The 144,179-nt window shown below is 42.5% G+C and overlaps 3 protein-coding genes, 1 long non-coding RNA gene, 4 other non-coding genes and 1 pseudogene across 8 annotated transcripts; 3 read left to right on the top strand and 6 right to left on the bottom strand.

Moving 5' to 3' along the window:
* Positions 1–3,981: 3,981 nt before the first annotated feature.
* On the bottom strand, positions 3,982–4,053 carry TRNAA-UGC (transfer RNA alanine (anticodon UGC)). The gene has a single exon. It is a non-coding gene; the product is annotated as a tRNA-Ala (tRNA).
* Positions 4,054–11,533: 7,480 nt separating this feature from the next.
* On the bottom strand, positions 11,534–11,605 carry TRNAA-AGC (transfer RNA alanine (anticodon AGC)). Its single transcript has one exon. It is a non-coding gene; the product is annotated as a tRNA-Ala (tRNA).
* A 12,714-nt stretch (positions 11,606–24,319) lies between these two features.
* ZBED9 (zinc finger BED-type containing 9) lies at positions 24,320–52,763 on the top strand. The gene is made up of 4 exons (XM_025470796.3): positions 24,320–25,121; positions 37,511–37,652; positions 46,074–47,572; positions 48,650–52,763. Exons 1-4 carry the CDS (start codon positions 24,702–24,704, stop codon positions 50,564–50,566), a joined length of 3,978 nt encoding a protein of 1,325 aa, XP_025326581.1. The 5' UTR covers positions 24,320–24,701; the 3' UTR covers positions 50,567–52,763.
* Positions 52,764–65,793: 13,030 nt separating this feature from the next.
* LOC125754358 (uncharacterized) lies at positions 65,794–76,641 on the bottom strand. The gene is made up of 3 exons (XR_007408334.1): positions 76,188–76,641; positions 68,236–68,278; positions 65,794–65,860 (listed from the first exon to the last, which is right to left on the bottom strand). It is a non-coding gene; the product is annotated as an uncharacterized LOC125754358 (long non-coding RNA).
* A 196-nt stretch (positions 76,642–76,837) lies between these two features.
* Positions 76,838–76,929, bottom strand: TRNAI-UAU (transfer RNA isoleucine (anticodon UAU)). Its single transcript is given in 2 exon segments — positions 76,838–76,873; positions 76,892–76,929. It is a non-coding gene; the product is annotated as a tRNA-Ile (tRNA).
* Positions 76,930–78,258: 1,329 nt separating this feature from the next.
* Positions 78,259–79,165, bottom strand: LOC112674441 (oligosaccharyltransferase complex subunit OSTC-like; annotated as a pseudogene).
* A 3,032-nt stretch (positions 79,166–82,197) lies between these two features.
* On the bottom strand, positions 82,198–90,436 carry GPX5 (glutathione peroxidase 5). The gene is made up of 5 exons (XM_025470846.2): positions 90,237–90,436; positions 87,169–87,322; positions 84,791–84,908; positions 84,243–84,342; positions 82,198–83,186 (listed from the first exon to the last, which is right to left on the bottom strand). The coding sequence occupies exons 1-5, from the start codon at positions 90,321–90,323 to the stop codon at positions 82,980–82,982; spliced, it is 666 nt and encodes a 221-aa protein (XP_025326631.1). The 5' UTR covers positions 90,324–90,436; the 3' UTR covers positions 82,198–82,979.
* A 22,948-nt stretch (positions 90,437–113,384) lies between these two features.
* On the top strand, positions 113,385–123,903 carry GPX6 (glutathione peroxidase 6). The gene is made up of 6 exons (XM_035710657.2): positions 113,385–113,541; positions 113,675–113,813; positions 116,842–116,995; positions 120,799–120,916; positions 121,414–121,513; positions 122,977–123,903. The coding sequence occupies exons 2-6, from the start codon at positions 113,727–113,729 to the stop codon at positions 123,181–123,183; spliced, it is 666 nt and encodes a 221-aa protein (XP_035566550.1). The 5' UTR covers positions 113,385–113,541; positions 113,675–113,726; the 3' UTR covers positions 123,184–123,903.
* Positions 123,904–141,793: 17,890 nt separating this feature from the next.
* TRNAT-CGU (transfer RNA threonine (anticodon CGU)) lies at positions 141,794–141,867 on the top strand. The gene has a single exon. It is a non-coding gene; the product is annotated as a tRNA-Thr (tRNA).
* The last annotated feature ends 2,312 nt before the right edge of the window (positions 141,868–144,179 follow it).

The following is a 144,179-nucleotide window of genomic DNA, read 5'->3' as shown; positions in this document are numbered from 1 at the left end:
ATTTTCTAAATTTATCATTCTCTCTAGATTTATAATTTGACTTCTTATTATAAGAAGAAGATCTCTTTCTTCTTTATTGATTTATTTATTTGTATGGACTCACTTATAGGTTGTTATTGTATTCAATAGATTATAACCCATTACTATCATCATTTATTTTGATATTTCTTAATCTGAAGCACAATTCAGAGTTCAGTGTAGGAAACAGGAACACTCTATATGTGTTAAGCAGGAAGGATTTAGAAACAGGAAATTGAGTTAGTTCAAAATCAGCAGAAGTGATTGAGAAACAGACTTTAGACTAGACCTTCAAGACTCCAGAAAATATCTATAGGACTGTGTTTGTATTTTCCCTTAATTAAAAAAAAGATATATCTATAGAACTATTTTACAAGGAAAGCTAGTAATAACATTGTTGAGGCTCATAACATGCCACTGTATCTGTAATCTGGGAAACACAAGGATAAGGTTAGGAAAAATTCTTTCTCTAGAACTCTTCCCAAATCATGAAGCTGTGACTGGACATTGGAACATGGACTATGGCCACTGCATCTGCCACTACTCTCTCTCCTGGTTCTACACAGAAGCACACGTCCTCAGTCTTGCTTGCCAGCAGGAAATTGGCAACACCAGCGGGACAATATCTTGATTTGTAAAGCCCAGAGAAGTGTGCCTGTTAATTGTATTAATATAATTTGTATCAAGATCCTCAGGTAAAAGGGGCTCTGGGAAATATATTTGTAGTTTTCAAGCCCTCCAGTACAGAATGCCAGCCAGAAGAAAGTGGGAATTGATGCTGAGTGCCAATACCTAGCCAACGAATGTTAACTCTTCTTTTACCCCTGGGATGTAAAGAGAGTAACAATCATAGGTGTTATTTTTAAAAATTGCTTCTGGGATGGCATTTAGAATTGTGTTCATTTCTTGGGCTGTCATAACAAAGTCCCTTAGATGGGACGGTTTAAACAACAGAAATTTATTTTTTTTCACCACAGTTCTTGAGGATGGTAGTCTGCAGTCAGGTACTAGCTGGGTCATTCTCTTGGTCTTGTTTCCATGGCTTGTGGATAGCCAGCCTCTTCCAGTGTCTATATGGTCTTCCCTTAAGGTGTCTGTGTGGGAATATCTTCTTCTTACAAGGACACCAGTTATGTTGGATTAAGACCCACCCTAATGAGCTAACTTTAACCTAATTACATCTCTAAAGAGCCTACCTCTAAGGACAGTCACATTCTGAGGTCCTGGAGATTAGGACTTCAACACTTGGATTTTGGACGGACAAAATTCAGCCCATCAGAAGGATTAAGCACTTGTGGAATTTTCTTCAAACAAGTTTTTTTTTATTTGTTCATTGACTCACTATTTTACTAATTTATGTACTTTTCCTTCTTTCCTTCTTTCCTTCCTTCCTTCCTTCCTTCCTTCCTTCCTTCCTTCCTTCCCTCCCTTCTTTCCTTCCTTCCTTCCATCCTTAGAAACTTTCAAAAGAGATCTGAGCTAAAACTTCCAATAATTCCAATAAAATATTATTAGCATATTAGTAGAATTACGTTTCAGTGCACAAGTTAAGAAAGCTTCAATGACTGAGTGAAACATCACTTGGAGTTTCTGTTATATTGTGATTCATAATAAGAAATATATATTTGAATCTCATCCTTATTCCTGGCACGGAATTTCTAAAGCCTTTATAAAATCTTTTTTCCCCACAAAGATTTGTTTATTTGAGAGAGAGAGAGAGAGAGAGAGAGAAAGTGCGAGCACAGAGCCTGATGCGGGGCTTAATTCCAAGACGCTGAGATCATGACCTGAGCTGAAACCAAGACTCGAATGCTTAACTGATTGAGCCACCCAGGCACTGCCCCCCTTATAAATTTTTAAATGATAAGGGCACTAGGAGCATCTTTTGTTCTAATGAGGTGATTCTGGATGGCTCTGGGATGGGAGCTCCTGGATGGGAGTCTTCTCGTCATCAGGAAGACTAAGCTTAGATTAGAAGCTTGACATTTTCAGCACCCTCCTCTTCCACCTCCCATTCTCCAGGCAGGACAGAAGGGCTGGAAATTGAGTTGATAATTTATCATACCTACATGAGGAGGCCTCCATAAAATCCTCAAAATATGGGACTAGGGGGAGTTTCCAGACTGGTGAACACATCTAGCCAGGAGGTTGAACACCCCAACTCTATGGGGACAGAAGCTCCTGTGTTCTGGATTCTCCCAGACCTTGCTCGCCCTACTTATCTCTTCACCTGGCTGTTCATCTTTGTCCTTTTTCATATCCTTAAATAAATTGGTAAATGTAAGTAAGTGTTGCCCTGAGTTCTGTGAGCTATTGTAACAAATAATCAAATCCAAGGGGGAAAAAAAAAAAACAAAACAAAAACAAATCCAAGGGGGATGAAGTCTTGGAAACCTGTGATTTGTAGTCAAGCTGTGGGTGACCTGGGGACCTATTTTTTGCAACTGGTATCTGAAGTAGGAGACAGTCTCACGGGACTGAGCCCTTAACCTGCAGCATCTAACACTATCTCTAGTTAGTATCAGACTTGTGTTAAATTGTAGGACACCAGCTGGCGTCACAGAATTGCTTAATATGGGAAAGCCCCACCCATACTAGGTGTCAGAAGTGTTGTGAGTGTTGTAAGAATAGAGGAGAAACCCAGGAGAGGACTAAGGTTTTTCTGGAGATGCATTTGATCCAAGCAAATGAATCATTATTTTTATTTATGTACTATTTTTTTTTGGTGTCTTAAGTAGGCTCTCCCTACAGAAGTTCAAGAACTTTAATTTTAATTTTATTGAAAGACCAGTTTCTATTACTTTACTTCACCATATCTATTTTTAGGTTCTATATTTTAAAAAATGTTTAAAAAATTAGAATTGCTCAATCTTAACATGTAAAAGATGAACTTAATCCTTGCTCAGGTAAGGGAGAAAATGCAAATAGAAGTATAGGCTTTGACCAAACAAAGCAAGAGACACAGTTATTAAAGGATTTGAGGGGATGAGTGGGGGTGAAGTTTAACTTTTTAATTTTATTTGATTTAATTTAATTGGAGCAGTGTTTTTATAGAATCACAGCAAAGCAGGGCTGTGAGTAAAGTGGCGGCATCAGGCAGGCTTGATAATGGACTCACATCCTGTTTTCTTAAAACTACAGTTACAATAAATGTTAAAAGATGTTCCTGAAAATCCTTCTTGAAACTCTGGAAACTGGTTGGAAATGGAGTCTGAGTTTCTACGTCAGAGTCATAGCAGTGTTTTCGTCAAAGCCACTGTCACTTGGCCACATTACTCAGATAACTGGGGTACTCTGTTCTTACTGATATGACTTCCAAGAACAAACTTTTTCAGCCTATGTTTGTCGAGAACACTGTTTCTTAACCAATGTCCCTGATGACAATTGATAACAGTAGTTTTCTCTAATTTATAAAAAAAAAAAAGCAGAAGCTAATAAAATCTTTCCCTCTCTGCAGAGATTTCTAACCTCTCTTTTCTCTCTTACACCTGAAGACTGTTCTTTGCATACAATTTCTCCTAGTCACATTCTTAGCTTCCTGCAGCCAACCAATTAGAAACTAGTTATGCTTTTACCCATTTATCCAGTGGTGCATTTTCTATTCAGCAGTTGACTTCAAATATGATCTCTACTAAAATAGAAAGCATGAGAAATAAAATATTTTTAATGGCTCAGTAAGGTAGAAGCACTTGTTACAAGGGTCAAAAAATTGTTGAAAAACAAAAATTGCAGGAGTGGGAACAAACCAGTCCATTGTCCCTGCCTAATCTCTCTTAACCCTCCTCCAAAAGAGGAATAGAGCATAAGTCTGAGTCCTCTTAGCAGTGCAAGCAAAGTGTATTTTTTCAGCAGCATATTTGACTTTCCAACTAGAATGAAATCTGATTTAGTTGTTTGAATTGCTCAGAAATATCAAAAATGCTAAAGACCTAGTATGTCTGGTTCAAGATGACAGCAAGAAACTGGAGATGCCGGGGATTGAACCCGGGGCCTCATACATGCAAAGCATGCGCTCTACCACTGAGCTACATCCCCATTGACATTTGGGCTATATGGTATAAAAATACCTTTCTTTAAAAATACACATCAACTTTCCCCAAAAAGGAATTTTGTTATACTGTGGTGTGTGAGAGTTATATTAATTTTATAGGTCTTGAATGTCAAAAAGAAGGTGTTTGTAAATCGATATCACTAAAGTCTTTAGATTCATTTGACTCTGTTCAGGCCCAGCTCAGAACAAGCAGGAGCATATCTGGCTTTTATCCTAGCAATGACCATGAATATAAGTCATTCAGATCAAAACCTTTTTGGAAAGGCTGGCATCAGAAAAAATAGAACCATAGATGGCTACAACAAAGCACTGGGAAATGCTATGACGTGTGATACAAAACAGAATTGTAAGCAGGAGCCAGTCCAATTGGGTAAAGGACTGGAATAGAGTCATCCTGCAAGGTGCATTCAAGCTCAAGTTCCTGCCTGGAATTGTCCACAAGGTGTGTGTAAATCTCAGCCTGGTTGGAGAAGAAAAGCTCACTTCATGGTTCAGATCAGTAAACCTGTATCCTGTGGATTAAAACATGTAAGAAGGATGCTGAAGATTCAAATCTAAACCCAGGTTTTCACACTTTAGAAACAGGCTTTAGTGTAAGACATTGGTTCTCGAATGCCTTGCAGCCTTTGGACCACCAGCATCAGCATCACCTGAGATTTGCTAAAAATACAAATTCTTGGGTCCACCACAGATAGATGAGTCAGAAACTCTGGGTGTGGCCACCCAGCCATTTGTGTTCTGGTAAGACATGGAGGTGATGGGAATACACACTAAAATCAGGAACCACTGGTGTACCCGAACGTAACAATACTACATCATTTCCTAACAATAATACAAAACTAAGGTGTTTCCAACGTTCGGATATGAAATAATTTAACATATTAGGCCTGAATTTTTATAAACATTTCAGTGTGTGAGGAAAATCTAATCTTTGCATTTAGTTTTTAAATATACTGTGAAAATTGTATATGAATATTTAAAATGTTCATTTTTAAGACCAGTGTATTGTACACTAACGCACAAACAGCAGCAGATATATATCTGGATTTTCAAAAGCCCTTGAACATGAGATACTCTAGGCACTAGCCATTCAAAGAGAAGAGGAAGATAGAAATGAGTAAAAACAGATTAAGAATGGCAAAACGCCGAAATAAAGCACATCTGCAAATACAGATCCTGCCGCTGGGCACAGCTGGACCGAACTGAGGATCACGCCCTGACAGCTCCCGCATTACGGAGTCACGTCGAAGAGAGCGAGGAATGAGGAACGGAAGAGGGGCCTTCACTCAACCACCCAATCGCTAGTAGCAACCCGCGCAGAGGGCAAGGTCCAAGGAACTTTATGACCAAAATTATGAGAAAAAACTCCCTCGTTCGTGGGGAACAAGCGCAGCCCCTGATTCCCATCGCGAACGGGACTCAAGGGAGCAAAGATGAACACCTGCCCTGTGGGTCCATGTAGGCCGTAGGCTGAGCAACCGAAGGCTTGTCCACCCACCCGGCAAACAAGCTTCCCCTCGCCGGCGCCCCGATGGCCTGCGCCCCTGCCGCCCCGCGCCCCCACCGCCTGCGCAGGTGCACCGTGGCCTAGCGAGCGCGGCAGTGGGTGTCCCAGGCTCCTCCCGCGCGAACCTGCATTGCCACGCAGACTTGCAGATGTGCACCGGGAGCCGTGCTGGCGCCTTACGGGCCTCGGAGAGCTCAGGTACAAGCGAACCCGCTCCTCAGAGGCGCGTTACAGACGCCGAGCGGATTTCCTCCGGAAAAACCAAGATGACGACAACGTCAGGGATCGCGGCCCTCGCAGCCTCAGACGCACAGACGGCAGATTTCAGTTGGCGGGTACCTGCCTCCGTCTGAGTGGGTAAGTAGCATGCTGTCACCGTCCCCACGAGGCATCCTTAACTTGCAGGCGGCACCCTAGGGACGCACCTGCGCCCTAAGAGAATAAACCAGGCGAGGACCCTCGGGGCAGCTTACAGGGAGCAGGCACAAGGGGCAGTGGGCCCGGGATCCAAGGAGCCGCTGGGCTCCAGTGGGGCGCTCCCCTGGCCGGGCGGGGGGTGGGGTGAGGGGCACTCCCGGGGCCGGTGGGGGGGGAGAGGGGGCCCGCGCGCAAACACCAACCCGCACCTATTACTACGGGCAACCCTTGCAGCCCTTCCCAAGCCCCACCGTGTCCGAAACCTGATCCCAGCGACCCCGAGGATACCTCCGGGCGGACTGACAGGCGACGTGCTCCGAGGGTCCGGCGAGAAGCAGGGACTGGGGGGTGTGAGAATCGGGGAGGGAGGCGGCGGCTCCACCGGGCGAAAGACCACACTCTCGAGGCCCATTTGGCGTCCGCCACTCCCCCTGCTGCCCAGAGCAAAGTGACCGTACCCCCGGGGAGCGCAGTGTCTCATCTCCCGCGCCGTGTTGCTTGCGTCCACTACGGGACGAGAGGAGGAACTGGAGATCGAGCGGAGGCCGCGGGGGCCGTGGGGGGCCGCCTCCCCGCCAAGCGCACGCCCGACTCCTCGACCCTTCCGCTTGTTAGCTAGGTGCGGGGGGCGGGGGGGGGGCCGCCTGCTTCCTGAGCAGCCGCTGGACCCGGGCACGGTTCCTGCACCGCACACAGGCCTTGGCGGCAGACAGTGACTCCTGTTCTCGCGGATTCCAGGGACCACTTGGTGACCAGCGGTCCTGCGGCCAGGTCCCGGGGCTGACGGCGGGGTCAGGCACGTGGGCCTCCCCTCCACCCAGTGGTCTGCACCGTAGCCTGCGCGGCAGGGGAGGCGGCAACCGGGAGAGGGAGGGGACCCGGGCGCGTCCTGCGACCTCACCGGGCGGTCAGGGAGGGTCTTCCGAGGTCTGCGCACCGCTGCCGGGTGCACTTGCCCCAGCTCCCGTGGAGGGAGTTTGGTAAGAGGCTGTCCTCACCAATCGCCTCGCGCCTTGCGGGAAGATAAAACCATTGGCTTTATTGCTCAGTCTTAGACATTCATATTTATTTTTGTGTCTTCCTGACTCGGTTCCAAATGTCTCACCTTAGCGTTTACCTCTTCTTTTCCTACTGTATGTCTATTCCCCTTACCCTTTACCGCTCGGCAGTGCCCAGGGTCGTGTTCGGAACGCGTAGGGTAGTGTGGCTGCTCTGGGGATTTCCAGTGCCTCAGTGGCCCCAGGAACAGCCGGCCTGGTCACAGAGCAAAGCCTGTTCCAACCACCGGGGGAGGGAAACCCGGCAAGGCCCAGCAACGTGCCAGGAGGGAAGGCGGGAAACTGAGGCATGGCCAGGCGCAAGTGGAAACCGCGGCCTGGCTCCGGGACTTCCTGGCGGGATCTTCCGCCGCAGGGAGAATCCAGAGCGCAGGGACCCCAGAAGCTGGAGCGCTCCCACCCAGCGACGACCGGGGTCTCATGGTCCTCGCGGATCTGTGCCGCGCATAAACTCAGTAAAATCAACCAATGCGTTTCAGACCTGCAACTTCTTAGACCCGACGGCCCGGAAGTCCCCGCTCTGAGCCTGAACAGATGCCGGCGGGGTACTTACCTGGCGGCGCGCGCTCCACCTAAGCATCGCCATCCCCGCTGAGGCCCAGAAAGGTCCTCGCGCGCGCCCCTTGGCCTGTATTCACCTCGCCGAGCGCTGCTCCGACTCCTGGAGCCACCGAATTTTTTTTTTTTTTTTTTTTAATCAAAGGTTCGTGTACTTCGTGTCAGCCGCTGTATCTTCGCCAGAGCACGTGCCATACTGTCCTGAGCTTACCTGTTTGTATATCTCTCAATCCTCCTGTCCCCCCGCACACTTCTGCAGTATTACCTGCCCCGAACTGAGTACACCTGGAGTTTGTTCTCTCTGCTCTTTCCCGAGTGGCTGCCCTGCGCCAGGCTCTGTGTGAGCGGCTGGCGGTGGGGTGATGAGGAAAAGTCACAGCTTCCGCCCGGCTGAAGTCACCCGACTTGGAGAATGAAGCAAATGCAATCAAATGGCATAAATCTGCAAATATATAAAGCGTGCTGAAGGACATTAAAGGGAAGTGCAGGGAACTAGCGCTGGTGTTACTTAATATGCATTTGTTAAATCGACTGATTGTGTTTCTGTGACTGAGGATTGGAAACATCGGTGGACTTGTAGACGCACGCTCCATCGCTTAGGCAGAACTATTAGTCGACAACTGAGGTGAAAAAAGCGCTTGTGCATCGTGGGGATGTAGCGCAGTGGTAGAGTGCATGCTTTGCATGTGTGAGGCCCCAGGTTCAGTCCCTGGCATCTCCACTTCCAGGAGCCTGAACCGGGAATTCTGATTTGCTTATCCTTTAATTAACCCTTAGCAGACCCTTCAATTACTAAAGTTAAGGAGAGAAAAGATTTTCCCTCCAGCCAAAGTTCTTACTAGACTCAGAATTAAATGGATTTGAGACACATTAACAGGGCAAGTAAAGGGAGTTTTATTGCCTGCGCACAGAGGCCTAATAATGAAGTTGAGACCGATTTTAGACAAAAAAATAAAGTTGTGAGAACTTGACAATAAAAAAAAGTAGATCCTTAGGAACTTTATTTAGTAAGGGATTTTAAGTGGAGTTTGGTCTGAGGTAGATTTAATAAAAAAATAATTTAATTTAAAAAATTAACCAGGTTTATTTATACAGCTGTCTCAATTTTAAATTTCCTGTCTCTGGTGATAAGGATGTCTTTTACTTCTCAGTACAGGGAGGGGACCTTTCAAATGAGAGACTTATTTCCTGCTTTCAGGGGGATGGAGGAGGATGTGAGTTCTTTGCACCTACTGTTTCCGGAGTAGCTTCCATAAAAATAATTACTATGCCATAGAGGTCCATTTTGGGACAGCCTGCCCTGGGCCCTACAGTAATGAAATAAATAAGGCTATTGGGGGCACTTAAAGTTAAGTGTAGGAAATTACTGGAATGTTACAATATTGCCAAATTCCTCCACTTAAAAAAATATAAAGCTAATATATCCGAATCATGTAAATACTTTAGAACATCTTTAAATCTCATCTCAGATTAAGAAATAATTATAAAATCTTCCTCTAAAGCAAGTCTCTGAATGGCGTTTATGTGCAGGCAGACATCTGTTGACTGAAGGTGGTGAATCAAGAACTACAGAGAGTTCTTTCTGGTCAAGATGAGCCTACACTTTGGATCATCCTGTCTTGATAGTTAGACTGTGAGCTTCATATCAGGAACTGTCTGAGCAATTTACTTTAAAATACCTTTTCTTTCTATCCTGGTCTTTTACCAAATGCTATGTTTGTTGACAGTCATACATACAACCTATTGTAAGCCAAATTTTCAACTCCCTGCTGAATAGGACACAGTCTTAAACAAAAAGCTCTGCATATTGGGTTAAATTTTTTTTTCTTTGACCAAAGATTGGAGACAGAACACATAGAGTTGAGAGGATATAATAGGTAGGAAAGCTTAAAATGGTCATGGATGTGTTCCCTGGTCCATCCTACTTATCTCTCCTTTATGTCTCCCCCAGCGAGGGATAAGACACAGCAAATCTTCTAGCTGCACATCTGTCCGTTCATTCATGGCTTATTTCATTCCCCTTGGCATGCCACTGTTTTCACTTTCCAGCTTCCTTCCTCTTCCTGGCGCAGTCATCTCTAAGAAGCTATATAGAGATGCCAGTGATCAGGAGATTCAGTAGTACCTATCAGGGGGATGTGGTTGGCCTTGGAGTGAAGGCATCCTCTTGGAGGACCCACACTGGACCCCACAGCAGTTCCTTTTCCCATTTTCCCCGTCAAAGGTCAAGGCATTACCTGAATTCTGTAAACAAAATAAGGCTTTGGGCTTTGTCTCTTTAGCTATTCTGAAAATAGAACAGTTAAATACAGACTCATATGCCTTTTTACTGACTATAGATGTATCATTCCATGTGGTAGCTGGCCCAGCAGGCTACATGCTGATACTCAGTAGGCTTCTGTTTGATGCAGGGGCCTCCATGTATTTAATTTACCCTTTTGCATGAGTCTTCAATATGTATTTACTCAAGATCCTGTCTGATATCACATGATGAAAGTTTTCTCCCTTTTGGTTCTAGGAAAGAAATCTATTTTCAATTACTCTCCCGTAATTTTCTTTTCCATAGACCACACTTGCTTTGGCATAATAGCTACTGACCTAAGGAATGTTATAACGAACAAACTGAGCACTGATGCCACACTGGCCATTCATACTCATGGCTGTTCTTGTGTTCTGTGACATATAAACATTGAACATTTACAAGTAACTTAGATGTAAGATAACTCAGTACCACCTTTCTTTATCTAGTCTGAAGGAGAAGTGCAGATGCTGACATGAAACCACATTGCTTCCAAGGCTAGGACCTCATATGCAGTTCCACCAGCTATGGTGGGAGGGAAGAATAATGCATAGGTACATACTCAACTTGGTCATTTATCTTGCAGTAACACCCTAATCTTTGCTGTAGGGGAGCCCTTCATTTTAACTTCCCTTCTTCCCAACTTCCTTTTGAAGCCAACTGCTTTTAAATTATATGGACTATAAAGTATGCATAAGCCTAGGTAGGATGGATTCTCATGGAGGGTAGAACAGGACTTCCTCAATCACAAGAACTGGTTCTGAAGGAAAAAAACATCTCATTCAAGAGGGGGCTGGATACACCAACTTGCTCTTCATATTTGTTCCACTCTGTCTGCCCTTCCAGGAGGCAAAGGAGTCATTATGATGATTTTATGGCTGATATTTTGGTTCTGTTATTTCATAATAATTACCAACACGACCTAGTTTTAATAACAACAATCCCAAAACTCTTTCTTCCCTGTTAAATACACAGTAAATTAGCTGCCCCACCATCACTTTCATCATCACCATCACTTCATTATCATATCATGTGTTGGCACACACAACACAAGGAGCACAGTCCATAAGGTTAGAAAAAGTGATAAATTATAATATGTCAAAATTAAGTATTTATTTTAATTTTAACCTTTAGTTATAAAGAAACTAAAGATTGTTAAATGTTTAGGATACCTTAGAAGCAAAAGATACCTTAGCAAAAATTAACACATCAATACATGTGATGATTAACTTTTCTGACAATTTCATTGGGCCATCAGCGCCCAGGTGTCCAATTAAACACTATCTCTGGATATGTCTGTGGCTGTTTCCAGAAGAGATTATCATTTGAATTGGTAGACTGAGTAAAGCAGACAGGCCTCCCTGATATGAGGGGATCCAATGCTATTCCACCTCCAGTGTGTTCTGTGCCCCAAGAACTTTGCAAAATTCAAAAGACAGTAATGAAACCAAGGCTCTGTTATTTTGTGTTGTATAGGATCCAGGACACGTGTAGTGGCGGCTCGGTTCTTCATGCAGACATTCGGTGTTAGTACAGCAATACAGGCAGGTGGAAAACGGAATGAGAGAAGAGACCGGTTTTAACAGGGAAGTGTCTGATCACAAGCACATAACTCTCAAAACCGATGGAGGTGCCGGGGATTGAACCCGGGACCTCGTACATGCTAAGCACGCGCTCTACCACTGAGCTACACCCCCAGCCGTGAGGCGGGTCCTTTGGATTCCTTTCGTGATTTATAAGCATTATTTCTTCGCCTCTTAAAGATTTAGTAAATTGCAGAGAAAATGTGAATGCAAACCTCCTGTGCAAAACAGGCTGCGCAGCAGCTTCAAAAGAAGCAAAACAAAACAAAACAAAAGCCCCCCAAAGCCACAGAATGAGATTCCAAAGGAAGGAGGTTGAAAAGAGACCGTGTGTGGTCTTGCTCCTGGTGCTTCATTTCCTGCTTTCTGCAAAAGCGAGAAGCCCCCCCTCCCCCCCAGGCCTCAGCAGGTGCCTGGCGGTCCCTGCTGTGCCGGCTCGTGGGGGTTGGGGGGCTGCTGCTCAGCCTAAAGGTGGACTGGGCTCTGCTTCCCCACCGCCGACCGGTGGCGACCCTGGGACTGAGAAGGATTACTGTCTCTTTGCAAGGTTTTGGGGGGGAGCTTCTTGTATTTTAAAGAGCTGGCCTGTCCAACCAATGCTGGGCATTGGGATTTCTCTGGAGCCTCCAGGGCAGTCTCTCTTGCTCTGCCTCTGAAACAATTTCAGACTTATTAAAAATTAAAAAATAAATAAATTATTTGGGAAAAAATAAAAATAGTACAAAAATGCCCCTATGCCTTTTACCCAGATTGAGCTACTGTTTTTATCTTGCTCCACTTGCTTTAACTGTTTGCTTGCTCTTCTCTCTGGAGAGTGGGTCAACAGTGCGTCCTGTTCAGGTCTCCTCACGTGCTTCGCTGCAGAACCTTGGTTTAGTTAGGAAGGCCAGGAAGCGTAACACTGGCACCGCAGCCCACTTCATCCACCGTGCGCATGCCGATTTGACCAGCTGCCTCGACATCCCCTCTGATGCAGCGCCTAGTCTGGGGTTGGGATTGCATTTAGTTGGTCTTTCTTTTTAGTTTTCTTTAATCTGGAACATTTCCACAACCTCTTTTATTTTTATTTTTATTTTTATTATTTTGTCTTTTATGACATTAACATGCCATTTGAAGCATGTCTTTTTTTTTTTTTTTTTTTTTTAATAGAACGTTTTTCACTTTGAGTCTGACTGTAGTTTTCTCATGAATACATTCAGGTCATGCATTTCCCACCAGAATACTACATAGCTGGTGTTGTGTAATGATCATATCTGGAGACTGTGCCTCCCATTGGGAGGTTCATTTTGATCACTTGGTTTGTGGGGCAACAATTTAAGGCTTCAAATATCCTGCTCCTCAACAAAATTTACCCCTAGATTTAACATCAACTGTCTGGGCTGATCTTGATTATGATGGCTTCAAAATGAGAATTTCCGACTCCAGTCCTCCTATCACATGTCCACTCAGTTTTTGGCTGCTGCCAAGCAAGAGTCTCTGCTTTCCCCTGTTAATTTCTTAATTTATCAAATTATTATTTGTATGGATTCCTATTTTTTCAGTAGTTTATAATTGATTGTAATAGTTAATTATTTTGGTGCTCAAATAGCCCCAGATTTGACCGGTAGGACTCCCTTCACCCTGGCCCTTGTCATTGACCTCAGCAGCTCTCCTCCCACTCTCCTAGAGTCTGCCCTCATATTCAGTAGGTAAATACCCAGCATTGGATGCCAACAGGAATGGAAGAGACAGCTGATCATCCAGATGAGAATTTAGGCTGGGGCGTTTGTTTTCTCTTAACTGATTCTCCCCTCACTTCCAACTCCCACAGTGTGATGTACCCTTTGCAAAACAAAAAATCACAAATATAATGTTAAGTGAAAGAAACCAACATAGTGTGTAATTCTATTTGTATGAAATGTAAAAACTGCTGAAACTAATGGATGGTACAGGAAGTCAAGTTAGTTGCCCTCTTGTGGGCAGTGGCTGGAAGCCCCAGGAGGAAGCTTCTGGGGTGCTAGCAGTGTTCTGTTTCTCATCTGAGTGGTGGGCTCACTTTATGAAAAATCACCAAGGATTATTTGTGCACATTTTCTGTATGTTAGTTATATTTCAATGTAAAGTTTTCAAAAACAAAACACAATGTGCTGGGAGATCTGTTATTTCAGTCACTGAGAGGTTTCTCTCCCTGTTTCTGCCCTGATTCATCTCTAGAACAGATTTCCCTTCCAAGATACATGGTATCATGATTCACCCTAAAATAAAAGAAAAGAGAAATTCATCATTGTTTCTTGCACTTAGATACACTCTATATTGGCTAAGCTAATACAGTACATCCAGATGCACCATCAAGGTTCCACAGGAATATTTTTTACCTGGGGAACTATTTTTTTTAGAAGTTATTTTCAGAATACTAGAGATTCATATGTAATCTGAATGCCTGATTTAGTTGAGTTCCTCTTTTTTCTCTTTCTATTCTTTCCCTTCTGTCTTTCACACAGATAAAGCAATGAGAAGTGATGTCTGGATCATTTTATTGGGATTACTTCTTCCTAAAATACTCTCAAAATCAACGGTGGAGACTTGCATCTGTCCACTTGCAGCAAGCTCTGGGGATGCCCAACACCACCATTAAGACCAGTGTTGACTTGGCTTGATCGTAGTTCCACACCATGCGCAGAGTACTGTTGTATAGAAAATACTTCTTCCTATTCAGTCTATATTCATTCTAAATTCTGTGCTCAGTGAGGTTTTCTTTTCATCTTTAAACTAACATGTTCTTTAATGAAGTAAAGAATGTTTTCAAATGTATATGTGGACCCATAAGGAAAGTACCATATATTTAACTCAATGAAACAACACTGTGTAGAATGTATCTTTTTTTAAAAAATTAGTTTCAGAGGTAGAGTACAGTGATTCATCAGTTGCATATAACACCCAGTGCTCATTCCATCACGTGCCCTCCTTCATGCCCATCACCCAGTTACCCTATCCCCCATCCACCTCCCCTCCAGCAACCCTCAGTTTGTTTCCTAGAGTTCTGTGTCTCTCATGATTTGCCTCCCTCTGTTTTCACCTTATTTTATTTTTCCTTACCGTTCCCTATGTTTATCTGTTTTGTTTCTTAAATTCCATATATGAGTGAGATTATATGGTGTGTGTCTTTCCCGGACTGACTTATTTTGTTTAGCATAATACTTTCTAGTTCCATCCACATTATCACAAATGGCAAGATTTCATTCTTTGTGACAACTGAGTAATATTTTATTGCATATATGCCACATCTTCTTTATCCATTCATCTGTTGATGGACATCTGGGCTCTTTCCATAGTTTGGCTATTGTGGAGATTGCTGCTATAAACACTGGAGTGCAGGTGCCCTTAGGATCATTATGCTTGTAACATTTGGATAAATCCCTAGTAGTGTAATTGCTGGGTCTTAGGGTAGCTCTATTTTTAACTTTTTGAGGAACCTCCATACTGTTTTCAGTGATTTAAGAAAGATTTTAGGAAAACACAAAACAGGCCTAAGGAGCAAATTAGTGACATCCCTTTACCCTTTCCAAAGGCCATGCTGGGCAATTCTACTTTCTGGATGAGAAAATCCAACAAAATTACTGTTAGACAGACATTTCTTCAGGAGCAAAACACCATTTGGATTTTGCAAAAGAGAAAATTGGCTTGAGGAGAAAACGAAAACAGCATTACCTACTTGCTCACAGAGCCCTGCAGTCTTTCCTATCAGCGTTTGAAATGGCCTTGGAGACTTCTTAGCTATCTGGCTTGGACATATTATTTAATCTCTCTAAATTTCAATTTCTTGACATGTAAGCTAGAAAAGATAATACTTGTATTTCAGGATTGTCGTGAAGTTTAAAAAAAGAAATGCATATAACTTGCTTTCACTGGGGCCTGGAACAGAATGTGCCTCTAATACCTGGTGGCTATTATTATTTCGTTGTTGGTAATAAGTTGGGTTTCTCAACGTGGAGGAATCCATTCATATCCCTTTGATCAGTACTATCGTTCTAGCTCAGGAACTTCCCATGTGCCTGGGCCTCTACGTTGTTCATACTTTATTGGGATCTCTGAGGGCACCAAGGGAATCACAGGGAAATAAGCGATCCCTTTGTGAAATTGTTTCACAGAAAAATGTTCTTTAAACACAAGTATGGTCTGTATAAGAGGCTCCCTGCTATTAGAGAGATGAAGGATTCAGGTCCTTTTTTGGGGAAGGGAGATTTTTGTTAACTATGAAAGTAGAAATTTCCAAAACCTATTTTAGGTAAAATTGCTTTTTTGGGATTTGGAATCAGAGAAGGTAAGAAAGAAAAAGCTATGGGAATGGCAAGATAGTGTTTAGGAAAGGCTGAGGATGAAAATGAGTGACAGCACCATGCCCAAATACTCTGTTGTTTAGTGGAAGAACTCACATGCTCACAGTATTTAGAGTGAAAAGAGCAGAGACAAAAAAAAAAAAAAAAAAAAAAAAGAAGAGGGTTAAGTACCAGATTTAAGGCTTAAAATTAGATGCTGTGCCTGCTTGCAGAAAGCACCTTTGTAAAGTTTTCCCTGAAGTAAAAATAGTTAAGAACATGGAACATATGAAGCAAGCTGTGACAGATGAACATGACCACAGGTCATTTGCACCTCCTCCTGTCAGGGAGTGGAGTCTAATACATTCCTCTAAACCTCAAATCTAAGCTGCTCTGACAGTGGAATATGAGGTGATGTTGTGCCACTTCCAAGCTTGGTCTCAAGAAACCTTATAGCATCGGCCCTCACTTTCCTGGAATAGAGAGAGAAGAGAAGGTACAGCCCACTTGAGGGCTGTCCATACTGCTACACCATAGAATTGTGAGAAATTAAGTGGGTATTGTTTAAACGCCCTGAGTTTCAGGGTGGTTTATTACACAGCCTCAGAAGATTTATAAAAGATGGTAGAGATGTAGGATCAAGTAAGAAATTCTGAAGTGTGTATAATTAGAGCCCAGGAATAAAAGAAGAGAAAAATGTAGGTGAGGTAATTTTTAAAAACATAATATCTGAGAATTTCCCAGAACTGGAGAAGAATTTTCACGCAGAAAATTCAGAAAGCACAATGTATCACAAGCAAGGTAACATGAACAACTATAACTTTACACCTTCTGCTGAAAGTGTTACTCCAAAGAGAAGGTCTGAAATTACCCAAATAAAATGGACAGATCTTCTGCAAAGGAGGAACAATTAGGATGTTAACAAAAACCTTAATTTCCATGATATGATCCAGGAAAAGAGATATCTATTTTAGAAGTATTGAAATAAAATAATTGTCAATCTAGACTTGTGTACTCATCAAACTAATCTCCAAGAATGGGAGCTTCTTTTTTTTTTTTACTACCATTTATAAATAAAGACTTATTTTTTTATTTAAGAGAGAGGGCAGGGGAAGGGCAGGGGGAGAGAAAGAGAACTCCTAGCAGACTCCACACTCAGAGCATGGAGCTGGAGATGGGGCTCAACCTCCTCACCCTGAGATCACAACCTGAGCTAAAATAGAGACTGACACTTAACCAATTGAGCCACCCAAGTGCCCCTAACTAAAATTCTTAATATTAGCTAATACCTAATCAAGTTCAATTTTCTCAGTTTTGTAAAAACGACTTTTTATAGTTGATTTGTTTGATTCATAATCCAAAAAAGGTCCATTCGTTGCTTTTGGTTGATATAATTTCTTAAAATTTTCACCGTGTAACGGAGCCTCTTTTATTTATTTTTTATGCCATTTACTTGTTTATGCAACTGGGTGATCTGTCTTATAGAATTTCTTATGTTCTGAGTTTGGTTGATTTTATCCTTGTGGTATCACTTACTGTGTTTCCTTACTCTCCATATCTTTGTAAACTGGTAGTTAGACATCAAAGTTTTGCTAGATTCATGTTCAGTTGTTCTAGGCTAGAATACGTTATAAGTTTCACTATGTATGGGATGCCTGGGTAGCTCAGTCGCTGAGTGTCTGACTTTGGCTCAGGTCATGATCCCAGGGTCCTGGGCTCAGGTAATGATCTCAGTGTCCCGCTCCCTACTCAGCGGGGGGTTTGCTTCTCCTTCTCCTCCTGCCTCTCCCCCTGCTCATGCTTGTTCTCTCTCTCTCTCAAATAATTAAAATCTTTTTTAAAAAGTTTCACTATGTATTTCCTCTAGTATCACATCAGGTGGCATATAACTAAGGTGTTTCCATATATAATTATGGTAAGATGGGACCCCTGCCTTCTGGGGAGCATTGGACAGAAACTGTAAACACACAAACAAACAAACAACTTTGTTAATCGAAAAGGGAAATTTCCAACTCAAAATTTGTATTGAGAAATAGTTTGAAGTCACTGGTACAAAATTAGATTTCTTTGGAACTGTGAAGAGGGAACACACAAGAAGTGAACATAAGTGATTTGAACAGCAAATGGGAGTCCTGACTCGAAGCTTAAGGGAAAAATCATAACCTACCTCATTCAAAAAGATAGTTTGACTCACTGACTGAATAAATGTTTAGTCCTTTAACCCAAGCATTGCAGGTGAGTTTCCCCTGGTGGGTGGGTGTGCGCTGGAGGTGGGTTTGGGAAATTCAGGAAAGGAAAAGGACAGAGAGAGAGGAGGGTCTCTCATGCCAAAGCTAGCGACAGGAGAGGTTTCCCAGGAAGGAAGAATCTTCTTGGCAAGCAAGACCCTCCGGTCTTCCCATGTCTCTCCGAAATCCTGCACTAAATGGAGAAAAGCGAACGACGCCTGCTGGATGACGCTGTTTCCCGAGTGGTCAGGCTGGGCCTCCTCTGGGGAACACGAAGGTGGGGGCGGGCTGGGGCTGTGCGGAGGAGGTGGCCTGCCCGGGTGGCCGCCGCGCCCCGCCCCTGGCCGGCTGCTCCCTGGGGCCCCGATGTCCCCATCGCACCAGCCCCTCGCAGTCGGTCTTGCAGAAACGCCAGCGAGCTCCCGCGCTCCGCGGTCTTGTCCCGGCGCTGGCGTCAGTGCCCAAGGTCTCTGGGGTCGCTGCGCGCCAAGCTCCGGGGAAGCGAGCGGGAGGGAGGTGCAGGCGCGTCCCCGCAGGCTGATGTATTTCAGGGACAGATACGGGGGTTTGTAGCCCTTCCCCGGAGCTGCGGGCACGTCCGAGGGGAGCGCGGCTCCGGCCAATCCGCTCGCGCTCGCGCTCGCGCTCGCGCCTGGCAGGTGTATGCACTCAATGCCTCAGCCGCTGGGTGCACCTGCTCCTCCAGGATGCGCTGCTGTGAAGGGACCTGGGGGTGCGGTCCCGAGAATCCAGTCGACACCAGTTCCGAGCAAACACATCTGCGTGGATCACTGCTCGCCCCGCTGCGGGGTGAAGGTGCGACGGCACGAGATCTACATCCGACGAGGTAGTCGAGTGGCGAAGGCGATGGATCGCTAATCCATTGTGCTTTGCACGCGTGGATTCTATTCCTACCTTCGTCGAGAGGTTTTCCTTGAACTCCGCTGCTTCCTCAGAATCACAAGGCCCACTAGCGATCATAGTGGGTCCTCTGACTCCTCTTTACTTTCATCATCTGAGACGAGAGCCTTCAGGGCAGGTAAGATATTTATACTCAATAACGGAGGCTCCAGGTCTCCAGAAGAAGCAACTGAATAGTTGAGGGATATAGGAAAACATTGCCTAATTTAAATAATAAAGTCATCCACAGACTAAGTTGTTTATATTGTATTTGGCATGATAGTTTCAGCCGGATTTTAACTGTAATGCAATTTTCAACACATTTGCTAATTTAAAGTGTCCCCTTGCCCCCAAAATGTAATTTTGAATGTGTTCATCTGTAAAGTTGCAACATACATTTTTAGAAATAAGTTTGCTATGTCCTAGGATATATGCATTTATACACAGGGCCAAATTACCAACCAAAGGAATTTTATCAGTCTATACTCCCAGCCAATAATGACTGAAGTCCTTGCTCTCTGCACTCTCCTCAATATGGTATGTTGTCAACTTTCAGTTCTCTGTTCATTTAGCAGGTGAAAGTGATATTGCAGTACAATTTAACTTCCATTTCCCTTATTACAACAGAATACCTCCTACATTTATAAAAAAATATATATAATTGTTTTTAATTTATCTGAATTTTTATTTTTTTTAAGCTGAGAGCAATATTTGAAGCATGATCTCTGGGCTGCTTCAAATGCTTGTTGTGAATGAAGAATTCTGGGCCTCACTCTTGATCTATTAAATTACGATCCCAAGGAGTACGCTTTTGAATCTGTGATTTAATAAAGCATTCAGATGTTTCTTCCATTGGCCTTAAAGCCTTGTATCTGGCTCAGGTATCTACATGTCACATCTAACCACCCAGGATTCTTTTTATTTTTGTAAACGTTCAGCCCAGGAAAGCTGCTCCTGTCTTCAATCTTCCCAGCTACATCTCTCCTATTTTGTACAGATTTTTTAAAAAATATTTTATTTATTTATTCATGAGAGACACAGAGGGAGGCAGAGACACAGCAGAGGGAAAAGCAGGCTCCGTGCAGGGAGCCCAATGTGGAACTCGATCCCAAGATCCCGGTATCATGCCCTGGGCCAAAGGCAGACACTCAACCACTGAGCCACCCAGGTACCCCTATTTTGTACAGATTTTAAAAGCTGTTTTCATATCCTCAGACAATTAACTACTATTAATTCATTCACTCCACTCTGTCCTTCTCTACATAGCTGATTGCATCTTCAAATCCTGAGTTAAGTCTCTTCTCTGGAAAACACATTTTCCCAGGATGTGTCTGTAAGTTCTTTGAGGGAACTATCAGAGAAAAATCGCACCAGATGGCGTTAAACAGGCTTGTTAAGACTATTGCAGTAAAAGACAGAGATTAAACTTGACTTGGAATACAACTGGGGCGGCTAGGGATTTACAGCCAAGGGCAGGGAAAGAGAATCACTGGATGAGAAATTGCTAAAAACAAAAACACAAAAAAACTTGATTAAATATTTAGTGGAGTAGAAGGAACTTGATTGGATATGAAGGGTAGGGGTTTCCCACCTAAACTGACTTAGCAGGATTCTTGCCAAAAGTGGCCTCCATAGGATTCTTAAACTGGGCTTGTCAGGCCAAGGATGGCACCTAGTTCAGAAGAACCTCACTAGTTTGGTCAAGGAGGGAGTCTTTGTGAATACCCATAGACATTCCCTCAGCTTCCTAAAGGCATAGGAGAGCCATGGAGCATGTGAGTTGCTAGCAGAGGTATCCACGTGCTCCCTCAGCTTCCATCATGTGTCTGGCTGGTTCTATTTCCCTGTGGCAGCTGCTCTGTGGCCTTCTCCCCAGTCCTGGGTCACTTGGGTGCAGGCACTCCTCCACCCAGGCCTTTTCATTACCTTCATTTAGAGGGTTGGAATAAAGTCTGAATTAGTGGATTTAAGGTAGGACAAGTGAATCCTTGATGATAATGATTACATCATTTAATTATTTCAATATTTAAGAAGTATTTCTTCCTTCTGTTACTGTCACTTCATAAAGTTCTGGGAGAGTGGTTGGAAGTCTGTGGGCCATTTGTGGTATTGAGTTTCTTTTGGTTAGGATGCCAGTACTGCATGGTTGAGAGAGAACCACAGGCTGGAGGTGGTGCCAGTTGGAAGGACTGCAGGTATAGACTTCCCACATGGGGAAAGCCATCAGGCCATTTCAGAAGAGAGAAGATATTTTGGGGGGGACCTCATCACACTAGCATCAACAAAGTGGAAAGAAGGCAGGATCTCACCTGCTGTGATGACACCCCAAGCAGAAGAGGTTATTTCCCTTTGCAATTAGCATTATCACAGACCATGTACATGGAGGTACAAGCAAGCACCCCCAGTGGGAACCAAAAGATTCTATTTTCATAAACTTAGTAGCCTTAATTTGCTACATAATTTCTATGTAACCAGTGCTAATTCATAATAGGAGCTAATAAATATTTGCAGTCTAATGAATTACTGAAATTGGGGAGAGTAGGACTTGACTTTCTGTTATGAGAATATTAAAATGTTGAAGTAAAAAGGAATCTGAAAATAGATCACTGGATTTAAAGGTTGCCTCTTCTGACATAGAAAAAATCTGTACAAAACACAGATATCTGCCTTTTCCTTTTTTTTTATACCCCTCTCTTCCTAATTTAGTTCCTGTCCTCCTCAAGGAAATCATTCCTTCCCATGACCCATTTCTCATCTAAATGAGTGTCCGGACTTCCTGGGTTTGATTGCTATGGCCAACTCTATCCTGTCCGCACAGTGAGAGTATTGTGCCACTCTGCCAGCATATTTTTGTTCCTGAGCTTCAGCTCTGGTGGTTCAAGCTGCAGTTTTTGTTGGTGTGAGGACACCCCACCCTGGGCTGCCTGTGTTAGCCTGGGGCATGGATCGATGAGCGTTCTGCGGCTTCCATCCAGGCTGCCCTCCAGGAATCTGGGGCAGGTTTTGGGAATAAGGAGGAAGGAGCAAGGGCTTACGTGTGCTGCTGGTGGCAAGAATGAGAAGTGCCCTAGGTATGGGGCTTGGTATCTCTGAGTGGGGCGGATTGAGAGCTCTGGGGATGCCTGTGTACTTGGAGATGCTGAATATGCTGGCTGCTCCAGGAAGGTCGGGAGGTGAAGTTTTGCAAGTGGAATTTACTTTCTTTGATTCAAGTTGGGAAGTTGAATAGTGCTGCGTGTTCAGATGCTAACTATAAAATATAAAAGGTGCTTCCCAACAGGTGCATTGAGTGAAACTCAACTTGAGGATTCTAAATCCAGAATGCTAACCCCTACACCATGGAACCAACCAAAAAGGTGAACACACCTATCTTAGTCGTGGTTAAATATCTCCTTGGCCATAACTGCAGTAGCTCCAGCCCAGAGGTGGGTCAGGCTTCCCTGGGACCAAGCTGACAACGAAATCTGATGCTGTGTTGTCCTGGAAGAGGGGATGAGCAAAACAGAACTCAAGGCAGTTGGGGCACTCTCCAGCCCACCTCTTTTGCTATCCAGATTTTGTGAGGTCTGCAGCTTACACAATTTAGGGGGTTCTGTTTAAGAAAAATAATAGATGTTATCAGCACAGAATTAGATACAGCCACTCTAAGATGTATATCATGTACCTGAGCATAAAGTGCAGCAGAAAGGGACAGTAGTCTCAACTCATTTCCTTTTTTTTTTTTTTAAGATTTTTATTTATTTATTCATAGAGATACACAGAGAGAGGCGGAGACACAGGCAGAGGGAGAAGCATGCTCCATGCACGGAGCCCCATGTGGGACTTGATCCCGGGCTCCAGGATCACACCCTGGGCTGAAAGCGGCGCTAAACCGCTGAGCTACCCGGGCTGCCCTATATTCATTTTTAAAGAAGTGTGAGAAATATATACCAAATTTGGCATGATTTTTTTCTGAGAAATGGAATTAAGGGATAAAGGAGCTTTTCATTTTTTTTGCCATGTTCACTTTTGTGATAGAAATTTGTTGTTTACAGGTGTGTATCACTTTAGATAGTAAAAGTGAAACGCTATCAAGGAATTAGTGCCCTTCTATAGAGGCCTTAGAGGTCATGTTTACTCCCTGATGACTGCGCCCTGTGCTCATAACGGCTGTGACAACAGGATACAGAAAATGAAAGGGATAGAAGATGGAATCGGTGACTGCAGAGCATCAGCAGCTGGCTGGGGAAAACCACGAAAGATAAATGCAACACGTTAAGAGTGCCTAGGGAACTGGAGAGGCTCCTTTGAGGATCGGATGATCAGGGTGCATAAGCAAATATTTTACATACAGTTTCACTGGGTTTAGGGACTCACTCGAGATCACTTACGGAACCCAAGGGGTAAGCGTTTTTTAATGTCGAGATTTCCAAAAGAAAAGCTCTGATTCTTCAAAGCGTCCTGAATCAGAAATGCCACAATGTGAGCCATCACTAGGGACCAAAGTAGAAGGGAAGACCATGGAGAAAGGCGCCCTTCCGGTTTGGACGGCGCTCCTGGGGGCTCCATCACTCCTGCAGGGCAGCTACCCAGGCGGAGTCCGGCGGGGAGGGGGCCGGAGGGAGTCGGGGCCGGCCCGGCGAGGCTCCGGGACCTCAGGCGTGGTGCGCCGCCCGCTGCCTTCCCCTCGGCGACCGGCCTCCCGGGAGGCGCCCGCTCCGACCCCGCCTTTGCGTTCACCTGTCGACGCCGCGCACCGGAGCGCGCGGCCCCGAGGAGGGCGCAGCGGCGGGAGGTTCCCGGGTCCCGGGTCCCGGGCGAGGGCTCCCGGGGCTCTGGACGCACCGCGGAGCGCGCAGCCCCGCTCCTGGACCGGTCTCCCGGCGGTTTCGGGCCCCGCTCGTCCGCCGGAGCAGCAGCCAGAGCCCGCGCCGTCCCCGCGGTTTGCCCACCCAAGCCTGGAGACAGGAGGCTGGACCTCTAGCTCCTCCTCGGGTCCGCTGGCGGCGGCCGGGGAAGGACTGAGGCCTCGGAGGAGCTGGAAGCGGCGGGGGGTGCAGCCCGCCGATCCGCAGCCGCGGCAGCAGAGCCCGCCCACGGCCGTGTGGCGCCCGGGAGGAAAGCCCGAGCGGTCCGCACCAGGCGCGCGGCTTCCCGACGTACGACCACAGCCAGGCCCCCGAGCGCCGGTGGCCGCTACCACCAAGAGCTCGCACCGCCCGCGGGCTAGAGCGACCGGAAGTGCGCCCAGACCGGAAGTGCGCCCAGACCGGAAGTGCGCCCAGACCGGAAGCGCGCCCGGCCGGCGGGGACGCGCGGGCTGCGGGGACGGCGAGGGTGGAGCGCCGCCGGCCGGGAGGGTGGCGCTGGGCCTGCTGCGGCCTCCGGGAGGTGGGGGCCGCGGCGGGGGGAGGCCGGGGCTGCGCGCTGACTGCCGAGGAGCGAGCCCCCGCCCTCCTGGCCGTCGGGCTTGGCTTCCGAGCGGCCCTCCCCGCGTCCGGCCGCCGGGTTCCCGGGCGCCGGCGCCATGAGGTCCCAGGCGGCCGCGGTCACCTGGCGGTCGCGCCCCGCAGGTGAGGTGAGAGGCCGTGCGTTCCCGGCTTCCCGTCGGCGCCGAGGACGGCTTCCATTCCAGCGGAGCGGCCCCGCGCAGCGCCCCGAGTCGTCACGGAAACCCGCGCTCCGCGGCGTCTGCGATCTCTCGGTGCTGGCGGCTTCCCTACCGCGGAGACTTTCCTAACCGAGTGGGGTCGGGGAGCGGAGAGCGCGCGTCTGCCCAGACCGCCGGGTGCACGGAGAGCTACCGGGATGGCCGCGGCTTCGGGGTTCCGCCCGGCCCAGGCTGGCCCGGCTGCAGAGGAGCACGCGGGTATTATCAGAGTGAAGGTGAAGGAGGAAGACCCGCTGTGGGGGCCAGAACCCTGCCTGCCGAAGGGTCTGTCTCACACCAGGGAGCTCCGCCGCCAGCGCTTCAGGCACTTCTGCTACCAGGAGACCCCTGGGCCCCGCGAGGCCCTCACCCGGCTCCGGGAGCTGTGCAGACGCTGGCTGCGCCCCGAGTCCCACAGCAAGGAGCAGATCCTGGAGCTGCTGGTGCTGGAGCAGTTCCTGACCATCCTGCCCGAGGAGCTCCAGGCCTGGGTGCGGGAGCAGCACCCCGAGAGCGGGGACGAGGTGGTGGCCGTGCTGGAGGACCTGGAGAGGGAGCTGGACGAACCCCGACAGCAGGTGAGGATTTGCACGGTGCCATCTTCCCTGGAGAACTTGGGGGCATGGGTCCCCGGTGGAGTGCATGCTGTTAACTTCACACTGGTGGCTGCAAATTCTGCTTTGGGGCATTCTCATTTGATCACCCGTGCAGAGGAATCCGTTCATGCTTAAGGAGTAACAGTGTTTGGTGTTTTTTTTTTTTTTTTTTTTTTAAGCTTTTTAAAAAATTTTCTGTTTATTCATGAGAGAGAGAGAGAGAGAGGCAGAGATATAGGCAGAGGGAGAAGCAGGCTTCCTGAGGGGAGCCCGATGTGGGCCTGGAACCCAGGACCCCGGGATCACGACCTGAGCCAAAAGTAGACGCTCAACCACTGAGCCACCCAGGCGCCCCTGTAAGAGTGTTCTTGTGAGAGCTGGTCCAAATAGGTAGATGATTTAACCAAATTGGAAACCTTGATCCGTTGCTTACCAGTAGAAAATATATTTTATTTAGTGACTGAAGTTAAAGTTGCTGTCTCTTCTTAGGAGTTGCAGTACTTTGAATATATGTGAAAACAAATTAGTGTAATATAAGGAGTACCTTCTAGGAGAGACAAAGAAGTAGCCAGATTTAATAGAACTATCAGGAAAACAGTGAATGGTGAGATTTAGATTCCATAATAGGCCCTGTCACTAATGAGCTGTGTAACCTTGGGCATATCACACCTTCTCAGGGCTTTAATGTCTTCTGTACTACAAAGAGATTAATTGCATCATTTTCTAGATACTTTTTTAGTACCTGGAATTGTTGGTATGGGAGGTGTATTGAGCCCAAAATTTGGTCTTTCGTTATTACACTAGAGATTATTTTTAAGAGAGTATACTTGTGTTCTAGGACGGTAATTATAGAGCATAATAGAGCCTTATCACCAAACACTTTTACATTTCTCTAATGATACTATCCATACATTTCTCTGGACTCTTTAAATATGAACACATTATATAGACAGTCTGAGCTATTTTTTATTTTCTTTTTTTTTTTTTAAGATTTTATTTATTCATGAGAGACACAGAGAGAGAGAGGCAGAGACACAGGCAGAGAGAGAAGCAAGCTCCATGCAAGGAGCCGGTCGTGGGATTGGATCCCAGGTCTCCAGGATCAGGCCCCTGGGCAGAAGGTGGCGCTAAACCCCTGAACCACCCGAGTCTGAGCTATTAAAACACGTTTTTCTGAAAGTCAGATCTTTCCTATGAGACTGATAAGTAGGGACCTGAGTCCGTAGTATAATGCTGAAGTGGTGCTGACTCATACATGAATTTTACCAGCAAGTAGATGTTTTGGGGCCACCAAGTAAGAGCAGCTGAATGGAAAGTATCTGATTGCAGCAGAATGCAGCAAGTTGTGAAGACATACTAATGTGCCAAATGCCCATTCACCTCCACATCCTTCCTCTTGGCTTTCCTGGACACAATCTCTGGGTAATGTTTATTTGCAGGGTTCCCTCCCATCTTTGTGTATCTTTCACTAAACTTTTTTGTGTTTGAGAAAGTGAGCAAGCACAGGTTTACAAGTGCTACTGAAGCGTGCTGGTGATAAAATTTCTGCTAGTGAGCATAAAAGAAGCTTTAACAATTGAAGAAAAGCTTGAAAATATAAAACACTTTGAAAAAAAAAATGGAAGAATCTGACACATTGGTTGTGGCACTGTTATGAAGGAGTCAGCTTTGCATAGTGCTGGAGACAATGCTTGGAAATAAGAGAAAGGTATCTAGGTGGAACAAATCCAGTGCTACAAAGTTTGTTAAAACAAAGCCCAAGGAAGTAGAAGAAATAGAACATCTGTTAGTGTGTGGATTGAGTACCAAAGGAAGAAGCAATCAGAGGCAGCCTTTCTCAAAGACAAGGTCCTAGCAATATATAAACACCTTAAGAAAAAAGCTGGAAATCCTGCAGAAGTGCCTTCATTTGTGTCTGGCTTAGTGACTTGAAGAACCGCCATGCTTTCCACAATGTTAAGCTCTCTGGTGACGCTGTGAGGGCAGGTAGAGGGAGCTGTAGACCATTCTGCCAGTGTTAAGAAATTTGATTGATGAAGAAGGCTGTACCCTGGATCACATTTTTAATTTTGATGAAAGCAGCTCTATTGGAAGCAGATTCCCTCAAAAGCCTGTATCTCAAAGGAAGAAACATACATTTGAGGGCTTGAGGCTACAAAAGATCATCTGGTGCTATGCTGAGTGTAAATGTCAGTGGAGATACGAAGCTACAGCCTGTTGTGGTTCATCACATTGCCTACCTGCAAGCTTTGAAAGGAGTTGTAAAGACTAGCCTACTATAGTTCTAGTGGAAGAGGCTGGATAATAGGGCAGATATTAACTGATCTTTTAGGTGATGCTTTTAAAAAGCAACTGCAAGAGGAAAAAAATTGTCTTTCAAAATTCTTAAGAATTATAAGCCATCCGAGCCATCCTTTGACAGTTGCTGAATTTTCTTCATATATTAAAGTTCTCATTTTTCTTCCTAATATAACTTCTTTGCTCCAGCCCCTTGATCAGAGTGTGATCACAGCCTTTAAAGCTTATTACTTAAGGAGAACATTCCAGATGTTTATTGCACCTACAAGGGGTGATATACACACAAAGTTTTTGCAGTCTGGAATCAATTCAACATTAAACTTGCCATTGATGATATTGTGGTGGTTTGGAATGATGTCACAAAAGCCTTGCTTGGAGTGTAACATAAAATTCTCCCTGATTTAGTTCATGATTCTAAAGGCCTTGAACCTTCACAAGAGCTCTTCTGAATCCAGGCGAGCTGCATTGCTCTGGCAGAGGAAGCTGAATCAGAAGTTGAGTGTGAAGATCCTGGGGAGCTGCTGCAATCCCATGCAGAAGATCTTTCTGTAAGAGCTACAGCAGCTAGTTTCAGGCACAGATGGAGGGTGTGGAAGAAGGTGATGCTGTTCATTTCTCACTCACCTTGTGCTTTAGGCATGATTCGGGAGTAGCAGTGGACTGAGGAAGATGATGGCCGTGCAAAATACAGGGGGATCGAGCTTCATGTGTAAGATTTTGTTGAAGCCATAGAAGCTGCTGCTTTATTGAATGAAAACTAAGTATCACTAGGTATCTCTTTTTTCAGTCAATGTCAAAGTTAAAGGAAAAACAAGATGATGAGCCAGAACCATTATTATATTTCTTCTAAAATCACTACAGGGATCCCTGGGTGGCGCAGCGGTTTGGCGCCTGCCTTTGGCCTAGGGCGCGATCCTGGAGACCCGGGATCGAGTCCCACGTCAGGCTCCCGGTGCATGGGCCTGCTTCTCCCTCTGCCTGTGTCTGCGCCTCTCTCTCTCTCTCTGTGTGACTATCATAAATAAATAAAATAATATCACTACATTTCTTGGAAAATGTGCAAATACTTCTCCACATGAATTTTTTTTTTTAATTTGAGAGAAAAGGTGGGGAGGGGCAGAGGGAGAGGGAGAAGCAGACTCCCTGCTGAGCAGGGAGACCCATACCCCATACAGGGCTCGGTCCTAGGACCCCGGGGATCATGACCTGAGCCACCCACGTGCCCCTCCACCTGAACTTCTTATGACAGTGTCTCTTTTTTTTTTTTTTTTTTTTTAATTTATTTGTGATAGTCAGAGAGAGAGAGGCAGAGACACAGGCAGAGGGAGAAGCAGGCTCCATGCACCGGGAACCAGACGTGGGATTCGATCCCGGGTCTCCAGGATCATGCCCTGGGCCAAAGGCAGGATGACAGTGTCTCTACCCTTGCTTCACCCTTTCCTTATACCTCTTTCTAACACAATAACTTTGCCTTTGTAAGGTAAAGCCCTATATGAGATGCAATAATTCTTTATATCTTTTTGACTATGCTTTTATTTTTACTAGAATTGCTATCGTTTTATTAGTGCTCTGGTGACAGAGTTGTATAGATGTTCAGTAGTCTACCCTGTAACTTTATTTTCTCCAAAAATCTTGGTATTTTTTTGTGCAGTTTTGTAGAAAGCATGTTTCTTCATGAGTTCACTTGTTATAACATAGATGCCTGTATAAGCAGTCTCTTACTCTAGCCAGCACACCTGTCCCTTTGTTCCAAATGAACAGTATTGGTTTTTTTTCCTTAAAATGTGCCTGTTACTTTCGGATTTTCCTCTTTTAGCTTTGTTAAGGAATGTTGCTGCCAGCTGAACACAGTTATCCCCTGCATTCAGACAGTTGGCTTTATACCCCTTCACTTTACACCACTTTACTTGCATTTTTACCTGCATTAGCACAGTAATGCCTCTTCTTCATAAAAATGAAAATCCTCTTTGGATTTCTTCTGGTGAGTAAAACCAGGAACGAATGTAGGTCTTTTGTACAGGGGAAGTAGCCCAATGTGAACTGACAGAAAGTGAGGGACACTGTTTGCCTTATGCCATTTTGGCTTACATTAGTTTTTCTAGGAACTCTCTACTTCTGTATAGCAAGGGAAACCTGTATCTACTCTCCCCTTCTTTCTTCCTTCCCAACATTTTTTACTGTTGATTTTGCTCATGTCAGCAATGTAGCTACCTAGATACTTTCCCAGCTTTCCTTGTACTAGAGTTGGCTCTGCAGCCTAGCTCTGGCCAGGCGCGATAGGCATGTTTTCTGGGAGTTTCTGGGAGAGCTTTTACTTTCCTTATAAAATGGAACAGATGTGTTTAGTTCACTATTTCCTACTTCGTGTTTTGAACCTAAATGTGGTATCTGGAGCCGTGGTAGCCATCTGGGGACCATGAATGATGATAAGCATGAGGAGAACACTGTATGTTAAGAATAGCAGAGTGGAGATAAAACCACAGCTGGGGTCCCCACAAAACCATTAGTAAGTGAGGCGATGCACACACCTGCCCTCCCCTGGACTTCTTGTCATGTGACAAAAATAAACCCCTTTTTTTTTAAGTTACTGTTAGTTAAGTGTTCTAACTAATGGGGAAATATATGCATTTCTAATGAATATAGCCATATTTACTACACGATTTTACAACTAAAACTTTCTTACTAGGCATTTTAAAAAATAAAAGCCAGGAATCATAGAGTGAAAGACAAACGATCATCTAACCAGTTTGAGGTAATTTTGGCTTTTACTTTGTTACTGCCATCGCATGTCACCCTTTAAACCCTGGTGGTGGAGGTCCTTGCAGGACTGCTCGAGTGGGCAAGCAGACAGGCGTATACCCACTGTGGGAGAGGAGGAATCAGCAGGAGAGGACTGGCAAGGAGCTGTAGGGATGTCTGGTTTCATATCTTAGTTGCTCTAAGAGTTGTGCTTATATTAGCTTTACGGAATTGGTATGATTACTATAAGCACCGGGTTCCCCCTGTTCTCCAGATGACTTCTATCCTTACTCTAGGACCCTGCCTCCTCTTGTTAGGGAAGGATTTCGGCAATTGAAACACAGCCCATTTTTTATACAAACCAATCTATGTAGGATATCGTATTCCTAAGATCAGGGAAGGGAAAACCTTACCAAGGAAACTGGCTCATCTGTTTTTTGAATTTGAATTTGTTTTAAAGGAGATTGGTTTAGTTTCTTAAACACTTTGCACAGTCTAGGAAGTGTGTAAATTTATAACGTGGGTCCTGCTGGGAAAGGACCTTGACACGTGAATTCCTTTAACCTTGGCTTTCATTTCCTCATACATCACTGAGTTTTTGCTTTTGGAATATTCTGGTCTGTTATAGTTCAGTATCCATGGGCATTTCCTAGCCATGCAGCAGAACAAGTTCTACCATTTACACCTTTTACAATTAACTTAGACTGTTTGAGTGTCTTGTTCTGCCTGTGAATTTGAATTATTCAAATTATTCAAGTAACTGTGAAATAGTTCACAGTTCTGAGAGTTTTTTTTTCCTCCACGAATCCACTGATCTGTAGAATTGAGAGGGCAAAAGAGCAACACTGTTGTCCTACAATCTACAGTAGTCACGGTTTGATGTTAGGTGGGTCAGGAAAGTTTTTCCAGTGTCTTATGTTTTTTTTTTTTTTCAGTGTCTTATGTTTTTAATCCTAATCACTGTGCATACTCCAATCATCTTTATTCAGTTGATACATTTTGGGAGAGTAGGATGACAATGCTAGAAACAAAATTGCTTCTATTCATGGATATTGCTGATGAATATACAATTATCTATAATTTCTGCATTTTAAAGCATAACATTTCACTAGTTGACATCTGAATGTTGGCATGGACTGTACTTTTTTCATTTTTTTATTTTTGAAAGATTTTATTTATTTATTCATAAGAGACAAAGAGAGAGGCAGAGACATAGGCAGAGGGAGAAGCAGGCTTCTTGCAGGGAGCCAGATGCGGGACTCTATCTCAGGACCCTGGGATCAATCCCTGAGCCAAAAGCAGATGCTCAACAGCTGAGCCACCCAAGTGTTCCTCATTTTTTATTTTTAAAGGATAAAAATCATAACCATTTTTTAAAAAGATTTTATTTATTTATTCATGAGAGACACAGAGAGAGAGGCAGAGATAGGCAAAGAGAGAAGCAGGCTCCTCACAGAGAACCTGATGTGGGACTCCATTCCCAGACCTGGGATCACACCTTAAGTCAAAGGGAGACACTCAACAGCTGAGCTACCCAGATGTCCCTTATAACAACATTAAAAAAAAAAAAAAAGATTTTATTTATTTGACAGAGAGAGAGAGAGAGAATGCACAAGCAGAGTGCAGGGGTAGAGGGAGAAGCAGACTCCCTGCCAAGCAGGGAGGCCAGTGCTGGGCCCAGTTCTCAATGACCTGAGCCAAAGTCAGATGCTTAAATAACTGAGCCACCCGGCGCCCCACACGAATAGCCCTTGGAGTTGCTGATCATGTTCTAATTTTTTACCTAGGTAAAACACTTTAGATTTAACACTTTGTGTTAAATCATCAAGCTCTGTGCTTTTGAGCTGTGTACTTTTTTCTAAGCATATAACACGTCAATTAAAAACTGTTTAGTTACAGGGCTCTTGGGTGGCTAAGTCAATTAAGCATCCAACTATTGGTTTCCATTTAGGTCATGAACTCAGCATCCTGGGATCAAGCCCTGCATCATGCTCCAGGGTCAGCAGGGAGTCTGAGTCTTTTTCCCCTTCCCCCCTGATTGCATGCTCATTCTCTCTCTCTCTCTTTCTCTGAAATAAACCTAAGAAATTGTATTAAATAAAAGATTTTTATCCCATTGTGATGTCTCCTGCATGATAGGCTAGGATATTTGACTACATGCACATATTTAGATTTGTATGTCATGTGAATGAGGAATTATTTTTGTAAAGCCAAGATATAGTGAGGGAAATTTTCAGAGTTAACCAAGTTTGTAAATGCCTACCAGAGGATAAGCTAAATTTTTACTTGAATTTTGAAGTTAGATGCAGAGCATGGGTACTTGAGGCCAAGTAGGTGGTAGAGCATGGATTAATTGGGTTTCCACACCAGTGTCTTATATATTGATAGATCAACTTTTTTTTTTTAAGATTGATTGATTGATTTATGAGAGATATACAGAGACAGAGGCAGAGACATAGGCAGAAGGAGAAGCAGCCTCCTGCAGGGAGCCCAATGTGGGACTCGATCCACAACTCTCGGATCACATCCTGAGCCAAAGGCAGATGCTCAACCACAGAGCCACCCAGGCGTCCCAATAGATGAATTTTTTTTCTTTGTTTTGTCCTCAAGAATATTTGGTAAGGCAGACTATTGAAATGTTTGGTTGGGTTGCAGTATGGCTTCTATGAGGCTATTGCACAGGAAAGCAGGTGTGGCAGGAATGTGAAGTGGCCAGGCTACTTCCCCTGTGAGTAGCAGACTCAGAGAGATGGGATCAGGTGCCATAGTCAGAGCTTCCAACTGGAAAGTCCAAGCCTGATTTTGGTGTTCTTTTCACTGTAAGGTTTATTAAGTAAATACAAATCAGAATATCTGTTCTTAGGGAGATGACACCTTTTTTTTTTTTTTAACTTTTATTCTTGCTCTGTTTTAGAATTAACCATAGAGATGTGATTAATCCCAGAGACTATTCTTTTGAGACAACTATAGGAGGTTATTATTGGCTGTTGAATACAGATTTTCATTAATCTGTTTTCATTAGATTTCACAGTGGCAGAGATTGAGAATAGAATCTACCTAGCACATCTTCACTCCCAGTTTACTTGTTGCTTATAAAGGTCTATAGGTGAAATGAGTAGAAGTCTATAAGTCAATGAAAGGTCTCCTAAACTAGGGTAGCATAACACCCCAGCACACAACTTTTCTCATTTTTTTTTCCTGGTGAATGGCATTGATGCTTTAGACTTCATCTGAAAGGTTATATGTAGATACACTATTTCAGTGGAAAAAGATAATGTAAGTTGATAACAAACACAGTGTTACAGTGATTGAAATGCCAGACAAGAACATTAAGAGTTTCTGATAACAAACTGTGCCAACCAGTGAGCCATTAGCCACCTTCCTGGGTTTCTGTGATATTCCCCATTGTACACTATTACTTGCGGACTTAGCACAAGCTGATGTTAGACTGTAACACAGTCCAGGAAAACATACATACTGGATGGTGTCACAGCTGAATGTATAGATTCATATTTTACTGATATTTAGTAAATCAATTTACACAAAGGCTAAAAGAGCTTCTGATTTCCAAAGAAAGTGAAACCTAATCAAACCAACGGTGCTATATGGATAATTCGGAGGTAACCATGCTTTTATATTAAAGGTAGTGTTAATTTGAAGTTAACAGCAACAACTTTTCTTCTGAATATTCCCGCTAGATAAACCTGTTTGGAGCATTGATGTCCTCTTGTATTCAGCCTCTTCCTTATTTAACCACATCATCAGTAAAATATGAGTCTGAGTTTGTTCATGTTCCTGTAACAAAATATCGATGTAAACAAACAGATACGGTTCTAGAGGCTGGCAGTCTGAGATAAGGGTGCCATCACAGTTAGGTGGGGGGTCTCTTCCCATTGCAGATTTTTCATTGTATGGCAGAAAGGGGCTTAAGCTGCTCTGTGCGAGATCTTTTATGAGGATTAATCTCTGTCATGAAGGTGCCATCTTTATGATCTAATTTTCTTACGAAGGCTCCATCTCCCAAAACCATCTAGGTGGGTGTTGGGATTTTCACATGTGACTTGTAGTAGGGGGAACACAAAATTCCAGACCAAAGTAGAGCCAGAGATACCACCTGCCAGTGATAAGTAGAAGAAAATAAGCAAACAGAACCCAGGGAAGCTGAGGAGTACAACCCACCAGCTAATGTGCATGCACCTGAATTCTGAGGGGATGACCCTATTAGGTAATAACTTAATAAAGTATTACTGTGTCTTAGGTTCATCTATACCCAGTGAAGATGACTGTGCTGCCTAAAACCCAAAACTTAATAGAAAATGAATTTTTAAAGTTAATAGTATTTTAAACACCCAAGTACTAGGATAAAAAACATGAATGACTTTTTTTATTATTTGGGTGTATAGAATTACTCAAAATCCAGAAGTAATACCAAGAAATTTTTCTTTGTGAAACAATTTATAAATGTAAAACAAAAACCCCCACAAGCAAATTAAATAAATTAGTACAAATGTTTGTAATATATGTCATAGATAAAAGCTAATCTTTTTTTAATCTTTTATTTATTTTTAATTAATTAATTTATTTATTTATTCATGATAGAGAGAGAGAGAGAGAGAGGCAGAGACACAGGAGGAGGGAGAAGCAGGCTTCATGCCGGGAGCCCGACGTGGGACTTGATCCTGGGACTCCAGGATCGTGCCCTGGGCCAAAGGCAGGCGCTAAACTGCTGAGCCACCCAGGGATCCCCAAAAGCTAATCTTTTTAAACAGAAGTGCAAAAAAATCCTCAAGAGACATGAGCAGATTTCATAAATAGATAAATGAATGACTTTTTTTAAAAATATTTTTTTATTCATGAGAGACACAAAGAGAGAGGCAGAGACATAGGCAGAAGCAGGCTCTCAGCAGGGAGACTGATGCGGAATTCCATCCCAAGACCCCGGGATCACAACCTGACTCAACCACTGAGCCACCCAGGCATCCCTTGAATGGCTTCTAACTGTACGAGATGTTCCACTTCAGTCATAAAGGAACAAAACTACACTGAGGTACCCTTTATCACCTATTAGATGGCAAAAATTCAAAAGCTTGGCCACCACAGTCTGTTGGCCTAACTAGGAAGATGGGTCCTGTCCCTACATTGCTGGTACAAGACGGTACCATCCCCATGGGGGCAGCGGGGGAAGATTTTGGCACCATCTGACATCTGGGCATTTACCCTCTGATCGACCTAGCAATAATCTTTCTGGGAATTTACTTTGAATATACACATCTACAAATAAGAGAACATAGACATGTTTTTTTTTGTTGCAGCTATTTCTTTGTAAAAGCAAAATATCGTAAACAACTTAAATGCTCATCCATAGAGTGATTGTGCATATGTGTGTATAAACTATTGTGCATCAGTATAATGTGGCATCATATACACATAAAAAAGAATGAGGAAGGTTATCTAGGGACTAGTATGAAATGACTTTCAGATAGTATTTTTATATTAAGTGAAAAAGAAAGAAGGTGAACTATATATAGTATGAAAAAAAGTACAGATTTGCATTAAATTTGTATATATTATATATACACATATGTACCAGTGTTAGTGTGTGTGTATATATATGTTTTATTTATTCTTGTAAAAATAAAGGGTAAACCATCAACAACAAAAATAGTTTCTTTTTTTTTTCCCAAAAATAGTTTCTTATGGGAGTGGGTAGGGTGGAGTAGAATATGAGCAAGACTTCTCTGAATATATATTTTGATTTTTTTATATCAAGTAAATGTTGTAAGTATTTAAAAATAATGTTAAATTCAAAATGATTAAACACAAATGAACTCACCTGTATATCAAATTAATAATAGCAAAAAAATAATTCAGGTAACTTGAACACCGTATTCTGACTACATAATCTCAGTGGAATACTGCCTTTGGACATATAAAGCTGCAAAGACAGATTTTACTCAGTAGGTATGTTGTTGAGAGTGTTCTACAAGCATTGTAATTCTGAAACTTTTGTGTTTATTGTAGGTTACAGCAAATGAGTAAATATAAACATTGTATTGAACTAGGCTTTGTTTCACTGCCAGAGCGACATATTAAAATGGAGTATGGAAAGAGGAGGTAAATCTTGTGGTGTTGAAATTGAATTGAATTCATGATAATTTAGGACTATATTTGCCAGCTCTACCCAGGAAAGGGCCTGGAGGGGGTGACACACCATGAACAATGAGCCTACCTACTACTCTGTCTTTGTTACTAACACTGTTGCTCTAGAATGAATCGACTTCTTGGGAACATAGTTGAAACTAGATCTGGGACAGGGAAGATATAATGTGGTCCTTGTGTTTATTGTGGAAAGCATGGATGTGCTAGAAAAAAAAGTGGGGTCATGTTCAAAGGATGCAGGAGCCTGATCAGAGGGGCGCTGGAGGCCAAGTGGGAGACAGTTTAAGATCAAGGTGAATAAGGATAGAATGGATTACAAAGTTAAGTCTATAGTGATAACTCAGAATGAGAGACAGAGGGGTGCCTGGGTGGCACAGTCAGCGAAGTGTTTGACTCTTGATTTTGGCCCACGTCCTGAACTCAGGGTCATGAGGTGGAGCCCTGTATGAGGCTCCATAACATGGAGCCTGCCTGAGATTCTCCCCCCCTCTCCCTCTGGCTCTGACTTCTTAAAATTGAATGTCATGAAAAGGCAGGCAACTATTTTAGATTAAAAGAATCAAAAGATGTAATAACCAAAAACAATGTATAAACATTGTTTCACAGAGTTAAAAAACCATAAAATATATTTTGGGGACAGTTAGGGAAATTTAATTATAAACCATATACAAGATGATTAGTGTGAGGAGAAGATAATGTTTCTTTTTCACCCAACACTGTTACCCAAGGTGATTTCCTTTTTCCCATCCGTACCACTGGGGTAATGATTTTCCACATTTATTCTAAAACAACTGTCAGATTCCTTCCTGGATTGAATAGCTCATTAGTGACTATTAGCTAATTTGCATAATCCTCACCACAAATATTTATTTTTAATTACTCATACTGAAATCCATTTACAATTTACTTTTAATTACCACAGCGTACGGAGGATTTCTCTAATGTGTTTCCGTTGTTATTTCCCCAAACAGAAACCACAGGGATGGGTATCAGCTTCTGTTCGGGGGGACAGTTTGTGTTATGTGGCTCTGGTCTTATTAGCCTCTTCTTACTCTGTCTTGCACTCCTCTTCAGAATTCAGTGGAGACTTTCTCTCCTTACATCCTATTTCAGTAGAAGAATGTTCTGCGGTTTGTACAGTATATTAATTTCCAAATGCACCTGTTTGTCCTCAGGTCTCACAGAGTACACATAGGCCAGAGACGTCTGTGGAGGAAATGACTCCTCTGGATACCGCAAAGGAGTCCTTGGGGACCCAGTTCCAGTCTGTGGAAGACAGCATGGAATGTGAATCTCCAGAGCCACACCCACTGCAAGGTAATGGTGAGGATCATTTAGTCTGGAAAGAGCATGAGATCTGAAAGTGGGAAGGATCTAGTCGCTGAGAAGTTATCAAACCTCCTTCTATCGCTACCTTACTGAATATAGCTGGAGGAAAAGTCAGCCAGGGTTGTGTGATGCTATTAAAGGAATTGAATTAAGCAGCCAGGTGATTGTGTAAGAAACCATTGAATGCAAGATTTTTCTGTGGATATTTTGCAATGGAATTAATTACTTGTGGATAAACCAGAGGTGCATCTGTGGATGAATGTTAAGCGCTTATCACTATAGCCATAGGTCCCATTTCTATAGGCTCTGCTCCAATTTTTGTCACGTATGATATTTAAGACTTGGAAATACTACTTAGAAATTCTACTAGAGAGAATGGAATTTGTGAAGTCTGTGTCCCTTAGCACTTCAAGGACTGTTAATAGGGTAATGTGTAGTGGAGGCAGGAACACTGGCTGGCCTGCTTCTGGAGCAGTTGTCTTTTCCAGAAGACTTAAGTATAATTGATAGAAGTTTTTCATCTCTTAAAGTCCTAGGCAGTCTCTCTTTATCCTAGACTTACTAATATTGTTCTCCTAACTCTGGACCTCATATGCTCTTGGTTCTCATTTACATTGCCCTGTATTCCCCACCCCCCACCCCCAATCCCAAATTCATCCTTGTTTGTCTGCCTTTTCTGCTTATGGCTCTACAGCATGGCACAAAATATATTAGTGCAGAAGAAACACCCTCCGTATGAACACCTTGTCAATCATATTTTGGGATCACACTTCCCATGAGTGTTGTCATCTTCATTATAAAATTAGTCAGCACATTTTTATCTATCACTTGCCTGTGTGGTCATGTGTTAGATAATGGAAAAGATGCTGGAGAAATTCCTGCTTCTTTAGAAACTTAGTGTTTTAGTTCTACATACGGAACAGTTAAAGAATAAAATGTTACATGCTGGTTTGTGTTATGAGTAAATTTATTTTTTTCAGGAAAGGAGAACTTACTGGTGAGTTTAAATTAAGCTTATGGGAGTCTTATTGGAAGAATTAAGAGTTAAGTGAGGCCAGATTCACAGTAACATATCACTAATTTGAATGTAGTTTTGGAAATTATGAAAATTTGAGAATGATTTAAATTCACCAGTTTAAAACTTGGTATGCAGATTGGTAGTATAAACAATGTTGACTTGAGAGAAAGTATTTTTCCCATAACACTGTCTAGAGGTGATGTGCTAATCCCAAATTATTCTTTTTTTTTTAATTTATTTTTTATTGGTGTTCAATTTACTAACATACAGAATAACCCCCAGTGCCCGTCACCCATTCACTCCCACCCCCCGCCCTCCTCCCCTTCTACCACCCCTAGTTCGTTTCCCAGAGTTAGCAGTCTTTACGTTCTGTCTCCCTTTCTGATATTTCCCACACATTTCTTCTCCCTTCCCTTATTTTCCCTTTCACTATTATTTATATTCCCCAAATGAATGAGAACATATAATGTTTGTCCTTCTCCGACTGACTTACTTCACTCAGCGTAATACCCTCCAGTTCCATCCACGTTGAAGCAAATGGTGGGTATCTGTCATTTCTAATAGCTGAGTAATATTCCATTGTATACATAAACCACATCTTCTTTATCCATTCATCTTTCGTTGGACACCGAGGCCTCTTCCACAGCTTGGCTATCGTGGCCATTGCTGCTATAAACGTCGGGGTGCAGGTGTCCCGGCGTTTCATTGCATTTGTATCTTTGGGGAAAATCCCCAACAGTGCAATTGCTGGGTCGTAGGGCAGGTATATTTTTAACTGTTTGAGGAGCCTCCACACAGTTTTCCAGAGTGGCTGCACCAGTTCACATTCCCACCAACAGTGTAAGAGGGTTCCCTTTTCTCCGCATCCTCTCCAACATTTGTTGTTTCCTGCCTTGTTAATTTTCCCCATTCTCACTGGTGTGAGGTGGTATCTCATTGTGATTTTGATATGTATTTCCCTGATGGCAAGTGATGCAGAGCATTTTCTCATATGCATGTTGGCCATGTCTATATCTTCCTCTGTGAGATTTCTGTTCATGTCTTTTGCCCATTTCATGATTGGATTGTTTGTTTCTTTGGTGTTGAGTTTAATAAGTTCTTTATAGATCTTGGAAACTAGCCCTTTATCTGATATGTCATTTGCAAATATCTTCTCCCATTCTGTAGGTTGTCTTTGAGTTTTGTTGACTGTATCCTTTGCTGTGCAAAAGCTTCTTATCTTGATGAAGTCCCAATAGTTCATTTTTGCTTTTGTTTCTTTTGCCTTCGTGGATGTATCTTGCAAGAAGTTACTATGGCCGAGTTCAAAAAGGGTGTTGCCTGTGTTCTTCTCTAGGATTTTGATGGAATCTTGTCTCACATTTAGATCTTTCATCCATTTTGAGTTTATCTTTGTGTATGGTGAAAGAGAGTGGTCTAGTTTCATTCTTCTGCATGTGGATGTCCAATTTTCCCAGCACCATTTATTGAAGAGACTGTCTTTCTTCCAATGGATAGTCTTTCCTCCTTTATCGAATATTAGTTGCCCATAAAGTTCAGGGTCCACTTCTGGATTCTCTATTCTGTTCCACTGATCTATGTGTCTGTTTTTGTGCCAGTACCACACTGTCTTGATGACCACAGCTTTGTAGTACAACCTGAAATCTGGCATTGTGATGCCCCCAGATATGGTTTTCTTTTTTAAAATTCCCCTGGCTATTCGGGGTCTTTTCTGATTCCACACAAATCTTAAAATAATTTGTTCTAACTCTCTGAAGAAAGTCCATGGTATTTTGATAGGGATTGCATTAAACGTGTATATTGCCCTGGGTAACATTGACATTTTCACAATATTAATTCTGCCAATCCATGAGCATGGAATATTTTTCCATCTCTTTGTGTCTTCCTCAATTTCTTTCAGAAGTGTTCTATAGTTTTGAGGGTATAGATCCTTTACATCTTTGGTTAGGTTTATTCCTAGGTATCTTATGCTTTTGGGTGCAATTGTAAATGGGATTGACTCCTTAATTTCTCTTTCTTCAGTCTCATTGTTAGTGTATAGAAATGCCACTGACTTCTGGGCATTGATTTTGTATCCTGCCACGCTACCGAATTGCTGTATGAGTTCTAGCAATCTTGGGGTGGAGACTTTTGGGTTTTCTATGTAGAGTATCATGTCATCGGCGAAGAGGGAGAGTTTGACTTCTTCTTTGCCAATTTGAATGCCTTTAATGTCTTTTTGTTGTCTGATTGCTGAGGCTAGGACTTCCAGTACTATGTTGAACAGCAGTGGTGAGAGTGGACATCCCTGTCTTGTTCCTGATCTTAGGGGAAAGGCTCCCAGTGCTTCCCCATTGAGAATGATATTTGCTGTGGGCTTTTCATAGATGGCTTTTAAGATGTCGAGGAATGTTCCCTCTATCCCTACACTCTGAAGAGTTTTGATCAGGAATAGATGCTGTATTTTGTCAAATGCTTTCTCTGCATCCAATGAGAGGATCATATGGTTCTTGGTTTTTCTCTTGCTGATATGATGAATCACATTGATTGTTTTACGGGTGTTGAACCAGCCTTGTGTCCCGGGGATAAATCCTACTTGGTCATGGTGAATAATTTTCTTAATGTACTGTTGGATCCTATTGGCCAGTATCTTGTTGAGAATTTTTGCATCCATGTTCATCAGGGATATTGGTCTGTAATTCTCCTTTTTGGTGGGGTCTTTGTCTGGTTTTGGAATTAAGGTGATGCTGGCCTCATAGAACGAATTTGGAAGTACTCCATCTCTTTCTATCTTTCCAAACAGCTTTAGGAGAATAGGTATGGTTTCTTCTTTAAACGTTTGATAAAATTCCCCTGGGAAGCCATCTGGCCCTGGACTCTTATGTCTTGGGAGGTTTTTGATGACTGCTTCAATTTCCTCCCTGGTTATTGGCCTGTTCAGGTTTTCTATTTCTTCCTGTTCCAGTTTTGGTAGTTTGTGGCTTTCCAGGAATGCGTCCATTTCTTCTAGATTGCCTAATTTATTGGCGTATAGCTGTTCATAATATGCTTTTAAAATCGTTTGTATTTCCTTGGTGTTGGTAGTGATCTCTCCTTTCTCATTCATGATTTTATTAATTTGAGTCTTCTCTCTCTTCTTTTTAATAAGGCTGGCTAATGGTTTATCTATCTTATTAATTCTTTCAAAGAACCAACTCCTGGTTCTGTTGATCTGTTCCACAGTTCTTCTGGTCTCGATTTCGTTGAGTTCTGCTCGAATCTTTATTAACTCCCTTCTTCTCTTGGGTGTAGGATCTATTTGCTGTTTTTTCTCAAGCTCCTTTATGTGTAAGGTTAACTTTTGTATTTGAGTCCTTTCCAGTTTTTGGATGGATGCTTGTATTGCGATGTATTTCCCCCTCAGGACTGCTTTTGCTGCATCCCAAAGATTTTGAACGGTTGTATCTTCATTCTCATTAGTTTCCATGAATCTTTTTAATTCTTCCTTAATTTCCTGGTTGACCCTTTTATCTTTTAGCAGGATGGTCCTTAACCTCCACGTGTTTGAGGTCCTTCCAAACTTCTTGTGATTTAGTTCTAATTTCAAGGCATTATGGTCTGAGAATATGCAGGGGACAATCCCAACCTTTTGGTATCAGTTCAGACCCGATTTGTGACCCAGTATGTGGTCTGTTCTGGAGAAAGTTCCATGTGCACTTGAGCAGAATGTGTATTCAGTTGAGTTTGGATGTAAAGTTCTGTAGATATCTGTGAAATCCATCTGGTCCAGTGTATCATTTAAAGCTCTCGTTTCTTTGGAGATGTTGTGCTTAGAAGACCTATCGAGTATAGAAAGAGCTAGATTGAAGTCACCAAGTATAAGTGTATTATTATCTAAGTATTTCTTCACTTTGGTTAATAATTGATTTATATATTTGGCAGCTCCCACATTTGGGGCATATATATTGAGGATTGTTAAGTCCTCTTGTTGAATAGATCCTTTAAGTATGATATAGTGTCCCTCTTCATCTCTCACCACAGTCTTTGGGGTAAATTTTAGTTTATCTGATATAAGGATGGCTACCCCTGCTTTCTTTTGAGGACCATTTGAATGGTAAATGGTTCTCCAACCTTTTATTTTCAGGCTGTAGGTGTCCTTCTGTCTAAAATGAGTCTCTTGTAGACAGCAAATAGATGGGTCCTGCTTTTTTATCCAGTCTGAAACCCTGCGCCTTTTGATGGGGTCATTAAGCCCGTTCACATTCAGAGTTACTATTGAGAGATATGAGTTTAGTGTCATCATGATATCTATTCAGTCCTTGTATTTGTGGACTGTTCCACTGAACTTCTTCTTAAAGGGGAATTTTAAGAGTCCCCCTTAAAATTTCTTGCAGAGCTGGTTTGGAGGTCACATATTCTTTTAGTTGCTGCCTGTCTTGGAAGCTCTTTATCTCTCCTTCCATTTTGAATGAGAGCCTTGCTGGATAAAGTATTCTTGGTTGCATGTTCTTCTCATTTAGGACCCTGAATATATCCTGCCAGCCCTTTCTGGCCTGCCAGGTCTCTGTGGAGAGGTCTGCTGTTACCCTAGTACTCCTCCCCATAAAAGTCAGGGATTTCTTGTCTCTTGCTGCTTTAAGGATCTTCTCTTTATCTTTGGAATTTGCAAGCTTCACTATTAAATGTCGAGGTGTTGAACGGTTTTTATTGATTTTAGGGGGGGATCTCTCTATTTCCTGGATCTGGATGCCTGTTTCCCTTCCCAGATTAGGAAAGTTTTCAGCTAGAATTTGTTCAAATACATATTCTGGCCCTCTGTCCTTTTCGGCGCCCTCGGGAACCCCAATTAAACGTAGGTTTTTCTTTCTCAGGCTGTCGTTTATTTCCCTTAATCTATATTCATGGTCTTTTAATTGTTTGTCTCTTTTTTCCTCAGTTTCCCTCTTTGCTATCAACTTGTCTTCTATGTCACTCACTCGTTCTTCCACCTCGTTAACCCTCGTCGTTAGGACTTCTAGTTTGGATTGCATCTCATTCAATTGATTTTTAATTTCTGCCTGATTAGCTCTAAATTCTGCAGTCATGAAGTCTCTTGAGTCCTTTATACTTTTTTCTAGAGCCACCAGTAGCTGTATAATAGTGCTTCTGAATTGGCTTTCTGACATTGAATTGTAATCCAGATTTTGTAACTCTGTGGGAGAGAGGACTGTTTCTGATTCTTTCTTTTGAGGTGAGGTTTTCCTTCTAGTCATTTTGTTCAGTGCAGAGTGGCCAAAAGCAAGTTGTATTGGGAAAAAGAGAAAAAGAGAGGAGAGAAAGAAGGAAAGAAAAGAGAAAGAGAAAAAAAAGGGAAGAAAAAAAACGAAAAAAAAAAAAAAGAAGAAAAAGAGAAAGAAAAAGAAAGGAGGAAAAAAAAGGGGGTGGGGGAAGGAAACAAATCAAAAAGCAAAACAAAACAAAAGAACCACGGGGGAGTATCTTCTGATTCTGTGTACTTTAAGTCCCTTGGCTTCTCCTGGAAGTTGTCAGTCTAGCTGGTGTTCTGGGGGAGGGGCCTGTTGTGCTGATTTTCAGGTGTTAGCAGTTGGGGGAGCTGCCGTGCCCCTGCCTGGTGCAGGGCTCAGTGGGGGTTGTTTACCCCGTGAGGCCGCAGGAGGAACAGCCCCAGTGGCGGGGCAGCTCTGGAAACCTGGATTCAGCTCCGGCAGGAACTCCGTCTGCAGGGCCTGGAGGCTCTGGGGCGGGGCCGCTGATCTGCTCAGCTCGGGGCAGGAGCTTCCTTGCTGTCCTGGGCCCTCCCGGCCTCTGCCTGTCCCGGGGGAGGCCGGATCCTGTGCTGTGTCCCGGCGCCCTGTGCTCCGGAGTCTGCGCTGTTGGATTCGCGCTCCCGGGCCCCGCAACCCCCTCCGCGGAGCCGCCGCCCGAGCCCCTCCGAGCTGCTCCTGGAACCGCGCAGCCCCCTCTGCACGGAGCCTCTTCCTCTGCCCGAGCCCCTCCGAGCTGCTCCCGGGGCCGCGCAGCCCCCTCCGCGGAGCCGCCGCCCGAGCCCCTCCAAGCTGCTCCGGGTCCCGCCGGGTCCCACCGTGCGCGCTGCAGCCCTTAGGGAGCTCGGTGCACTCTCCTGGGCGCGCAGTTGCTGTTACTGTCCCGGGGAGCCCGAGGGCATCCTCGCCCTCCTGGGTCCTGCTCCAACTCCCTGCGAGCCCCTTTCCCCCGGGAAGGTTGGTGCAGCTCCTGCTCCTCCGGGACGGGGCTCTCCTGTCCTGGGGACACTCGCCCTGGCCTCAGCCCGGCTCCTCGCGGGCCCCTCCCCCTTGGAGGCCTTTGTTCCTTTATTTCTTTTCCCCCCCGTCTTCCTACCTTGATAGAAGCGCGAACTCTTCTCACTGTAGCATTCCAGCTGGTCTCTCTTTAAATCTCAGGCCGAATTGATAGATTTTCAGGATAATTTGAAGGTTTTCTAGGTAATTTGGTGGAGACAGGTGATTTGGGGACCCTACTCTTCCGCCATCTTGCCCCTCCCCCATTCTTTTTGTTTTTTTTAAAATAGTTTCCTTAAGACTAGCCAGGCTTGAGTTATTCTAAATGTTTCTGTTATTATGAATGTTCTAAACATTTATTTTAATATCCTATATTAAGTCAAGTCAAAGAGTTTTCACTACTTCAGGCTCATCTACTACTATGTATTTATTAAAATTAATAATAAGGATACTTGTATTGGGTTTATAGTTTCACAAGCCTCAAAAGTGAGCTGATGTAAGTATATGATGTTGAAACCTACATCCCAGATGTTGCTGTAACAGCTAGCCTGTCTTAATAGAACAAAATGTGGTATAGTCTCAGGCCTTTTTTTTAAAAAAAACTATTACTGGGACACCTGGGGGGCTCAGTTGATTAAGCATCCAGCTCTTGATTTCAGCTCAGGTCCTGATCTCAGGGTTATGAGATGGAGCTCCACATCAGGCTCCAGACCATAGAGCCTGCTTAAGACTCTCTCCCTCTGCCCCTCCCCCTGCACTTACTCGTGTGTGCATGCTCGCTCTCTCTCTACAATAAATAAATAAATCTTTAAAAAAATCTATTACTGAATTGCTGAGGCTTCTCTAGCCCAAAAATTGTCTTTTGTACTAAATAAATAAATAATAACATCAATTTGCTGCTTGTTTTGCATAAAACAGTGCTTTACTTTTAAGGCTAATCCCACATACTGCTCTGGAAAGTCACATCCTGGCTTTTTACCTTTACTATATCAGAACTTTTTGTTCCTGGCTGGGTTCTTCATTTGGCTTCTCTTCCTCCAAGGTTGGACTCCCTAACCAACTTGTGTGCCTGGAGCTTCTATTTCTACCCCGAGCTCTAGTGGCTACTTGGGCAATGAATATATTTCAAATTATATTCCCAAATATTCTAATTGTTTTTTCTTTATATTTTAGGGTCATTTTTGTGGCTTTCCATGATGTCTCAAAGCATGGGTGGTGATGATAACCCCAATACCTTGGACACTCATGAACCAGAAGTCAAACCAGAAAACATGAGAGAGAAGTTCTTCAGAAGCTTAGCAGTGTTATTGGAAAACAAAAGTAATAATACCAAGATATTTTCTAAAGCAAAGTACTGTCAATTAATAAGGGAAGTGAAAGAGGCAAAAGCAAAGGCAAGAAAGGAATCAGTTGACTACCGTCGCTTGGCTAGATTTGATGTGACCCTTGTACAGGGAAATGAAAAGCTGATTGAGGCTGTAAATGGGGAAACAGATAAAGTACGGTATTACTTACACAGTGAGGAGTTATTTGACATTCTGCATGATACCCATCTCAGCATTGGACATGGTGGGCGTACCCGCATGGAAAAAGAATTACAAGCAAAATACAAGAACATCACGAAGGAAGTTATAATGCTATACTTGACACTCTGCAAACCATGCCAACAGAAAAATTCAAAACTCAAGAAAGTTCTAACATCAAAGCCAATTAAGGAAGTTAATTCAAGATGCCAAGTGGATCTTATAGATATGCAATCGAGTCCTGATGGGGAGTATAAATTCATCATGCATTATCAAGACCTTCATACAAAGTTGAGTTTTTTGCGGTCACTAAAATCTAAAAGGCCTAAGGAAATTGCACATGCTCTTTTAGATATTTTTACAATTATCGGAGCACCCAGTGTCCTGCAATCTAACAATGGAAGGGAATTTTCAAGCCAGATTGTCGGTGAACTTAGTAATATTTGGCCAGAATTGAAAATTGTCCATGGGAAGCCTCAGCCCTGTCAAAGCCAAAGTGCTATGAATCAAACTAATGAGGATATCCAAAATAGGATTATCTCCTGGATGCAAACTAACAATTCATCACACTGGGCTGAATTTTTGTGGTTCATTCAAATGACCCAAAATCAGCCCTATCACCGAGGCATGCAACAGATTCCACTTGAAGGCACATTTAACTCTGAAGCTAAGCTAGGCCTGTGTCATTCTCAGTTGACAGAAGAGCTTATTGCTAGCCTGAATCCAGAACGTGAATTAGAGCAGGTTGACAGAGAATTAGAATATACACCAGGAGCTCAGTATGAGGAGAACGTCGAGACTGGCACAGATAGTAGTGATGTTGAGGAGAATCTTACAGCTATTCCTTCCAGGACCATGAAAAACCTTCCAGAAAGCAGACTTAAGTTTTTATCCTGTATAGTTTGTGAGAAGGTATGCTCAGGTGCTTATAATTGTGTGTCGTGTGATGGAAATGTCCATGCAATCTGTGGGGTGCCCCCTCAACATGACACTGAGGGCTGTCCTCACAAAATAACGTGTAGTCTCTGCTATGAGACCACTACAATGAAAAGAAAACATGATGAGATCCAAAGAAGTTCAACTGGTCAACCTTCCAAAATGCTGAAGCTGTCAGAGACACCATTCTCATCAGACAAAGTAGGAGATTGGGTAAGAGTCTGAGTGTCTGCTGGGGAAGAGCTTCATTACACCTCCCTGTGCTTGTGATGGGTAAGAATGTTTTGGCGTGGTATATATGCTAACACACAGTTTGGCCGACTTGGATTTGTTTTCTCGAGAAAAGCCCATTACTGTTTAATGCCTCGCACCACTCCTTTTTTGGGGTTGAAACTTACAACCTTGAATGCTGCTTTATTTGTTGTGTGGGGTGATGACAGTGTCTCTTTCACTCCTTTCTGGTGTCAGACATTTTTGCGGGGGAACAAAAAAAGCTAAGATCTAGGGGATAAGTGGTTGTGTAAGGGTGAGTTTCTGTAGGAGGATGAATGTGAGAAAAGCCAAACTTAATGTTAGTTGTCATTGTATGTGAGTTTGGGTGGAGAGGTAAGCTAAGAAAGGCATCTCGAGTCAAGTGAAGAAGTATTTAGGAAGGGTGAGGGATGATCAGTGTGGTTTTGAGATAAGGGGTTTGGGTTGAGAAAAAGCTCAGTTTTCAGATTTAAATGGACAACATGAGATAAGTCCAAAGAGGTTTATTTTAATTCAGTAGGTTTTATAAAGTAGAGTTAATGTATGTCCAGTTTAGAGTTTTGAAATATGGAGGTTACACATGACTTGGGCCAGTGGTACCCAGAGTATGATCTTTAGGTCAGTGCTGGTCTGCAGACTGTTTCTACTAGTCCACAGATGGGAAGGTATACTAATCAAGAGTCTTTAGAAAGTTATAACAATTTGACATCGCTGTAGTACCTGGACACAGATTAATGAACTCATATTTCTGAATTCAATATAGGCCAGTTTGGGTATCATTAACCTCTCAGGGCCAGTCACTGTGGTGGGAGTTGCACACCAGTCAAGCACATTTACAACGTATGACATTTTATGGCTAGTTTGTCTGCTGTAACTCAGAAATGTAAACATTTATTTTCTTTACAATTTTAAAACTTTTTAAGTTTTTAATCAAGCCTAGTTTTTTTTTTCAAGCCTAGTTTTTAATTTGTAGTTTAATGTATTAGATAAAGGAGGAGAGTAAAATTGGTGTTACTTATTTTTAATCCTAATCTGCAGATGGTGAAACAAGCTTCGCTGGACTTTTTTGTCAAGAAAAAACATACCTTTTCTGAATATGGTAGCAGTAGTAGAAGAAATGGTAAGGATGGAAGTCGCCCAGAGGAAGTAAAAACCAAAAGAGTTCATACAAGTTTTACTCGGAAGTATGATCCCTCATATATCGAGTTTGGTTTTGTAGCCGTAATTGATGGTGAAGTGCTAAAACCACAGTGTATTATTTGTGGAGATATATTGGCTAATGAAGCAATGAAACCATCAAAACTTAAGCGGCATTTATATTCAAAACATAAAGAAATAAGTTCACAACCGAAAGAATTCTTTGAAAAAAAGAGTAGTGAATTAAAAAGCCAACCAAAGCAGGTGTTTAATGTTTCTCACATAAACATCAGTGCTCTGCGGGCTTCGTATAAAGTGGCGCTCCCGGTTGCCAAGTCAAAAACGCCATACACAATCGCTGAGACGCTGGTGAAAGACTGCATCAAAGAAGTCTGCCTGGAGATGCTGGGTGAGTCAGCAGCGAAGAAGGTGGCTCAGGTGCCACTTTCTAATGACACCATAGCTCGACGCATTCAGGAACTGGCCAGTGATATGGAAGACCAACTCATAGAGCAAATAAAAGAGGCAAAGTATTTTTCATTGCAATTTGATGAATGCAGAGATATTGCTAACATGATCATTCTTTTAGTGTATGTGCGATTTGAACATGATGATGATATAAAGGAAGAATTCTTCTTCTCAGCCTCTTTACCAACAAACACGACTAGCTCAGAACTGTATGAAGCTGTGAAGAATTACGTTGTCAACAAGTGTGGTCTGGAATTTAGGTTTTGTGTAGGAGTATGTTCTGATGGTGCAGCTTCCATGACAGGAACACATTCTGAAGTGGTTACCCAGATTAAAGAGCTTGCACCAGAATGTAAAATCACACATTGCTTCATCCATCGAGAAAGTCTGGCTATGAAAAACATATCAGCTGAACTGAATAGTGTGCTTACTGACACAGTAAAAATTGTGAATTATGTAAAGTCTAATGCATTAAATTCAAGATTGTTCTCCTTATTATGTGACAATATGGAAGCTGATCATAAGCAACTGTTACTGCATGCTGAGATACGGTGGTTATCACGAGGAAAAGTTCTATCAAGAATGTTTGAAATACGGAATGAACTCTTCGTATTTCTGCAAAGCAAGAAACCAGTTTGGTCCCAACTTTTCAAAGATGTGAATTGGACAGCCAGACTTGCTTATTTATCTGATATCTTCAGTATTTTTAATGATCTTAACGCTTCCATGCAGGGAAAGAATGCAACATGTTTTTCAATGGCTGATAAGATTGAAGGACAAAAGCAGAAGTTGGAAGTGTGGAGGAACCGAGTTTCCACCAATTGCTATGACATGTTCCATAACTTGACAACAGTTATCCATGAAGCGGGTCGTGATCTTGATATCGTCCATCTGCGAAGAGTTGTCAAGGAACATCTTACAAACTTGTTGGATTGTTTTGAATTGTATTTTCCATCAAAAGACGATCCACGCGTAGGAAACTCTTGGATCCAAAATCCATTTCTTCCATCAAGAGAGAATTTGAATCTAACTATAACCCTCTGGGGTGACTTGCTAAAGCTGGCTGCTGATGAAGGCTTGAAAGTGAATTTTGAAAGTACAGCATCACTTGCTTCATTTTGGATAAAAGTTAAAAATGAATATCCTGAGCTTGCTGAGGTCGCTTTAAAATCCCTTCTCCTGTTCCCCTCAACATCCCTTTGTGAGACGGGGTTCTCTACTTTGAGTGTTATTAAAACAAAACACAGAAACAGTTTAAATATCCATTATCCCCTGAGAGTGGCACTGTCCTCAATCCAGCCTAGATTAGACAAGTTAACCAGCAAGAAGCAAGCGCATTTATCACATTAATGACTTGAAGGTATTCTGACAGAGTGTGCATACACACATCAGGGAATATGGAGTTATGATTAAAATAGCAGTTCTCTATATAAATTGTCTATATGGACACTTTCAGTTAAATGTACAGTTTTTTAAATTCTTTTTTCTTGTATTTATTAAAATGTAACTTTAAATCTGTTGCTTCTAATATTAAAATTTTGGTCTTACATTTTGTATGTCTTTGTTATTATTGTATTTCATTAGCCCTGTAGGACACACTATAGGACAACTTCAGGATGGCAGTGATGTCTCTGAAGTGATTCATTAGGTCAGTGATGGGAAGTGCACTTGAGGGTGGAAGTAGAACTCGGGTGCCAGGGTCAGTAAGGTTGCGGTTTCTTTAGTTGGTTGTGGTTGGAAGCTGATGTTAAGCTTCCTCTGTTAGGTGTGTTTATGTGGGTGAGGTGGGGAAACACTTACTTGTAATGGTGTCAGGGCTTTGGATTCATATTGATAAGTTCTGATTTCATCACATGGGGGATTGGGCCATAGTGACAGAGTTTAGATAAGGTACAGATTTTTAGATTTTGCTTGAGCCGATTGCTATTAAGGTTTCATGGGACAAAGCCAGGTATTTTAGGACTTCAGGTAGATGTAATAACCTCTACTGTGTGGAGATGATTCACAAAAATGCCACACATATCTGCTCTCCCATCAGCACTCGCTCAGAATTACTGAAAACAGACTTTAACCCAAAGCATGTTCTTCGGTGTAAAACATGCCAAGACCCTTGGAGAAAACTAGTCTTTTCCTAGAGAGGGAAGCAACATAACAGTAAGTGCTTCTTTTCAAAGAAATGTGACTTGGAAATTTGAAGAAGGGAAGGATATTTAGTAATACAAAATGTCACTACTACTTTATTGATTAAAAGGTTTCATTGGAATGGATTCCAAAAATCTTAGAAAGTGGAGGAAATGTTTTTCACATTCAATTCTGAAACTTTGGTAGGATTAGGTTTTATTGTGTGTCTTCATCAAAATCTTCCAGCTTTTCAATAACAAGGAGATAGTGGTAGATGCACACGACAGTGGTTCAGTTTTGTCCACCTACATCTTATGTGTCCTCCTATCTGACTGTATTTCGGAAGGGACTTATATTTTAAAAATTTTACCATTTGTTGATTGAATAAAATACTGTGCTTCCAATTTTGAATTTTAAAGCAATGTATGCATGGTGACTTTATACTTATTTTCTATAAATGCTATAAGTGGGAGAAAATAAACTGACAGACATAAAGAGCACATTTAAAAGGTAACTTAACTCCCTATTTCCTCTCTGAGAAATACAAAGTATTGGATATCTCAGAACAGAATTAGAACCATCTGGACAAAATTTTTGGTGTGATTTTTTGCTTTCTCAGAGATATGCATAGATGCCTGCCTATTTTTCCTGCAAATGACTCCGTGCCAGGAGCCTGGCTTGCTTTCTCTCCAACTTTTTAACATTTAGGAATATTTGTCTTTCTTCCTCCCTGTTTTATTGTCTACTGTACATTTTTTTTTCTTCAACAGCTTTATTGAGAAATAGTTTACATGAAATCTTAATGTGAATTTGATGTAAATCACAAAGTGATTCTTTAAATCACATGATCTTTTTCTTCTGCTAGTTTTGCAGTGAGTTCATATGTCTGTAGACGTGGGGTGTAGGCATATACCACAAAGGCAACTGCACATTTTTTTGGTGTGCACATATGACTATTCTGTTTGCTTCCATCATTTTGCATCATCATGCAACTACAGGGCTATTTCTGCTCAGAGGAGAAAAGAAAAAAAAATGATTATCCATCTGGGAGAAAATGAATTGGACCCCTACGTTCTAAATTTATTAAAGATTTAAATGTGAAATGCAAAGCCGTAACACTTTTATTATTAGTTATTATCCAGTGAAGCTGAGGATGTGCCTGCCCTGCAGTCTCTCAAGTCGCTGTTTGCTCTTGGTCAGGCATCTGGAGGAGCTGTGCCTCTGAGAGTCATGACACCAGAGCTTGCAAAGAGCCCAATGTCCACTTACAGAGTAAGATCTACTATGTTACTCAACAACTAGATCGAGTAGTAACACGAAGTCATTACGGAGAATTTGGGGGTATATGTATGTGTCAAAGCTCATCAAATTATGTCGTTAAAATGGTATGTACAGTATACCTCAATAAAGTTTACTTTGAAAACAAGTGACCTGTAGTTATGTCAACATGGGTTTAATTCAAGGATATATTGAAGGAGAAAGTGAAGTTGCCCAACTATGCTGAAGTATTGCTCCATCCATATCAAAAAGAGCTTCATAAAAAGTTGTGAAAGTCTGAAAACCCAAATAGCACAAATGAGAGACACACCATGGTACAAATATCAAGAAAGAGAATGCCACAGATGATGAAAACAGAACTTCGGATAGAAGAAAGATGGAAGGAGGCTGTGACCAGGAGGGCCACTCCGGTCATAGAGTTTGTTTCTTAACATGGGTCGTGAGGACAATAGCATTCAACATACTGCATTGTTTTTGTTTTAATGCCTTGTGACATACGTTATAAATATTCTTTGGTATCTTTTCAAAGGGTAAGGTACAAAATAATTAGTTAATAGAATATAAATCTGACCAAAGTGATGCTGAAGACAAGATGGAAAGATTTTAAAAATGAAAAATTATGAAAAGAACTGACGTTATGAAGGAAAGACCAGGAAGTTTCAACATCTGTTCATTAGAAAAGAATAGAGAGAGTGGGCAGTGGGTGGTCTTTGAAGAGATGAAGCATAAGAATATCCTAGAGTTGAGAAAAGCCCAAGACCCCAAAATCAAGCTACAAAACCAGCACAAAGCAAGGTAAAACTAAATTTATATGCATATCCTAATGGGAAAAATAGATTAAAAGAGAGTTAAAAATAACACATAGAATTGACATGATCAGTTTTTTAACAGCCATAACAGAAGCCAGAAAATGTTGAAAAATATTTTCAAAGAGCTGAGAAAAAATAACTATCAACCTAATATAGATGAAACCCACTGCTCACTATGATGTTCAAGAATGACAGAGGAATAAAGATTTTCACAAATCTCACGAGAGGCATCAACAAACTTCCACTGAAATAAACTATTAAGAACATAATTAGAAAAGAATAAAATTATGTCAATAGTGGGAGGGAAAGTCATCAAAGAATGACTCCTAGGAAACTTGCCATAAAGCAGCAAGTATTGGACTTAACCCCGTTGAAAATGTACAATTCTATATTGAAGGAGGCTATGAATAAATATAAAAATAAAATGAGTAACTGGGAAAACATTTAGAATACATAGTAGATAAATACACTTGGTCTTATATATTTATGTTTGATGGTGGTCTTCCCAATAAGTAAGAAAAGTGTTGAACAGCATAAAAGAAAGGAGTCAGGGATTCCAGATATCTTATTTAGCTGGGTTCTGCTGGGCTCAGCAGGGATTGACTGGACTGTTGAGTCATACACATGCCTCCAAATGTCTTATTGCAGACCACCAGCCTCCTGGACCACTCCTTTCTTGGCCTCCTGCAGGTGGGCTGAAGAACTTTGCCCTGACATTTAAAATCTCAGCTCAGAGCCACACACTTGCCTCCTACTCACATTCCATTGTCAAATAGAGTCTTGTTGCTAAACCCAGTGTCAGTGGATTGGTAAAGTATATATTTATATATCTCATCTTTAAGGAAGACCTAGCAAGGGCAAAAAATATTTAAAAAAACCCAGAATATTCAACTAAAGGTCTTTTAAATTAAAAAAATTATTTATTTTTTACATTCCAAGATAAAATGGTCTCAAGATTATTTCAGTAGCCCAGAGGAGTGCCTGGGTAGCAGTCAATTACACAACCGACTCTTGGTTTCGGCTCAGGTCATGATCTCCGGGTCATGAGGTCAGGCCCTCCTGGAACGGAGCCCTGCAGCAGGCTCGGTGATCAGTGGGGAGTCTGCTTGAGATTCTCCCTCTGCCCCTCCCTCACCACTATCTTTTTCTCTATCTCTAAAATAAATAGATAAATAAATATTTTTAAAAAATAGCTCAGAAATGTTGTCAGGGACCCAGGTTTTTCACATTCTCATCCTCCCTCTGTTGGTCTTCGTCCTGAGGTTTGTCATCAGAGGTCACAGCTGGCTTTCCCAGTGTCATTCACAGAAGAGTAGCGAAGTAGGAAAGAGCATCCCCTCAAAATGTCAGTAAGGAAAAGTCTTTTCAAAAGCCTCCAGTGATTTCCCCTTCCAACTAAACAGCCATAATTGGGTCTCATAATTATCCTACATAAATCTTCAGTGAAGGGGAACAGAACACATCCTGACTGTTGGTTTAAGCCCAGTCAAAATAGTTGAGAGCTTCTCTTTCATATAAAAATAGTGTTGTGCATTAAAAGAGAATAAAGCTTAAAAGCCACAAAACTGAACATTTTCAACACAGGGAGGAAATAGGCAAGTGAAAATTTTTTCAAGAATGAAAGAAAACCCCTGGGTTTTGCAAATGTGAGACAACAGATGGTCATTATGGTAGATGATAATTATTCACAAGTATTTGTTCCTCTCTCTGGGTTAACACCCTGTTCTACAGACATCAGATCTGCCTCCTTCACTTCACCCAGAATAATGAAATGTGAGCAGAATTGACATGTTACTTTTGAGCAGAAACAAATAAATGGTCTCTGATTTGCTGCATCTTTTTTCTCCTCTGTCAGGAGACCATCAGCTTCAGGTGGAGATGGCTCCACCACCCTGGCCCAGGTCATCATGGACAAATAGCTTGAGCAAGAAATATATCTTTGTCTTTGCAAGTCACAATGATTCCTGGGGTTGTTTGTTCTCATAGCACTTTGAAAATGCTGTACTAATGATGTGATTGGATTAACATCAGAAAATGTGTGCATGTCTTGACTCCAGAGTGCACGTCTTGACTCCCTTAATTATATTGGAGTTGAATATAAAACAGGGACGATACTTTGTATGCTCAGCATCTTGGGGTTGCCATTGAAATTCAAAGAGGAACTAAGTTTAAAATCTTTTGGTAGATTCAAAAGTGATGCAGATGGAAGGCTTCTATAATATTATTTCACTTGAAGTCTGGACTCAGCTATGGCGTTGTCCATGGCCTCCTCTTTTAGCTCCTGAGTTGTGGTGAGACAGTAACCAGCACTAGTCAAGCTCGTTGTTCAGCCACTGACCTCATTCAAACTGCCCGTATAGGAATGAAACAAGAAGAGAAGATCTTGTTTCTCAAACAAAATACAAAAGGAAAGAAAATGGGGAAAAAATGATGAATTAAATTACTTTTATTTGCAGGCTCATAAGTTAACTTTTTTATTTAAATTAGCCAACATAAAGTATATCACTTGCTTCAAATGCTGAGTTCAACAGTTCATCGGTTGCTATGTGGAGCATCTTTTCATAGGCTTCTTTGCCATCTGTGTATCTCTTTAGTGAGATGTCTTTTAAGGTCTTTGACCTATTTTAGATCGAGCTGTTCTTTTATTTTTGAGTTTTAAGAGTTCTTTTGAGTTTTAAGAGTATATCTTGGATATTGGTTCTTTATCAAATATGTATTTTGAAAATTTTTTTCCCACTCTATAGCTGGTCTCATTCTCTCAACATGTTTTTTACAGAACAAAGGTTTTTAATTTTAATAAAGTCCAGCTTATCAATTTTTTTCTTTTATGGATCATGTGTTTCATGTTGTAGCTAAAAAGTTACTTCCAGGGGTGCCTGGGTAGCTCAGTTGGTTAATTGTTGACTTGGGCTCAGATCATGATCTCGGGGTCCTGGGATCAAGCCCCATGTCATTGGGCTCCCTGCTTAGGGGGGATTCTGCTTCTCCCTTTTCCTTTGCCCTTCCCCATTCCCTGCTCCTGCTTGCTCTCTCTCTCTAATAAATAAATAAAATTTTTTAAAAAAATAAAAAGTTACTGCCAGACCCAAGATCATCTAGGTTTTCCCTTATGTTATCTTTTTGGTGTTTTATAGTTTTGCCTTTAGGTTTAAGTCTATGATCCACTTTGGGTTAGTTTTTGTTAAATGTATAAGATCTGTGCTTATATTTGCTTTATTACATATAGATATCCAGTTGTGTCAGCAGCATTTGTTGAGAAGACTGTCTTCGCTCCACTGAATTGAGTTTACTCCTTTGTCAGAGATCAGTTGACTATATTTGTGTGTCTGTCTGTTTCTGGACTCTATTCTGTTCCATTGATCTATTGTCTTGTGACTATAGCACCCTGTCTTGATGACCGTAGCTTTGTAGTAAGTCTTAAAGTCAGTGTCAGGTCTCTCTCTTTGTTCTTCTCTCTTGATACTGTGTTGGCTATTCTGAGTCTTTTGCCTCCGTACGTAAGCTTTAGAGTCCTTTTATCAACACCCACAAAATAACTTGCTGGGATTTTGATTGAGATTGCATTGAATCTATAGATCAGGTTGAGAAGAACTGATATCTTGACAACATTGACTATTCCTATCCGTGAACATAATATTTCTCCATTTAATTAGTTTTTCTTTGATTTTATTCATTAGAGTTTTACAATTTTCCTTGTGTTATAGATCTTGTACATATTTTGTATTTCATTTTTTGGGTGCAAAAGAATGTTGTGTTTTTAGTTTCAGGTTCCACTTTCATTGCTGGTATATAGGAGAGCAGTTGACTTTTGTAAATTAACTTTGTCTCTTTGATCTTATATAGTCACTTATTCATTACAGGAGGGTTTTTTTGTTTGTTTTTGTCAATTCTTCTGGGTTTTCTACGCAAATGATCATGTCATCTGAGAACAAAAACAATTTTATTTCTCCTTCCCAATCTGTATACCTTTTATTTACTTTACTAGTCTTATTGCATTAGCAAAGACTTCCAATACAATGTTGAAAAGAAGCAGTGAGAGGGTACATCCTTGCCTTGTACCTGATCTTCAGTGGGAAAGTTTTATGTTTCTCACCATAAGTGAGAGATTATCTGTAGGTTTCTTGTACATATTTTTTTAATAAAGATTTTATTTATTTATTTATTTATTTATTTATTTATTTATTTATTCATTTATTTATTTAAGAGAGAGAGAACACAAGCAGGGAAGAGAGGCAGAGGGGAGAGGCAGGCTCCCCACCGGGCAGGGGACCCAATGTACGGCTCCATCCCAGGACCCTGAGATCATGACCTGAGCTGAAGGCAGATGCTTAACTGACTGAGCCACTCAGGTGCCCCTCTTGTACATATTCTTTGTCAAGTTAAGAAAGTTCTCTTCTAACCATAGTTTACTGAAAGTCTTTTTTTTTTTTAATCATGAATGAGTATTGTATTTTGTCAAAGGCTTCCACTCTTTTTCTGCCTTTTGTGGTTTTCATTGAGCATTTTATATGATTCCATTTTCTCTCCTTTCTTAGCATGTTGGTTATACTTCTTTTTGCTTAAAAACTTGTTTTAGTGGTTGTCCCAGAGTTTACAATATATATTTATAGCTAATCCAAGTCCATGTTTAAATAATGCAGTCCCCTTCATGGGTAATGTGAGTACCTTATAATAACAAAATAACCCTAGTTCCTTCCTTATGTCCCTTGTATGATTGCTGTCATTCATTTCACTTATCAATAAGCCAACATAAGCATATATATGTGTATGTATATATATATATATATACATATATATATAAACAAGATATACAAAGAAGCATATATACATAACTGAATACATTGTTGCTATTATTATTTTTAACCAAAATAGTATCTGTTAGATTCATTAAGGATAAGAAAAACAACAATATTTCTTCTTGAATGCTCTCCTTTTTTTAATGTAGATCTGAGCTATATTGTTATTCTCCTTTTCTTTAAAAAAGAAAACCTCTTCAGCAATTCTTGCAAAATAAATCTACTGGCCACAAATTAAAAAAAAATATTTTTGTCTGAGAATGCTTTATTTCTCCTTAACTTTTGAAGAATAATCTCGTAGTTTACAGGATTCTACTTTTATGGGATTTTTCTCTCAAGACAAGAAGTATTTCTTGTTTGTATAGTTTCTGAGGAGAAATCAGATACAATTCTTATCTTTGTTCCTCTGTTGATAAGATGCTTTTTCCTCTGGTTTCTTTCAGGATTTTTTCTTTATCTTTTTTTCTTCCTGTAATTTTAAGATGCCTAGGTGTAGTAGTTTTGTTGATGTTGTTTTGATTTGGTTTTAGGTAGATTTTTTGGTTTGTTTGGTTTTTGTTTGGTTTTTTTTTTTGTGGGTTTTTACAATTTTTATTTTTTAATTTTTTGGCACTCTTCATGCTTGGTGTTCTGTGAGCTTCCTGGATCTGCAGTGTGGTGTGTAGTTTTTTTTTTTTTAAGATTTGTTTATTTATTTTATATATAGGGTGCATAGTGGGAAGCACACAGAAGACGAGAGAACATCTCTTTTTTTTTTTTTTAAGATTTTATTTATTCATGAGAGAGACAGAGAGAGAGGTAGAGACATAGAGGGGAAAGTAGGCTCCCCGCAGGAGCCTGATGCAGAATTCAATCCCCAGGCCCCAGATCACGCCTGGAGCCAAAGGCGATGCTCAACCACGGAGCCACCCAGGTGTCCTGAAAGAGCATCTTTAGCAGACTCTGTGCTCAGCCCAGAATTTCACAGGGGGTTGAAATTATAACCTGAGCTGGAACTAAGGGTCTGGCATTTAACCAACTGTGTCACCCAGGTGCCCTGGTGTGGAGCATTAATTTGGGGGAAGTTCTCAGTCATTATTATTTCAAAAATTTCTTCCATTGCTTTCTCTCTTTCTTCTTTCTGGTGTTTTTATTATGTGTGTATTACACCTTTTGTAGTTCTGCGTCAGTGCTTGTATATTTAGGTCTGGGTTTTGTTTGTTTTGTCATTGTTCTCTTTGCTTTTTGGCTTTCAGGGATCTGTGGATATATCATCTAGTTCAGAGATTCTTTCCTCAGTCTGCTCAAAAGCTCATGAAAGGCACTTTTCCTTTCTGTTACAATGTTTTTGATCTCTAGCATTTTTTTTTCTTTCTTTCTTAGGATTTCCATCTCTTTGCTTTCACTGGACATTTGTTTTTGCATGATGCCTTTGCCATCCATTCAAGCATCCTGCTCATCTCTAGCTATCTTCTCCCACAGAAAGGGAGAGAAAGCACCAAGAAATACTTGTGCAGGTCTCAGTGTAGAGATACAGGATCACTAGAAGGCTAAAACCCGTTCATAGGAGCATGGGATGCTTCCCTGCCCCCCTACCCTGCACCACCGTACTACCAAAGGCCAACTGACATAATTTCCTTTACCTGGAACGACATGTCAAACTATCAAAAAAAAAAAAATTACAACGCATACCAAAAGGCAAAAACAAAAAACAAAAACAAAAACACAACCCCCCCAAAAAACCCCAAAATAAAACCCACCCAATTTGAATAAACATAGCAAACATCAGATCCAGATATAGTATGGATGTTGAAATGATCATACTAGGAATTTAAAAACTATTATTAATATACTAAGTGCTTAGTTTCAGCTCAGGTTGCAATGTCAGCCCTGTGTTGGACTCTGGGCTAAGTACAGAGTCTTCTGAAGATTCTTTTTCTCTCTCTCCCTTTGCCCCTCCCATCATGTGCTCTCTCTCTCTCTATATATATAAAATAAACAAATCTTTTTTAAAAAATGCTACACACCAAACTACATATCCAGGATGCTCACAGAACACCAAGCATGAAAAATGCAAAAAAAAGCTCACACACACAAAAAAACACCAACCAAACCAAAAACCCACCTAAAATCAAATCAAAACAACAACATCAACAAAACCACTATACCCAGGCATCTTAAAATTACAGAAAGAAAAAAAGAAACAAAAAAGATAAAGAAAAAATCCTGAAAGAAGCCAGGGGAAAATCCAAAAAGGATGTTCTTAAGCCAGTTTTAATTGCTGGGAACTGCCTGAGGAGGGGGGAACCATTGGGAGGACTGCTGCCTGGTGAGGGCCACTTGAACATAGCTATAACATTAAGTAGAGGGAAGTAGACAACCGTCATGCTTTGCCCTGCTTATATCTCTTTTTGGCACAATCCAGCAGGAAGCCAGAGGGCAGGAGGCCCATGCATGCAGCCCCTAAGGCTCAATCTGTCATGGGGCAGAGCAAGGTAAGGATAGAAATAGCTATCCTTTTTATTTGTTCTCTAACCCTTTTAAATAAACGTAAAGCTTCTAATGTTATTTATATTAAATTCCTCAAGACCTAGGTTTTTTTTTTTTTTTTGGTAAACTCTATGCCCAATGTGAGGCTCAAACTCAAGATCTGATACTTAATCTACTGAGCCTCCTAGGAGCCTCATCACCTAGAAGAATTTTTAAAACACATACTGCTGGGTCCCACCTCCAGAGTTTAATTCACTAAGACTAGGGCTGGCCTCAAGAAGTTGCATTTGTAATATCTTTCCAGGTGCTACTGCCGCTGCTGTTGCTGCTGCTGCTGCAGGATCACACTTTGAGAACTGCTTGTCTAGAGTAATGCTGGACACGTAGTGTGTTGCTGAATGAATGAATATATTAAATAAATAAAAGTATATACCGAGTTGTGAAAGTAGATAGTGGAGAAATAATATGTCACATTTTTGTGTTTGTGCATTAAACAACCATGAAAGTGGCTTTTATGAAACTAATACCACTGGGTTACCTGAGGGATGTGTTGGGAGGCAAGGCTTAGATAAAGACTTTCCCCTTGGTTCCTTTTGCATTTCTGAATTTTTAACTACGTGGTTGTATTATGTGTTCAAAACATTGAAATAGAGAAACAAATTAAAATGGAAATTTGTCCCTTTGGACCAGGCATATTGTCCTCAGATATGAAGGAGAAAAAGAGATTAAAATTTTTTTCTCTTCAACCTTGACCACAATTACTATCACATTATTATATAAAGTTCTTTCTGAAAGACTTTCAGTGACTTCATTAAAATGCTTATCTACGTAACTAGTTTACTTCTGTTAAGAATGCTGTACCACCAAACCTATCACCTCAAATTGAATTCCCCCCTGTCTTTTTGAAAGACCAATTTGTAACTGAGAAAGTAATTGCTTTCATTACCCAAGATGCACAAGAATATTGGCAGCAGAAGGACTGAAACATGTCCTCAAAGAGACTGGGGAGCATAATCCAGAGACTTGCATCATTTGGGCCTTCTACCATATTGGAGAAGTGTATGCAGTAGTTTTACTTTTTAAAAGATGCAATAGTATATTTTATATGAATGCAGAGTAGATAGCCCATACTTTTTTTTTTTTTTTTTGTCCCCTCTCTATAAACACTGGCCAGAGGCTTCAATTCTTTCAAACTGGGACAATTAATTGGAATATGCTTGTGGACTGTTCACTCAATTCCTACCTATGAAAGATCACTTTCCCATCATTCCAAATCAACACCCATAAGGAGCTTTCTCAACTTAAGGGCCAGGCTTCTGCTTCAGATTGTTGATGTGAGCTTTCTACCTGTGCTATCTGTGCTAAGACACCATCATGGAAGGCACCGGACTTACAGAGAAACAACCATCCTATTGTAAGAAAATCAATCCTTGAGCAAGGGAGTAGAAATCCTACTGGCCTCTGTGGCACCAACATTTCTACAAGATTGAAACAGAGCCTTGTATTTAACAGCTGAGTTGGCTGAGAGGTTGTTTCTCATCTACCTTTTTTCCAGTTTGTCATATTTCATCCTTTGCTGTTTTCAGCTTTTTCTTTTATGTCATTACAGATGTATGGAAATCACATATGCAGCTTGCAAAAGTATTTGTAGGAAACTTAAACATTCTTGACATGACTGACTCAGCAAGTGCACTCCTAAGTACACATCTGTCCTGTAAGCATTGGGCTGAAGTAAGTGCCCCGCCTCCTTTGGTTTAAATCCCGAGACTGATTATGCTACATGTGCACCAGGAGGACATACAGGCCCCAAACAAATCCAAACATGGTTTGAGAGAGCAAAGAGGGGTGAGTGGCTTTGGCTGTTATTGAGGTGGGAGGGTGGGGCTAAGGGGAAGGTTCCTGATTGGGAGCCAAGACTAGTGCAGTTTGACCTTCCCACTGGTGCCAAGAGAGGGAGCTTGTGCACTTTCTCATGAGCTGGTTTAGCTATAAGAGAGTGATGGGTCTTGAAAGCTATCAGCAAACGTCAATAATAGCCTCTTAATTATAATACCTGATAAAAATTTATGCACAGGTCCACACTCACACACAAAAACATTTCCAAGAGTGGTTTGTTTGTTGGTTTTTGTTTTGTTTTGAGAAGGGGAGAGAGCACGAGTGAGCAGGGGAGGGGCAGAGGGAGAGGGAGAGGGAATCTTAAGCAGGCTCCATGCAGGGCTTGATCTCACAACTCCTGAGTCAGGACCTGAGCCAAAAATCAAGAGTCAGATGTTTAACTGACTGAGCCACCCAGGTGCCCTACTAGACTGTTCTTAGTAGCCGAATTCATGATATTCCCAAACTGGAGACAACCTAAATGTCTGGAAGGAAATAGAAATGGCAATTTCTGGTCTGCTCCATTGTCCCCAGACTCAGACAGAATGTTCTGAATTTTTTACCTTTAAGTATTGTTTTCCCACATAGTATTTTTGTATTTTAAAAATCAGGTTAAATAAATTTCCTTCTATTTCCAGATTGTTGTATCATGAGTGGGCATATATTACATGCTTTTTCTGCTTTTACTAACTTTTTCTTTTAATTTCTTGATGTGCTCAATTGTAAAAACTGTTTTTTAATACTAAATTGACATGCCATTTTTGGTATTAACCAAAGCTTTTTACAATTTTTTATTTATTTTTTAAGATTTTATTTATTCATTCATGAGAACAGAGAGAGAGGCAGAGACATAGGCAAAGGGAGAAGCAGGCACTACACAGGGAGCCTGATGTATGACTCCATCCTGGGCCTAGAGGATCACACCCTAGGCCAAGCACAGGTGCTAAACTGCTGAGCCATCCAGGCATCCCTTGTTACGGTTTTTAAACATTGTTAGACCTAGTTGCTTTTTTTTTTTTTTAAAGGATATTTGCGTTTGCATTTGCATTCATGAGATTCGCTTGTGATTTTGCTTTCTCACACTGTCTTTGTTGGCTTTGACATTAGGATGAGCTCAGGCTTAGAAAATGAGGTGGAAAGGCTTCCCTCTATTACTATATTTAGAGGTGTTTGTGTCCAACTGAAATTATTCTCCTTGGAATATTTTGTGGAACTTCCAGAAGGAAGTATCTGGGTTTTGGAGTTTTCTCTGTGGGGAAAAAAAAAAAAAAGGACTATTCAGTTTATTTAATGATTTAGGGCTATTCTATATGTGGCTGTGCAAGAGAACGGGTGTTACTTGGTTGTGTTCAGAATGTCTGGGACCTTCTGGAGCTTCTTACAAAGGTTCCTGGAAGGCACTGGCTCTTCCGTTCTGCTTGATTTCCAGGAAGGCCAGGCCTAGGAGGCGCCCTGCATCCCACCCTACCTGCAGCTGTTCCAGCCGGCCTGGGGGCCGAGCTGAGAGGTCACAGGAGGGTCTTCTGTCTCCCTCGCAGTGATTTTCCTTTACCCCAAGAGGGTCTCCATTCTGACTTCATCTTCCTTCTAAAGGTGACCTGAGAGTCTGGCCCTGATCACAGAAGGTTGGACAGTCTTTTCCCCCCTGTCTTTACAACTCATGCAGCCGGCGGGGAGGGGGCCTCACAGCACAAGTAAACACTTGTTCGCAATGGAGATGTGGTGTCAGGTTAAAGACCAGAGAGTGGAGGAAGCCAGAATTCTTTACCTTAGCCTGTTACCATGTGAAATTATTTAGCTTTTGTGAGTGTCAACTACACTTCCTTTGAAATGGGATCAGCAGAGAAAGTCACTTTATTTTGTTTGGATGCAAAAAGTAATGCACAAAATAATCCAGAGAATCCAGATTTTCAACATTTGTTATATTTTTTCATAACAACAAAACTATTGGGCTATGTGGCCTAATGGATAAGGTGTCTGACTTAGGATCAGAAGATTGAGGGTTCAAATCTCTTCGTGGTTGCAATTTACGTTTTCAGTTTCCCCCCTTCCAGGCATCTCTGTACCTGTCCTGACCCTCAGATCCCAGATCCCAGTTTCCGGAGGAAATGCGACAGTCCATCCGGCAGATCTGACCCAGGGCAGGTACACAGGTGTGGCGGGGGCGAGAGCTCCCCGCTCCACAGCTCGGAGCCTTCCCGCGTCACTTTGGTCACCGACGACCCTCCTCCGCCTTCAGGAGCCTCTTAGCTGCACTCAGTAACCTGACAGCGGACTCACAGGAAACCTGTATTTTGAGTGACTTGTCTTTTTGAAATAAGTTTAAACGCCTCCCCTTTCGAAAGGAGACCAAAGCCTCAGTGGTGACTCCTGCTGACTCAGGCTGATGCTCCCCACCGCCCCGCGGCCACCGGACCGCATGCGGCGCTGTGCATCCAGCTCAGCAGGTGCCACTTGCCCCTGTGCCTGAGGACATAGCGCCAGCGTGGACACCTGGAGCCTCCGGGGAAGAGAGTCTGGTCAGCCGGGACTCTGGTGGAGCAGCTTCTGTGGAAGGTAGAGACTTGTGGCCACACACAGCTGAATATAAGATGAAATGGACAGAATGTTAGAACATATTGATAGACATTTGATAGACATATCAAATGAAACTCAAGAAGGAATATCAATTATGAATATATTCTTAAACTATGAAATATTTTGAATTAGTTCTCAAAAGTCTTTCTACTGAGAAAATCCCATGTCCCATAGTTTACCAGAGACTTCTTTAAAACATTCAAAAAAATAAATCTGATGAGACATAACTCCTCTGAGATAGAGCCAGGCCTGGATGGGGCCCTTCAACTCTTACCAGTGTTCCTTGGCTGTCTCCATTAGGAAAGAAACAAAAGAGAAAAAGCTGAAACTCTGCACCCTTTGAGTAGCATATCTGGACCAAGCCAGTCTGCCTCAGGATGGGTCCTGGACTTTCATGGACTTTCCCTCCTTGTAACATTAAAATCACATATAGGTGGAGATTTGACATGTTCATGAGACAGGCCACACATGAACAACATGACCTCCAAGTGCCCAGGTGGTCATGCAACCCTGATCCTATATGCTTATAGTAAACACTTTTTCCACCTGTTTCTTTCAAAAACTCTCCCAGACGTCTCCTGGGGAGCCAGCCTGAGCACACTTTCTTTCCTGCTGCCTCCCCTGTGCTGAGCAGAAGCCCCAGTAAACTTGCCTGAAACTCCCATTAGGCCTCTTGTCAATTTCTGCTGCAGGCCAGCTGGGGGCCCAGTTAGGTGACACTTCCACAATATGGGAAAATAGGAGACAGAAAGAAAAGACACTCCAATTACTTTTGCAGAATAGTATAATGAGATTTTTCCCCAGTTAATGTACTTTTTAAATGGATTTATTGAGGATTTAAATGGATTTATAATTTTCTTATAATAAACTACATCTATTTAAACATATGTATGAGTTTGACACAGGTATAACTCATGAAGCTGTCACTACAATAAACATAATGAACACAGACATCACATCTCCCACACACAACCATGCTTTTTTTATGCTTGCAGTTATGAGAATTTTATGTAAATGAAATCATACATTACGGGCTCTCTTTATTCTTTTACCCACATTATTATTTTGAGATTCATCCATGATGCTTATATCAGTAATTCATTTCTTTTTGTTTCTAGATAGTATTCTGTTGTATGTATATACTACAATTTGTTTACCCATTTGCCTTTTGATGAATATTTACATTATCCCCAGTTACAAATAAAAATGCTGTGAATATTTGTGTATAATCCTTTGTGTAGATATATTATTTCATTTCTCTTGGGTAAACACCTACCACTGGAATGGCTGAACCATATGGTAGCTCTATATTTATAGAAAATATACTTATATTTAAAGAAACTGCCAAACTGAGGCTGATATTGCCTTCATACTAACCCAGTAGGGACATTATGAGAAAGGAAGATCACAGGTCAGTCTCACTCTTGAACCCAGATACAAATTACCTTGAAAATTAAGGAACTGAACACAGTCATGTTTAAAATTAATTATAAGTCATTTTGGCCTTGGGTTTGTAGCAAGATTGCAAGGCTGGTTTATCATTAGAAAAATAAATCATTCCAATTTGCACATTAAGATAGAAAGAATCCACGTGATCACCTCAATAGAGACAGAAAAAGTATTTGCTAAAACTCAAAATTCAGTCTGATCAAAACTCCAAGCAATCTAGTGATAGAAGGTAATTTGTTTAACTTGGTATCTTTGAAAAATCATAGTCAATATCAATCTTAAATGTGAAATATTGAATATATGCAGAATAATGAAAACATTCTGTTTGAGACTGGTAGCAAATCACGGACACCAGCTCTTATCACTTCTGTTGACGATGATGGACTTCTGTGTGCATCATTCATTGCTTTGTGCAGTCATGCTCAAAAAGGGAATACAAGGTCACATGACTAGAAAAGAAGACTGTTGTTATTCTCAGTGATATGATTACATACAAAGGTAAGTTATTCTATTAGATAGATCTATTACAACATAATAGCTTGTAAGATCTAGTAGATGGCAGTAGATTATACTGAGCAGTGTAAATGGAGAGATGAACCATGAAGCATATGTTACATACGATTAGAAAAGAACAGGGTTGGAGAATACACCTCTGCTACATTCACATACAATGGGCCCTTTCCTTTTTACTCCACATAAGGCCAAGAATCTGATAGACAAACTTTATTTATTACAGTTTTCGTTTTTTATTTTAAGCAGTCATTGACAGTCTTTGTTTAGGGGATCTCAGAGTGTGTCTTACAATCCAAACCCAAAGCAGCTCTATTTTGCTGAAATTCTCCTGTTCTACTTGCCTGCCTAACCCAGGTTCCTCCATCCTCCTGCCCTCTCCAGGTCCTTTCTGGAACTGAACTCCAGGTAGAGCTGATTTCCAGCCTGAGAAAGGGCTGGTGGATTATGAGACTTTAGAAGCCTCCTTTTGAAGATAGAAACCATTTCTTTCTCTAGACTTCGGGGCTCTTCTTGGGGCTTCTAAACTGAGAACAATAGTATAAGGACACTGAATTGTGTCTCGGAAACCCCAAAGCCTTTTAGAGCAGTCATGCAGAAGTCTTTTTCTGCCGTCACCATAGACATTACAGCTTTCAATCCCACATTATTGGATAATAATACCTGCCTCATGAGATTAAACGTTAATATATTGTTTTGGGATATAACCTTGGTTTGTTTTAATTGGATATGGTAAAACACACAGGAGTTGGCTGTCCTGAAAGAACAAGTTTTTGTACACTCAGATCCCCAGAAACAGAAGCCATGGCACATCATCCAGTCCAGGGCATGTGAGGAAGTACCAGGATCAGGCAGTAGGCAGAGGGAGTGAGAGGAATGTGGGCAAGAGTCTTTCCTGTGTTTTTTGTGGGAAGAATGAGTGAGGCAGGGTAAACAGGTTTGGGATGGGCAGTTTGAATGATTCAGGGCTGTCCCTAGTGATCTGGTACCTGGCCCTGCGATGACTAGGGCAGGAGAATAGTGGCCCAGAGCATAAGAGCTTGATAAGGAAACTGTCTGGAGCACAGACTCTGGACTGGTTAGTGTTCATGGGAAAGGCACAGTCACAGGGGGTTGTTTGTTGGAAACAACCTACCTCTGGGTATTGATCAGCTCTCGGGGACAGGGACAGTCTTTCTCTAGGGTTGGCAAGGACCCAAGATGTCAAAGCATCAGGAAATATAGAAAATAAAAAACATGATTAATACACATCTATAAAGCACTGAGCATGTAGCATGACGTTTGGCCTGCACACAATAAATTATATTTATCATTTACATTATATATTAACATCATGTAGTTAATAGCAATGGAAGGAATCCAATTTTCATATTACTGCTTTAGGGCTGTATCTACGATGTCATCCCACCCTTCACATGTTGTTACTAATTCCTTTTTGTTTTTTTTTTAAGATTTTATTTATTTATTCATGAGAGACACAGAGAGAGAGGCAGAGACACAGGCAGAGGGAGAAGCAGGCTCCATGCAGAGAGTCCGACGTGGGACTCCATCCAGGGTCTCCAGGATCGTGTCCTGGGCCAAAGGCAGACGCTCAACCACTGAGCCACCCAGGCGTCCCTGTTGTTACTAATTCCTAACTATCTAGGACTCTTAGCCTTTGCTCACCTTTGTAGTAATTGGTTATTAAGTAGTAAAGAAACTCTTTCTTTATGGGCCCCATCTTATGTATCATGTCAAGTAGCTCAAAGACTCTTTTTCCTCTCCCAAATCTGAGTTTCAAAGTTCTGATAAGTTTTGGAACACACCTCCAGCATTAGAAGAACAAATGATCTAAATTTGAAAAAAGAATCATGGCGGGCTTATTTCAGAACTCCCATCTGAAAGTGTGACATATCCATATTACAACCAGGGTAAGAATAAAAACTAAAGTCTGGAAAAGCTTTGCCTACCCAGGGAAGGTAAGGACCAGTAGTCTACCTCCGAAAGACGTGAAGGCCAATAGTGACATGTCAGATCCTATAGTTCTCAGCCTCTCAGGGCCAAGGTGTTCATTCGGGCTCACATCCTGGTCAAGACAGAGTCAATGGAGACAGAAGGTGTTGTGGGAGCCCAGGGCTGGAGTATAGGAAGGGGAGAAAGTGGAGGAGGAGGGGAATAAGGAGAGAAGAAAGCAGGCAGCCCCGGTGGCGCAGCGGTTTAGCGTCCCCTGCAGCCCGGGGTGTGATCCTGGAGACCCAGGATCGAGTCCCACGTCGGGCTCCCTGCATGGGGCCTGCTTCTCCCTCTGCCTCTCCTCTCCCCACCCCCTACCCATGTGTCTCTAAGAATAAATAAATAAAATCTTAAAAAAAAAAAGTGGTAGTTACTTCCTACAGTTGCTACTGCTCCTATTAAAAAAAAAAGGAGAGAAGAAAGGAAGGTGGGAGGAAAGAAGGTAAGAAAGAAGCATGCTGGAAGACATTGACAAGCTGCCTGCCACGTAGCAGCCATCTCCAAATGCATCACACTGAGGTCTCACTAATGAGCAGGTGGTTGCCAGCGTGCCCATTCTGTCAGTAAGGAAGTCAACACAGAGAGAAAATAAATAATATGCCAGAGTTTGCTTTCCTAATAATCCCAAGTGTTCCAAAATCCAATTCATTTTCATTATTCAATAGTAAAGACTTATGGAAGACATGAAGAGAGTAGAGAAAGGGTGGAAAGAAAGGAGATGCAGGGAATTCAGGAGCAAAGTTCCAGAGGTGTTCAGAACCCATCATGAAATGAATTCATGATATAAATGGCTGCTGAGCAAGGGTTAATCTCATGTAGACCTCAGCCTCTCTTGGAAGAAATCACTTATTCATTAAAAAAAGTATTGATGTATTTTAAATTTCACACATACTTTTTGTTACTTGGGATAAAAATGAACAATTTCAATAGTCTCTGCCTTGAGAAGCTTAATTTCAACGATGTCAGTAAACAGAACTGCTTTTACAGCTACAATTCCCCTGTGACTGTCCCACACACCAACTATGGAATTTGGTGTGAACATGCTCTTTTTTAAAAGATTTTATTTATTTATTTGGAAGAGAGAGCACGGGCAGGAGAAAGGGGCAAAGGCAGAGGGAGAAGCAGATTCCCCACGAAGCAGAGCCTGATGTGGGGCCTGATCCTAGGACCCTGAGATCATGACCTGAGCTGAAGGCAGCCACTTAACCAACTGAGCCACCCAGGTGCCTCATATGCTTTTAAAAAGCTTATAGCAAAAAAAAAAAAAAAAAAAAAAAAGCTTATAGCAAAAGGAACAAGGAAGAGATAAAGGATAAAGCATCATAGCAGGAAAATGGTGCAGTATTACCTTGGACAGAAGAAAGCAATACCATTTAACGCCCACTTGCTTCTGTCTTTTCCAACAAGGAATAATAATACTTATTTTTAAAAAGATTTTATTTATTAATGAGAGACACAGAGAGAGAGGCAGAGACACAGGCAGAGGGAGAAGCAGACTCCATGCAGGGAGCCTGATGTGGGGCTGGATCTCAGGATTCCTGGATCATGTCCTAGGCTGAAGGCAGATGATCAACTGCTGAGCCACCCAGGCACCCCAATAATACTTATTTTTTAAAAAGTATTTTTATTTTTTAAAAATAATAACTCACTTTATCATCACACAATCTTTTAAAAAAGTTTTAAGTAATCTTTATGCCCAACATGGAGTTCAGACTTACAATCCCAAGATCAAGAGTCCCATGCTCTTCCATCTGAGACAGCTAGGTACCCCAGGAAAATATTTGAAGTGGAAAAATAGGGGTCCCTGAGTGGCTTGGCCATTAAGCATATGACTCTTGATTTTGGCTCAGTTCATGATCTCAGGGTCAAGAGATCAAGCCCCACCTTGCACTCCGTGCTGAGCATGGAGCCTGCTTAAGATTCTCTCTCCTGGGATCCCTGGGTGGCACAGCGGTTTGGCGCCTGCCTTTGGCCCAGGGCACGATCCTGGAGACCCGGGATTGAATCCCACATCGGGCTCCCAGTGCATGGAGCCTGCTTCTCCCTCTGCCTGTGTCTCTGCCTCTCTGTCTCTCTCTCTCTGTGACTATCATAAATCAATAAAAATTAAAAAAAATTTTTTTTAATTTAAAGATTCTCTCTCCCTCTCCCTCCGCCCGTCTCCCCACACTGACTAACTCTCTTAAATAAATAAATCTTTTTTTAAAAAGACTCATTACAAGTTTCAACAGTTACTAAAAGAAGCATGGCATTGGCCAGGACAGGTAACTAGAAAAATCAAACATAACAGGGAGCTTATGCTCATGTGACACCTGATAGAGAAGAGAGGATACACTACAGATGGGGGGCTGGAGTGAATTTTTAGGTAAATAATTCTAGAAAAAATGAACATAAATGTATTGACCTGTACTTCATCATATAAAATTTTTTTTGAGTTAAAGGCTTAAAATGTAAAAGACAAATATATACAAATTTTAGAAAATTATAAAAAAGAATGTATTTGCAAACCTGGGGTAGGGAAGAATTTCATAAGCATGCACAACATGACAACAATAAGGAAAAAGATTTATTTGACATTAAAATTTTTTTAAGTTAGCTAATCCACAGACACCATAATGAAAGAGAAATGGCATTTATAGTGTTGGCTATGGGTTTTTTTTTCACAGATGTCCTTTGTCAAGTTGAGGAAGTTCCTTTCTATTCTTAGTTGGTTGATAATTTTCATCAGGAAAAGGTGTTGGATTTTGTCAAATGCTTTTTCTGCACCTATTGTGATGATCACGTGGTTTTTGTTTTTTATTCTATTGATGTGATATATTACAATAATTGATTTCTGCTTGTGAAACCAACCTTTGCTTTCCTGGGATAAATCCCATTTTGTCATGGTATATACTTCCTTTTATGTATTGCTAGATTTTGTTAGTATTTTGTTGAGGATTTGTGTCCATGTTCATAAAATACATTGGTCTATATTTTCTTGTGATGTCTGTCTGGTTTGGGTAATAATGGCTTCATAAAATCAGTTCCTAAAAAAAAAAAAGAGGAAGTCTTTCATCCTCCTTTTTTTTCCTGAGATTTATTCATAGAGACAGAGAGGCAGAGACACAGGCAGAGGGAGAAGCAGGCATCATACAGAAAGCCTGACGTGGGCCTTGATCTAGGGTCTCCAGGATCACGCCCTGGGCTACAGGCAGAGCTAAACCGCTGCGCCACCAGGGCTGCCCTTCCTGAGATTTTTATTTATTTATTCATGAGAGACACCGAGAGAGAGCGAGGCAGAGACACAGGCAGAGGGAGAAGCAGGCTCCATGCAGAGAGCCCGACATGGAATTCGATCTCAGGTCTCCAGAATCAGGCCCTGGGCTGAAGGCGGCACTTAACAGCTGAGCCACCCGGGCTGCCCACCCTCCTCTATTTTTAAAAAGAGTTTACCAACTCTCCAAGAATTGATACTGATTCATCTTTGAATATTTGGTACAATTCAGCAGTGAAGATGCCTGGGAATGATCTTTTTTTTGTGGGTAGTCTTTTGGTTACTAACTCAAACCATTTGCTTATTACAGATCTATTTATATTATCTACTCTTTTTGAATTAGTTTCATTAGTTTGTGTCTTCCCAGAAATGTGTTCACTTCATCTAAGTAATCTAATGTGTTGGTGTACTATTATTCACAGTATCCATTGATAACTTTTTTTTTTTTAAATTTCTGTAAGGTTTATAGTAATGCTCCTTCTTTCATTTCTAATTCTAGGAGTTTCAGTTCACCCTCTTTTTCCTTAGTTAGCCAAAGGTTTGTCAATCTTGTTGATCTTTAGAAAAAAAAAAAAACACAGCTTTTGGTTTGTTTCACTGACTTTCTATGTTGTTTTTCTATTCTTTATTTCATTAATTTCCATTCTAATATTTATTTCCTTACTTCTCTGCTTGTTTAGATTTTGTTTGCTCTTCTTTTCCAGTCCTTAAGGTGGAGGGTTAGGTTATTAATTGGAGACTGGTTTTCTGTTTTTAACATAGGAATTTATAATTATAAATTTTCTTCTAAGCCCTATGTTAGCTGCATCACATAAGATTTGGTATGTTAAGCCATTGTTTTCATTTATCTTAAAGTATTTTCTATTCTCTTTTGTTTTTTTTTTCATTGACTCATTTGTTATTTCAGAGTATATTGCTTAATTTTCACATAATTGTGAGTTCTATGAAATTCTTTGTTATTAATTTCTAGTTTCATACATTGTGATTGATGAATATATTTTGTATTATTTCAATCCTTTTAGATTTATCAAGGTTTGTCTTATGGCTGAGTATATGGTTATCCTTGAGAATGTACCACGTGCACTTGAGATGTAAGTATACTTGGTGGTATTTTCTATAGATGTCTGTTAGGTCTGGTTTATTATATATTTTATCATAAAAATCTTTTATTTTTTGTTGATCTTTTGTCTAGTTCCATGTATTATTGAAAGCAAGATTTTGAAATCTCCAACCATTATTGTTGAATTGTCTATTCTTTTCTTTATTTCTTTAAGTTTTTGCGTCATATATTTTGGTGCTCTTTCATTGGGTACACATATAAGTGTTATATCTTTCTGATGGGTTGATTCTTTTTCATCATTATGAAATGTTTTTATTTATCTCTAGAGCCTTTTTTATTTGTTTTAGACTATTTTGTGTAATGATAGATACAGACACTTTGGCATTCTTGTGGTTGCTGTGTGCATGATATATCTTTTTATCATTCTTGTCACTCTATCATATCTTTGAATCTAAAATGTATCTCCTGTAAACCACATAGAATTGGATCTTTTTTAAAATCCAATATAACAGTCTGCCATCAGATTTGTTGTTTAATCCATTCATAATTAATGTTATTTTCAATATAGTGGTATTTATATCTGCCGTTTTACTTTTTGTTTTCTCCATGTTATTATTGGCAAATATATTACATATTACATTTCTCTGCTATAGCTCCAACTATACATTTATAAAAACCCATTGTTTTGTAGAATTGCTTTTTTATATAAGCAAAGAAGTTTGGCCTAGGTGTGGTATCTTGGTGGATAACCCAGTGGGAAGGTCCTGGAGACCTATTTGAAAAAAGAACTGTACATGTAATTTCTAGTCACCATGACAACAAGTATGCTACCCCTAAGAATTTCTGTTATGGGATTTCCTTGAAAAAATATTAGGCAACAAGCTATCAGGTTTGAGTGCTTGGTATCTTTAAACTATTTCAATATGCAAATGTTTCTCAATGTGGCTATTAGCTCCTTGTCTCCTTGTCATGGGCAAGGCAAAGCAGGACATTTAACAAAAGGACAGCCAGCACTGGGAAGATGCATCCAGAGAGGAATACGGATCCTACAGCTTAGTCTATTTGCAAATGCAGGCAAGGAATGTGGACACTGCCTATTCAATCATACCTCTACTCACTCTAGAGATTCAGAAATTCTGAGCCTTTCAACTCTAAGCTTGGTGCAAGGACCCAAGGAAACAGCTTACTCCTGGAATAAATTTAAATAGCCCAGGTTCCAAATGATTTTGGAGTCTCTATGCTGTGGCAAGAACAGAGAGGACCCAATGTTTAGGACAATGAAAAGATCCCCAAAAGTAATAATCTGCTAACTCATCTTAGGCTCTTACTCTGTGCTTAAATGCTTCTGTGTGAAATACAGCCTTCTAAATCTTTGTAACGAACCTCACCCAAATTTAGTGGCTTAAGACAATAATTGTTTCTTTCATTTGAAATTCTGCAGGTCAACAATTTGGGCTGCACTCAGCTGGGAAATTCTTTTGCTAGTTTTGCTTGGGGTCATTCATGTGATTGCAATCATCTGGCAGTCTGACTGGGACTGGATGGTACAAAATGTTCCCACCCACATGTCTGGGGTGTCACCTGGAATGGCTGGGATGGCTAGGATGGCAGTGTCTATATGTGAGCCTCCATCGTCTAGGAAATTAGATGGCATTCCTTCGTATGGCGAGTCTCAGGGTCCCAAGATGGCAAAAGGGGAAGCTCCAAGGCCTTATCTTGGAACTCCTGCAAAATCACTTCTATAGTATTGTAGTTGGCAAAGTCAATCACAAGATCAGCTCACATCCAAGAGGGAGAGAAACAGACCCCATCTCTTGATGGAAGATACTGCAAAATCACTTTGCATGGGGACATGCAGAGATGGGAGGAATTTGCAGCCATTAATTAACTGATAATTTATTATCTCCTTTTTAACTGAAAACAACTCTGTGAATAACCTCTCTTCATATGTCCATTGTACATCCTGCTAAGTAACCTATTCATTATCACTTCTTTTTTTTTAATATTTTATTTATTTATTCATGAGAGACACACAGAGAGAGAGGCAAAGACATAGGCAGAGAGAGAAGCAGGCTCCCTGCAGGGAGCCTGAGGTGGGACTCCATCCCAGGAGCCAGGGAACATGCCCTGAGCCAAAGGCAAATGTTCAACCGCTGAGCCACCCAGATGGGCCCATTATCACTTTTTTCTTTCTTTCTTTCTTTCTTTTTTTTTAACATACAAAAGCTTTATCTATTTGATAGTGCATCCGTTGTCAAATGTGAAGTCCAGGTTCAAACTGCACTGGCCTCCCCATGATTATGTACATAGCTCACACTACTTACAACAGTGTGCAGTAAGTAACTCAGAGTATCAAGTCCTGGATTTGAGTCCAGGTTGTGCAATCTTTTTTTTTTTTTTTTTTTTTTTACTTTATGATAGACATAGAGAGAGAGAGAGAGGGGCAGAGACACAGAAGGGAGAAGCAGGCTCCATGCCAGGAGCCCGACGTGGGACTCGATCCCGGGACTCCAGAATTGCACCCTGGACCAAAGGCAGGTGCTAAACCGCTGAGCCACCCCTAGTTGTGCAATCTTGAGCAAGTGACAACCTCTGCAAGCTTGCTTTTGTGTGTGTGTGTGTGTGTGTGTGTGTGTGTGTGTATTGTTTTTTATTGGAGTTCGACCTGCCAACATACCGTATAACCCAGTGCTCATGCTGTCAAGTGCCCCCTTCAGTGCCATTATCACTTCTTTACCAAGTGTTCACCGAAGTCGGCCTGGGATCCTTGTTTTGGACTTACATTTACATCTGGGGCAGCTCAGGGCGACGAGGGGGCTGTAAGCAGCATCTGGACGATTTCCCCTGCCCTGGGAAGCTGGAGAGCACTGTGTCCCCAGGATGCCTTCGGGAACCCTGAATATCCAGACGGCGAGGTTGCTGAGGTTACCGAGGTTACGTGGGCCACACGCAGGTTTCCGCTCAACTCCGAGTGGGTCAGTTTGTTTTCTGAGACTGAACACCTGTGTCTTCCTCATAAGTGCAGGCATCGCGGACCTGAGGGATGAGGATCCCAGAGGAGTGGAGAACTGAGGTACGGAAGGCAGATTTAAGACCGGAAAGTTTCCCCTGAAATACGTATTAAAGACAAACCAAGGTCGTGGGCACCTGGTGGCTCTGTGGTTGAGCCTTCCGGATCCAGGCCCGCTCGAGCCTCCGTGGGGAGCCCGCTTCTCCCCCTGCGCGTGTCTCTGCCTCTCTGTGTGTCTCTCGTGAATAGATACGTCTTTAAAAATCTTTTTAAAAAGCACAGCAAGACTGTCCGCATTTCAAGGAGTTAAACTCAGGCACAGCAGTATCTCTCAGTAAGTTTTGCGGATACCTTAGGCCGGGCCTGAGTCTCTGTGTCTCGGCTCTAGAGCCGGGCGGGTCGTGCCGCAAGGGTGGCAAAAGTGCTCCAGGTGAGGTTCGAACTCACAACCTCGGCATCGCCCACAGCTACCGTCGTATAAGTACCGCGCGCTAACCGATTGCGCCACTGGAGCGGCCCGGCGGAGCGCGCTCGGGGACCCTGGACTCACCTTCAGCGCCCGGAGCGCGAACTCCCGGGAGCCGGATCCCGGAGCGGGGCCGGGGCGGCGGGGGCGGCGGGGGCGGCGGGGCTCCCCTCGGCCTCTCCGCGCAGGTGCAGCCCGCGTTGCCGCTCGCTGCCTCCCAAGGACCCCGAAGCCTCTAGAGAGCTACGAGTTCCTTCCAGGAAAGCAGCGTTTTTCAGACACACGGCGGCAGCGCGGGCTAAGGAAATGCGGGAAACAACAGGATAATTGCTTGAGAATTTTCTAAAGTCTCATACCCAAATCCGCTGTTCCCTGGTGTATGCCAGACTTTGTTCTAGGGAGATTTTCGTTGGAGTGTTTCGGAGTGGCCGTGACTGTCACTACACACACAGCCACACACACACACATATATATGTAACACATATGCATTTATATACTATTTTTAAGTTAGAAACATTTTAAATTTCTGCTCCTCTAATACATCTCATTGTGCAGGCAACAGTCTCAGATACATATTGTCACACATTCTGATACATATTGTCACATATTCTGATACATATTGTCACATATTCTGATACATATTGTCACATATTCTGTTTAAAGGCAAAGGGCCATAGGTACAGCTGATCATCTGTCCAGAGTTCTCAGTTTATGGAATCTAGCTTCTTTTTTATTACTTTTTTTAAAGTCAGAAATGTCATCTCCAAAGATTGTTCAGGGAGCTGTACAAAGTAATCACTTTATTCAATATTATAGTTGTAGAAATGGAGTATATTTTCTTTTCTTTTTTTTTTTTTCAGGTTTTAATTTTTCATTGGTGTGCCTCCAACTTTCTTCAAGTCTTCCCTTAATTTTTTTTTTATTTTTATTTGTGAGACATAGGGTGGTGGGGTCACAGGCAGAGAAGAGCAGCCAGCTCCCCGGGCAGTGCAGAGCCACACACTGGGCTCAGTCCCAGTTCCTGCAGATCATGACCTGCACCAAACCGAGTCATGACTTTACCTACTGCACCACTGGAGTACATTTTCTTTAAGAAATAAAAACTAGGAAGTAAATGCCACCTAACATCATTGGTACATCGTTATAGGCCAGCAGGAAAAAAATATTGTGATAAGCTTGTCTCTTTGATACCAAGCGGGCATTCTAGTTCAAGCTTTAATGCCTTTGTATGTTTTCACTAAATGAAGTGTTCACTTTTCTGCTGCTTTTCATTCTTTTCCATACTTCACATCAGAGGGTTGGTACAGCCTTTAAAACTTCATTGACAGGGACAAATTCAATATCCACTGATTTCTTCTCTAAAGGCATTCTAACGCATCAGATGCCGGGCAGGTCCATCCTCCTGAACACTCTCGCCATGACAAAACTCAATAGGACACAGAAAAATCCAGTGAATATAAGAAGAAATCTATTGAGTTTTGGAATGTTTGGTGCACTCCATGATCCAGGATCATGAGCCCTAAGCCTCCCATTGTAAACAGGAAGATGGATGTGAGTCCTTCCAAAATTCATTGTCCATTTACTTTGTAGGCCAAGAAAGTTACTGGTTTCTGAGGCCCATGTTCATCAGGCAGAGAGCCAACACCAGGAGGTTCAACAGTAACACATCAATTGTTATGCTAGTGATGAGGAAGTAAGACACCACCAGCAGAGCATACAGTCATGGCCCACAGTACACGCACCCAGGGTGGCTTCTTCAGCTTCAGGTTGGGGCATTCAAGCACTAGCAAGGGGACTCGGTACAAAGTCTCCATGTTGGTGGTGGCAGGGGTGGCTCTTGACCCTCTGTATTATTTTATTTTTATTTAACACTATAACATAAACTATTTTCCATAATGGTCAAGCTAAAGGAAACACTGATAAAGCCCTTGCTGTTGGGTTGGACCTGTTCTAAGGACTGATATAATGACTCATTATTCCACATTTTTATATATTTGTAAGAGACAATGTTCAATCCGTCCACCGATCTATAACAATTTAACTGGATGTCTTTGACCTGTGTTCTGATAAAGACATTTGGTACATTTTAGACTTGCAGGACCAATGTTCTAGAGCAGAGGCTATCTTTCTGATTCCATGGCTTCTCTTCCTGGGAATATCCCAGCCTAATATAAAGAGCTAGCTCAGGACTTGGTCCTGGGGAAGAGCCGATGGTCTGAACAACCCATTGGTCCTCTCTTGTCCATGACCCCAAAACCATAAACATTATCTTCTGAACAGGACTACGGACTTCCTAGCTGAGAAGTCAGTCTCTGACAGGACACTGTGCCCAGCATCTTTAACACTTTCTTAGCGAACGTAAATGTTTTCTGAGCCAGGTTTGGGGCTAAGGTGGTAGTGGCAGGGTGTATAAAACGTACGATGAGTCAAGGCTAAGATTTCATGATGGTGTGCAGATGACTTTTTTTAAACTAATGATGCCACAAAAGGTTATACTTAATCTTATTTTCCACTTATTTCTTTAAAGAATCAAAGGATGTAAATTAATCTTTTCTAATAAATATACCACATCAGGTACAGCACTTTCAATTAGGGCTATTCTTTGGTTTAGTTTGTGGAGAGACCCACAGACTCCAACAGACTAGAGAGACCATAGGGATCCCAATCATGTATCCTTTTTGTCTATCTGTCTGTCTCCTTGGGAAGATGGCTTCATGTACTGCCCAGGCCATGAACTTGGGAGTCAACTTCAGGCCTTCCACTTGGCCTATTCTACTGTGACAGTTCTTACACCACATGCCAAGATGTCAATGCAGCGGTTTGCCAATTACCGCATACATCATTCTAACTGGACATTTGGAGACAAGAGAAATTTCTGTCAGATGGATCCATGGCCTTAATGGATGCACTGTGAACCAGACTTGGGCAGGGGCTGCATCTGCTGCTTAGTCCTCAAAGCCTCCTAATCAGAGGCCATGATGACACTTTAGGCCTTCCAGTATCAATGTCAACCTGGATCTTATGTCCAACAGTCCTTGAAATGTAAGGGTATTTCTCTTTCTTGATTTTATGGTTACTGAGTGAATGGCTAGAAGTTCCTTTAGGAAAAGACTGGGAAATTACTTTCTATGTATTTGTGGTGGTATCACAGGATCCTACCTTCTCAGGACCCGGCTTCTTCTTTAGTCCATGATTCTGGGTCTGAAAACTGGTTCAAGATTAGAAGCCAAGCAAGGTGTGGTGATTTTATTTTTAACTGGGGCTGCTGCCTCAGCTTCCTGGTTCTCTATTCTTGCTTTCTTCTGATTGTATAGACAATGATTACCTTTGTTGGATGTTCATCTACCTTGCTTCTAGGGATGGTGTGCTCTTTGAATCCATCTCCAACACTCTACAGAGTTCACACACACACATAATCACACATGCACACACACACACACACACACACACACACACACACTAATGAATGAATGTTTCCATCTCTGGCCTTCAGGATTCTATAATCTGCATTGCTAACAGTGAGGTTACTTCTATAGCAGAATTTCTTATCAGTCCAGGCCTTTAGAGGACACTCACCACAGAACTTCTCAGTGATCCTGCACATTCTTTTTTATTTTTTCAAATCCATGCAACACATTGTCATCAGCAGGTTTCTAGCATTACACAGTAAATCCACTCTAGGCTGGCCGCTTCTTTCAGCTTTTGATCCCTCCTTTCTGTCATTGGGCACAATAGTCCTGGCGTTTCTACTGCATTTACTGAGAACCATTTTTTTTTTTTTTTTACAAGCAGGAGAATCCAAACAGTGTGTTGGGTTCTTGCCAATGTGTAAAGTTTCTGCACTTTGGAAAAATGCCCCAAGATCAATGAACTCTCCTTTAGCTAATTTCGTGTCCCATGCCGCTTGATCCAGAACTCTCAGAATCTAGTTCTTTATGGGACAGATGTTGAGTAGATGGCAGAGCACATAATGTTTGGCAGAACAAAAGCCTCTGCATTGTCATCAAGCAAGAAGGATGTGCTTATTCTTAATAAGGAGAACTGGGAGTCTTGGAAAATCTGGGGATTTAGATGTTCTAAAGCATCCAACCAGATGTCTCCATCCAGTGTCTCAAGATTCTATTCTTTTCCAATCAAGGCCATGACCTGGGCATAGAAGGTAATTAGTTTGAGAATTTAACCATCTTTGGAGCTCTACTATCCCTACAATTAAGTCTTGGACCTGAAACTTAGTTTTTTGTGCTCTCGAGTTGCAGGATATGAGAGGTTCTTCATCTCCTCTTATGGAGGCACTTTGGCTTCTACAGTTAGCCTTTATTTGGTCAGATATAATACTCAGCCTTTAATAATCTCTCTCCAAAGCACCAATTTCTTCTAATAACAATCTTAAAATTGCCTTAAAATTATATCACCTTAAAAGTACCACCTCTCTCACATTTCTCAAGCACCTGATACCATATCCTTTCACCAGTGTACCACCTCATTCAGGTTTGGTGAAAGTTTTAAAAATTGCTATGGGGTGCATGGGTGGCTAAATCAATAAAGTGTAAGACTCTAGGTTTTGGCTAAGCTCATGATCTCAGGATTGTGAGATTGAACCACATGTCAGGCTCTGCACTGGGTGTAGAGTCTGCTTAAGATCTCGCTGTCTCAAAAAAAAAAAAAAAAGATCTCGCTGTCTCTCTCTCTTCCTCAGCAACCCCCCTTAAAAAAATAAAAAAATAAAAATTGCACTGCTACTCTGTGCAATGGCTGTTTGTGCTCCACCCATCCCAGCACTGCTGAGCAGATGGTGGATAGTTCAGTTTCAAAACTATCATCTTAGCATCTTCTTTCTCACATCCTTTCTGGTGCCAACCACTGCAGGTTAGGTTACCTATAAAGTCTCAAAGATGGAGACGTGCATGCAAAGCTTACTATAGAGCACTAGGTCAGGATCAACAGAAAGGCATCAGACCCTTGGGCATCTCTGCAGCTGGGATGGGCCCTCCAGAGCTGCCCTAAGTTGAGAAGTCAAGTCTTGCTTCTTATGCCCCTCATGGAGCAGTAATTGGATACATGCTGCCCCTGGAAAGGGGACATGACCTGAACCTGAGATAATTCCCAATAAGGGGTGACAATTGAGAGCTGCCAGGTGACAGCATTCCAAGGATCTGTCCTTGGACAGATAATAATAGAAGGATAATTTCTTCTATCCAAGGGGTTCAGGTGATTTGGGAAACACATCATCTGTGGTAGTCACAGTGAGAAAGAAGAGAGAGATGAGACAAGTTTGAGCACAAGATAGGGTATAAAAACTACCACAGTGATGCCAGATGCTGTAGAAAACATTTTATTGGAGACAATGCAGAGCTGGTTCTGAAGCTGAAGAATCTAGGATGGACAAGAGAAAGCCCATCCTTCAAAGGATGCATTGTCCAGGTGTCATGACCTGAGTGCACTACAAGTCAGACAGCAGGGAAGTTTCTGTAGGATCTAAATGATAGAGAGGCTCCGGGTCCCACTACCATGGAGATGTCCTTCTATTCCTGCAAGGCAGTCTCCTGCTCTCACTCCACCTTAGAGCTCATAAGCCAGAATGACAGGTCACTGTGTGTATGGGAGGGTAAGTTTCATGGATGAACACTGGTCTCAAAAGACTTGGAAACTGACAATACGTGTTTGTCACGGTGGAGGGCAGGTGTTATAAGGTGGAAACTCGGCTGTATGGCTACCATCCCACTGTTATTTCTACACTTTTAGAGTGGAAAGAGAAGGGGGAACATTCTGTCTGGAACGTTCTTTTTCAGGATGTTGTGGCAGACTGAACCATCCTCATGGAACGCTGATTTTCTTTTGATGGACAGGACCGATTAAATTTATTTATATTAGAGGTCTAAGGATTTAGAGGTTCCATTCTTTTGTTCTTCTTCCACATACGGATTCTTGCAAGGAGAAATAGCAGTAGTCTTCTGAATATAAATCTGCTTGGTAGAGAGTGGGAACTCTGGCGGTACAGCATGCTTTGGTCAAGGGCAGGCCATTTAGAAGAATGTGGTGAAATCTGGAATTTTTTTAAAACACGTCTTCTGATGAGAAGCAGGGTTGCTCCTGCCTTCCTATTTCATTTTGAGCTGTTTCAGGTAGACCAGGATGTCTTCCTTGACAGTGCTGATGGGAGTCCGGTGGAACCAGCGCAGGACAGGGACCCCATCAGACCCCACCAGGAACTTCTCAAAGTTCCAGCGGATATCGTGGACCTTTACAGGATCCCAGGAGATGTGTCTGAAGGAGCCTAGAACCTCTGAGGGGTGAGGGCAGGAGAGCTGGAGCAGAAATGCAACAAACAGCGTCATTTCTGCTACTGTCACCCACAGGGGAACTGCTCCCTCCCATGCCTATATATTCTAATTTCTTGTGATTCTTAACAAATCCTTTGGATTGCCACCACATCAATGATCAAGACAGTTGTAGATATAACAGTAAAATCCTGTTCCCTCTTCCTGTGCCCCTGTGCCCCCGGTGATCACAAAGCAATGCTGTTATGGGTAAGATATGTCACTTCTGTTGGCTGTTGGTTTCCTTTTGTGCAAAGTCAACAATTTAGATTAGAATGGGGTTCCCCAGGTCTTAGGGCTCCCGGGCCAGTAGCATTCCAAAAATATCTTTGGGATCAACGTGTAGTTCCAACATTTTGTTTTGTCAAATTAACAAAACTTTTGAGAAGCATCATTTAATTTAAAAAAGATTATTGTAAGAATAAATTACAAATAGGTCCTAATCTTAGAATAGAGGGAAGCCCTTATAAGTCAGTTGAGTTTATGAAACCCTCTGACATTGTACTATTTTCTTCAATTTGCTGAAGGTATATAAAAATCTCTGAGCTAGGTGCTGGCCCACTGTCTAGCATTTAGGAACAATTAACGCTGGTGGTTAGGGACCCTGTTAGCCTCCAGTTCTCTATATCTGGAAGTCAGTGTTTCATAAAAGGCACTTACTACGTGGTATTAGCCTATTTATTTCTATGCTCCTCTCTCCAATAGGAACCATCAAGGACGAGGGACTGTGTCTTATTCTTCTTTATATCAGTATTATTTAGCTAACTGCCTCATATTCAGAAAATGTACCTTGATGAATGAAGGTTAATGAGCAAAAGAGGGTGGTCCTTGGAAACACAGCCACTCTACACAGCCCTCTCCATCACAAAAGCCAGAATCTCATAAATACTAACAAATTAAACCCAGGTCCCTACACTAATGTGTAGACCTCTAGCCAAGAGTCCAATGCCACTTCCAGGCATGACCCTTGGGTCCATTTCCAGGACAATAACTCTACGATAGGAATGCTTGGGAAGAAGAGGTTTGGGTCAGTGATTCACTCACCTTCAAGAAGGTGAAGACTTTCTGTTCTTTTTCACCATTCACATCCCCTTTCTCAAAGAGCTGGAAGTTAGGGACATAGCCTCTGCCTGGACGGACGTACCTAAAATGAACCACAGCATTCCCAGGAAGCTCCAGAATGTAGGAGAGGAGGCTACAGTGGGGCACCAGGTCTGGGGTTCATGGGAAAAGCAGGAGGAAGGGCAGAGATGGAAAACAGAGCTGAAAAGGGAAAATACAGGCCATTTCTAGACTGTGGGCTCCCTGATTCACAAAATTCTTCTCTTTACTGCAACCTGACCCTGTGTTCTGTGTACAGCCTCTGTTCCGGCTTCCTCTGCGTTCCTGCTCCTTTGCGGTCCAGCAACATCTCATCTCAGAGAGGAGAAGAGTCCCTGGACACTGCCAGACTCACATCAGGCTAGGACAAAACTGATGTCAGCTTGCAGGTGCCCCTAATCTGCCACCCACTCAGGGAGTCCTCAGCACAAAAGTGGCTCTGCAGTCTGAAAAAAGGTAGGCTTCCTGTGGGGTTCCTAGTAGGCACTTACTTCAGCCCCGGAAGGATCTCTGAGTTCTCTCCTGGCTCCTGCTTCCCAAATTGGTTGCAGGGAAAGCCCAATACAACCAGGCCCAAGGGCTTCAGCTCCTCCTGAAGTGAATTCAGTTCTGTGGGTAGATAAGGGACAATAAGGAGACCTTGTGTAGAGAAAGATCTGTGGGATTGACCCATTTTCAGGGCAACAGAGCCCTAGGGGAGGAAAAATCTCTAGATTGGAAAGACTCTCAGTGGCAGGGCTGCAGTTAGATGCTGGAGCTCCAGACATGCATTCCAGAGCCTTTTGTTATAGGGTAATAGTTCCCAAATCTCTGGCACATCAGAATCAACTGAGAGCCCTTTCTGATAAATAGGGAAGATCAGTTCCCATCCCAGAGAATTCTGATTCCCTTCTTCTGAGATGAGCCCCAGTCTTTAATATTCAAAACTTCACAGGGTTATTGTAGATTGTAAAATGTATAACTGCAAGTGTATGGAGGGTTATTGATGGGTACAGTTTCATTTTGACAAGATGAGAAAGTTCTGGAGATTTGTCTCATAAGAATGTGAATATACTTAACACTACTAAGGAGTACACTTAGAACTGGTTAAAATTGTAAATTTTATATTACATCTTTTGTTATATACACACACACATGCACACGCGCGCACACACACACACACACACACACACACACAAGCTTGCCTTCCCTGGTTGGTTACTTGCTAAACTGAATCTGTCTTTTTTAAAGGAAAGGACATGGGATCCCTGGGTGGCGCAGCGGTTTGGCGCCTGCCTTTGGCCCAGGGCGCGATCCTGGAGACCCAGGATCGAGTCCCACATCGGGCTCCCGGTGCATGGAGCCTGCTTCTCCCTCTGCCTGTGTCTCTGCCTCTCTCTCTCTCTCTCTCTCTCTCTCTCTGTGCCTATCATAAATAAATAAAAATTAAAAAAAAAAACAAACTAGAGATTGCCTTCCTGATTCCATATAGTTCCTCAGTATTTCTCCCCACATCCTTCCACTCTGTCCTCAGTCACCGTACATGATCACTTCCTCTAGGAAGGAGACAATAAATTAGGAATCCTGTCTTCCAGTCCTTGAGCAACTAACTATTGCTTAGTGTCCTTGTCTGTTATGTACAAAATGGGAACTGACTAAATTGATTTTTAAAGTCAGTGTAAGCTGGTAAGATGAATTATGGTCCAACACAATGTTATTCAGCCTTAAAAAAGAATGAGGAGATAGTCTGAACTCTAAAGTACTTTATTAATTAAGACAAAGAGCAAAATGGGATGTAGTATTTATATTATCTTATAACTGGGTGGGAGAGAAGCAGAAAAAAACCTCTACCTATGTATTCTCCTCTGAAGGGAGGTGGGAGGAGGTGGAAAGGCTTCTCACTCTAAACTTTTTGATTCACATAATTTGTGAGCCTTGTGAATATATTACCTGTTTACAACATAATCAAAAACAACAAAAAATGAAGTTATTATTAGTTTAAATATAAGTCCCTCTGTTTCTGGCAACATTCATCCTATTCACTATTATTATTATTTTTTTTAAGTAGGCTCCACTCCCAGCATGCAGCTCATCACAGGGCTTGAACTCAGAACCCTGAGCATAAGAGTTAGATACTTAACCAACCAAGCCACCTAGGCACACTCCATCCTACTCATTATCCATTGCTTTCTAAACCACATGGTCTGAGATATGAGAAAGATAAAATCTCTCCTTGAGTAACATACAGAGAGGCGGAATCTCCATCTAGGAGGCCTTCAGTTGGAGCAGGAAGATTCCCCCATCACCACCTGCTCTACCAACTCTCCAGCCAAACGCAGCTCCAGGTATAAAACCCCATCCCCCTCTCTCTGTCTTTGTCAGTTACCTGTAAAACCCTAGAAAAGTTTCAAAAACATTGTTTCTGTCTCTTGTATTCACAGAGGAGAGTTCTAGAATCGGTGGAGAGGCTCCTAGTCCTCAGAGATCTATTGATTCTCCTGGAAATTCTCAGGAGCAAAGCAGAAGCAGGACATGGGGAGGGAATCAGCAAACTTTTTCTATAAAGGTCTAGATAGTAAATACCTTAGACTTTATGAGCCAGGTGGTCTCTGTCACCATTATCATCAACTTACTCAACTCTGCCTGGAGGCGTAAAATCAGTATGAATGGGCATGCATGGGCATGGCTGTGTTCTGATAAAACTTTGTTTACAAAAGCAGGCTAGCCAGATTTGGCCTGTGGGCCATTGTGGCTTCTGACATCAGGGAACCAAGTCACTTGACCATGAGCATTTATTTTCATATGTAATTAGAATGTAATTCTAATTATGATTTAGAATATAGTGAGCTGGAAGATTCAGCCCCAAGGAGATCTGGCTATGAATTCTTACCAGGATACTGAGCTGTCAGACCACAATAGGTGGCCACATTGACAAAAAGAACATGCTTGCCCGCATACTGCTTGAACTGAATGCGTTCATTTCCATTGAGAGTGAGGGCTTCATATTCATAGATGGTTCCTTTCACATCTTTATAGCAATCCATCTAGAAGATTTAAAAAAATGATGATATTAATAACAACAATTCCTAACATCAGTGTAAGCTTTCAAAGCACTCCAAGTAATACCTGCATTAAATGAAAACAAACCAGGAAACAAACAGGAGTTATCTAAGGTGTGTGTGACAGGATAGAAAGTTAAGTCTTGTGATTTAGAAGCCAGTGGTTTTCAAGCAACAGTCAAGTCTCCCCTCCTGTTATCCTGGAAGAGGCAGGACACCAGGAAATGTGCTGGGATAAGATGAACAGAGCAGAGATTCATGAACTGGGATGGGAAGTTCTGGAAGGAAGCAGGGGCGGAAGAGAAAAGCCCACTGCCTTTTGTGCTTCTGTGAGGATGAGGATATTCATTGGCTCTGGGTTGGAGATATTCTGTCTGGATTTTCCCAGTGAAGGGAAGGTTTGGGATTGCTTATATAGTGGCAAGAATTCTGATCTGGGAATCAGAAGCCAGCTCTGTAGTCAGATTCCCTTGTGAATCTGGGCAATTCTCATCCTTGACATTCAGTTCCCCCACTGGTAAAATGACATTCACCTACATTCCTGACAGGTCCTCAAGGGGCCTTCCCAGTTTAACATTCCAGAATCTAATATTAGCCCTGCCTGAAACAGTGTTCTCTCTCCTGTCACTCTCATTCTCGCATGATAGTCCTACAAGCCACTACTGTGGAACTCTTTCTGTAGCTCCCAGCAGAGGAGGTGGAGAGCCCAAATCCACCTGCTAGTGCTACTAAAATCTATCTGGCAGCACCCAGCTGCACATAACCAGTGCTCCCCACCCCACTGTGCTCTAGGTATCTAATATTTGCCTTCACCACTGGCCCCATCTATTCTATTCCTCCCCAAATCTCTTGAACATATTAGAGCAGAATTCCATGTAACACAAATAAATTCCACATAACAGAAATTAGTTGTCCATGACATTCTTGTCACCTGTTCTTCGGTTAAATTCCTCTGAAAGGCAGATCTCACCTTATTCTTCCTCCACTGTATCTATATAGGGTCCATGAAGGACTCCTTTTCCTATCTTGGGAAAGCTGCTGCCAGTTGCTCATGGAACACAGGGAGTACAAAACAGGAAGTGTGAAAAGGAAGCCACCAAACTACATGGTGAGAATGAGGAAAGAGGAACCGATCAGAGAAAGGGGAGAAGGACATAATCTGATAAGGAAGGTCTAGATTTAAACTACGATTAAATCAGACTCCCTGGAAATCCAATGAACTAGAAAGGATTTCAGCCAATCACTACCTGTCCGGATGCAACACAAACAAAACCAGACTTTCTCCAACTTTCTAGGCCAACTGCTTCCATGACTAGCACACCGGACTCTAGTACTCGGTCCCTGCTCTGGGGCAGAAAGGTGCCTTCTCTGTGCAGGCTTTTGCACTTTCCCCTGAGTGCATACACAGACACATGCCAGCAAAACTGAGATGTGCATAGAGAGAATACTGTATGAAAATATCCATCTCAACTTCCATAATGCCAGGTGCTAAGTTAAACATTTTAAAGAAATTGTCTTTTTTTTTTTCCTTTGTACTGCAATGAAAATTACTGAAAATCATGTTAAGTAACCAGAGTATGGGAATTTAGAGAGACTCTGAACTGGAAAGCCCTTTCCAGGCCAGCTTACTCCTGACACTCATTGCTGCTTCAAATGTATGTAAGTCCATATGATATGTCTCTAATACCTCCAGACTCAGTTTTTTATTAAGCAAATTCTATAGCTGAGGATCCAGGGTCTTCATACTCAACTAGGCAGCACTGAGTCACAGAAAAGCCACACCAATTCTCAAAAGTAGAGTCACCCAGGAGGTTCTCTGGTCAACTTCAGAGTGGTAGGAAGATCTTACCAGAGCTGCCTTTTACTGAGCACATTATATGTGTCATAATTATTGTTCACCTACCCACAAGGTAGATACGGTTGTCTACAAATGTATATGAGAAAGCAGAAGCTAATAAAGGTAAAGGGACTTGTCCAAGACCAAAAATGATTGCCCCACTACACGGATGAAAGGTTGCTTGCCTCTCACTTCATGATTCCATCTTGCCTCCAAGTCATCCAGATCATTGCTCTCCTTCCCAGTGCTGCCCCTCCCTATGTTATACACACATTTCATCAATAAGGCAACTGAATTATGAACTAGGACTAGACTGATGCCAGAATCCAAAACCCCTGATTCTAAATCTGTTTGTTTTAGATCTCCAATTCCTATCTATCTATCTATCTATCTATCTATCTATCTATCTATCTATCTATCAGAGTGTGTGCTCACACACACACATGTGTGCATGTGCACGGGAGGTGGGGAGAGGCAGAGGGAAGCAGACTCCCCACTGGGCTCAGTCTCAGGACCCTGAGATCATGACCTGAGCCAAAGGCAGATGCTTAATCAACTGAGCCACCCAGGCGCCCCTAGACCTCCAATTATTTTTGCCTATGTTTTATGTTTTTCGGATTAACTCTCCGATTTTATCCATCTGCAAAAAACCTTCCACATTGGTTTTTTCCTTCTTGTTGTAGGTGTCCCACTGAGCTGCATCAGAGATGACCTGGCTCACCCTCTCCTCCAAACCTTGCCACCCACCATGGTGCCCACTGCTTCCCCTGTCTGGCGCCCAGCTCTGATGCAGATACTGACGTGTTGGAAGAGTATCCAGGTAATCCTAACTAGAGATGGAGGAGAGCAAGGACTGCAGGAAGGAGACTCTTCCCTACCTATATTCAGCCCAAGGAGCATCCATTTATAGGAATGAAGAAGAGGCAAGTAGAAAAGAAAGGTTAATGGAAAACCCCAATATGAAAGAAAGCAGAGGTCAGAGTCTTACAAGAATGACTGGAGCAGGACAGAACAGTGACTCCACCTTGGGGCCCTGCCCCACCCTCTCTGGAGGCTGCTCACCTTTGTCTTCTCAGGCTTGGCATTTGTCTGCACAAAGCTGACTAGCAGAATAGGCAAAACGTAGGAGGCCCCTAACCATGCAGTCATGACTAGTCCGTAGATGTAGTTTTTGAGGCTGGGATCTCACACACACCCTGTCAAGCTTTTGATCCTGTAGCCAAGGCTGTGCACACCAATTGCAAGGATTTCTGTGGCATGAGTGGGGATGTAGAATTTAAACCACATCCTCACCCACACACACCCCCATGGGCATTCTGTGCTCACCAGTGCGATGAGGACCTGGGACTCATATAAATTCTGGCAGAATTGTGAAAAGGTGAGGGCAAGCATCCATGGTCTTGGAGATTACTGTCTGTTTTAATCGAGTGAATAGTAGTGTCCAGATGCAGACAAAGCCTCCCCAGCTTTTCAGTAGAGTCACTACCAAGGGAATGACATTGACATTCCAGATACCATTCATAATATCATGATTTGTGGACCATTTAGGACCTCTCCAAGAGAGATGGAAGGAACATGGCCCTGAGGAGGAAAAGATATTCACAACATATGTGAAAGAAGCACATTACTATATTCATTACACAACTGCCTTCAAGTGATTACAAATCAGTAATTACACAACCAGCCCAACAGACACATGGGCACCAGACAGTAAACCAAATGGCATTTGTGCTGGGATACAATGTTCCTCCTCAGCAGTAATCAAAGAGGTATAAATAAGAAAAGATGCATTCTGTATTTATCAGATTGGCCTAAGTTAAAAGGCATGGTGTTACCCCAGGCCTGAGTTTCGAAGATCTGGTATAGGAGGCCCCACACACCAGCCTAGGGAGGGGAAACACTAGGGCCGCCCATGTTCCGGTTATTATCTACCGTTCTGAATGCAGGTCTTTTAAAAGTGCTCTTAATCCCTTGAAGCCCCAGGCCTGAGAAGGATGAGGAAAGGAGACACAAATTCCTCTAAGAATAAAAATGCTTTGACGCTCAGCTCAGGGGCATTCCAGCAGCTCAATAGTCTCTGCTCACGGGGGTACTTGCTGGGGGCCACAGACCTGGAGCCCAGGAATTGCTGGATTTCCCACTTACAGAACATAGTCTGTCCCCACCCCCACCCCACCCCAGGGGAAACTCACCCAGGTCTTCCTCCCTCCTGCCTACAACACTATCCACCTTTGGACCTCAAGTGCTGGGGGCTGAGCTCAGGCACTCCGGAACCCATTGTTATTGATTGATCTGCATAAGGCCCCTCTCTTGCTTTGTCCATTATTCCCAGGCTTTGACTCCCAAACCCCATTCTCCCGCTGGTCTCCCCATGAGTAAAATACGTTTAATATCTCTATTGTTTGTATTCTTGAAAAACCTGTGCCTTCCTCATCAGATTATTAGCTTCTTTTTTTTTAATATTTTATTTATTTATTCATGAGAGAGAGAGAGAGAGAGGCAGAGACACAGGCAGAGGGAGAAGCAGGCTCCATGCAGGGAGCCTGACGTGGGACTCGATCCCGGGACTCCAGGATCACACCCTGGGCCAAACTCAGTACTAAACCGCTGAGCCACCCAGGCTGCCCAGATTATTAGCTTCTTGAAGCTTAAAACATCACTCACCACCACCCCCCATATGGACGTCAGATTCAAATGATTAATTAAACTCCTAAATTTATGGCACTTGATCATCATTAGGCTGTGCAGAGACTGTCTTAGTTCATTAATTTTTTTTAAGATTTTTTATTCATTCATGAGAGACGCACAGAGAGAGAGAGAGACAGACAGACAGACACAGGCAGAGGAAAAGCAGGCTCCATGCAGGGAGCTGGACGTGGGACTAGATCCTGGGTCTGCAGGATCAGGGCCTGGGCTGAAGGCGGTGCTAAACTGCTGCCCTCATTAATTTTTTTAAAAGTGGATGTGGAGCCTAAAGTGGGGCTGGAGCTCACCACAGTGAGATGGAGACCTGAGCTGAGATGGAGTCAGATGCTTGACCAACTGGGCCACTGAGGCACCTCTTATGCTAGTTTTTAAAAAAATATTTTATTTATTTGAGAGAGAGAAATGAATGGTGGGGAGAGATAGAAGGAGAGGGAGAAGCAGACACCCTGCTGAGCAGGGAGCCCCATGCCCCATGCGGGACCCCATCCCAGTACCCGGAGATCATGACCTGAGCCGAAGGCAGACACTTCATAGACTGAACCACTCAGGTGACTCTTCAGTTAATTTTTTAAAAATTGTTTTCTGTCCCCGCATCCACTCGCACTTTCCTGGCCGTTGGGGGGACTCGTGTCAGGAAACCTCTCTAAGGCCTGGAGGGCTGGTGACCCCTGGTGACCTCCGAGGTCAAATGGCTAAAACAAGGCTGCATGTCCGTGGGGGTGGCTGCTCCTGAAGCTTAGTATCCCAAGTCAGAGAGGACAGCAGCCGCCTGAGCTCCGCTGAGAGGCTGGAGACCGGGTCCCTGAGCTGGACGGGGCGGGGCGGCTTCCCAGGCCCTGTCCCCTCGGCAGCCCCCCTCGGCCACCACTCGGAGCGCTGCCCCCGTCTGCTGGAACCCCCGGTGCTGGGGCTCGGTCCTCTGAGCTGTCGGGGACAGCAGGAGCATCCTCAGCTCCCCGCAGAGGCCGCTAATCTGAAACCCGGACCTCGGACCACCCCCCTCAGCCCGCTTCCCGCCCCCCCTGCTCAGAGAACCGTGTAGATTGAAGTACCGGCCCCAAGAGTGTCGCTTTTAATTGTTACTTGACGATGCTCTCAGTTCCCTTGGCCTCCCGGAGCCGTGTGACTCGCAGGTCACCTTCTGTGCCTCCGGGTCGCCTTTGGGAAATTCGCAGAAGGAGATGAAACTGACAGGGCGAATCCAGGATAATAAAGATTCACTGAAACTCCAAGCGGGGACCTGGCCCCAAGGTAAACGCCCCGTTTCCTCAACAGGGGAAGAAACCAGCGCTCAAGTAGGAACACTGAGGAGGCCCCCGTGGTGGGAGATCACTCACGCGGCTCCTCACCCTGTAATTCCTCGCTCTTTTTGCCATTTTCTCTCTCTGCTCATCACATGAGGGCGCCTAGAGTAGAAGAGAAACTGGTGTCAAACTCTGCCTCAGCGGTCCCATCAAATGGCCTAAAACCTCCCCAAGTCTGTGTCCCGTGGTCTCCGTCTCCCTGGAGACAGGACCTCTGTCCAGGATGAGGCCACAGGAGGCCCGGGGGTGCTGCCTGTCTGGGTGCACCTGCTGGCATCAGCACCCGCTGCCTCCTCTTCCACCATCCACCGGAGCACCCCTCAAATCCCTGTCACTTCCTTTCTGGAATGTGGAAACTCTCCTGCTTGTCTTCTCCCTTCCAGACTCCTCCCTTCCGGCAGCCACTGGAGCCTCCAGACCTCCGCCCGGTGACACCCCTCCACCCACACAGCGAGGCCGACCAGTTTAGGTGAGTCCCCCACCCGGATTCTGCAACGTGTACCCAAACCTCTCCTGACGGTGCTCTCTACCTCCTTCAGGACTCCCTCCTGTGACTCTTCACACACACGAAATGCACCCCTTCCCTAAAACACACCTCCTTGGAGTTTTGGGGTTGATTTTGTTTTTTTGAAATGGGGAAATTCAGCTCAGAATCATTTTTTAAAATTTAAATTCAATCAATTAACATAATGTATTATTAGTTTCACAGGTAGAGGTCAGTGACTCATCAGTTGCATGTAACACCCAGTGCTCATCCCATCACATGCCCTCCTTCATGCCCATCCCCCAGTGACCCCAGCCCCCACCCCTCCCCTCCAGCGACCCTCAGTTTGTTTCCTATGATTAAGAGTCTCTTATGGTCTGTCTACCTTACTGATTTCGTCTTATTTTAATTTTTCCTCTCAGGCAGCCCCGGTGGCTCATGGGCAGTCCGGGTGGCTCAGCGGTTTAGCACCGCCTTGACTGTAGGGCGTGATCCCGGAGACTTGGGATCCAGTCCCACGTCGGGCTCCCTGCATGGGGCCTGCTTCTCCCTCTGCCTGTGTCTCTGCCTCTCTCTCTCTCTCTCTCTCTCTCTCTCTGTGTCTCTCATGAATAAATAAATAAAATATTTTTTAAAAAAGTTTTTTTCTCTCTTCCTCTAGGATCCTCTGCTTTGTTTATCAAATTCCACATAATGAGTAAAACACACTTATTTGGACTTAGATTTTTTTTTTTAAGATTTATTTATTCATGAGAGAAACAGAGATGTAGGCAGAGGGAGAGGGAGAAGCAGGCTTCCTGCAGGGAGCCCTGTGGGGGGTGAGAATCCATCTTGGATCCTGGGATGATGCCCTGAGCCGAAGGCAGACCCTCAACCTCAAAGCCACTCAGGCGAATCTGGACTTAGAGTCTTGATCTTGGAGGTCAATTATTCTGAGTACTTTGGGATTCTACCTCCCCTGCTCCAAATTATCTATATTTATGCTCACTGAGAGGACAGGGAATGTAATTTTATCGAACAAGTGGAAATGTTTGTGACCTGAGCAATAGCTTTAAGGCTGAAAACCACTCTGGATCTAAATTGGCCATAAACTCTTGTCATTTTCTGACTTTAAAAATCCTACAATTGCAAGTAGTCCATAATCCTAATAGATAAGTTGGCAAGCATCACTATGTCTCAACACTGCCTCTTTTTTCCCATTCAGACTCCACGTTTTCCTTGAACTAGGACTCTTAGGAGGAGAACTTTCTTGCCCAGGGTCATGTAGCTAGTGAATCTTTTATTTAAAGACTCAAAGAAAGCCCTCAGACTCCTGCCAATTTCAATCAATACCAATTTCTTGTGTTTTAATTAAAAGTAGCAGAAGTTTGGTTCCTTTGATCATAAAAGAAATTTTTGCTGCGATGCTGTCCACGTCCTCACCCCACGTTCAAACCCAGCCTCTGCAACCCAAACCTGACTTAGAGATTTGTGTCCCCATTTACTTGGGGGCAGTTTTCCCTGAGTGTTTTCTCTGAATTAGATCAGAGAAATGGGTATCTGGGATACCCATTCAGACCGCCAGGATTTTCTGGGTACAAGTGTGAGAAGCAGAAGACCTATTCCTAAATCTGCAACTTTAAAATAATATTTATATAATATTTGGAGTTCACGAATATTCTTTACATCAGTGATCCCCACATAGCCCTCCCCCTGAGTCCCTGACAGAGGGAGAACAGGAGTTCCTTGCTCAAATTTGCAATGGAAAAAGTGAGGCTCAGAAAGGGGATGGGACTTGGGCAAAGTCTAAGAAGAGTGTAGACCTAGACCATAAATTTGAGTTTTTTTTCTTTTTTTAGATTTTATTTATTCATGAGAGACACAGAGAAAGAGGCAGAGGGAGAAGCAGACTCCCTGGGAAGCCTGATGTAGGACTTGATCCCAGGACTCCAGGATTTCGACCTGAGCCAAAGGCAGATGCTCAACCACTGAACCACCCAGGGGCCCCATAAACTTGGGTTTTTATTTCAAATTCATTTGTCTCTCCACTCGGCTCCATTCCCCATAAAATATGTTTGGAAATGGAGGAAAGTCCTAGAGAGACCACTTTTGCATTTGTCATACTCATGTTTTCTTAACCTTCTGACTTCCCTCCTCAAACATGCTGAGGTCTGGGGCTCCCTCCAGGTCGAGGCTGATTGTGGCCCTGGGCCTCACAGAGGCAGCTAGCCCAGGAAACGTAGACTTTCTGGAGGTTGTGTCAGTGACACTAGCTTTCCTCCCTGGCCCCCTGGGGAGGAGGAAGGCTGGAAGAACTCTGCTTCTTGGGGTTAGGCTGGGGAGGCAGTGAGAGGAAGGATGTGTGCTCCCCTAGGCAGTGTTCTTTCTGTTACTCCTGCCCTAATGGGCTGGGGGAAGGCGTGGGAGAGAGCTCCATGTCCATGCACAACCACCGGAATCTGAGGAACCCACACCATTCAAAACCAGAGCGCTCCCACCTGCAAATCTCTAGTCTGTGCCTCCGGCCCTTGCTGCTCCCAGGGAAAGAACAAACGTGCTATATCAGCAAGCACACCCTGCAGCCATCACTGACAGCTTTAATAGGACAGCAAGGCATTGGGAAAATACCTCCCTCAGCCTCAGTTTGCCCATTTATAAATCAGAAAATCACAAAAGTCCCTTCTAAGGCTGATATTCTCAGCTTATTTTCCCAGGTTTTGTGAGATTCTGATTGCCTCTGAAGCTGATTTGACCAGTTATTACTCTAGAAGGTTGGGAGACAAGAGTAAGAATCAAGGAATGCTATGAGCTTGGAGTTCTACTGTGTCATATAGGTCATGTGGGTCATGTAGGTCATGTAGATTTTCCAGCCCACAAATGTATATGAGAGAACCAGATGCTCAGGAGAGTGGAAAGATGGCCTGTCCTAGTTTAAGGCTGGGACCAGACAGCTGCAGCCACAACTCTGCCCTCACAACTCTCCATCCACATAGCAATCAGATGAGATTCAGAACAACAGATTTGAGATTGAGACGCTTGGCTTCTTCTCTCCCATTCTACAGCCCATTGGCCTGTGGCACCTCATGAAGGGCATTCCAGGCCAGTAGGAAACAGCCGGAGTTGACCTAGAAACTCCCCGCAGTTGTCCCAGGGACACCTAGGGACAAGGTGGACTTGCTTTCTGGTTCAGATCAACAGAGTCAAGAAATTTTTACAGAGGAAGCGGCACAATGCTTAGAATTTGCTTCAAAATGATTCTGCGTGTATGTGCACGTGGAGCATTGGGGGCAGTGGAAAGAAGCACAGGTGGATGCAGACAAAATGAAATTAGCCACCACTTGTGCTGCTCACAGCTGATGTAGTAATAGGTGTGTGAGGCGAATCATATGCTCCTCTGTAGAGTGTGCATGTTTGGGATTTTCCATTATAAAAGTTTTAATTGAAAGTAACATGCTGGAGGGCACCTGGATGGCTCAATCAGTTAAGCATTTTCCTTTGACTCAGGTCATGATCTCAGGGTCCTGGGATCTAGCCCCACATCAGGCTCCCTGCTCAGCGGGGAGTCTGTTTCTCTCTCTCCCTCTATCCCTCCCCCTGCTCTCTCTCTCTCTCTCTCTGACAAATAAGCAAATAAAATCTTTAAAAATAAAATAAAAGTAACACACTAGAGACACTTGGAGTAGAGGACTTCTTAAAACTAATGGATAGAAAAGGAATAGAGCATGTCAGAAGGTAAATGAGAGAGATAAGCAGTGAAGGAAGGAAGAAAGAAGACAAAGAAACAGTGGGACTTACATGAGCATTCACTAAGTCCTTATTCATGCCAGACATTTCCAGGTATAGATTCTTCATCTTTATTTTAAAAGTCATTATTTTATGTTATTTTACAAAGAAGAAACAGATATACAAAAATTACATAACTTGCTCAAAATTTCATAGCTAGAAAGAACTCAAAGCTAGTCCTGTTTAAATCCCAAATCCAAACTTTTTTCCTTGTACACAATGGGGAGGGAGAGCAGCAGTAGACAGTGAAGGGTGGAGAGTGTAGAAATGGAAATAAAATAGGAGAGTGAAGGAGGATCAGTGAATTCAGCCTCAGGGACTGGGTTGATAAGAAGGCCTTCCAGAGCTATTCCTGGAACAACAGGCAACAAGGGGGGGCACCATGCTCAACCAAGACTCTTCTGAGGCATGATTAATCTGTCATCAGGATGAGTTAAGAGAAAATCTGTCATGCCATCTGCTGAGCGTGCTGTGGAGGGAACACGAATTCTGTTGTCCTTGTCTTCTACTGGTGTCCACACCCAGGAGAATCCAGGAACTCCCAGATACCTGTGACTGGCCCTGCCACTAACTCCTTGTGAGTGTGTGTGTGTGAGAGTGTGCGAATGTGACTGTGAATGTGTGACTATGAGTGTGAGAGTGTGAGTGTGTGACTGTGAGAGTGTGGGTGTGTATGTGACTGTGAATGTGTGAATGTGTGTGAGTGTGTGTGAGACTCTGTGTGTGTGTTTTCAAGCTAAATTATAGCAGAAAGGGAACAAGGAAGAGATAAATACAGAACTTGGGAGAAATGATAGGTTAATCATTGACAACGAGAAGGTAATGTTACTTAACATCTACTTTGCTTCTGTCTTCTCCATTAAGAAAATATATATATTTAAACTTAAAAGAAGAAAAAAATGCAAGACAGAGAATTTAAAGTTAAAACCAGGGATTAATAAAAGCCATGTACTTGTATGTGAATTTGTGGATGCAAGCCAGACAAGATAGATCTCAAGATAAAAATTAAAACCATAACTTAACCTGCACTTGTTCTGTAATCAAAGGGGACATTGGAATATTTAACCCTGCAGAATGGGCACAACCAATCACAGCAAATGCTGGCCTCCAACAGGTGGTGTGCAGATTGCCATGGAATCCCCGCCTGTAAACACAAGAAGCAGATGTCCTGATGGATACACAAAGGACCTGATTTTCCAAAGTGGGGGAGAAGAACTTTAAAATCTATAGAACGAGGTCTACTGAGAGCCATTGCTGCCGTTTATGACATATTTTTATCTTATCTTGGTTTATTTTGTTTTATTTTATTTTATGCTTGCTTATTTGTTTTTAAGTAACCTCCTCACCCAATGTGGGGCCAAGACTCACGACCCCAAGACCAAGAGCTGCATGATCTTCCCACTGAGCAGGCCAGGTGCCCGCCAACATATTTAAATAGATTATTTATGAACAAGTGGGTGCTGAATGCTGTACACCAGCACGGGGTTACCAAAAGTCAACCACAAGCATCTTAAACTCTAGGTCTGGGCAGAATGTTCTGCACTTAGCCTCTCTCTGCCCTACAGACTTAGGTTTTATTTCGTGGGAGGTACAAAACCTATGCTGGTTAAATACACAGATCATTGATAGCTGGGAAAAATAGCTAGTATGATACATGACAGATTAAGTGTTAAAAGTTCCATTGCCTAGGTGGATAGACTAAAATAGGCACCAATATCATAAGGGCAATTCATATAAACTTAGATTGATTTTAAAAGTCAAAAGTGAAAACAATAAAAATAAAAATCAGTGAACTGATAGTGTTTCGATGATATTAGAGATAATAATGCTATCTTGGACTAAACTGATTAGTGTACAGTATTAAAAAAATGTGTTTATCATTGATCACATCAGATCTGAAATGCTTCTACCTGTAGACAGAACAAATTAAAATGTAAATTAATAAGGGCATCTGTCTGGCACAGTCAGAAGTACATATGATTCTCGACCTCGGAGTCCTGAGTTTGAGCCCCATGTTGGAGGTGCAGATTACTTAAATAAAACGTTTAAAAATTTAAAAATTTATAAAATAGTATATAAATTAATGCATATAGAAATTCTATAAATACATATAATTTAATATATGTAAATTAACAAATCAGACCATATTCCAAGGAAGGGAGTCAGGAGGTAAGCTGGCTTCCAATATATATTTGCTGAATTGTCGGGCAGTTAGACAAGAGCAAGAAGGGATGAAGCCACACCTGGGAGCCACCCCCAAGAGCTAACAGGGGAGGAAAGGCACAGCCACAGAGCTGGCTCCGAACCCAAAAGGGGACGTCCAAGAGTTGAGCATGAGCACAAGAGATGCAACATAGCCTAAATTCACAGCAAAAGCTTATTAGAAACTCATAAATACACGGTACATACACAAATACATATATTCATACATACATTCATAACAGAATGAATCATGATTAGGTGCACGTACAGAAGCCAAAATGTGCTATAACTGCCAGCTGTTGATCAAAAATGTCAACCAAAATCAAATTTACATACACAAAGGGCAGGCTTAAAAGGATGCAGCAACTGTCTGGCTGTCTGTCTTCAGCGGGCAGTAGACTTACCTGCTCAATGAACTGTCTCCCTATTCTGGTCTTGGGCCTCCATGTCTTTGGGGCATCTGGAACAAGAACCAAGCGACCCAGTAGCAGAATGGCTGGATGAACTATTGAAGGGAGGAAGAAATGATCTGTTTGCCTCTGATTGGTGCCCTCCAGGACCTCACCTGTGCAGAGGCCGGGCAAACTTCTGCAAATAAACTGTTAAGTCTATCGCAGTGGTTCCCCCTTTGGAGTTAACAACGCTGCTCAGTGAACATACAGAATTACCGTGATTATAAGGCCCTGGGGAATCTGCACCCCACAGTACTTTCCAGGCTATTTCATAGCTCGTTACCTGTTGCCACACTGGCCTGTTTTGTTTGTCCAGCGGGCTGGACTCTGGCTTGCCAAGTATTCACACCCGCTGCTGACAGTCGGGACAGCTTCCCCCGGATCTCCACCTGCTCCTTCCTCTGAACCGCATCTCCCTCTGCTTCGTGTCCCACCTGTGTGTACCCTCAACCAAGAGACCTTCTCTGACTCCTCTAATGCGGTTCACTCCCGCTTACACTGTGTGGCACCGTCTGAAGGTTCCTTTACAGGCTTATCAAAGTCTGTCACCTTCTTGAGTATTTAATGAAATGAATATGTGCTGATTTATGGTATACCTAATGCATGAGGGGTAAGTACCAGAAGTGCAGGTTACTTGGTCTGATTTGTCTAGGAAGCAACTACCTTTATTTATTAGGGTCTTAGTAAACATTTGTGGAATGAATAACTAGACCTCTAGATATCTTAGAACCGTAGATCATAAATTTGGTTGGAGGAACATAAGCAGTTTTAAAGATCTATTGAAAACTATGGACTCTTCTCCCTCTAGAAAAGTGACACTATGCCCTATGATGATAATATCAAGGGTCTCCTGATTCCTCAATACTCACTGCTGTCTATAGCTATGTTAGATTTGTTTAAAATATCAGGAACAGAAAAGCTTTTCCTCTAAGGACATGAGTTGCACCCAGAAACTGATAGGAGTAGACATTCTGGCCAAATACTATTCTGCCAGTTCCCAGTTTATTCAGAGCCTTTGAAACAAATACAGAAGCAGAGTTTCTCTCTCATCACTAGCTCCTGGTTTGGGCTACAGTATGAAAACCTGCCACCCTAGAGTAAGTCCACTGCTGTGCCAGTCGGAGGCCATGTATGTACCCACTGAAGGAGCAGCACACACATCAGCCTTGTGAACTCAGGTCAGTGCACTTAAATAACACTCCGTGCTTTTATATGCGCTGCAGCACTGAAGCATGGTGGACAGAGCAGTTCTGTGATTGAAGATCCTGTACAAGCAAAACGGTTTATAATAAAGCCTCTGTACTCTCATCTCTGCATATGCAAAGGCTTCCATGGGACCTAGACAAGCCAAAGCTCAGCCTGCTAAAAGCAAGCAGGAAAGAATGTTTCTGAGGTACCCCAACGTGTCCTTGCTAGAGATCCAAGAAGTGGAATCACATTCACAGATAATTTATGGAAATATGTTGCAGGTCTTCGGGAAAGAACAAGCAGGCTTTTCTGGTTGATCCTGTTACTCTGCTCTACATCGTCATTAAGCTTCATGGACTTTCTTGGTGCCAATAGGATAAAGTCCATACTTCTCAGTAGAACGTTCAAATACCTCAAGCCAAGGCTTCAGTCTGGCATAACCCCTCCCTTGATACTCTGTCTTGGCTAAATTGTGCTCCAACTTAATGAGAATGCTCACTCTTCCCTGAAAAGAAAGGAAAAGGAAAACGGGTTTGTTTTTTTTCTCCCACCAAATTAACAGTATACACATATTTTAAATGTGTTACCTCCTTCTAGAAAAGTGTCACTTTTTTAGAGGGAGAAGAGTCCATAGTTTTCAATAGATCTTTAAAACTGCTTATGTTCCTCCAACCAAATTTATGATCTACGGTTCTAAGATATCTAGAGGTCTAGTTATTCATTCCACAAATGCTTACTAAGACCCTAATAAATAAAGGTAGTTGCTTTCTAGACAAATCAGACCAAGTAACCTGCACTCCTGGTACTTACCCCTCATGCATTAGGTATACCATAAATCAGCACATATTCATTTCATTAAATACACAAGAAGGGGACAGACTTTGATAAGCTCTGTAAAGGAACATTCAGGCGGTGCTACACAGTGTACACATCTTCGTACTCATGATCCTGAAAAATCCCTCTCTGCACAATAGCTGGATATGTTAAACAAAATATGATAAGTATACTATTGAAGGCACTTGCACTATGATGTATTTGGATGAGCAAAATTTCATAATTTTCTTTAGTCATTTAAAAATGTTTCCCTTTATAATCAATGTTTCTTGTGTCTTATCGAAGAAATTTTTCTTAGTCCCCAGGTCATAAAGTTACTACTTGTTGTCTTCTACAAGCTGCATTTTTTTTCCTTTCATGTTTATATCTACAACACTCCTAGATTTCATTTATTCAAAGCTTTTATTATGAAAATTTTAAAAGGGATGCCTGGGTGGCTCAGCGGTTGAACGTCTGCCTTCAGCTCAGGTCATGATCCCCAGATCCCACATCGGGCTCCCCACAGGGACCCTGCTTCTCCCTCTGCCTATGTCTCTGCCTCTCTCTCTGTGTCTCTCATGAATAAATAAATAAAATCTTAAAAAAAAAAAAGAAAGAAAGAAGAAAGAAAGGAAAGAAAGAAAGAAAGAAAGAAAGAAAGAAAGAAAGAAAGAAAGAAGAAAGAGAGAGAAAGAAAGAAGAAAGAAAGAAGAAAGAAATAAAGAAAGAAAGAAAGAAAGAAAGAAGAAAGAAAGAGAGAGAGAGAGAGAAAGAAAGAAAGAAAGAAAGAAAGAAAGAAAGAAAGAAAGAAAGAAAGAAAGAAAGAAAGAAAGAAAGAAGGAAAATAAATTTTGGGCAGCCCGGGTGGCTCAGTGGTTTAGCGCTGCCTTTGGCCCAGGATGTGATCCTGGAGACCCAGGATGGAGTCCCACGTCAGGCTCCGTGCATGGAGCCTGCTTCTCCCTCTGCCTGTGTCTCTGCTTCTTTCTCTCTCTGTCTCTCATTAATGAATAAATAAAATCTTAAAAAAAATAAAAAAAAAATTAAAAAAAGAAAAATAAAAAATATACACTTATGCTGACAAAATAGAAAAATGATCACTGTCTCTATCATGAATAAATAAATAAGATCTTTTTTAAAAAAAAGTCTTTAGTGTGCAATTGTATTTTATAAGTTCTCCTACCCTCTTCAAAAGTGTTTTGACTGTTTTTGACCATTTGCACTTATATTTAAATCTTTTTTTGGCGGGGGGGGGCAGGGGGGGATGCCTGATGGCTCAGCGGTTGAGTGTTTGCCTTTGACCCAGAGGGTGAACCCAGGTCCAGGGATCCAGTCCGGCATCGGGCTCCCTGCAAGGAGCCTGCTTCTCCCTGTCTATGTCTCTGCGTCTCTCTGTGTGTCGCTCATGAATAAATAAATAAAATCTTTTAAAAAAATCTTTTTTCAGATTGTTTTATATTTAAGTTTTTACATTTTAATTCCAGTATAGTTAACATACAGTTTATATTAGTTTCAGGTGTGCAATATACTGATTCGACAATTCTACATATTACTCAGTGCTCATCAAGATAAGTGTCCTTTTAATCCCCTTCACCTATTTCCCCCAACCCCTACCCACCTGCCCTCTGGTGACCATCAGTGTATTCTCTAGAGTAAGAGTCTGTTTCTTGGTGGGTCTCTTTTTTCTCTCCTTTGTTTTGTTTCTTAAATTCCACATATGAGTGAGGTCATATGGTATTTATCTTTCTCTGACTTATTTCACTTAGCAAAGTACCCTCTAGCTCCATCCATGTTGTTGCAAATGGCAATATTTCATTATTTTTAATGGCTGAGTAATATTCCAGTATGTGTGTGTGTGTGCATGTGTGTGTTGCTTCCATAATTTGTCTACTGTAAATAATGCTGCCATAAACATCAGTGTGTATGTATCCCTTTGAATTAGAGTTTTTGTATTTTGGGAGTAGATATCCAATACTGCAATTGCTGGATCATTGGGTAGTCCTATTTTTAACTTTTGGAGGAAACTTCATACTGTTTTCCAGAGTGGCTGTACCATTATGCATTCCCAGTAAGAATGTAAGAAGATTCTGCTTTCTCCACATCTCCACTAACATTCTTGTTTCTTGTGTTTTTTAGTTTAGCCACACTTAAATTTCTTAATCATTTTTTTTTCAAATTCCACAGAAATTTAAGAATTTGAGAAAGTTGGGAATTTGGTTGGGATTTCACTGAATCTATAGAATGGTTTGGATAGAATTGACATTCTTACATCATTCTCTTCTAATTCATAATGTGTATACTAAAAATTAATTTAGGACTCTTCAAAAGTGTACCAATTAATACATTTCTCATCAAAACAACCTAGTATATCTTTTGCTAACTTTATGGCTGCATATTTTATTATGTTACTTTTAAAAATTAAGCTTAATTTCAATGGTTTATAAATAGTATATAGAAATAAAGTGAATTTTGCATTAATTTTTATCTAGTAACTTTGCTAAAGTCATAAAATTATAATAATTTATCGCTAGTTTCTTTTTAAATTATATGTTCACAAGGTGTACTAATGATAATTTCATTTGTTTCTAATCTTTGTACAATAAATTTCTGTCTTTTGGCTTAAATTCACTGGTTCATTTTGCCAATGCAATATTGAATTGAGGTAGTAACAGAGACATCCTTTCCTTGAAAATTATTTCAGGGGGTAATGATGAAATATTTCACCATTAAGTATTATATTTGTTGCAGGCTTGTGTTAAATATTCTATCAGGTAGAAAAGGTCTCTTCTATTCTCAGTTTGCTGTGAGTTTAAAATATGAATCAATGCTGAATTTCTTCACATGCTTTTTGAAGTACATATTGAGATGGCCATGTGACATGATTTTCTTAAAATGGTATATTAATTGCTTGATTTTGAATGTTAAACCTTAAACCATTTTTATTTCCTGGGGGGTGGGGAATTCCAACTTTATATTGCTTAATCTGGTTTACTAATATTTTGTGTAGGATTTTTGCAACAACATTCATGAAAAAGATTTAGCTTATGGTTTTTCTTTCTCATAGTTTCCTTTCCTTGTTACTTTTTTTTTGTCCTTGTCACATTTTGACAATATGTTACAGTATCCTTATAACATGATTCAGGATTCTTTCTTCTTTTGCTATCCTCTGGAATATTCTTTTTAAGATTTTAATTATTCATGAGACACACACACACACACACACACACACACAGAGGCAGAGACATAGGCAGAGGGAGAAGCAGGCTCTCTGCAGGTAGCCCGATGTGGGACTAAATTCCAGGGCCCCGATATCATGACCTGAGCCAAAAGTAGATGCTCAATCACTGTGCCACCCAGGCGTCCCTGGAAGATTTTTTGTAAGCTCTTGATTGTTCTCAAATGTTTGGTAGAATTTACTAGTAGAATCATCTATACCTGGAAAATTATTTGTGGATTTTAAAAAAACAAATCAAATATCTTTACACATTAAATTATTGGTCATATTTTGTATTTATTACAGAAAGAAATATAGAAAAGCTACAGTTGTATCTTTTACTAATTTGCCCATTTCATTTAAACTCATATATTTATCAGTATTAAATTGTTCATGATATTTGTTCTTACCCCCTGTTGGATCTGAAGTGATGTCTCCTTGTCCATTTCTTTTTATTATTATTATTATTAACATTATTATTATTATTAATATTAAAGAAAAGTCTACTCCCAACATGGAACTTGAACTCACAACCCCAAGATCAAGAGTTGCCTGCTCAACTGAGCCAGCCAGGCCCCTTCCTTTTCCATTTCTAATATTAGCTATTTGTGCAGTCTCTCCATTTTTCTTGATCACTATTGCCACAGAGTTATCAGTAACAGTAATCTTTTTAAAATATTTTGATTAAGTCAGCCTCTTTTGTATATCGGGTTTCTATTTCATTAGTTCTCACTTCTACCGTTACAATTCCTTCTTCCATTTTCTTTTATTTCCTCCATGTATCCCATGGGCAGCCCAGAATGGTTGCGGTCATAGTTTTAATATTATTCCGGTCAAAATACTTCCTAGAGTCCAGAAGCAGGCCGTGAAGGACATAGAAACATGGGAAAGGAAGAAAAACAGCACGTTATCTGAAGGAAATCAAGGACACTTTGGAAAGCTATTAGTGTTGGAGGACTCTACCTGGAGGCAAAGGATGAATGATCCAACTAATTGAAATGTATTTTCAAAGCACGAAACTTTTTTTCCAAGAGAAAAAATTTTACAATTTCCATTCTCATGTCATCTTACAAACATATGTTATTTTATAGTTCAGTCCTCAGTTTCCAATATTTAGGAATATTCTAGTTATTTGTTAGTTGAATAGTGGCTTAATTGCCTGTAGTCAGAGAATATGGTCTATATCACTTCAGTCATTTGAAATTTATAGACAGTTGATTTATAGCACAGCATATGGTTGATTTTTGTGAATGTTCCATGTGTGCTTTAATTTTTTAAAAAAATATTTTATTTATTCATGAGAGACACAGAGAGAGAGAGAGAGGCAGAGACATAAGCAGAGGGAGAAGCAGGCTCCTTGCAGGGAGCCCAACATGGGGCTCAATCCCGGGTCTCCAGGATCACAGCCTGGGCTGAAGGCAGGGCTAAACCACTGGGCCACTCTCCATGTGGCCTTTAAAATAATTTATATCCTGCAGTTGTTGGATGTTCTGTATACGTCTGCTATGTCTAATTTGATAAACGTACTGATTAAATCTCACCTATCATTATTCAATCCTGCTTTTTCTATTACTAAAACACATATGTTAAGTTCTTCCATTGTAATGTGTAGATTTGTATATTTCACTGTAGATTTCTATCCATTTTAAACTTATATATTATTAGTTCTGTTATTAGGTGCTTACAGATTTAGAGTAATTTTATCTTCCTGGTGAATTGTATGCTTGTTACAAAAATTTCTCTAAATTCACGGTTATCCATTTTGCCTTAAAGTCTACCTTGTCTAAAAACAACATAGCTATTTTTATTTTGGTTTATTTTTGCTCTTTCCCATCCTTTCATTTTCAGGCATTATGTATCTCTCCATGTTAGATGTGAATTTTGTCTCTCTTGTTCTATATCCCATATTCTCTTTCTAGTTTTCTTTTGAACTGTTTGGACCCCCACTCCCATAAAGTTGGTAGTTATACACATTGTGATCATTCTTTGAAATTACAAAATATACTCAGGATATATCAGATCCTAGTCATAAATAGTTATTTTGCCTCTTTTTACCCTCTTTCTAGGCAATGTAAAGACCTCAGAATTTTATAACACTATATCTGTGCTCTTGAAATATATAAGTATATGGTATAATCATTGGTATGATTAAACAGAGATACATATTATTTATCTAAATATATAAAGAGAAAGATACTGTTTACACAGTCAATCATCATAATACATTTACCATGATGGTTAATTTATGTGTCAATTTGATTGGGTAATAGGGAGCCCATAAATTTGGTTAAACATTATTTCTGAGTGTGTCTGTGAGGGTATTTCCAGATACAAGTAACATTGAAATTGGTAGAATAGGTAAAGCAGGTTGCTCTCCATAATGTGGGTGGGCATCATCCCATCTGTTGAAGGTCTAAATAGAAAAAAAGGCTGAGTAAGAAAGAAATCTGTCTTTGAGTTGGGACGTTAGTCCTCTGCCTTAAGACTCAGACTGGAACTTATAACATCAGCTCCCCAGGTTCTCAAGCCTTCAGACTCAAACATCAGCTCTCCTGGGTTCTCAGCTTGCTGATAACAGATCTGAGGACTTCTCAGCCTCCATAACCAGGTAAGTCAATTCCTTATAATCTCTCTCCCTCTCTCTGTCTCTGTCTCTGTCTCTTTGTCTCCGTTTCTTTATCTCTGTCTCTGTCTCTGTCTCTCTCTCTCTATATATATACACACACACAAATATATATATTTATATAGATATCTATATACTGAACAGTAGATAAATATAGATATAAATAGATACAGATATCTATCTATCTATATAATTTCAAAGTGGCTTTGAAAATGGATAATGTATAGAGGCTTGAAGAACCTTGAGGTGCATGATAGAAAAAGCCTAGAATGTCTTAAACTAACTTGCAGAAATATGGATGCTTCCAGTAAGGGTGAGAAGGAACGGAGGAACATGTCATGGGAAACTGAAAGGATTCATGAGCCCTTTCTGGCACCACTCCAACCTCTTTCTTCCATTGTCATATCTCTCCTATCTTCTTAGTAAAATCTCCTGCTTCCCTCCCCTAAGAATATGCATGATTGTATTTGGTGCCCATGCAGATAATCCAGATAATCCCTTTATCCCAAGAGCCTAAACTTAATCACATCTGCAAAATCTTTTCCATATAAGATAACATCTGGGTTCCGGGGATTAACACCTGATATCCGTGGGGGCCTTTATTCAGGCTACCACAAGAGTCTGGATTTGGGATCAGAACATACTTGAATGAGAGTACCAGCTAGACAAATTACTAGGTCTGTAATTTGAGAAGACATTTATTTTTACTTTGTCTTTATAGCCCTACTTATAAAATGGAGAAAATACTAACCTAGTGATTATTTTGGTGATGCTTCAGTAAGAAAATCTATCTAAACATTCCTGATACTAGTAAACTGGGAGTTAACACAGATTGATTCTCCCCCCTTTTTGTCCTTCAAACTTTGTTCTTTCCTTCCCTCCTTCTTCCCTTTATCTCCCCTCTCCATCATGCCCCTACTTCTCCTTTAACTTCTCCCTATTCGTGCTCTGGCATTCAGTTCCTCCAGCATCCCTTGTTTCCACTGACTTTGCCCCTGCAGGTCGGGTCTAGGGGGAGACAGAGTTGGTCCAGGATAGGCTGAGACCTGCAGGGACCTCCTGGCTAGAACTCACCGTGTGAACCATTGGCAGTGGAAATCCACAGGGAGCAGAGTAGCTTACCAGCTTCTGTTTGTTGCCCCTGACTTGACTTGATGGCTACAGGGACAGAGCTTGTTTTTAGGTAAAGCTACTCAAGGTCAAAAGGGTCAATTTCTGGGCCTCTGAAAAGCCATAGGTGAATAAGAAGCTAAGATATCCAGGCATTAAAAGTTTAGAGTTTTCCGAGTAAATACTTCCTCTTCCCAGTCTTCTCAAGGCAGAAGTTGGTCAAATTAAATCACCAAAAGATCTGCACCTCTTAAAAGAAGTAGAAATATTAAAAGATATGAAGTGACAAAGGTAGTTGAAGGTGGTCATATTATAGCTCCACACCCCTGCCAGGTAATAGTTGGATTTGGGCTTGCAGTGTACAAGATGGCATATTCCTTCCTCTCTCAGAAGCTCTGGGACCATGCCTTATTGGGGGGACAGTTGGTTCTATGGCAGATAAGTTGCTTAGCTCTTGTGGGTGCCGATGGTGTCTCAGACACTGATGGTTGTGTGTGTGGACACAGGGGCACCTACCTGGAACAAGATGGTGGAAATTATGGACGTTAGCATTACCTGGGAAAGAGCTTCACCAAACACCAGAATTATTTCGTGGAGCAGATGAGGGTGGGAATGCTGGCAATAGTGGCAAAGCCCCCAGGAGGATATTGTCAGCTGCCTTTGTGAAGGCTCTGGATTAGGACCATGGCCAGCCTGGATCTGGGGTGTTTTCAAGGATAATGCAATAGTAAACATGGACTTGGACAGAAACGTAATAGCAGGGGCACCTAGGCGGTTCAGTGAGCTAAACAGCCAACTCTTGTTTTTGACTCATGACCTCGAGGTCCTGGAATGGAGCCCCAGGTCAGGCTCTGTGCTCAGTGAAGAGTCTGCTTGAGATTCTTTCCCTCTGCCCATCCTCCTTCTTTATATTTTCAAATCCTACTCTCACATTTGTGAATTGAGGGACAGGTGCTCCTCCTGCCTCATAGGTAGTCTGGTGGTAAGGACTATACGAACCAGTAAATGAGGAAGCATGACTTACAATATGATGAAATGGCATTATAAACACAGCAGATCCAGGACTGCAGTCTGTGTCTCTCACTTGCCAGGCAGAGAAAGGAGATGCTGGAGTCCTGACAGGGCAGCCCCCATGTACCTGGGAAGATGGACTGGATCTGAAAATTTTTTTAGCGATCAAGCAGAAGCTCAGATCTCTAAGTTGGGGTTCCGGCAAACAAAGAAGTAGTTTTGTTCTGGAACTCAGATGAAGGCATGTATGGAAGCCATACAGAGTTTTGTTTCCTTTTTGATCAAAGAAATTGAGAATGAAGGAGGTTCATAGTGAGCATGGGACAGACACAGGGAATGGAAGAAAAATGAAAGCGGTCAGACAGAACTGAGTTCCTTTCTCTGAACTGAAGCTTGCTTATAGGGATTAGTATGCATTTATGAGGGCTGCCCTAACCAAGTGCCACTAACTAAATGATTGACAACAATGGAAATGTATCGTCTCATGGTTCTTGAAGCCAGAAGTCTGAAACCAAGGGGTCACCTTGGCCATGCTTCCTCTGCAAGCCGTATGGAAGGAGCCTTCCTCGCCTCTTCCCATGTCTGGTGGCCCCAGACCATCCTCAGCTTGTGGCAGATGACTTTGGCATCTGTCCCCATCTTTACAGGACAGCCCCACATGGCCCTCTTTTTATGAAGAGCGCCAGTCACACTGGGTTGGACTTTATAAAGAGCTTTACTCTACTATGACCTTATCTTAACTAATCACAGTGGCAACAATCCAAGGTACAGAGGGTTAGGATTTCACTATGTCTTTTTGGGGAACATAATCAGCCCATAACCCCCTTGTGACCTGGTGCAGATAGATCATTGGTCCCCTTAGGACTCCTACCTCTGTCCTTTAAACTACTCCATCCTGCTTGGGTCACAGAAACAGTGACTGAGACACCCTGATCTGAGGCTCACCCTTTTCTGCCCTAGGCTATTTGTGAAAGGCAGCAGGCCTGATCTGATCAATTCAAAGCCTGGTGGAGCTGGTTCGGACCTGATCTGTGACTCAGGCCTCAGACAGTTACCTCTGAAGTCTTGTTTGTTAAAATTGTGATCCATCATTTTGAATAAAAATAAGTCAAGAAATCTTTCAGGAAGGATCCCAAAGTATTGGCTCAGATTTTATCTAGAATGTCAATAATTGACACCTCAGTGGGTGGATTTGGGGTGATGGAGCCAGTTCAATCTACCAAAAACATAACATCTATGGAAGGCAGGGCATGCCTGGAAATTTGTTGAGTGTCAAATCCAGAGTGTTCCATGAGATAATTTCAAATCAAAGGTGGAAGAATTAGGGAGGAACCAAAGCATTTTTAATAAAAGAGTGATATCAACAGGGTAGCTCAGTGGTTGAGCTTCTGCCTCTGGCTCAGGTCATGATCCTGGGGTACTGGGATCGAGTCCCACACTGGGCTTCCCCATGGGGAACCAGCTTCTCCTTCTGCCTATGTCTCTGCCTCTCTCTCGCTATCTCTCATGAATAAATAAATAAAATCTTTTTTTTTTTTAACGAGTGACATCTACAAAGTTGATCTTTAGAAAATTGGAGCAGAGGCAGAATGTGGAAGAAGACAGACCCAGCGGGAAGGAGACAGGCAAAGGGGCAAAAGCAAAATTCCTGTAAGCAGGTCATGGAACAGGCTCTGGAGGAAACAAGGAAAACTGTAGCTCTGAGATACCCTCCAGTGGACCAGCGATGTGTTCCTCCTGCTCCGGGTGTGCTCCACACCTTCACTTCTTGCTGCTGGAGGCCAGGACCGACCATGCTCAAAAGCTTACCAGGAATATTGGAACAGGAGTGTGAGGAGCTGGAGTTTCATTCAGGAGGCCATTGGACCTACTGATAAGGTCTGTAATGCAGAGTCTCCTCGTGATTGCAAGATGAGCAAAGGCACACGACTCTGAAGATTTAGTCACAACTGATGATGCATTTGGAAGAAGAACAAGAGATCTACGGCAGGAATCCAGAGTTGGCTTTCATGTCACCATTACCAACCTGTGAGCTCTAATATATCACTTCTCTCTGCTTCTTTTTCTCAGGCATAAAGCTGAGTGTCTGAACGGTCGCTTACCTGTGCCCAGTGCTGGCAGGAGTCCTGTAGAGTCATTATTACTGTTCAAAGCAGTCCTAGCAAGCAAACTCTATTAATTACTTCTATTCTACAGATGGGAAAACTAAAGTACAGAGACGTTAACCATTTCTGAGTCAAGAAGCTGGTCAGTGGCACACACAGGTCTTGAACTCAGTGGTGTCTCTGTCACCTCACAGTTGGAGGTTCAGCCATTATTTTGAACTGAGGAGGGGGAGAAGCCAATGTGTGTATAAGTCTGTGCCCCAGGAGGGAGCCTCCTGCAAGTTGTTGTGAATGCCCTGGGTTCCGCAAGGCTTGGTCCCCCTGGCAGGTCTACAGGCCTTTGGGAAGAGCTCAGAAATCTGAGCCAACAAGAAGCTTATGTTGCAAGGGGTTCCCAAGAATTCAACCCCAGCCAGCCTCGCCCCAGGAGCAGAGCACGCCTTGAATGTGGACCCGGCAGGGCAGGTAAAGGGGTGGGCTGGAAAGGGCCTGACGCCAACAAGGAAGGAGTTATCAGAACATGAGAGACTCTTAACTCTGGGGAACAAACAAGGGGTTTGGGAAGGGGAGGTGGGAGGGGGGATGGGGTGACTGACTGGGTGATGGGCACTGAGGGGGGCACTTGATGGCATGAGCACTGGGTGTTATATGTTGGCAAATCGAACTCCAATAAAAAAAATATACAAAAAAAAAAAAAAAGGAAAGAGTTATCGCCTTAATTCACAAGGAGCTTAGCAAAGCTGAGCCGCCCGCAGGGAGCCGCTAAGGGAGGGGGGTGGGGGCAGGAGGGTGGGAGCGACCACTCTGTACCCCTTCGCCGATTCCCTTTCCAACAGCTTTCCACTTGCTTCCCGTTAGGGCCTCAGAACAGCGTTCTGGAGCAGGCAAGGCAGAGGTGACTGCAGGGCTTTCCAGAGAACGAGAAACTCCAGCCCGTGCCCTCTGGACTCAGCTTGGGGCTCTGTTCCCCAGGGCGGCCCCGCTGCGGAGGTGCCCCTCAGCTGTGCCACCTGCACGCACTAGCTCCTGTGTCCCCCTCAGCTGTGCCACCTGCACGCACTAGTCCTGTCCAGGAGACACGGTGCCTCCAAGGCGTCTGAGACCCTCAGGCCCCGCGGCTGGACCTCATCATCAGGAAACACAGTGAGTGAGTGACGGAGTCTGAGGGGCTGAGGGGCGGGTTGGAGGATTAGTGTCTCGAGCTTGACTGCATGGAAACCACGTGACGCTCTTGTTTTTAAAAAGCAGATTCTGATTCTGGCTTTACCTCCTGGACGCGGAGCGAGCACCCGGGGGTCCCAGTCCCTTGGAGGCTGGGCCCAGCGCTTCTGACCCCAAGGAGCGAGGCCTCCCGCGCTACTCGCCAGGAGAACTCGCGGGGCGACAGGTGCAGGTGCAGGTGGCCTCCCGGATGCACTGGGGGCGGGGGGGGGGGGGGGGGGGGGGAGCGAGGGGGGCTCAGGTATGTGCACGCGCGTGCACTGCTCTGCGATTGGAGGACACCTCTCCACTCCCATCCCCACCAGGGCTTCAAAAGTGACTGGGCCCGGGACGCACCTGGACCCGCGCGCACCAGCCATGGTCCCGCAACTCTGGGCCTCGGCTCTTCTCCCGCTGCTCCTGGCCGGCCTCGCGCAGCCCACCCAAAACACGCAAAAGATGAAGGTGAGTGTCCCACTGGGGAGCCAGCGCACTGCAGCACCTGGTGACCAGCCTAGCCTCCAGGGATGCGAGGAGTTCCCCCTCGTCCTCTCCAAGGCCTCTCCACGCCCTGCTCAGCAGGCCTGTGCACTGCTTCTTGGAGGCGCGCCCTGTGCCTTTAGGAAAACCTGAGTCCTGAGGCCCTTCAGGTGTGTGTCAGCGGGCCATACGCCTGGAGGAGGATTGCTAACATAAACCGGGGGAGGGGGGTGTTTATGTTACAAGAGTGAAGTTACACTAACTAGAGCAAAGTTATGGTAGCAACACGTTCGAGGAGGTTCTAGAGGGAACCTGGACCTCAGGAACCCTGCCTGGGGACAGCTGGCCGCAGCAGAGTCTGCCTCTTTCCTTTTCTGCAGTCACCACCCACCAAGTTTCTGATTCAGAGGGTCTCAGAGAACCAGGAACTTGCCTTTCTTTCTTTTTCTTTTTCTTTTTAAAATTCAAGTTAGTTAACATATAGTAACATAATAGTGACATAACAATGTAGTATTGGTTTCAGGAGCAGAATTTAGCGATTCATCAGTTGCATCTAACACCTGGTGCTCATCACAACAGGTGCCTCCTTCATGCCCATCACCCATCTAGCCCATCCTCCACCCACCTCCCCTGCAGCAACCCTCAATTTGTTCTCTTAACTAGGGAGTCTGTGAAGTTTTGCTTCCCTGTTTTTATCTATTTTTCCTTCCCCTCTCCTATGTCCATCTGTTTTTTTCTTAAATTTTACATATGAGTGAAATCATATATTTGTCTTTGACTTATTTTGCTTAACATAATACCCTCTAGTTCTGTCCATGTTTTGCAAATGGTAAGATTCCATTTTCTGATGGCTGAGTAATATTCCATTGTATATATAGACCACATCGTTTTTATCCATTCATCTGTTGATGGACATCTGGGGTCTTTCCACAGTTTGGCTATTGTGGACATTGCTGCTATGAACATTGGGGTGCAAGTGCCCCTTCAGACCACCTCATTTGTATCTTTGGAGTAAATACCCAGGAGTGCAATTGCTGGGTCATAGGGCAGGTCTATTTTTAACTCTATGAGGAACCTCCACACAGTTTTCCAGAGTGGCTGCACCAGCTTGCATTCCCACCAACAGTGCAAGAGGGTTCCTCTTTCTCCACATCCCCACCAACATCTGTCATTTCCTAAGTTGTTAATTCTAGCCATTCTGACCTGTGTAAGATAATATCTCGTTGTAGTTTTGATTTGTATTTCCCTGATGATGAGTGATGTCGAGCATTTTTTCATATTGTCTGTTAGCCATTTGTAGGTCTTCTTTAGAGAAGTGTCTCAGGAACTTGCATTCCTAATATGCCCTGGTGATACTTGTTCAGGTCCTCAAATCACTTTGAGTGCTCTGTTAATGGGTCCCTATGATGTGTAAGATGATGCATGAGAAATGCTCAAAGACCAACATTCGTGACACTATTTCCTTTTCAGAAATAATATAATAATAAAAGGCAACCTGTGAGAGGGCAGCCAGGTCTGTCAGCCACTACTGCCTGGCTAGGGTACAATTTCAGCTGTAGAAAACCATCTTGTGAACTAAAGGCTGCATTTTTGAATGTCTGGATCCCTTCAAGCTGGAGCAGAACTGATCTTGGAGTCGGAAAGACCCAGCCTTCCAGCCTAGTTTTCTTGGGATTTGGCATCCCAGCTTACAGGGTAGCATCCATGTGAGAGACACATGCTGGGTGTTGGGGAGCCCAGATCTAAGATAGCACAAAGGCAGGAGGCACACAGATGACAGCTCTTGCAATGATTTCCATGTGACTTTTTCTATTACGTAGTGAGAAGGACAAATAGAATTTTTTTTGGCATGGAGCCAAGTTGACCTAGGGGCATGGAGATGGCAGCTCCTCCAGCAGGGCTTTCCTAGGCTACTATTCCCGAATATTTGGAGCAATGTGTTTGTGCTCAGATGTGTAGGAATGTATGGACATCTTGCCTGGTGTCCTGATGGCAGATGCACAGACTCAGGAAACGAAAACAGTTTGTTGACCCTGCTCTCTTCAGGAGAGCTTGCCCACCGGCTGTTCCCTTACTGCTCCAGGCAAACTGTTATGGACTGAGATCCCTTGAAACTCACTTCCATTCATTCTACACTTCTCTGACTTTTGTGCACACCTCCAGGAGTGTGGAGCTCCTCAGAAAAAAGCATATTCCTTTCACGCCAGCTCCCATCTGCCTATTGGCCTTGGCATGTTTGCGGGCAGGAAGCTTCTTCCCGTTGCTTCCTGTCTCACTGTCCCTACCCAGGAGAAGTCAAGGCCACCTCTCCACAGTGTAGGGTACAAGAAAGGGTACCCAGGATGGGTTTCTCATCCCAGTGAGCAGCCCACTGGCAAAGCTCTGGGAAGGGCCTCCGTGGGATCCAGATGAGGAGCGTGTTCCTTGCCCTGTTCTGGGGGAAGGAAATTGCAGTTTAAGAACATCTAGATGAGACACTGATGTCAGATTACAAAGATCTCTTAAGAAAATATGAGAAGGGCTGGAGCAGTGGGAGCCTGGTGTCAGGATGCTGAGTGTCAGAGGGTGGAAGAGAGTTGTGTTAATCTTCCAGGGAAGGCAAGATCATCACAAAGTACTTGTCCTGCCACACACACACACACACACACACACACACACTTTTATAAGATTTTATTTTATTTTATTTTATTTTATTTTAAAGATTTTATTTTTTAAGTAATCTCTATGCTCAATGTGGGGCTTGAACTCACAACCCCAAGACCAAGAGTCGAATGCCTCACCAACTGAGCCAGCTGGGCACTCCCACAAAGAAAGGGTTTTAACTTACATAACACACATTCTAGTATTGGCCTCGCCATAACTAAAAATATTACTGGAAAAAAGTCTCTTCAGTTCTTAGAATTCCCAGGTATTACATGAAATATCTTTGAGCACTTTGGAGAAGCCACTGGATGCTGGGAGTTATTATTTATCTTATGATCACATCATTGTGGTTATTTTTGTTACATTCCAGGTGGATTGCTATAACGGGGTGATGGGCACCATCTATGAGTATGGAGCCCTCACCCTCAACAGTGAGGAGTACGTTCAGTTCAAGCAGTATGCCGGCAAGCATGTCCTCTTTGTCAATGTGGCCACCTACTGAGGCTTGACAGCTCAGTATCCTGGTAAGAGCTCATGTTTCAATTCTTTTGGAACTAGCTTTGTCAGATGGCCATATTCTAATTCCAGAGGTTTTCCTAATTTATTACTGAGAGGAGAGAGGTGGGGGGGTTAAGTGGTTGTGTGAATCTGTCCCCCTGAATCCTGTCACTCCTCTACTCCTTAGGAGGCCAAGAGAATCATCTTCAGATTTGAGAAATGAGATTCTCCCAAAGATTTAATCAAAGACCACCAGAACATATCTACCACTGAACAAGTAGTACTTGTTGTTCGATGCCCTGAGGGAGAACACATACTATAGGGAATCATGGGCTTTTCAGTAAGAAAGTGCTAGAAAGAACTTATTTGAGAATCTGGGCTTCTGTTAGGTACTTTGGGGAAGGATTCAAAGAATTGCTTTGCTCTGAATGGGCTGCTGTCAGGAAATGAAATGGGGACAATTCTGTGACCATGATTAAGATTTGTCTTAATAAATCATATCTACAAGGTCGGAGGAATAAAACAAGGCTAAAACTGTAGTTGGTAAAGAAGCAGAAGTCACTTATATTGGCAAGAATAGGGAGATGCATGGCCATTTTTGCAATCTGGACAAGGTCCCTGTTCTGTCTGTGTTGAGACATGATAATGGAGTGGTCTTGTTTTTGTCTTGATCCATCATGATCATGACATGACCATGATGCATGATGTTGATGTCCTGTGAGACTGTTGACAGAACACCACGCCCCAGCTGTGACCCCCTGCCCCCAGGCCCAAAAGGCTAGCTTCCAGGGTCTGCCTGTATCCTCCTCATTGGTGACTTCTGAGAACGACAGCAGATCTTTTGGAAAATGCTCTTGGGTTCCACAGTACCTCCATGTGATGGGGAGATGGAAACGTAGCTTTCTTATGGGTGGTCTTTGGTGTAATGGCTATTTGGAAAGATGCTCCATCTTTCCAAACCTGGCCCGACCTTCTGTGATAACTGAGGTGGATTTTCTTTGTGCACTTGTGGGGAAGAGTTTGGTTTCTCTGTTGATCCAGAAAAGGTTATTTAAAGTTTTAGATGGATTGAAGTAGAGATAAATACAGTTTCTGACAAGCCACAATTTTTCTGCTTGAGGCCGTGAGGGTGGACCCTCCATGAACCGAATTAGTGCTTTATAACAAGAAACCTCACAGAACCCCCTGGCCCTTGCACCTTGGGAGGACACAGTGAAAAGCCTACCATCTGCAACCTGGTAGAGGGCCTTTGCCAGAACTGCCCCATACTGGCACCATGATGTTGGACTTCCAGTCCCCAGAACTGTAAGAAATAAGTTCTTGTTGTTCATAAGGCCCCTGGTCTACAGTATTTTGTTATAGCAGCCTAAAAGGACTGATATAGAGGGGGCTGCTTGATTAGGCAAAAAGTATATTGAAATACCTCTTCCTTCAAAGAACAACAACAACAAAAAAAAAGGTTCACATTCACCAAAAGAATCTAAAGACTTTTTAAATTTAATGGTGAAATTGTGCTTCAAATGATACTCTCAAAAGTACAGATTATTAGGAAGAGAATTTCAGGATCACTTTAGATTTATTATTTTTATGGATAACCGTAGGAAAAACCTGAAAAGCTACAGACTAAATCTTTGCTTAATTTATATGAAATCTCACAGTTTAGTATCAGCAAGTAGGAATTTTCCTTCCTTTAAAGAGTTAAATCTGAAAATATTATAGTAAGTTTAAAAAGTTCTAATATATAGACAGCAGTTCCATGGAATGCAAATCTGCTTTTATTTTTATTTTTATTTTTATTTTTTTTTTTAAGATTTTATTTATTTATGATAGTCACACAGAGAGAGAGAGAGGCAGAGACACAGGCAGAGGGAGAAGCAGGCTCCATGCAGGGAGCCCGATGTGGGATTCGATCCCGGGTCTCCAGGATCGCGCCCTGGGCCAAAGGCAGGCGCCAAACCGCTGCGCCACCCAGGGATCCCGCAAATCTGCTTTTAAATCTGTTTTAATTGTTAATTTAAATTTGTCTTGAATAGGAAATATATTCACAACATTGAAAGTTTAAAAGAGGGATCCCTGAGTGGCGCAGCGGTTTGGCGCCTGCCTTTGGCCCAGGGCGTGATCTTGGAGACCCGGGATCGAATCCCACGTCGGGCTCCCTGCATGGAGCCTGCTTCTCCCTCTGCCTATGTCTCTGCCTCTCTCTCTCTCTCTCTCTCTCTCTCTCTCTCTCTGTGAATCATAAATAAATAAAATTAAAAAAAAAAAAGTTTAAAAGATACCGAAGGATTCAAGAGTAGAAACTTTCAGGGATCCATGGGTGGCTCAGTTGGTTGAGTGTCTGACATTTGATTTCAGCTCAGGCCTTGATCTCAGGGCTGTGAGTTCAAGTCCTATGGTTGGGCTCCATGTTAAAAAAAAAAAAAGTGAAAACTTCACATTTTTTCCTTTTGGATAACTACGATCATCAGTTTATGGTGCATATTTTCATAAATCTTTAATGTACATGCAAGCAAAAATCCCATATACACAAATACAACTGATCCTGCATCTTGCTTTTTCACATAATACAATACTCAAATGTTCACCTGTTCCAGTATGTGATGAGTTTCCTCATTTATTTGATGGCAGAGTTTTCTACTCCGTTGCTATGACATAACTTAGTAAACTAGTACATGAGAATTTTTAAAAGTGTTTCATTCTAATTTTACTCCAGATGGGGAAATTGAGAGAGTTGGAAGCATTTGCCAGAGGACTAGAAGCAGGGTCTGCTAAGTGTTTCTGCCATAGGAAGGACATGTTCTTAATGGTTAAGGAGGAAGGTGGGTGGATAATAAGTGAAGACATGCACAACACCAGGAAGGCTCTCTCACTTGAGAATTTTTTGGGGTGAGATCCTGGCAGGTGGAGCTGAGTCTGAGTGGGACTGGCTGGCATTGGTACTGGGAGCTGAGTGGAGCTGAAGATGGAAACACGGTACAGGTGTAGACGGACAAGGTAGAAACCCTCCTGGCAGTAGTAAAAGTGCAGTGGAGTTTGTAGCCTGGAATCCCAGTGAAGGTCCCAAGGAGATGGCATCAGTCAGATCACTAGAATTGACAAGACGGTAGAGAGTGCTCTGGAGCCAGACTCAGGTATTGGCTCCCTTCCACAGCTCCTAGGTGAGCATACCAAAAAGCGCTCCTGGGAGGATGCCTGGGGTGTCAGATGTGTCATCATGGGCCATAGTTGGGGGGAGGGGGGACATTTCCATTTATTTGCCTTTTCCTGAAAAATTTTTGATCGGTCAATCAATCCACTCCTAAGGTAGGTGGCAGTGGCATTCAAGTTTCAATTTCCTTCAGAATCAAGCAGAAACCCACCCCACCCCACAGGGCTACCCAATCTTTGTAGGAGCACCCCTACTGGATGGTGCAGTGCAGCTACATTGGAAACCACTGCACAAGAGGTATGTTCCTGGAAACCTGCATTCTGGCTTTTTGCTCTGCCTCTCAATCCCTGTAATCTTTTTTTTTTTTTAAGATTTTATTTACTTATTCATGATAGACATAGAGAGAGAGAGAGGCAGAGACACAGGCAGAGGGAGAAGCAGGCTCCACACCGGGAGCCCGACGCGGAACCCGATCCCAGGACCCCAGGATCATGCCCTGGGCTAAAGGCAGGCGCCAAACCACTGAGCCACCCAGGGATCCCCTCAATCTCTGTAATCTTGAATATTCCCCTTACAGTCCTCACTTTATTCATGTGATAAATGAATACATCCAGAGGTCTCTCACTGCTGAGGGTAGGGCTAGAGGCCATGCTACTCATGATGCTTGCTGTCTCCCTACAGAACTGAATGCACTGCAGGAGGAGCTGAAGTCTTTTGGTGTAGTTGTGTTGGGCTTTCCCTGCAACCAGTTTGGAAAACAAGAACCAGGAAAGAACTCAGAGATTCTTTCTGGGCTCAAGTGAGTACCTGCTTAGGACACTGCCTAGGCCCTGGCAGTGTTTCCCTTCCTCCTTCTGCCTGGAGGTTCTCCTCTTCTGGAAACTTCGAGGGCAGGGCAGGTGGTAGATCACAGGGTTCAAGAACATCATTGTGAGGCTTGCATGCAAACTTGCCCTGCTGGCAATGCTTAAGCATTCATTCTGCCTTGAGTTCCTTGACGGTAACACTAGGGGAATATCTACTGGAAAAGAAGCACAGGGCAAAGGAGGGAATGTGGGAAATAGAAATGAATCGGGAATCCTGACTGAAGAATAGTGCCCTCCAGTTTTCATGGAATTCTCTGTTGGCTCCATAAAGCATGAGGTCCTGGCCCCGAGAGACCCATTTCCTCACCTTCCCTGTCTTCCATCTCTCCCTCTTTATCTCTAACTTCCTTTTGTGATAGAGGTGTGGTGGCCATTACCATCCCTTTTTGTCCTAACTTGGACCCTCTTGGGGCCCTCTGGTTCATTGCAGGCATGTGCGTCCAGGTGGTGGCTTTGTCCCCAATTTTCAGCTCTTTGAGAAAGGGGATGTGAATGGAGAGAAAGAACAGAAGGTCTTTACCTTCCTGAAGGTGAGTGACTACATCTGCCCTGACCAGGTCAGGTAGGTAGAGGCACCCTGAAAGCCTGGGGCTCATTCCTAGGATTAAGGTTGCACTCCTTGGAAAGAAAAGCTCAGATAAGTTCAGGAATCGTGGCAATATCCATTGTGAGGCTTGAGCTTCAAGTATAGGAATCAGAACATGTGGCAGGTCTGATATGGACTGCCGCCCCCTACTGAATGACAATGTCTGTTCATTCGACCGTCAGCCATGGAAGCCCTCGTAGGTGTAAGGAGCTGTGCCATTCAGGGCACTCTCAAATATCCATGGGGCCCAGCTCCTCCCTGAGGGACCCCTATGCAATCAGGGTGACAGACATGGAGCATGTAGAGTGCCATGTGGTAATGTACATGTGGACCTGAAAGTCACAGCAAGTTTAGAGCTGCCGAAGACCACAGAAGCACTCCGGGTTCTCTGAGACCACTGGTTCCCGCTTGCTGGCCTGCCAAACAAATCTGGTCTCTGTTGAAATTTTCATCCATCCATGGCAAACTGAAATAAAAAAGACAATGTGGGGGGTTTTTGCAAAATTCCACTTATTGACTATAAAAAGACCATCATTAACTCTGATATTGAATTAATATTTAGTTAAATTGCACAAATTATCATTTGTGTTGCCCAAAAATGGTGATATGATTGATTTTATTTTCTTTAATCTAATACTTACAAATATGTTAATATTTAAATTTACAGTTATAGTTGGCTTTTGACTTTTCTTATTGTCTATTAAAATAAATGTTGGTTATTCTGCATTAATCTCAAAAAAAAAAAAATAGTTGCTGAACTTTTACCAGACTACAAAGCCCTAACTCTGGGAACCATTACTCTAAACCAAAGCATTTTTTTCAGCTAAGAAAACCAAAACTATAGAAATGACTTATCAAAGAAAATGGAAGATATTATTTTACTGAAGCACCATAATATAATCATGGGAGGGGCAGACAGGGAAAAGAGGAATATTTTCTGTTTATCATCATACTCTCTAGCTCTTGGTTGGTTGATTGCTGATGTTGCATTGAAATCCCTGTGGTTCACTGGGATCCCACCTGGTAGTTAATAAATTGAGACATATGATGGTGAGTAGACTCTCTAGGGTTGGGGATAAGACTCGACCACAGTCCTATAAAATGATGGTCTTTTTATAGTCAATAAGTGGAATTTTGCGAAAACCCCCCACATTGTCTTTTTTATTTCAATTTGCCATGGATGGATGAAAATTTCAACAAGGACCAGACTTGTGTGGCAGGCCAGCAAGCGGGAACCAGTGGTCTCAGAGAACCCGGAGTGCTTCTGTGGTCTTCGGCAGCTCTAAACTTGCTGTGACTTTCAGGTCCACATGTAGATTACCACATGGCACATGTGATCCATATGTAGATTACCACATGGCAGAAGCAGGGGGAAAAAAACTTCTCTTTTTCTTATCTCTGCTCCAGAACTCCTGCCCTCCAACCTCTGATCTTTTGGGCTCATCAAACCAGCTCTTCTGGGAGCCCATGAAAGTCCATGACATCCGCTGGAATTTTGAGAAGTTCCTGGTGGGGCCCGATGGGGTCCCTGTCATGCGCTGGTTCCACCAGGCTCCCGTCAGCACTGTCAAGGCAGACATCCTGGCCTACCTGAAACAGCTCAAAACCGAGTAGAACAGGCCGGAAAGCATCAGCCCCTTGCCCCACACCTAAGAAACATGGTGAACACTGGATCCATTTTACTTTACGTTCCTTCCCACTCGGCGTCCCAATGACCAAACCATCCCGTATTACCCGAGTACATGTGCACACCAGTGTCCATGTGCTCATATGTGTGTTTGAAAACACGGGAAAGAAAACCTTTCTCCCCAACTCTCTACTCCCAAAATATCAAGTTTTTCCGCTCCATTCCCAAGGAAAAGCATATTTCAGGGTAGATGGTTCGGACTACACAATATCCCTAAAAAGGCAATCCCCAGAAGTTCTGACTCCATCCTTTCTCCATCCTGAAGGTTTAAAGAAGCAGGAGCTGGTAGCACGACTCCCCAGGATCTCCTTCGCAGCCTTTCTCTCTTCCAAGATAAACCTGCGCTGTTAAACTCTTCCTCTCCCAAATAGGCCTTTGCTCCTCTGACACCCTGTAGTTCTCTGTAGGTGTTAGAGTGGAAGCCTGGCCTCATATGAAAGGAGGGCATCTCCATGATGGTGGGTTCCCAAGCCCCTGCGGTCGGACCCTACCAGAGCCTTCTTGGGTGCCTGTCCCTTTGTGCATTCAGGCCACGGCACCTGGGCAGGGATGTCTCTTCATTCTGAAGGATGGGCTTCCCCTCAGCCTGAGCTGCTCCACCTTTAAACTCCTTCTCATCACTGTCAAATAAAGAAAATTCTGCAGCAGGTGGGCTTCCATCAGTGTTTCCTGCTCCCAGCTTATGTCTGGGGCATCCTCCTCTGTCATTTTGTCCCTGCTTCCTTCAATACCTGACCTAGCTCCTCAGTATTTTGTTTTTCTCTAACACACTCTGGACCTTTCCCTGACCTTTCCAGAAGGTCAGGTGTGGCTGGCTGCTGGGGAGCTGCTGGGGGGACCTGGGGAGCTGGGGAGCTGCTGGGACCTGGGGAGTTGCTGGGACCGGGATGTAGCCACCCCCTAGACTGGGAGAGAGTGTGGGAGGCAGCCTTGCTTCCTCCAAACAGAGACACAGCCCGCCTATAAAATTCCTGGTCACTGTTAGAAATCTAAAACCACATAAAACCAGAAGTAAAGTATGACAAAGCCTCCCCCTAATCAGAGGAGTCAAGAACATGCTGTTTTACCATCACAGTCCTTTATGTGAGATTATTTCAGGACAACAGAAACTAATAACACGAACTAAACTTGTATGAGGAAGTGAAAGAAAATAGCTGCTTTTCTTTTCCCTTTCAAAACTACTTTGGACATATTTCAAATACTTTTTAAAGTTTTTGTACTTTAAAATATTATTTTGCACTTGAAAAGTAGAGGGAATTTAAGTATTAGCGGTAAAATGAAGCACAAGTCCTATTGTGTACCAAATAGAAATGATCCCTGCCTTAACTCTTAGATAGCAGTGTGAAAACTGACCAAGCCAGGGACACAAGGGAAGTGATTCAGATTTGGGGACTCCAGCTTCCAAGATGAACACAGGCACCCCTGAAGCCCTGGGACCAGCAGTGTTCACGTGGTCCTCGGGGAAGATGTGACATTTACATGGTAACTGCCACAAAGGAGGCAGCTGGGGTCTCACCTCCAGGAGGGGGATGCTTCTAAAATTCAGAGGCAAAAAAGTAAGTAAGTAAATAAATAACTCATAAATAAAATTTAGAAGTGGTAGACACATATGGAAAATATTTCCAAAAGTTTGGACATTTTATCTTCTTGAAAGTCTAGGAAGGAAGGAATATCTGCCCATGTGTGGCCATAGCCATGAGGTGTGGGATTTCTATGGGCCTGGCAAGCACCAGGGCAGCTATGAGGCCATGAGGGGCTCCAGAGCCAGCCGGCAGTGGTGTTGAGAAAGGTGTTTCATTGTTGAGTTTCTCCTAAGTCTCTGATGTCCTGAGAACCCCCAGGACCTCAGTAGTCCTCAGAAGGGATCCAAATCCATTATTATTTCCAGATCCGAGTCATTAGGGTCCAGGAGGATGGGGCCATGTAGTGTAGATTCAGCCTAAACCCAAGAACTGTATTCTCTGAGTCAAAGTTACTGCTCCAGGGGAGCAGCCTCCTTGAATCCATGGAAAAGTCTCGAAGTAATGAAGGAAGAGCGCTCAGCCTCAACCTGAACGCATTGTGTTGAGGATCTGCCAAAGGCTCCATCCTGAGCAGCTCTGAGAGCTCTAAATTCTGATCTCCTGGTGCCCACCACGGGCTGACCCTGAACAGAAAACCAATGTTAATCTGGGCACAGCCCAGATCAGAGAAGTGTGAAACAATGTCCTTGCATAGGGAGGTGAGTGTACTGGGGGGCAAGTGTGGGGCAGCAGACCTGATCAGAATGATGCCCATGATGATGAGAATGTATATGTCTTATAAAGGGACAATCAGAGATAAAGGTTTACCACTTCTCCCTTGCTCACCAACCCCTATAACAGAGCTGGATACCAAGGAAAGCCACAACCTTCCAGGAGCAAGCAGAGTGCCCAGGACAGTCTTGGGAGCTCCAGCCCGCCAAAGTAGTTAGAACCTTTCTGTTACTGTCATGATAATCATCATTACCTCACTGGCACTATTATTGCTGCCACATTTTTTCTTTGAACCAGAGGTTCCCACAGACTATCATGCAAATTAGATAAACTTGAGCTAATTAATTCCAAAACTAGGGTTTTCCCATACATCTACCCCATAAACCACCGAACAGGTGTCTAAAATGATGAATGCCCAAAACCTTTGAGAGAGTCCCTGGGCAGGACAGGCAGGTTCTAAAGTCCAGAGAACCAGGACTCAGGCCCTCGCTAATAATTTATTCCCAGAGTTTCAAAGCATCCACTCCTGGAGGGAGGCCCCCAACAGTTTCCCTCATGGTGATTACCGCATAGATGCCATGCCTTCCCTGAGGACCATGTAAACACTGGGAGCTTCTGGCCTTTAAGATTGCTCATGTTGGTTCTGGAAGCTGAAGCCCCCAAATCTGAGAAAGAGAGGGCCAAAGTCCATCCCAGAGGACATCAGGTGTTATCCTGTGGTCTCAGAAATACTCAGTAAACAGAAGCTGAGACTAGGATTCAGGCAAACACAATTTCCTGAGTGGTTCCAGAAGCAAGAAATCAGTGAAGCAGGAAGGGGCAGAAGAAGAAAGAAGATAACATTAGATTTCTGCCAGAGATTAGCTTCAGAATAAATCACACAATTTTATTCCATCTTGAAGGCAGAGGGCTGGCCTTGTGTAAGTCAGATCGGTCAACTATTGGCTGCGGAATCACCCACGGGCCCCAGGGACATAACCTCCCAGAGCAGGTGGCCCCTTTGGCAAATGAAACTCTGAAGAAGGGGCAGCCGTGAGCCACTAGCAGCCAAAACTCAGCATAGTTTGGGTGGGTGCGCCGTCTACGTACGGCCCTGGAGGCTACCTGTTCCCCTCCACAGATAATTCATTATAACACAGGTCCTCATTCACTCATATTTTCCCTTTCTCGTCCTCTATCAATAAGAAATTAATCTCCAAGTGATATCCTCTGACCACCAGCAACAGCATCACCAGAGAACTTGTTAGAAATGCAGTTTTTAGATCCCTCCCAGACTCGTTGAATCAGAAGCTCTGGGGGTGAGGACAGCAATCTCTGTTTTAAAAAGCCTTCCAGGTGATCCTAGCACATGCTACAGTCTGAAGACCACAGCTCCAGGGAAGGGAGGGTCTGCAGAAAATATTGTCATTTTTGACACAGGAGGAATGAGGAGAATTTCTCCTATACTTTTTTTGGTTACCGACGCTCTGCTCACTGTTGGCCACACTGCATCCCCACTCAGCAGTAGGTGTTCCTAGGACCCCAGGGTTGACACGGACAATTCAGCCAGCCCCTTGGCTTTAGTGACATCAGTCTCTGACCTTTGTGGTTTCCAGGTGGGTCCAAATCCAAGGTGTGGTATATTATCCGACAGACTCCTTCCTTAACCGGACCTTGGTCAGGCTCTTCTGGTCCCCTTCTCCACCAGGTTTTGACTTCACCCAGCCTTTACCAAGAATCCTGCTCCGTCAGTTTATCCTTCTGCCCTTGATATGTCATCTGGTGGTATTCTGTCCATTGCTCTCACTCTGCCTATTAGCTGTAGGTCCCCAAGTGTCCCTGTTGTGTTCAGAGCTGAGTTCAGCCTTGCTCTCCTACTGCCATACTTGCTCTCTGTGGCAATTGTCTTAAATAAAGTCTTCATTACTTTTTTAACAAGTCAAAGCAATTTCCCTTTAATACATCTTCCCATTGACTCAGATGTATGTTGTGATTTGTAGCCAAGTCTCACCTCCTGTTCTCCCTTCACCCCCTGCTGCCCATTCATCCATTGCTCTGACTAGAAGTTTTCTCTTGCCCTTTCAAGTTTCAGGTCAGAAACACTATTTTCTTTGAATCTGGGAAGCTCCTGATAGAGATTCTGCTCCCCTCCCCATCCCCTAAATTTTCCCTATGAAACCATACAGACTATCCACCCTTTTATTCCTCTGCAAAAAAAGGAAGAGCGACATACTTTTAATTCTTTCAGATGCCCTTTGGCCTCTGAAATGCAGTGGTCTGTGTGAAGCATTTCATATCCTCAGGGCGACACCTGGAGCGTACATACAGCTCAAATCAATTTTTAGATGATCATTTCAGAGGAACTAAAGAATTAAGATAACAGAATCTTTTCTTTTTTTTCAGATCTTTCTCTTTCCAATTTCCCCTGTTTATATTCTTTGCTTCCAACAGACAAATCAATAGGAAATGAAATTGTCACCAAATTATTTTTGGAGAACCTGATACTCTAATACCTTAGCCTCATACCCTATCCCTAACAGCCTGAGCCTGGGGACTCCTATGAACCTCAGAATTATTCACATACAGGACAGTGGGAGCCTACTCTAGAAATACAGAACACTCAGCTTGATGGGTTCATGAAATAGGAATTTGCTATATTATTTGATAATATTCTGATATGGAAAATGGGAACACAAATTGGATAGATAAAGCCTATATGGATCATAAGCTAGTAGCTTTATGAGATAAAGGGGAAAATGCATAGGATGTGCAAAGTACAGATAATTAATAAGCAAGTAAGCAAGTCGCTGGTGAGAAAGGCTGAATTCATAAATTGTGTTAAATATAGATAGTAAGTACATTAGTAACTTGCAAGATACATTAAAGATAGATGGAATGCAAGGATTATATGATGCAACAAATTGGAGTGTTACTTAGAAAGTAGTAGAAACATGCATGGTAATCAAAACTAAATGACATTCAGCAAGGCAATTTTTCTATTCCCTTTTTAGAGAGAACTGAGTCTCAAACGATGACTTCCCACCAAAGGAGGGGAAATCATTTATGACTTTGTCTGTTTAAAATTCTAATATAAAATTAAAGAAAATAAATTTTAATTAATCAGCATGTTCTAAGAGCTCTAAGGGTATCTTCTGTCTTCAACACATATTCCTAATTTGTGAAGTTATGTAGAAACCATGCTCTTGATATCTGCCATCAAGTTCTCCGGAAATCAGCCACTTTATGCCAGTACATTTTTGCAAACCATGTCTACAAACCCTAGCCAAAGTGTGAACTAACTTTAAACTTTCTATTTCTACTTGTCTTCTCTCAGTCTAAGAGACAATGGGTAGTTGATGCACATCTGGCATTAGATACATGTGATATAGGGCCCAGGGAAAAAAGACTGTGCCAGATGCTCCATAATTGGTTGTTCATCAGGAACCAAAGCTCACACCCATCCTACATGTTAAGAGACACTGTCAGTCAGGGGTCAGAAAGTAGCATGGATTTGAGGATGAAGGGCTTACCTTGGAATTTCAAATGCCATGGGGCTATGGCTCACTCTGCCCCTTACAGTTCCACCAATCAGGTTGCCCAATGGCTACAACTCCCTCTATGAAAAGAAGAACAAACTCTGGACACTGTTCGCCATCAATTAGGATTGCTTTTCATAATTTGGGGGGCAAATTCAACTATACCTTATGGTAAACTTGATCTAGAATTTTTTGTCCAGTCAAAAACTCAGATTTGTATCTATATGGACTATAAGCTTCTCTAGAGACAAAACAAGTATCATTTTTAAACTAGAGTTTTATCTTTGGACTCGTTGGCTTATTGATGAGTTAACTGAATTTATAGTAATAACTCTCAATCAAATCAAATTATGATTTCACTATAGTAGGTTCTACTTAGAATGCTCTATGAATGCTGTGATTGCCACAATTAGGAAAGGTTTCTTATTTGAGCCTAAACAGCAAGTGACATATTCACTTGATGAATATGTTCATGAGGAGGGAATGAATGATGGAAAGTCATCTAGAGTGATTCTCTAGTTTCTAGATTGTGGTGATAACAAGGAGAAAAGTAATCATTGGAAGGACCTGATGAGTTCAAGTCTCTGTGGTGGAAATGACTTACAGGCAGCTATCATCCTATGAAATTCTAAATAAGTCTATGTGAGAAAGATATTTAGAAGTCATCAGCATATTCTGGATAGTTTGAAGATGTGAATTATGGAATCATATGGATATTCTCTCAGAGAGGAAAGTAGGAAAATGAAAGAGAACCTAGAAAATATCAATATTAAAAGGATAATTCTTGGGGCACCTGGGGGGCTCAGTTGGTTAAGCATCTATCTTTGGCTCTGGTCATGATCTCAGGGTCCTGAGATGGAGTCCAGAGTGGGGCTCCGTGCTCAGTGGAAAGTCTCCTTCTCCCTCTCCCTCTGCCCCTCCTCCCTGCTCATGCTCTCTCTCTCTCTCTCAAATAAATACATAAAATCTTTTTTTAAAAATAAAAGGGTAGGAGCACCTGGGTCACTCAATTGGTTAAGCATGGGACTCTTCCTTTTGGATCAGGTCATGCTTTTGGGATCATCAGATTGAGTCCCACATGGGGCTCCCTGCTCACCATGGAGTCTGCTTGAGCTTCTCTCCTTCCTCTGCCCCTCCCCTGCTCACACATGCATTCTCTCTCTTTCTAAAAACTAAGTAAATAAAATCTTTAAAAATTAATTAATTAATTAAAAGAGTGAGTCTCCCACTTGCACCAGATATTCAAGTCTCTGGGGAGTTTTGGGCCAGAATGAGAAATGCCATTCCCTTAGAATTTCTCTACAAAGATACACATTAGATCTACTCAATATCTCAATTTCAATTTTTTCCAGCATTTTAAAATTTCAAATCATAATTTGAAAATACTGAAAGTTATAAGTGGAGACACAAAGATTTCTGTCTGGTGGAAAGAGGGAAAGATGGTGGAGGAGTAGGGGTCATCAACTCACCCAGCCCCACCAACTTACCTAGATTACTTTCAAACCATCCTGAACACATACGAATTTGACCTGAGATTTAAAGAGAGAACAGCTAGAACTACAAAGAGAAGGATTTTCGCTTCTAGCAAGGTGTGTGTGTGTGGGGGGGGGGGGGGGGGATAAAAAAGAATCAAGTGGGGGAGGGGCCCTGTGAGGAGCCGGGCTAAAGCCAGGCTGCAAAAGCCTCTGGGACAGGAAAGCCCAGCCCCAGAGAAGCAGGAACTTTAAAAAATCTGCACCAGATTCTTCCCTGATGGAAAGGCGCTTAGCAGGGAAATCGGAGCAGAACTACAGCAGGGGCAGTGGAGCCTCCAGTTTCCCGGAATCACTAACAGAAGTAGTGCGCCCCCCGGTAAACTGCGCCACAAACCTCGGGCGGATCTCAGTAAAGGGCTGTAGCAGGGCATGGGGAGAGGCCGGTAGGTCAGGCAGGCGGCTCCTCATGGAGGGGTCTGCGCCCTGCTGTCTTTGGGAGCCGTGCTGGGAGCATGATTCTAGGCCCCGGATCCCAGGGCGCTGGGCGGACACAGCCCACGATCCTGCGTTCCCCCCGCCCACCCCACAGGCGGAGGCGGGGAGGGCACAGGACAGCGAGGACTGTCCTGCCGCCCAGGGCCCCCAAGTTGTGCAAATCAGCGCCCCCGCCAGCCTGGGAACATCTAGGCCAGTGCGGACTGGGAGACTGTGGTAGTTACTGCGGAAGCTGACTCCAGAGCTGGAGAGCGAGCTGGCCCCCGCCAGTGTTGTTGTTTCTCTTTGTTTCACCCAATGCCTGGGAGGGGCGGGGTGCCAGGGAACAGAGGCCTCAAGGGGTAAACAGCTCCCACTGAGCCCCGCCCAGCAGGGGGCGGGGCATCTCCCGCAGGTGCACACACCTGAAAATCAGCACAGCAGGCCCCTCCCCCAGAAGACCAGCTGGAAGGACAGGGGAAGAGTACGTTCTTGACCAAGAAGTGCTAGAAAGCTCCAGGGGGAGTTGAAGGATTTACAGTATATAGAACCAGAGGGTACCCCTCCTATTTTTTTCTTCCTTTTTCGAGGACAACTCGTTTTTATATCAGACTGTAAATTTTCAATTTTTTTCTCTTTTCCCACCTTAACTACAATATTTTACCACTTCTTCATTTTTAAGATTCTTCCTTTTTGACTTTCATATTTATACAATTACAGGTCCTAGATATATTTTCCACTTCTAGATTCCCTTCAACACACTCAATTTTGGGAGATATACGAGATATGTTTTTTTTGTTTGTTTGTTTTGTGTTTTTTGTTTTCTCTGCCTCATTTTGTTCTATAATGGCAGAAGTTAATATCTTCTAAAACATGACCAGCATGCACCCAGAAACTAAGTGGTATACTGTGCTGGTTCATTCCGTGAGATTCCTCATTCCAATTCTGCCCCCCTCTTTTATCTCATTTATGTTCTGGTGGTCAATGTTGGGGCCTTCTACAAGTATTTCTGGTTTATATAAATTTGGGACTGAGCATCTTCTAACATACAGAACTTAATATACTCAGAAACAAGAGGATCCCCTTTTAGAGCCCCTCAGGTAGACTACATTCTCCCTCCACTACAACATTGTCACCACCACCATCTCCTAGTCTCCCCCCCTTTCTTCTTCTTTTTTTTTTCTTTTTTCTTTTCTTTTTTTTTTTTCTCTCTCTTCTTTGTTGGGATTCTTGGCCTTTTATTTTTTACTACTTTGTTTTAAAATTTGTTTTTCACTTTAGTGGTCCTTTTGTTTTGTCTCATTCTGATCTTTGTTTTCAATTTCTGGTCCCTGACCTTGACAGAATCACCTAGGGTGAAATTCACTTAGGTCGTGGTTTATATTCTTGACTCAGCCCACTCATACAGCCACTCTGCACTGAGCAAAATGGCTAGAAAGAAGAACTCACCACAAAAGAAAGAATCAGAAACAGTACTCTCTGTCACAGAGTTACAGAGTTTGGATTACAATTAGATGTCAGAAAGCCAATTCAGAAGCACAATTATGAAGCTACTGGTGGCTCTGGAAAAAAACATAAAGGAATCAAGAGACTTCATGACTGCAGAAGAATTTAGATCTAATGAGGCCAAAATTAAAGATCAATTGAATGAGATGCAATCCAAAATGGAGGTCCTAACGACAAGGGTTAATGAGGTAGAAGAAAGAGTGAGTGACGTAGAAGACAAATTGATAGCAAGGAAGGAAGCTGAGGGAAAAAGAGAAAAACAATTAAAAGACCATGAGGAAAAAAAAAAAAAAAGACCATGAGGAACGATAAGGGAAATAAATGACAGTCTCAGAAGGAAAAATCTACGTATAATTGAGGTTCCAGAGAGCACCGAGAGGGCCAGAAGGCCAGAAGGCATATTTGAACAAATCATAGCTGAGAACTTCCCTAATTTGGGGAGCAAAACTGGCATTCAGATCCAGGAGATAGAGAGGTCCCCCACCCAAAATCAATAAAAACCGTTCAACACCTCAACGTTTAATAGTGAAACTTGAAAATTCCAAAGATAAGGAGAAAATCTTTAAAGCAGCAAGAGACAAGAGATCCCTAACTTATATGGGGAGAAATATTAGATTAACAGCAGACCTCTCCACAGAGATCTGGCAGGCCACAAAGGGCTGGCAGGATATATTCAGGGTACTAAATGAGAAGAACATGCAGCCAAGAATACTTTATCCAGCAAAGTTCTCATTCAGAATGGAAGGAGAGATAAAGAGCTTCCAAGATGGGCATAAACTGAAAGAAAATGTGACCACCAAGCCAGCTCTGCAAGAAATATTAAGGGGTCCCTGTAAAAGAAAGAGAAAGCCCAAAGAAATAATCCATAAAAACAGGGACTGAATAGGTATTACAATGACACTAAATTCATATCTTTCAATAGTAACTCTGATCATGAATAGGCTAAATGATCCCATCAAAAGACATGGGTATCAGACTGGATTAAAAAGCAAGACCCATCTATTTGCTGTCTACAAGAGATTCACCTACACCTCCTTAGGTGTACCTAAGGACACCTACAGCCTGAAAATGAAAGGGTGGAGAACCATTTACCATTCAAAAGAAAGCTGGGGCAGCAATCCTCATATGAGATAAATTAAAGTTTATCCCAAAGACTGTAGTAAGAGATGAAGAGGGACACTATATCATACTTAAAGGGTCTATACAACAAGAGGACCTAACAATCATGAATATTTATGCCCCTAATGTGGGAGTTGCCAAGTATATCAATCAATTAATAACCAAAGTTAAGACATAATTAGATAATAATATACTATTAGTAGGAGATTTCAACACAGCACTTTCTGCAAATGACAGATTTTCTAAGCACAGCATCTCCAAAGAAACAAGAGTTTTAAATGATACACTGGACCAGATGGATTTCACAGATAAACACAGAACTTTGCATCTGAACGCAACTGAATACACATTCTTCTCAAGTGCACATGGAACTTTCTCCAGAATACACCACATCCTGGGTCACAAATCAGGTCTTAACTGATACCAAAAGATTGGGATTGTCCCCTAAATATTTTCAGACCATAAGGCTTTGAAACGAACTCAATCACAAGAAAAAATTTGGAAGAAACTCAAACACGTGGAGGTTAAAGAACATCCTGCTAAAAGATGAAAGGGTCAACCAGGAAATTAGAGAAGAATTAAAACGATTCATGGAAATTAATGAAAATGAAGATACAATCGTTCAAAATCTTTGGGATACGGCAAAGCAGTCCTGAGAGGGAAATACATGGCAATATAAGCATCCCTCAAAAAATTGGAAAAAACTCAAATACACAAGCTAACCTCACTCTTAAAGGAACTGGAGGAAGAACAGCAAATAAAACCTAGTAACCCAGCAGAAGAAGAGTTAATAAAGATTTGAGCAGAACTCATTGAAATAGAGACCAGAAGTACTGTAGAGCAGATCAACAAAACCAGGAGTTGGTTCTTTGAAAGAATTAATAAGATAGATAAACCATTAGCCAGCCTTATTAAAAACAAAAGAGGGGCAGCCAGGGTGGCTCGGCGGCTTAGCACCACCTTCAGTCCAGGGTGTGGTCCTGGAGACCTGGGATCAAATCCCATGGAATGGAGCCTGCTTACCCCTCTGCCTGTGTCTCTGCCTCTCTCTCTCTCTCTCTCTCTCTCTCTCTCTCTGTCTCTATGAATAAATAAATTTTAAAAATCTTTTAAAAAAACAAAAGAGAAAAGATTCAAATTAATAAAATCACGAATAAAAGAGGAGAGATCACAACCAATACCAAGGAAATACAAATGATTTTTAAAACATATTATGAAAAAAAAAACATATTATGAGCAGCTATACACCAATAAGTTAGACAATCTAAAAGAAATGGACACATTTCTGGAAAACCACAAGGTACCAAAACTGGAAGAGGAAGAAATAAAAAAGCCTGAAGAAGCCAATTACCAGGGAGGAAATTGAAGCAGTCATCCTACCATCAACAGTCAGACAACAAAAAGAAATAAAAGGCATTCAAATTGGCAAAGAAGAAGTCAAACTTTCCCTCTTTGCAGGTGACATGATACTGTACCTAGAAAACCCAAAAGACTCCACCCCAAGATTGCTAGAACTCATACAGCAATTCGGCAGTGTGGCAGGATACAAAACCAATGGCCAGAAATCAATGGCATTTCTATACACTAACAATGAGACTGAAGAAAGAGAAATTAAGGAGTCAATCCCATTTACCATTGCACCCGAAAGCATAAGATACGTAGGAATAAACCTAATCAAAGAGGTAGAAGATATATACCCTAAAAACTACAGAACTCTTCTGAAAGAAATTGAAGAAGACACAAAGAGATGGAAAAATAATCCGTGCTCATGGATGGAAGAATTAATATTGTGAAAATGTCAATGTTACCCAGGGCAATTTACACATTCAATGCAATCCCTATCAAAATACCATGGTCCTTCTTCAGAGAGTTGGAACAAATCATCTTAAGATTTGTGTGGAATCATAAAAGACTCTGAATAGCCAGGGGAATATTGAAAAAGAAAACCAGAGCCGGGGGCAATCACAATGCTGGGTTTCAAGTTGTACTACAAAGCTGTGGTCATCAAGACAGTGTGGTACGGGATCCCTGGGTGGCACAGCGGTTTAGCGCCTGCCCTTTGGGCGCGATCCTGGAGACCCGGGATGGAATCCCACATCGGGCTCCCGGTGCATGGAGCCTGCTTCTCCCTCTGCCTGTGTCTCTGCCTCTCTCTCTCTCTCTCTCTCTGTGTGTGTGACTATCATAAATAAATAAATAAAAAAAATACAGTGTGGTACTGGCAAAAAAACAGACACATAGATCAATGGGACAGAATGGTGCTGGGAAAATTGGACAGCCACATGCAGAAGAATGAAACTAGACCATTCTCTTACACCATACACAAAGATAAACTCAAAATGGATGAAAGATCTAAATGTGAGACAAGAATCCATCAAAATCCTAGAGGAGAACACAGGCAACACCCTTTCTGAACTTTGCCGCAGCAGCATCCTGCAAGATACATCTATGAAGGCAAGGGAAACAAAAGCCAAAATGAACTATTGGGACTTAATCAAGATAAAAAGCTTCAGCACACCAAAAGAAACAGTCAACAAAACTAAAAGACAACCTACAGAATGGGAGAAGATATGTGCAAATGACATAACAGGTAAAGGGCTAGTATCCAAGATCTATAAAGAACTTATTAAACTCAACACCCAAGAAACAAACAATCCAATCATGAAATGGGCAAAAGACATGAAACAGAAATTTCACCAAAGAAGACATACACATGGCCAACAAGCACATGAGGAAATGCTCTGCATCACTGGCCATCAGGGAAACACCAATCAAAACCACAATGAGATCCCACCTCACACCAGTGAGAATGGGTAAAATTCACAAGGCAGGAAACAACAAATGTTGGAGAGGATGTGGAGATAGGGGAACCCTCTTGCACTGTTGGTGGGAATGAGAACTGGTGCAGCCACTCTGGAAAACTGTGTGGAGGTTCCTCAAAGTTAAAAATAGAGCTACCCTATGACCCAGCTATTGCACTGCTGGGGATTTACTCCAAAGATACAGATGCAGTGAAAAACCGAGACACCTGCACCCCGATGTTTATCGCAGCAATGTCCACAATAGCCAAACTGTGGAAGGAGCCTCGGTGTCCATCGAAAGATGAATGGATAAAGAAGATGTGGTCTATATATACAATGGAGTATTATTCAGCTATTGGAAACGACGAATACCCACCATTTGCTTCAATGTGGATAGAACTGGAGGGTATTATGCTGAATGAAGTAAGTCAATCGGAGAAGGACAAACATTATATGGTCTCAATCATTCGGGGAATATAAAAAATAGTGAAAGGGATTAAAGAGGAATGGAGAGAAAATGAGTGGGAAATATCAGTGAGGGTGACAGGACATGAGAGACTCCTAACTCTGGGAAAGAACAAGGGGTAGTGAAAAGGGAGGTGAGCAGGGGGATGGGGTGACTGGGTGACAGGCAGTAAGGGGGGCATTTGATGGGATGAGCACTGGGTGTTATGCTATATGTTGGCAAATTGAACTCCAATAAAAAAGAAAGAAAGAAACAAAGAAAGAAAAAATTAAAAAATATATATACAAAAACCCCACAAATATTTCTTTCAATATTTATATTTTAAAAGAGGAACAATTTCATCCTGCAGAAGAAACAGGTAGAAAGATACAATTAATAATTGGCTTTAATTCATCATTCTCAGTCCAGGAACTAGCAATGGACAAAGAAATAAGTAATATTATAAGAAACTTAAAAAACAAGCAATAAAACTAACCTTATAAATACAATGAAATTATTTCCAAAAAATATTTCTTTTAAAATTTCCTGTGGAATTTCATAACTTGACTATATATTGATCCAGTAAGAAAATGTTGAAATATTTCTTTTTAGAAAATAACGTACTGGGGATCCCTGGGTGGCACAGAGGTTTGGTGCCTGCCTTTGGCCCAGGGTGCGATCCTGGAGACCCGGGATCGAATCCCACGTCGGGCTCCCGGTGCATGGAGCCTGCCTCTGCCTGTGTCTCTGTCTCTCTCTCTCTCTCTCTCTCTCTCTCTGTTGTGTGACTATCATAAATAAATAAAAATTTTAAAAAAAGAATATAATGTACTAAAAAATAAGGAACAAAATTAGAATCAAAATATAATCAGAAAAATATAATTTTTTTCCCTTAAAATATCAAATTCTTCCAAAAATATCTTGGACAGAAAAGCAAAACTGATACTGAAGCCTTATAGAATAGAATGACAATAAGACAACATATCATTACCAGTAGGATGTAACTAAAGTAAGTCCGAAGGGAAAAACTTATGACTTCAGATACATTTTTTAAAAGAAAATGGGTAAGATTAAAAATGATTAGATTACTGTTTAGTATCCCACTTAAGAAGCAAATAAAAGACCACAAAACCTATCAAATGAAAGTAGAAGAAAGAAATTAATAAAGAAAAGGTGTTTACATGCTAAGAAGACTAAGAAAGTATTCTTGGTAAATGAAACCAAAATACAACCCAGTGGAAAGTCTAATCAAAGGAAAATATGAAATCAGAATTCAAAATTAGTAAATGAAGAGTGGATATATGAATAGATGAGAGATGTCTTTTTTTGAGAGATGTCTTAAGTAAAAATCAAATACCATTTATGACTTTATACATCTGTATCTGATGTTCTAAGTGTAATGAATGACAGAGTTTAGGATAATATAAATTATCAATATGGATGTGATAATAATAATGAAAAACATTGACTGAAAGCTTTCCTGTTCCAGGGAGTGTACTAGGACAATAGAGACAGTGGATCGGTTAACTTTTTTAGTATTGTTATCTCTCAACAAATGAGGACACTGAGAATAACAGACACCATAGGACATGCCCATTTCATTCTTATAGAGTGTTAACCTCAGAGGTAAATGAAGAGGGTATCAGAGCTCTTTACGTTTCTAACCCCCATAAAAACGCTCATTCCCTTATGCAAGTTCCATCAAATTGCCAAGGATCAGATCTTGTGGATTGAGAACAGTTCCAGGGCATAAGAAATGGAAAACTGCCTAATTCACTCATTAGGACCACCAAAACTTGATACAAATAGCACCCAAGAGAAAACCAATCAAATGAGAATAATTCAAGTCTCACAGCTAAAGATCAACATCTCACATAAAATATTAATAAGTAGAATCCAGCAAGAATAATTAATTCAACAACACCAAACAAAATTCATGCTAGGAGTTAAAGGATTTTTTTTTTTTTTAGTGACAATTAAAAAAAAAATTTTTTTTAATGGCATTACTTTACAAATGCCAGAAAGTGGTCTCATGATTTCTGGCTAAATAGAAAGGCCAGAACCTCTCTCCCACCTCCATAATTGCAAACACTTCAGATCCCTAAAGTGTTTGGGTGAGTAATGTCTAATTTTCTTCAGTTTGTGAGCTTCAAATCATTTGTCTGGCTTAAAAAAAAAAAAACTTGCAAGTAAAGTGAAAAGAAAAATGAGTAACTGACCCAAAAATAACGTTCATAGCTCGTTACACACACACACACCTCTAATATAGAGATAGCATATATCAAAGAAAAAAATCCAATCAATCACTGCAAGAGAAATAATGGACAAAAATTTTAGTAGACATTTCATAGAAAGGAAAAGCAAGTGGCTTTACAATTTTTGAGAAGATTTTAGTCTTATAATATTGGGAAGGTATGGACAAATAAAACTATAGTGAGATACTACTTTATTAAATATCTATTAAATAGCCCCCCTAAAAAAATCCTTTGATACAAACACAGATACCTAATCTTGATTGTTCTCTGTTCTCTTTAGGCAGGCTTTTTAAAAGGAAAAGCCTATTTTCTTATCAATTAAATATGGGTAAACATGCTACTATCCTCATGGAATTGTTATGAAGATCAAATGTCAAGGAATGTAAAGATAAGACAATAAATACTCGGCATCTAGTGAGCACTATATAAATGCTTAATGTTCCTATTTAACAAACTCTGCTAGTCCTGGCATGGTGAGAGGGGAACTCCAAAGTAGCTGGTGGTTGTGAAAATTGGCATGAATATCTAGGGGAGGCTACTAGGCAAGATCCATCAAAATTACCATCTCACTATCTTTGACTTATCCATTGCACTTCCAGAAACTTGCCACAAACGTGAAAGGCTTCATATACAAAGTTGTTTGCAGCAGCATGGGTTGTCTGGGCAAAAGTGAGAGGCTGTATAGATTCAGTGGAAGTTAAAATACTGGGGTAAGGGGGCTCTTTATGTTTTCCTATGGGAATAACTCAAGAGTATCTGAAGCGATTAAAGTGCTTAAGAGTGTGTTTGAGTAAAAAGTGGGGACAATGAATATATGGGCATGCATGCACTTGTGTGCAGAAACGAAGTCCCTGGAAATAAATGTTTGCCTGGGAGGTTGAATCTTAGAGAGGTGGGGTGGGAGAGCGGGGAGGAGGGTAAAGAGGTAAGGAGGGTCTGCTTTGACTCTCTCTGGCTGGGCCTATGTCAAAATGTTACCTCTGCGGCGTATCATCGTTCTACGAAAAAAAGTCCCTTTGGGACTCCAGAGCTTGACCAAAGATGTGAAAAGAAAGGGGAAATACAGGAAGAGTGTGGGTTCGTGTGTTTTTTTTTTTTTTTGTTTTTGAACTGGATCTTAATTATCCTTAGTTTATTGTGATAAAGCCGTGTTTGCCTCCGCCTGGGCCACACCACCACCTCCCGAGGACACCGAGGACACCAAGTGCCGCGGCAGGGGACCGGTAGGCGCTCCCCAGAACGCTCTGTAGCTTTTGCACCAAGTTGACTGGCGGGGTGGGATTTTTTTTTTAATAAATTTATTTTTTATTGGTGTTCAATTTGCCAACCTATAGAATAACACCCAGTGCTCATCCCGTCAAGCGCCGGGGTGGGATTCTAATCCCTCACCCAGCGCTCGGGCCTGGGGTCCTGACCTTCCCGCCCCTCCCCCCGCCCCCCAAGCAGATTTTTTCAGAGCTACTTGTATTGTTCAGAAGACACGTGAGGAGGTCAAAGACGGGTGGGGTCATGCGCACCCCGTCCTGTTGGCACAGGCGTCGGGAAGTCTGCAGCGTTCAACTCGCACAACGAGTCGGAACCCGGTGCTCGGACCTTCCGTTGGCCCCGCCGGCTGGACAGTAGGTGCTCGGCCCCGCCCGGTGCAGCCCGAGGGTCCCCGCGGGCCAGGCCGCGGAGCAGGCAGCTGCAGAGGAGGCCACCGCGGAGAATGAACCCGCCTGGCGCTCCCCGCGGGGTCTGAGCGCGTGTCCGGGTGCACCCGCGCCCCAGCCTCCCAGCCTAGTCCTCGCCGCCCCGGTGCCTCCGCCCGCTCGCACCCCCTGGTCCAGGTCCCCCAGCCCGGGGTGCGACCTCGGGAGGGGGCGCGAGTCATCGCGGGGTGTGTGTGTGACCTTGGGGATGCGGGTCACCGCGGGGCTTACGACCTCGGGGAGGCGGCGCTGGTCACCGCGGGGGCCGGTCGGCCTGTGAGGGGTGCGACCTCGGAGGGATCACCCCGGGCGCGGCGAGGCGGGTCCCCGAGGTCGGAGGGAAAAGGCCTCGCGTTCCCTGGGAGCCGATTTTCAGAGCCGTCCGAGTATAAAAGCCCGAGAGGAACAGAAGGGGAGCCAACAAAGGGCTCTTTTCTTCGTTGGAATTTTCAAAGGTTCCGCCACCCTCCCCTGCACACCCCGTACCACCGTCCCAACCCTTCCCCCGCACCCCACACCCCATCCCCAACCCCCGCCGAACCCCCCGCGCCAGTCTGCTCCGCCTGGGCCGCGGTTACCGCAGGGGACTCGCCGGGATGTGCGGAGGAGCCAGGCCGCGGAGCCCTGTCGCGGGAGGAACTCCTGTGGCCCCCAGAACCGAGCGGTCCTTCCTCCCCAGTCCGGAGCCTCCAGGCGGCTCAGAGTTAAGAAGTCGCACAGGACCAGCGACTCTAGGCCAATCCTTGGAGTCCTTTTGAAATTATGAATAGTTTTTCCTTTAAATGGTCTTTACCACGTACTGCATAGCCCCGACTTTCTGTAACGCTTTTCCTCGGGATAGTAGAAAATCCTCCGTCTGTCCTGCCTTTGGTATTTTCCTGCCTCTGGCGAGTCCGGTGGAAGTGAAGCATCTCCCTGCGGTTGGCATGTTTCAGAAGACCCAAAACACCGGACTGTACAGTCTTGTTCGCACCCAGTCCGGATAAAATGAGGCTCATTCGGTTGCGCAGAGCTGCTCAGGTGGCTCTATGGCTTAGTTGGTTAAAGCGCCTGTCTCGTAAACAGGAGATCCTGGGTTCGATTCCCAGTAGGGCCTGGTCTTTTCTCGAGAAGCTGTTTCTGAAAATCATTTTATGTAGGCAGGTTAATTTGCGTGATCCCCCAAAATTCTCACCAAATTTACAGCGAAAGAACCCGATCACATGTATTATAAGCTGCTGGGTTGCAGCTTGCTAGACTTCCTTAGTCCTGAAAAGTAGTAGATTCTAAGGAGATGACAATTGAAATGCAAACCACTGCCAAAAAATAATGCATGTGACCTTAACCTCCATCAGGTTTCATACAAGTTTTGCATTACATGGTTTTTGACCACCTCCAGTGTGTTACGATTTAAAGCACCCAGACAAGTAGATATGTATAATTTCTGTAGATTCCAACAACCTCCAGTTCTAATCTCATCCATAAGAGAAATTAATGAATGATGAATCCACTATTCACTTCAAAGGAATATTAATATGTTTGCAGGGACATTCTTGCCATTTTGAAGAGAAGGAAGAATAATTATGATCCCTTGTTAATCCTCCTAAGGAAACTTTAGGAATAATGATCGCCTGGAAACCAATATGTCCTGGACACATTCCCAGAGCAAGGACAAATTTGCTGTGGGAAGAGCAGGTTGGAAAATTGTGCCAGATATCTAGGGTGACTTAGTTTCAGCCCTGGGGATTTACAGAACTTCAGTGTCTTCTTGTCTCCCATCCTTTCATCCATTAATCCAGCAACATTCACTGCTGATCTTTTATATGGTAGGCTCCTTCCTTCCTTCCTTCCTTCCTTCCTTCCTTCCTTCCTTCCTTCCTTCCTTCCTTCCTTCCTTCTTTCTCTCTCTTTCTTCCTTCTTTCTTCCTTTCTCCCTCTTTCTGTCTACTTGCCAGGTTTTTTCCCCTTATGATGAGAACTTTTAAGATTTGCCCTCCTAGCAACTCTCAAATATATAATACAGTATTGTTAACTACAGTCATTGTGCTATATATTGCATCCCCAGGACATATTTATCTCATAACTGGAAGTTTGTACCTTTTGCCCACCTTCAACCATTTCACTCTGTCCCCCATCTCCAGCTCTGGTAACCACCCAGGCATATTTCTAAAAGCAGGAAATACAGCAGTGAACACAGCTAACAAAAATCACAGCTCTCATGGAGCTTACATTCCGTTGGGGGTGACACAGAAAATAAAGAAATGAATATGTAAAATCATTAGTGTAGGAGATACTGATAAAGTCTTTGGAGAAAAGTAAGCAAGAAAAGGATATAGGCAATGTATAGGATAGGGGCAGGGTAATCAGAGAATATTATCCTGTCTCTTGGATTATATCATAGGCAAATGTTTCAAAACTGTTTTTTTAACTTTTTAATAAGACATAGTCACAAAGTGGCTACTATATTACTATACATAGCAAGATTAAACAATCAGCAAACTACTCCTTAGTTATGCCTGGACCTCAGCTCTATTCATTTTGATTAGGACTTTATTGAACTAGGTTACACTGCCTGTGTTCAAACCTCAGCTGCTCCATCTGATAGCTAAGGGACTTTTGGAAAAATTGCTTCATCTCAAGGGGCATCATTCTCCTCAAATGTGAAATGGAAATAGCAATCAGTGTACCTAATAGACTTATAGAAGGACTTGGTGAATAAATACACATAAAATATTTTAGAAGGGTATCTGGCACATAAATAAGTAATCAGTAAGATTCACTATATTGTTGTGTTTATTGTTATTATTTACTGAATTGTTTGGTTCTAGTGTTTAACCCTTGCAATAACTCTCTGAGGTATTATCCTAAATTTACAGACAAAGGTTCTAAGCATGGTGTGAGTAGAATTGTACTCCCCCCAAATATGTGTTGAAGTCCTAACCTCTAATATCTGTGAATGTGACCTTATTTGGAAATAGAGCTTTTGCAGATGTAATCAAGCTGTGATGAAGTCATACCAGATTAGGATGGGTCATTATTCAAGGACTGGTGTCATTAGAAGAAGAAGGAAAAGGAGGTTTGGACACAGAGATCCAGACATATGGGAAAGAAGGCCACATAAAGACAAAGGCAGAGATTGCTAGTTTTTGACCACAAAGGAGCACCAAGGATTGCAAGAACCACCAGAAGCTAGAAGAGGAATGGAAGTGTTTTTCCCTAGAATCTTGACAGAGAGGATACTCCTGCCCATAGCCTGATTTTAAACTCTCTTCCAGAACTATGAGAGAATAATTTTCTGTTGTTTTAAGCCAATTTGTACTAACTTGTTATGGTAGCCCTAGGAAACCAATACAAGGCATTAAAACAAAATTAGTGATTATACTAGCAAAGAAAAAAGATCTATACTTTTTCTTAAAGTAATAGATAACA

The sequence above is a fragment of the Canis lupus genome, chromosome 35 (assembly GCF_003254725.2).
Source record: "Canis lupus dingo isolate Sandy chromosome 35, ASM325472v2, whole genome shotgun sequence".
Classification (NCBI taxonomy): Eukaryota; Metazoa; Chordata; class Mammalia; order Carnivora; family Canidae; genus Canis; species Canis lupus.
This window is presented reverse-complemented; position numbering and strand designations above follow the sequence as displayed.

Bases quoted from the DNA above. Each gene is read 5' to 3' on its own strand.
- ZBED9 (XM_025470796.3), top strand. From the start codon at position 24,702: ATGGCCGCGGCTTCGGGGTTCCGCCCGGCCCAGGCTGGCCCGGCTGCA. The intron at 37,653-46,073 runs GTAATGGTGAGG...TTTATATTTTAG, and splicing joins AGAGCCACACCCACTGCAAG to GGTCATTTTTGTGGCTTTCC. The intron at 47,573-48,649 runs GTAAGAGTCTGA...CCTAATCTGCAG, and splicing joins CAGACAAAGTAGGAGATTGG to ATGGTGAAACAAGCTTCGCT.
- GPX5 (XM_025470846.2), bottom strand. From the start codon at position 90,323: ATGACTGCATGGTTAGGGGCCTCCTACGTTTTGCCTATTCTGCTAGTC. The intron at 87,323-90,236 runs GTGAGCAGCCTC...TAAATCTTCTAG, and splicing joins CCAAGCCTGAGAAGACAAAG to ATGGATTGCTATAAAGATGT. The intron at 84,909-87,168 runs GTAAGAATTCAT...ATCTACCCACAG, and splicing joins TCTGACAGCTCAGTATCCTG to AACTGAATTCACTTCAGGAG.